This window comes from Primulina eburnea, chromosome 4 (assembly GCF_022965805.1).
Source record: "Primulina eburnea isolate SZY01 chromosome 4, ASM2296580v1, whole genome shotgun sequence".
In the NCBI taxonomy this organism is placed as follows: Eukaryota; Viridiplantae; Streptophyta; class Magnoliopsida; order Lamiales; family Gesneriaceae; genus Primulina; species Primulina eburnea.
The window spans coordinates 1,683,054-1,807,241 of record NC_133104.1 but is presented as its reverse complement, the minus strand read 5'-3'; the positions used below and the strand labels follow the sequence as shown (position 1 = coordinate 1,807,241).

The following is a 124,188-nucleotide window of genomic DNA, read 5'->3' as shown; positions in this document are numbered from 1 at the left end:
TCCATACACACAAAATCTTGCAAAACTTAGCTACCCCATCTTCATCAGGGGAAAACTTGGCCAGGATGAACATGTTGCGTCCCAAATGTATGTAAGATCATTTGAGAGTTGGTGACGTGACAATGTTCAAGCATGAACGGACTGCTTACTATGTCGTTTGTGGTATATACGATGATCGAAACATAATGATTAAATTATTATATAATCTAAAATATTTGAGTTATATTATCATTTATAATACACCTATCGCTATATGATCTTTGTGATTGTCATGATGATTCATACAAGGCTTTTTCGGGATCGACAGTCGTGGAAATTTTAAGTTATGAGGCAACTTGACTGTTGTAATGAATGGTAATGCAAGACTTAATGATGCATGTATATATACTTAGGATGTGTTTGGTTGATGTGATTAAATAAGGATAGATGAATAATCACATACTTATCTAATGTTTGGTTAAAATTTTAAGATATATTAATAAAAATTTTGACCCGATTTAAGGCCTAATTTTATGATTAATTATTTGATTATTAATCTAACAAATTAAGTGAGATAAGTTATCAACACACCACAAATTACATTTTATCCTCTTATCTCTTATGAAAATAAATATTTATCAAATTCTAATTTATTTTGTTTAATGATTACCGTAATATTTTCAAATATATTTTTAATAAATATATTTAAATTAATTTTAATAAACATAAATTATAGTTATAAATATTTAATTATCTATTTAAATAATTTAAGAATATTTATAATTATTTGAAAAAAACAATAATATTATAATATCACTAAACTTTATTTAACATTAAAATTAATTTTCAAAATATTATTACTATTTTAATTATTAATTATAAATATTTAATTATCTATCAAATTATTTTTAGAATATTTATAATTATTTTAAGAAAAAACAATAATATTGTAATTATTACTAAAACTTTATTTAACATTAAAATTCAAAATATTATCGCTATTTTAATTATTAAAATAAATGTATATTTACAAATTTATTTCTAATAAATATATTTAAATTAATTTTATTAAATGTAAATTATAATTATAAATATTTAATTATATATCCAATTATTTTAAGAATATATATTTAATTAGCATTTGGGACATTTTGATCATTACAATAAAATTTATAAAATTAATCCATCATTTTAAAATCATGTCAAACACCATGTTATTTATCCCACCATACTATTAATCCATATATCTCATTTTTTAAGCACTCTAATTATTAATCATTTACTTATCTTATCACACGTACCAAACGGAGCCTTAATTGATAGATGAAATTATATAAACATATAAAATTTCAAAAAATATATACAGTTGTAACTAATAGTCAACATTTACAAGACGTCCGTTCTTCTTTATCCCATCTTCGACTTTTCATGCCTCGACTTGAACCCAACCACACAAACACAAGGATATATACTTAATATTAATCTAGAATTGGTAACAGTTACCTTGAAGCTAGGAATTGCTTCCAAAATGGTATCTTATATATATATATATAGCATCAAATTAACCCTTGCCACTTAATTTTGGAGGAGGGAATTGGCATTATATACACTAATGGCAGTGAAGACAAAGGCTTTATCATATACACATGACTGTGCAGTCATGCTCAAATTCATGTTAAGAAGAGCATGCTTCCTGTGTAAGGACCTAGGTCTCGTGGGGTTATCGTACATGTCTCATTTATTGAGGTGTTTCTATCCATCTTAGTACTTTCAGTCTTAATCTCCCTAGAAACCATTAGTTATTGGGGAATCGCCTTTTCAAAATGTCCTCATGCACGCATTAATAACATAAGATCAAGAAAATGTATATAGTAATTTTTAGTTTCTTCATTTTCTAACATAATTGGTTAACTTGTCGAGTTTAGTTCATTTTTCACTAACAGTGTGTTGATGTAACATCGACACTCATATGGTGTGACACTATATGTTGGTGACATGATATTGGACGACATTGTTGCCTGACATGTCTGAACCACGTTAGCGATCTAGCGAAAAAGGTCTAGAAGACAAATATCAACTTAATGGATAAAATCCAAATTTTACCATTAGAAATATGTAAATAGATATCAATTGATAAAAAAAATTGATAATTATGATTTTATTTCTAATGAGCATAGTAAGTCATAACAAATCAAGCATCAGGAAATATAAAAAAAGTTTTGATAAAGCCAAAAATCCTCCATATTTGGCTAATAGATTCAGCATAAACTCACAACACCACTTAGGCATAGTTTGGTACACATGATATGATAAACATGTGATATATAATATAAGGATAAGTTAATGATAAATAAGATGTAAGATATTATATTTAATGTTTGGTATAATTTTAATAAGAGTGATTAAATTTAAAAATTAGATTGTAATGACAAAATTAACCTTATCATAATAAATTTTATAATTTTAAAGTTGTTGTTTGAGTTCATATTTCTTATTTGTTCCTGCGTCAATAGTGCTTGTATGATTTATTTATTTTTTTACCTAATTTTATAGATTATATAACATGATATCTGATCCCTTAATTTTGTGAGTCAAGTCAAATATAAATTTTTAAGATTAATCGAGTTATACTAATAATTTTTTGGAGATTTATACAAATCATTTATATAATTATCTCGAGTTCATTTATATAAGTATCATATTATATAATATAAAAATAAATAAAAATATTTATTTGATTTTAATTTCTACATACAAGTGAATTAGTGAAATGTGAGAACAATAGGGTTTAAGATTTTTATATATTGAGGGCAATTAAGTCATTTGTGGTGTTTTTATCATTAGATTAAAATTATCACATCTCATATTATATATAAAATTCTTCACGGACCCATGATATTATCATAAGCTTTTTAAAAAGGTACCAAACGTGGGATAATGAGTATTATTTATCAATTTCTCTCTTATCACATGTACCAAACTATACCTTAGTCTATCAACTAAATTATAGACAATTTAATATATAAAAATCACTTCATACAATTTATTGTAAAGGGTAGATTCGAGAATAAAGATGAATAAAACATTAGTTATCAACTTATATAATATTTTTGCACTCTTCACAGCCTTTTCAGTATTTGCTCGGATGCACAAATTTAACTTGAATTTCAAATATTTTTTATATTAATATAAACAATTTCAGTAATAGCTGTGATATGTTTCAAATACCCAAAATGAGTGTCATTTGATATAAATTCATTAAGTAATTTTTCGAATCAAATACATCAATCGAAACACAATCATACATCAAAAACAACTAATGGTTGCTTAGTACTGATGTAGTTCAAACTGACTTTCATCGGAAGCTACAAATTAATCAACCGCTTACAGTAGCCTACGGTGAACTCCTGGCCATCCAAGAAGGTATCGATATTTTGTATGAAAAAGGTTTTCAAAATGTCCATATCGCATCGGATTCTCTTTTGGCAGTGCAAGCAGTCACTACCAATCAGGAGAACCTAGGTTACACTGGTTTTTGCACGGCAGATATCATAAAACTTGTGACAACACCAGTAGTTTGTTGTATGGCTCATGTTCATAGACCGTCTAATAAAGTAGCACATAACATGGCCCGTTTGTTTTTTCTTCTCCGTCACCTGTTATTTGGGTGAATGAAGAATTTCCTTTTTGGTTTGTTCAGTTTGTAAAAAATGATTTTATGCAATAAATTTACGAGCTCTTCCCCTAAAAAAGAGTAGAGGATCCGAAAAATCCCTTGTGAATAGTTCCCATAAAATTATTTCGCTTTAAACTTTTTACCGTTACCAAAAGATTTATCCTTTCCCACAACAATTGTTTGACTATAATATCTTAAAGATAAAAAAATATATATAGACCACATGTACAGGTACGTTTTGCACTGAAAATTTTCATAGATTTATAGATCACGATGTTAAGAAGGAAAAATTGTAATATTGGACGTAAATATTCGTCCATATGCGAGTTTGGTCATTTAAGTTGTCAAATTTTAATTTTAGTTAATTACATTTTTTTATTTTGTAATTTTGGTTCTTTATTCCAACGTGTCGATATAACACTGATATAATACTGACGTAGATTTCTTGTTTATAATAATCACACGAGTCGAAAATAGACTAAAATTAACAAAAATTGAAAATAGATTACTAAGATTCAATTTTGACAAAAAAACATGATTACGAAAAGTTAAACATACCAAAAGAACATTTCAATTTTCCAAACTAAAAACTTTGTCCTCAATTATATCATGCGGTTAAGAACAGGTGCAAATAATAATCATTTAAGTTCGTGCCCAATGCCTCTGTTAGGTCGCAAATTAAATTATTTTTACAAGTATAAAAATAAAAATTATAAAATGTGATTCAGCAAGGAAATATCTATCCAATCAAAGCTATTTTTTGTACGTTCTTCATATTATTTTAAATTTTTTTTTTGATACACTCGTGAATTCTAGTTAATAAAAATAATATTTACTCAATTTAATTTTCTTCTTGTAGTCAAATCTTTTTAAAATTCCTTCTGTTAGTTGCTTATATTTAACTGATTAGACTACATCCCCCTAGCTATCCAAAATATCTATGTGAAGCGAGCAGAAAGCCCACATTAAATTTTATTCGAATATCTAAATATATAGTATCAAAATTAAATTCAACCTCATCTTTTTTTTATTTATTTTTATTTGAGTCTCATCTTTTTATTTTGACATCAGAATTTTGTACTCCAAAATTAACTTTGATATATATCGTCTCCAGACAAGATATGAAAGAATAATTTTATGAATCAAATGTGTATCTGTGTATGTTAAGGCATAGATGTTGTATCGTAAATTCAAGGTTCGGTTTTTATATAGATATTATGTATTGTAGAGCGTCGAGCAAACTTGAACTCGTTAAATGTGATCTACTAAAGTTTCATGTTATTTGAGCTTTAATTTATTTGAATTGATGTGTAGACAGTCCCAAATTTAAAATTAAACACTGTATATATCCAAATTTATTCTTAAATAGTTTTGTTTCGAAATTTTTTAGATTAATATAAGTTGAAGGTTCCAACAGAAAGTGACCAACATTTTCTTGCTATTTAGAGGAGAAAAGAAGAATAATTTTGATTGTCGTTTGTACGAGGAGTTTTGTTGTCTCATCGCCAATCATTCTGAACCTTTTGGTGGCAAGTCACTCTGTTTGCCTCGAAAGCTCCATCCCATCTATTCATTTAGTTACTTTTTTTTTTAAAAAAAAAAAATACACGGAATAACTTCAAAGGTGAAGAGTCTGGCTTCCAAGGACATACCACAAACAAAAAAGTCGAAATTTTAACTGTTTTCACCTATACTTGCTAAATGTATTAAATAATTACTTCCAAAGTCCCTTGTCTAATCTTATCAACTGTTACAAGTATCCACCATTGTCTGTATTTTAGCAGTGTTCCTGCTCAGGCATGTACCTAAAGAATAGGGATCTAAAGCAACCTTAGGAAAATAAGCCTCAAGTCATGAAGATAAGATTGGAATCTAGCACTTAAAACAAGTGAAACTTATATTTCACTGACAAAAGGTCTCATAAATCTTTTATCAAGTCAAATACTTTAAATATGCATGACGCTGCCAACAACATAGATAATTGTAAACACAAACATTTTGTCCATACATGTACAAATTCATCTTCCAATTTTCAGTTTGATCTTGGACTACGGGATCAGTTCAGAACTCCATACCATCATACTTTCTGAGCCGAAACCTTCATCTAGATTTTCGTTCCATTAGTTTCAATGAGCTAAAGTTTGCTTTTACCAACTCGGCAGCAGCACAGGCAGAAGCTGATGCACGTTCAGCGGCAGCAATAGCAGTGCAAGCCAGTTGAAGCACATCAGATGAATGTGAACTCGGTTATAAACTCTGATCCCTTGAAGATTCGGACACACCAGCAGCAGGGGTGCTGTTACGAGAAATGGGAGATTGCAAGCATCAATCTTCTCTGTTTTAACCATCTATATAATTAACAGAATGCTTTGTGCAAGACGAACTTTCTTGAATTTCTGGCTTCGGAAATTGAACAGATATTTGCTTCGGTCCATCTAAAATGTACACAGATGCATTGTCAACACAAGGAGAATGGCTCGGACAAGAGACAGAACTGAAAAAAGATAGATTAATAGCTTGAAACACTACAAATACCAGAAGATCTTCGGGTTTCTTGCCGAATTCAGCTTCAGTTTTAGTCGAGTCCCAATCAACATTATGCTCTAGCGTGATCTCCTTTAGAACTCTGAGTTTTACTTGTGCCGGCGGAGCACTCACAATGAGTTTTTCAATAATCTTAAAAACAAGGGATAAACCGCATTGAGGAACCCACATAAAACAATAACTGTAGAGAGCAGTTTGATTTCCACTATATAGTTTAGGTTTGAGTCATATCAGATGCCTGAGTGTGAATGTTTTTCTTGATAACCAAGGATGAAATAAACTAACTGTACGATTGATGCTGGTATCGAGGAGAAGCTCGGTTGCAGCAGCTATGAATTCTTTTCCATACTTTGCAGCAAACAAATTCCGAACATGCAATAGATCTGGCAAATCTGAACATTTGGGAGCTGCAAAGATTATGCTTGCCACTGCTTCCCGAAGCTCACTCGGGCATTCCCTGTTTCAAGTAGTAGAGAAACAAACAAATAGGGACAAGGGAAAGTTTATTTGAATCAACAGAAATCAGAGGCAACGGATATAAAATGTAGCCCTCATTCTGGTAACTGACCTTGATTTTTATCATTTGCACGAAATTATTACTTGGGTATGTATCTATGTGATGTGCTTGATTTCATACTTACATAGACAAATTTAAACACATAAATGCGTATCGTGATCTTACATTCTTACTTATTGGTATAAATGCAAAACAATGTTTGAAAAAGATCATTTTAAGATATTACTAAACAAAACACGAAGGACGATTCTAATTGTCCTTCCCTGTTCCTAGGGATGAGTACAAGGCCGGTTTTGTTAAACTCAAAGAACATACTAAGTAAAAACGTGATTAAGATTCTAAGAGTCACAACTATTGCAGAATAAATGGCTATTTACAAACTGAAGAAAGTCGATAGAATCTTATATTTATGCCATCCACGTGTTTGTGTTCATTCATTCCTTCCGATAGTATTAATATTTCTTTTAAACATTTTCATCCAAGCCCTTGTTGTCTCACTCCCATCCATTGTGAATTTAAAGATTCTGCAGAGACTTTATATCACAAATAATGAATAAAAAGCTTGCGGTAATGACACCACCGGTAGAATTTGTACCTAGTAAGAGCTCCATTTATGAAATCTCGAAGATGTAAATGTTATATGAAGCTATATGTAATCATTTATTTGTGCTCCCAAATTTCTTCCCATGTATTTGTAATCTTAACCTCTCTATTTTTTTATCACCATGAACTTAGAAAATCTCTCGACTCTTCGTACTTTTCAGCGTTAGAAACATAATAATTACATTAATTTTTCAGTTAGTGTCATTCTAAACATGTAGACATCTACTATCAAATAGAATATTCACTATATAATCAGCAAAAATCCAAATGTGAAAAGAAATAAAGTCATAGGCATGTAGGAATGCCAGCTCCCCAGCCATTCCATGTGTGATACAATTTAAATTGATTTCTAAGTACCCGGACAGATTAACGTCCGTTTTTTATCTCCATCTCAGATTATAAATTAAAAGACTCTAAAGGCATCATCTGTTTTGCTTGTCAGACTCAAATATCTAAAATTAACCAGAGATATGGATGCAAAGCAAGCTAAGTAAGAAATAAGAATTGTCCATTCAGAAGCCAGTAGTTAGATAAGATGCATTAGACAAAGCTGTATTGGAGTTGGGAAAAATGCCAACTAGCAAGAGTAAATTTCATAAATTCTAAAAAACTCAGCAGCCATGAGGGTTTGCTCTTATTGCCCTGCCCAAAATACAATAAAAAAAAATGGATATGATATGAAATCAAAGTGTGGTGATAAAAGGGTTTTACCTCTGGCTTTCAAGAATAGGTACCCTAGCAAGAACAAATTCGCAAAACAACTCTATTATCTCATATTATTCCCAAGTGCTCTGTTTGCGTATAACGTGCTCCACCTAAACGAAAGCCGATGATAACAACTTAAAACAATAGAAACTAAAATTGCAACATATAAAGATAATCGACTTGAAGCAAGATTAATGAAGTACCCTGATTCGAGCAATCGATTCCTGGACAGACACTAAAAATTGGGCAATCTCTTTTTCATGGCCTTCAGCTGTGCCTCTCGCTTGTTTTGCAACAAATTGATGCGTGAGATGGCCAAGGTCAAGCATGTTTTACTACAAAGTTACCAATCAACTTCAGTTAAATAAAAATCTACATAGAACCTGAAAGGTCGTGATTTTTTAAAATAATACAGCACGAATTTCCACACACACGAACAGAAAGACCAGCAAGATCACTTCAACATAGATTGCTCAGTTTCTGCACTGAGGCTCATGATTTCAAAAAATCCACCTTTAGATTTATAAGTGATTCCACAGTGACAAGTTTCTGCATCGAATACAAATCTTGGCCCACCATTAGTAAAAATGTTTGCCAAATCTTAGTACCTGCAAACCTTTGCTGAACCCATGAAATAACATTCAAGGCAACCCCCTCTTTCTTAAACACAAATATCCGACACAAAGCAACAAAAGCATATAATAAAACTCCATGTTAAGATTATTGAATTGCATAAACATCATAGTATTAGCAGAAAGCTGCGATTTTTAAGCATATTATGATCTAAAAACAATGGCAAATACGAAATGTAAAAACCCAGAAAAAAAATGAATTCAAAGAGAAAGAAAATGCCCAAGAACTCGTTGAAGATCAGTGTAATATTTACCCTTCTTTTCTGAACAAGGTACCAGCTGTTTCAATCTTACATTTACCAGTAATTAAATAATAATAATAATCACAGATATGATCATACAAATAATTATCACAAAAATTGTTAATCCTAACCATTTCACTCCCAGAAGTCCCCTGTTGAAAAGTTGATTCAGCATAGACATCGGATTTCTTCGAAAATTGACTGACTAATGAACTGTTGATGGATAATTGTTGACTATGTATATATGTTGATCGGGGATGTTTTTTGCGATTCCTCACCTAGAAATAGAATTTTGTTGCGACCATTCATCAGTACTGTTGCTTTTGAAGGGAAAATGAGGAAAATGGGACCACGGAAGAGATTATTAAGAAAAAGAGATTGAATGTAATTTAATTTTTTTTTATCTTTTGTTTAAAATTTGTTTAAAAACTAATTTTTCGTTAGTGTATTTTAATTTTATATATAATAAATTTATATTTTAATTAAATTAAAAATTTACTCAACTCAATTTTTCCTTCTTTCTCGACTCAATTCTATATCTCATTTCATTCTTTATTTTTACAAAAAATCTTTTTCTTCTCGACCTTCCATCCTCTCATTTTTTGACTAACAATTAACCATGAGTCTGCAAGTTATTCTTCTGCAACAAATCGAACAAGAAAATCACGTATCGATAAAAAATTTGTTTTGAGATATAATCTATAAGCTTTTTTTACCATAAATTACTTAACATGAAAAAAAATTATATGCAATTGTGCCCGAAGACAATAATATTATATAATATACATGTAAAGTGATTTATAAATAATAAATACATAAAATTACAACCCAACCAAGCCTAAGTCAAGGTTAAACTCTTTTCTTCTTTTTTTTTAATACAATCTAAGCATAGGAAAAAAATTAAAAGAAGACCAGATCGAAGTGACAATCAAGTTTATTCTTCAAACTTTTATTGGACTTTCCAAGAGGACCGAATGTTATCCAACACAAAACAAGATAGAGCTTATTTTGCGCATAAATAAGTTAATGCCTCTCTAGATGTATATATCTCTTCAACAACTAAATTACTGGTTACTACAATCTCAACTCACCAACTTTACCAATGAAACTCCTAAAGGCAAATAAATAAAGTTTTTTAACCAAAAAAAAAAAAAAAAGTTGAGCCACTACTTCATTGAGGTTCTTGAATCAAGCCATGCAACAATGTCACCAAGAACAGTCAAAATTCTGTCATCTGGTTCCCCTTCGAGAATGCAGTGAAATCCATCTTCATAAAGCTTCAGAGTTTTATCTTTGCTCGAAGCATTTTCATATAAAAATGTACTCACAAGAGGATCAGTCACTTTATCAGCAGCTCCATGAAGAATAAGCATAGGAGATGCAACCTGAGACATTAAAAAAATTCTTTTTTTTCAAGAAAATAGTGGAACATACAATGGATGATATTTATTGATGGAGAAAGGATACGGTACTGACCTTATTCACCTGTGACTCGATATATTTTGTAGCATTTAGTAGCTCCACAGCAGTCCTGAGTCGCGTTTGATCACTGTAGCTGATCACATTGTATGGAGCCTAATTAAAATAAATAAGTTCGGAAAATTAGTTTTAAATTCAATCTGTTGCTATGAAACTTCTCAGACAAACAGTTTGAAACATACCATTTGTTTTTTCTTGTGTTCTCTGAATGCCAGATCAGCTAAGTCTTTCTGGGGAATGAGCTTTGCTTTTGGCATAAACTCAGACATTAATATTAGGACTTTCTGCAGTGGAAGAGGGGGTGACATTTCTTTCGAAATCTGATTATAAAAACGGGCGTCAGATTTCATTTAATAGAGCTTATCCCTGTAATATTTTGTTCTTGAAAGTTGGAGATTGCAAAGCAAAGTTTGGCTTTGTGTTCGACTTATATACAAGAATTTGTAATGCAAAAGCTATTTTAAAGTAGAAAAACATAAGATACGATGAATTACTTTACACATTGGAGCTACAAGAACTATGCCATCCCATTCTTTTGGTGCCTTGAGAAGTGCTTTGATCGCAATTGCTCCGCCCATGGACTGACCGAATATGAATCGGGGGAGTCCTCGAATCTCCGGCCTTCCTGTGTATCACGATTACATTATGGTGTGACTTGTCTTAGAGGAATAAGTATAAAATCCCACCCTACCAAAGAATCAAAGTAAGAACTCTCAAATAAACATCCAACATGGATACAGTCGACGCATAGAAATTATGATTCCCAATTCAAAGTCCTAGTTCTGTTCATGTATACCCGTGAATTTCACCTGAATTTGTTATTAAATCAAGGAAGACCATAGAGAAGGCACTCACCTTTCATTATCTTGAATTGTTCGTTGACGTTATCTACTATCCCATCAAAAGATGGAACATAACCATGCAATCCTTCGGATAGACCAAAGCCCGGATGATCAATTGCATAGACTCCATAACCCGCCGAAGCTATGTATTTGGCAATGCCTGAAACTCAGAAGGTATGGTACAATTTCAAGACGATCATAGTGCAGTTTGTTTGAAAGTCATTCCGGCACAAATTGTATGTAAAGAGGAAAAGAGACAGACGCAATACATTAGATGAAGAACCACAAACCTTCAAAGAAAAAAGTGCAGGTATCACCATATCCATGGCAGAAACACAAGGCTCCTTTGATTCTTACACCAGGCTTCGGCAACCAGCTTTTGCAGAAAATTTCTTGTCGGTTTGAATTGATCTCATACCACTATACAAACATTTGCATTCAATATCAAGAATTGGAAGATATCATACTGTCAAGTGTCACCATGCAAAAACGCAAATTCAGATAGACGCTACCGTGCTGCTAATCAATATGCAGTATATGAATTGATGGCAAGCCAGCGCAATTCTTTCACAAACATTAAAAAACAAGCCAGCTTCACCCCCAAATTTTCAGTTCTTCAATAAAATCAATGGCTAAACATGGAGGAACAAGTAAAATCACACAAAAAAAGCGTAAGATTCTAGTCCAAAAAAGAGGAGACCGGACCGGGCAGGTATGATTTTTCTAAAAATCTAAATTTCCAAAATATATTAAATAGCCCAGATTAATCTTGATCCGCCAGTGTGTCTAAATGAGGATTTATACCAAAGCTTAGTACAACTTACCTCCTCCGTTCTGATACCAGCTGGAGCCATCTGCTCATCAGACCAAAAATGGAGGAGAAAAAGAAAGAAAGTCTCTTAGCACTAGCTGCATACAAACAGGAGTTCGTATGCATCTAGTAGTTCGTAAAATCAAAATCAAATACGATTAATCATCAAAAAATACCTTAAACAATATATGATCAAGCTGCTGCTGAACATTACTAAAAGCAGATCGCACCCTTCTGCGAGCCATGGCTTGATCCAAATTCTGCGAAGCGATAGAGTTCAGCTGATCACTCACGCCCTCGATTTTCTTCTTTTTCTGGGCCATTACGATCACTGCTGGCCTTGGACCCAAAGTCCGCCGCAAAGAAACGGGTTTGACGGAATTCCAACAAAAGTGGCTACTTTCCGGCGAGAGCTGCCGGGAAGCTGGACATAAGGCAAGATCCATTGGGAACACTTTTTTATTAGTAAAGTGAAAGAATCACTTCCATTTATATATGTAGACTGTGAGTCCCACTGTATTTAAAAAGAAAACTAATCTCTATTGAGAAAAACGTGCACCTGAACAAGTAGGCAACAGACGTGGAAGTGTAAAATAGTCCGGCCAAGAAAAACAAACAAGAATATCGGGCGGGTTACCCGATCCATTTCACAGTAATGCTTGTTTTGTGTAATCTTTTGGTTTTCTTGGTAAAATTTGACAAACTTGAACATTTGATTAAACACTTATGCGTCAATTCTGTATGATAAATATTCTATTTGAATCATCTATAATATATTTTAATTTTTATATCAAAAATATTACATTTTTATTTTGTATATGAGCAGGATTGACTTATCGTGAAACAACGTCACATATATCTATTCTTAATTAAATGAGTAGGTCTCATGTGAGATCGTCTCACGGATCTCAATCTGTGAGACGGGTCAACCATGCCCATATTCATAATAAAAAGTAATACTCTTAGCTATAAAAAAGTAATACTTTTTCATTGATTATCCAAATAAAGATCCGTTTCACAAAATACGACCAGTAAGATCGTCTCACATAATTTTTTGCCCGATTAAATAGCTATTAATATGTGGTCAACATCTAGTATTGTCATAACCAAGGGAAGGGCGGAGCCAGACATGTAAAACATTAATAAGTTCGGTTAAAATCGAACCAATTTTTTAAACTTCGAAATAACCAAAATTTTTTTCTATAAACTGAACCGAACAAACTTTACTATGGAAGTCGAACAAATCAAATCGAAAAAATCGATTATTTGAATCAATAACACAATTAACCAGAATTTTAGACTTTTTTAAAAAAATCAAGTTTTAAATTAAAAAAAAATGTAACATAAAAATTGGATTAAATAAATTTAAATTTTATTTATTAAAAATATTTTAAATCTAGTTCTATTGTCCAATAAATTTTATTATAAATTTATAAATTTATTTCCTTGTAAATTTTATTAGAAAATTTAATAATATTAAATCTTTTTTTTTTTTTATAGAAGCTTGATTTGTTTGGTTAATCGAAGTTTTTATATTAAAAACTGAAATCGAACCGAACTAATTGATATTTTAAAAAATTTAAACACATTTCTGAATATACCGATTTTTCAGATTAATTCAGTTCGATCTTTTATTTTGATTTTAACTGATATTTTGTTCGCACATAGACATTAATTGATGTTTTCCCGTCATTTGTTAATGTCTGCACTTTTGGTTTAAAAATTACTTGATAGTTTTTTCCCTTCATTCCATGAGTTGCTTGACTAGAAGAATTCAATAATCCCAAAATTTTACAATAAAGAATTATTTTTCAAATTTTATAATTATTCAATTTTCGGTTATTCTAAATAAAAAAATCGCAATACAAACCCAAGAATAATTGCACATCAATAATCATCAAACATTCAACCAATTGGTTATTATTCTAAAAAGCCGCAACAATAGATTTTTACGATAAAAACACAAACTCCAAAATTCATATATATCATAAGTCAATATCATTGCACATCGAATAATCACAACTAAAAAAAGGTTCTCTCGATATTTAGTGTCGAAAATAAAAACGAGAAATAAAGTATAAAGTTCAATAAGCATTGGAATCCACAAAAAACAATGATTTGACAAATGGCTAAAGAGTTTCACACAAAATCTTCTACCCCTTTTTGGCATTATGTGTTTACTGACAACTTCTCTAGTTTGGTCAAGTGGAAACCAAATTAGCAAACCATTGTACTATGGAAGGAGGTTAAGCTAATTGCCAAAAAAAGAATGACCCACCAATATATATAATTCAAACGAAGAGGCCCAATGCCCCAATCCCATCAATATAACCTTTAATACGTATTTATAGTCTCATTTATTTTTCACCCAAGAACAACGACGGGGCCATTCTTAATCAAATATAATTAATTTTATTTATATTCAAATATGAATAATATCATAATTGTAAAAAGTAATGAATCAATCATACTATAATTTGAAATTATTACATATTGCAATCGAATTATTATATTTAAATCAGACTCATATTATAATTGTAAAAATTATGCACACTTAATAATAGAAATAGATATTAACAAAGAATTAAATAGGAAAATTGATCGATTACTTCTTGTATCATGTGTGGCCTTTGCTTGTATGGGAAAATTGAGCTTCACGAATTGGGTAGTTTTGAGATTTTTATTATACTAAAATTATTTTAAGTTGATTAATTAATTAATTTTTTGTCTCTTATGCAAATGCAATGCATCTTGAAAAGTTGGGCTTCTTCTATTTGGGCTTTGAGTTTATACTAAGAGATGCATTCGACATTCTTAAGCCCATTTTAACTTGTTGGGCAGTACGTTTGGGCTGTGAACTACGACACCCAATTACTAAATGCATTAAATCGACCCCTATTGCATAAAACATATTAGTTTATTAATTCCTTTTTCTGATATTTTTTTATAGCCTTGTATCATATGTTAATTTATTATTTTACTTTTTCAAGATACACATTAGTAGTAACTCCCGATAATTTTCTTTCTTGGGTAAATTCTTTTCTTCCCCGGTTTTCACGTACAATTATATCAAGAAAAAATAACTTTTTCGGTCTACTAATTTTTCTATTTTGGTTTTGATCGGACTAATTTTAAAGTTTGATATTTGAACACTAGCTTTTGATTTTTTTTTTTTGGCTTTTAGTTTTATTTCATCGGAGTATTGACATGACACCAAAAAATACTGACGTAAAATAAAAAAAGCTAATTTTTCGATGTCATATCAGTAATTTGACCAAAATAATCAAAAATCAAAAGTTTATGTATCAAAACAAAATTTTTAAATTTAACAAAGCAAAGGAAAAAAAAATATTTTCCCTTGTATTAATTTCTCCAATTTTCAACAAGTCAACAATGAAATGTCCAATACAAAACTGCTTCTCTTTTTCATTTTTTTTAAATTTAAAATGTTCTTAATAATTTAATATTTAAATCTAGATAGTTCTGAACTGATCAATTAAAAACTGAGAATATATAAACTTTTAGAGTGGTTTCATGTGAGACCGTCTCAAGGATCATAATCTGTGAGACGAGTCGACCCTACCCATATTCACAATAAAAAGTAATACTATTAGCATAAAAAGTAATACTTTTTCATGGGTGACCTAAATAAAAGATTCGTCTCAGAAATACGACCCGTGAGACCGTCTCACACAAGTTTTTGCCAAACTTTTAAGGAGAAAAAATATTTTCTTCATAAAGAATATATAAATATCGCATATAAGTTTACTTGATAGACATGACTTAAAATAAATCTTTTATAAATAAGACAGATAGTAAAAAGTATATTTATTCAGAAAATGTTGATAGTGCTATGCAACGGACAAGAAAGTAATTATTTGTTAACATTATCATTAATTAGGGTATGATGCAATGTAAACTAGATAATTATATAATTAACTACCTAAACTAATTAATAACTTTATTCAACTAATAGGACATTAGGACATGATCTCATCTGAAAATCCTTATATGGTTAGATCCCACCTTTGATGTCTTACGCTTACCACTCTTACGTTGTAATTAACTTTAATAATAATTAAGGTTACTGTTTAGGATTAATTAAATTTCAGTGTTTAGTTGTACGTTCGCCAAGTTGATTATATATACTAATAAACTTTATCAAAATTTTAAGTGTTTTTTTAGTCTCTTTAGAGTCGAAATGGACAGGGAATATATCCAATATTCATTAACACAAATTTTTGTCAGACAATCTTCTAGATCAATTTTGTGAGATAAATTTTTGTCTTACTGTGTAGCATATATAATTAACATAAATAAATCAGGAAAAAGTAGTGTTAAGACTATTGTAGTTTCTACTTTCAAAAATAAAATAATCTGTGGCTATTAGAAAATTAGAGCCATGTCACGGTTTTTTTTATTATTTATTTTTAATATTACTCGGTGAAGGTAAATAACTTATAGCTTTGGGCAACAGATAAGGCTAACCCAGTCACTCTATAGAAACTTATAGAAACTATAGAGTGACAATAAAAATAAACAATAATACTTTTTTTATTAAAAAAATATAATTAATCCCAAATGTTGGCAAAACATATTGTTCGACTCTGAAGACCCAAAAAATTAACGCTCCAAGACATGAATTAAAAACACATTCAAGTCATGAATTCAAAGAGAAATTTGAAGAGTCGTAACATGTTAATGGTGTTTAAGACCATTAAAAAGTCATAAACATGGTTGTAATGGTAGCTTTTTCACCTCCTTTCCATGAAATAGTGGGCAAAAGGTAGTAGAAATCACATCTTCCAGCAGCATTTCAGCCACTCATTCTTGTCCATTTTCGAAACACCGCAGCAGCCGAATTCTTGTCAGGTTCAACGCAGTCCAGCAGCTTTCGAGTCCGAATTTTAATTGTCTTTCCCTCAAATCTTTGAAGATTATCATCAAGTAAGCGGGTACACTTACATTTCATAAGTGTACTACTCGATCTATATACAACGACATACTTGTTCTTCGTAGGTATGTCCACAATTGCTTAAAAATAAGTTATGTATGTTTCTTGAAATTCGATCGGCATGATATATTCGTTCCTAATTGTTATGAAAATTTTTGAACAATTTGTTGTTTGATATTAGTTATAATATTTGAAAGCATGTTTGAAATATTTGAAATATACTGTAACGAATTAGATTGACAAGAAAATTCCGATATTTGATATGTTTTGTTTAAGGCCCTGATGCGGATGATTATAATAATTGTTCTTTTGGCCTCGTCCCTTAGAGGAGTAATGTGTAGGAGACTGATCAGTGAACCATGGAAATGAGATGATTTTCAGTGCTATGTTTGCATTTTGTTTGTATTCGCTTCAACATGCTTATGATTGAAATTATGATAATGTATTAATATAATTATAACTTTGATATTCATTATGTCCGATCGAATTCCATTTACTGAGTATTTCTCAAATACCATCCCCTTACATTCTCACCCCATATAAGAACGATGAACAAATCGAAGATAAAGAACAAGAATACTTTTGGGGTTGGTGATGAAGTCAAACCAATTCAAGACCAGTCTTGTCATTCTATCTTTTAGTTGTATTATCGTGGTCTACGCTTCCGCATTTTGTTTCAATCGCATTGTAAAGACGATTATTGATGTATGTTAGACTGACTTTTGGTTATTTGATTTACTACGTGGCTTGTTGTTATATGATGTTAAATTGTTAAACAACGTCGATGATACGTCTCGATTTCGGGACGTGACATTGACAACATTGATTTGACCTTTTAACATTAAAAAAAAAAAAATCTGATACATGCATGAGGAATGTTCGGCCAAGATAATTCCAATTGCATTATTTTGAATACTCGGAACTACAAGAAAAAATGCTTATGGTGACATTCATAAATGTCATCATATTCAATATTTAGTGGCATTCAAGTTTTAATGACACCTCCAACAAATGTCATCTATTCCAATGTCGTCTTAAACTTAATGACATTTTTTAATGTCATTATAAGATGTTGATGACAACTTCATATGTGTTACTAATAATTCATATAATGACAATTTTAAATGTCAGGAAAACTCATATTTAAATACATTTATAGATGTCTTGTTATTATAGTAATAATGACAAATTTATATGTCAGTTAAAATCATTTATAATGACAACTAAAAGTGTCGTGTATGTTATTTACAGTGACAATAACAAATGTGAGAATATTTGGGTTGGATAAATATAGGAGGAGGGAAATTAGATAAAATAAATGTGAGAATAAAAAAAAATATTAGATTAGTTATCCTGACATTTTTAATTGATGTCATTTTTTATATGGAGGGAGACAATTATTTTCTCTCCTCCAATATTTATCTAACCCAAATATTCTCACACTTATTTATAGTGAAATTTTTTAGTTTTTAACGATTTTTTACGATGTGGGAAAATTTATTGTTTCCCTCCATATAAAAGATGACATCAATTAAAAATGTCATGATAACTAATCTAATATGTTTTTTTATTTTACACATTATTAATTTTTTACAAGTGTCATTATTAAGTATTTGTAACAACATTTAATTAAAAGTGTCTACAAAAAAGTGTCACAATAGCCATTTATTGTTGTAGTGGACAGAGATATTTTCAGTTAAAATTCTTGAAATAGGGATCCACACAAAAACATTCGTCTAAATTTGAGGGTTCGTATGAAACAAATTCTTCACGATCAATTATTAATCCAATTTTTTTTTAATGGAGGTAAATAAGTTAAATTATTCAATAATTTGATGAAACAATAATACATCCATGATCTATGCTGATCTTATAATTATGTCACGACATGTAGAACATACATATATACCAACTCATCAAAATTGATTTTTTTAAAAAAAAAAAAAATTAGGTTACATTTGGATATAATTTCGTCTTATTTTATTCGGGTACTCCTGAAATCTAAAATTTGAAATAAAACGGTGCATATATTTTTAACTTGTTTATGATGACCTAATGTAATGAGTTTTAAAATCTACAAAATGGATTTATTTGAAAATCCTTATCTTACCTTTTTTATATATATATAGATTTGCATCGTTAGATCCAAATAGAACCTTAATAAATTTTTTTTAAAAAATCACATACATTTAGTTCATAATAGTAATTTGGGACGAAATACGAGGTTTCATATCCAATCCAAAATCACAAATTAATGAAGGAAATTAATAAATTTGCCTTATTGATTGTTATATTTTGGATTTTAGACATTTAATTTGTCAGCATTAGCTTTTAGTACAAGTTGGTATTTTTAACTTTTAATCTTTTTTCGTCTGACCCGTTGGATATTGTTAGAATGACACTCGGCACTTCCAATGTTCATATCAAATATGGATGATGTATCAATCAGATGCTATGTCTGGACTTCGACGAAACCAAAAATACCAACTTATAGTACGGTTTTGATCATTCCCCCAATTTCTACAATTTGCTTAGAACTAAATGTTATATATTGATTTTGAGACAAAAATTGAAAGAGTATTGCTAAAATATAAAATAACATGATCATGCATACGTCGACTCGTGGCCGTTTTAGTTTGTTCTTGAATGATCATGCGTACGTCGACTCGTGGCCGTTACATTGCAATGATCATTCAAGAACAAACTAAATTCTATTTTACAAAATCATAAACCTTCCTAATAAGTCCTACATAAGTATATTGGATGAGCCCACCTATGATAATGTTTTCAAATAATTAGATATAATGCTAATGGAGAGATAAGTATTTGTTCATCAGAAGTCATAAATGGAGGTTTCCTTTTTATCCTAATTTACGATTTGACATGGATGTGATTCGGTTATGCTTTGGATTCTATTCTTGCCCTTTTGAATCCTCTTTAAGATTTTAACTTATCTTGTTTAATAATTTATTTTTCTTTATGTGGTCAAATTTCGTAGCATTTTGATGTTATATCATAAACTAAGATGATGTACAAAAAAATATATTCAATGGTTCATGTTATTCAGTTGATGTGGTACATGGTAGAGGAGAAAATGAAACATAAAAATCGACATTCACCAAATGTCACTGTTTTCATCTTTTGTAAGAAAAAACAAACATAGTCAACTATTTGTGCTACCAGTACATTGTCACTATCTGTTTAAGATCATCCATGATCCATATCTTTGAATGTTGATTTTGATTATTTTGAAAGAGGAAAAGTTAACTGGTAATGATTATGGATATTAGCACATTCTAAGCAGGGATAGAGCTAGATGTTACTGTTTTTAGGATAATTTGGAAGCTAAGGCTTGTCACTTGCGTAATCCAGGATCCTGGTTTAAAATGAGAAATATTGACATTTCTTGATCAATATGTTGAATTTTTGTTGGAGCATGCTCACTAACAGAAGCTTGGCTCTTTGGATATATTTGAGATTCCGGGAAGTAATGTTATCTGATTAATTGATTGGTAAAATCTCAGGAAACAAAGAACTAATTGTATGTGTCTACGAGTACTCCACGTGCTCTACACCATACATGTTGTCAAATATCAGTTTTCGCGTGTTATTTGAAATACACGATAAACGCGACTTGCATCATGATTTATTCCGCTGCCAGCCCTTGTTATGACATGTACTTAATTCGATATCACGCAGGTCGCTCAAACCCGTCTTGTCTCGACAATTGCGTGCCTCATGGCCGTGATATATACTTCTTACTAGCCATCGAATATGGTGAGCATTGGTGTCTCTAGGAAAATGGAGCGTGCTACGTCCAGTCCCTTGTAGCGCCATTTGAAATTGGTGACCTTTCGATGGTGGGCGAGATAGTATAGAATATCCAGAAGATGAAGTTTGAGGATGCATGGTTAATGCTTGATCTACTACAGTGTAGTATGTGATCTAGCTAGGTTTTAGAATGAAACATAACAATTTTTATAGGTTTTATGTTTTCATTTGTTTTGCTACTTGTAAAAAACAATTGTGTTCCCCGATATTCCACACATAAATTTTATCCTTTCAAATAGACCAAAACATCGAGCATTACCATGGAGACAGAACCGGAACAAGCGTGACAGCATAGTGCATGAGGTTCCCCAATATTCCACACATAAATTTATTTAAAATTGGAAATATTAATTGACAAACAACTATACTGTTTTTCCCTTACATAAATTTTATGGGGCAATGTGACAATACTCCACGCTTTGTCATAATTTGAAGCCGAAGCAACCAATCGGGTCTGGGTCGGTGCATTACCACTTTGAAATGGGTGAACCCGTGACGGTCCCTAGCTAACTGTGGAGACAGACAGAAAGTCGTGGACTTGTGGGGGAGAGCATTCATCATCTCATGACCATGTTTCTATTTTCTTGAAATTATGAATATATGTGTGCATATATTTGTATTAATTAATACATATAATGAATTTTGATTTTTCAAATATTCAAAATTTGATAGTAGTACAAAGTTTGTTTTAGCTCCTTCCATTGAAGTAATGACGCAGTGCCATACATTACGTCAACGATATTCGATGTCACGTCAACAATACTAATTACAACATCAACAATATATCACCTGTCATTAATTTCCGGTGAGGAAAAATTTATATTCCCCAGAAACAAACTGTGACACCAAATTTGATAGATATTCTATTCAATCACGTGAATTTTGATTAAAATCGAATTGAGCTATAATAACATATAAGGATCAAGAACTATGTAATGCCATACATTGTGTTTTTTTTTTCTTCGTTGATTCGTTGCCATACATTGTTCTTGATCTATGCTAGTCAGTTAGAAACTTTTGAAATTAGACTTTTCCTAAGCCCAATTCGTGTATTGTTACCAAGAAGTTGGGAGGATGAATTTAATTATTCTTTACATGTTCAAAGTTCATTTTCACCATATACCTACCCCACTCGAAAGACGGTGACACCAACAATGCAATCATTGTCACACGTGATTAACTAAGATAAAAATCATATATATGCCACAAAATTTTCACAATTTTGGACCAAATTAAAACATTGTGTTATATACAAAATCGAAATAATCAAATTATTACAGCCTTCTCATTAATTCAAAACGACACTGTTGAAAAAAAATAAATATCTCACGAACATTGTAATCTCGAGGGTGTGAACTCTAGTTCGAATATACCTAAACCCTCCATGCATGCATGTATGTATGTAACTAGTTACATGTACTTAGCGAGTAGTGCCCGAAGATACACAAGTTCATAAAGTTATGTGTCTATATGCTTTGGTCACTAGCTACTGCATTTTTCCCATTGTCACTTTCAGTTCCAAGTTAGGTATTCATCGAATTTTTTGGGGTGAACCGGTCCAAGTACTCGCCCATATATATTATATGCAATATATACCCAATGGAGCAGGTGGTTTTGTCTAGAGATTCAAGCTCGATAATTTTATCAAGTCGAGCTTAAAGATATTCGGCTCGTAAGTTTCCGAGCTCGAGTATGTGCTCTGCTAGTTTGTTTGACCTTGAACGTACAATAATAACTTGTATTTAACACACCAAAATTTGGCGGTAAATAAAATGATGGGAAGAATATAAAATAAAAGGCCCACCATCTTATATTCTCATATCTTAGTTACTCTTGGCTAAGAATACTCGACAAGCTCGAAAACAAGATTGTTTAACAAGATCGAAAACAAGCTCGTTTAATTAGTCGAACTCGAGTCAGACTCATTAAACATTATAAAAAAAACTATTAACGAGTCAAACTCGAGCTATTCGAGAGCTTAATAATTTTAAAACGAGTTGAGTTCGAGCTTAATGATAAAAGATTCGAGCTATATATCTAAAGCGAGCCAAACTCAAACCTGATATTATTTAGTTCAATTTGACTCGTTTAAGACCTTATCTTGTCCCTCCCGAAAAATCCCCAATTTTAATTAAAATAGATTGATTAAAAAATTCCCCAACCCCACCAAACTGTATCGGAAAACAAAAATGTGGTAAAAATAATTAATGAGTTTCCAGAAAGAAAGTAGTATCCCTACTTTTCTGTGCGTGACTAGGAATAAGGAGTCCCACTCTGCCTCACACCCGTCTAAATATATATATCACCAAAATATATTCATTCACAGAAAGAACACACACAAGCAGGAGAATCAGATTCAAATGAATGTCTGAATCTGCGTGGAGGTATATATTGAAGGAAGAAGAAGAAGAAACAGAGTGAAAATATAGGATGAAGCAAATATTGAAATATGGCAGCAACAACAGTGTGTATATATATACATACACATGATTAGCGATACCATCACACAGACAGACACACCGCTCTGCGTAGCATTACAGACAACCAACTCTGCACCAACCCCTTCGTCCGCCCTTCATCAGGTGCCTTCAACAGTACTATAAGTATCATCACCCACCCACAACACACAGATATATATATACGTATATATCTATCTCTGTCTCTCTCCTTGGCTCTACACATACATAGTTTGTTTGTGTTCGATCCATATGAAAAGATTATCAGTATTTCCAACTACACCCCACTTTCCTTGCAAAAACCACAACACGCTCCTTTCCCTCTCCTTTTCAAATAAATCGACTAGGTGGGCCCGGATGCAGTCCACTGATATCGATTCAGCCACCACTTCCGCCACCCTCCGCCGCCACATGAAAATAATTGTCATAATGGGCCCAACCGGCTGCGGTAAATCCAAGCTTTCCGTCGATTTGGCCTCCAGATTTTTTCCCGATTCGGAAATCATAAACTCCGACAAAATCCAAGTGTACAATGGCCTTGACATAACCACAAACAAAATCCCATTATGGGAACGTAAGAACGTCCACCATCATTTACTCGGCGAGTTCGAGTCATCCGATTCACACCCAGAGTTCACTCCCTCAGGATTTCCGCCTCAGCGGGGCAGCCGTCATTTCTCAGATTGTTTCCCGTCGAAGAATACCCTTCGTAGTCGGAGGCTCCAACTCGTTCATCTACGCCTTGTTGGCGAAAAAATACAACCCAGATGTCGACGTATTCAGCGATTTTAACTCGGATGCGGACTCGGTGTTCTGTAAGGAACTTCGTTACAGGTGCTGTTTCATTTGGGTTGACGTTTCTTCACCAGTATTGAATCAGTATTTAATCAAACGTGTAGACGACATGCTTGATTCAGGGATGTTCGAGGAATTAGCAGAGTATTTCCTTCATCCCGAGCTGAACACAGTTAGTAAAAGCGGGCTGAAGAAGGCGATCGGGGTCCCCGAGTTCCAGAAGTACTTCGACACGTACGAGAATGGTGAATCGCGGATTCACGAAATGGAGAAGCAGGCGGCGTACGAGGAGGCCGTGAGGGCAATCAAGGAGAACACTTGTCAGCTGGCGAAGAGGCAGGTGGGGAAAATCCGTCGCTTGAGAGACGCGGCGGGGTGGGAGTTGAAAAGGGTGGACTCGACGGCGGTATTTCTGGCAGCTATGGGCGGAAGGAGGGCGGCGGAGATTTGGGAAAGACAGGTGTTGGAGCCAAGCGTGAAGATTGTGAAGCGGTTCTTGATGGAGTAGGTTTTCCAGCTATTCCCAGCTCTCTCTCTCTCATGTTTGTTGGACCAAAATTTTCCATTTTGTTTGGGGTGGTCAAATTTAATTTCTCTATTTTTGTGGTTTAGAATTTTAAATAATGGATTTTTGAGGGGGTCGGCAGGCACATTAGGGGCGACCAATTTTGTGGCGAAAGGCCGCCTTTGAGTTCGCCGAGAAAATGTAGATTTTTAATTTCCTAAACTTTTTATGTACATTTTTCTAAATTACAAATACACAAAATTGAACCAAATTCTCCCATTTCACCTCTTTTTTTAATTAGTTTTTGTCGTGATTTTTCAAATGGTTTATGTATTGTGCCACTGTGGATGTCGTATTTCTTAATTAAAAGTAATTTAAACAACACAAAAATAATTGGGAAAAGTTTAAAATTGAAAAGAATAGTGGCCTCCTAGGCCTCGCACTACATGCTAAGGCACAAGATTAGCCTTTTGGTGATTGACGGCATAAATTCTTAATCCGCTGCCTATCCGACTGCTTGTCTTGTCTTTATGCAAAGGTGCATTTTTTTCGTAAATATTTCTATTTTCAATTATATATCACTGTACTTTATACGATCATATTTGATGGATCATATTATTTATTCATATACTAATCATTTATCTTACGTCAACCAAATCATTGAATTGAAATTACAATATTATCTTAAAAGTAAATAACATTATAAATATTTTATTAATTTCAAAAAGACAACACGATAATATTACATTATCTCAAATTTAATCAATCAAAATCAAACATTATTTAACTATCATTTTAATATATTTTTATTATTAAAAAATATTATTTATTTTCATATTATTTGTCTGATATCATGAACCAAACGATACTTTATTCAATGGAACAAGAATGTGATGTTACCAAATTCTGATTGAAATGGTTATAAACAAAATAAAACTTTATTAAGAATCTATAATGCACCTTTTTTCAAAAAAATCATTTGATATGTAAGTCTTGTCATTTTAATATATATTCACATTCGTGATATCGTTTAAACTTAATGTATGTATTGTTTCCTAAGGTTCGATAGATTTTAGAAGTTTATAAATCAAATTTTATAACCACCAATCCCAAGATTTACGTCCATTACACAGAGCTAATAGATTATAGATATGTCAATTTATTTCATTTTTCCAAGAATTTCTGAAGTGATATGTGTACTCCTGGAGACATTCTATCCTAGGTAGAATGAATGTGGTCTGATAAACAGAGCATGAAAATGAAAAGTGGTCCTGAACCTGTGTGTGTAATATTAATTATAATGCAAGCTTCCCTAATTTGATGCTTTTACAGAGCAATTAGCTATTCGGAAACTAGATTAACAAAAGGACATTCATTCGCATACCTTCTGCCCAATTGTTCTTCTAAATTCTAATTAGTCAATTAAGATGATTAATTATTATCTACTAAATAATATGTAAATTACTTAGTTGTTGCACAAATGTTACAAATTTCATTTTTCTAAAAAATAAACTTGTAAAGGTGCGAAACATATCATCCTAAAATTATTATCAAATTCAAGATATTGATATAAGTTGTTGCTGGTTGCAATAATTGTTCATCTTTGGTAGAGCGATTGAACTGTGGTGCTTGAGCTGATATGCGGTTTAAAAGATTTAAGTTGCACCATTATCACCAGCTATAGCTTTTGGTAAAGCGGCAAGCGTTCGGTCCTATAATTGATATCGGAACCAAGGTCACTGGTTCGATTCCCATTGATTGCAAGAAGTGCAATTATTAGGAGGGATATTGTTGGGTGCAATAATTGTCCCTGTTTGGTAGAGCGATCGAACCGTGGTGCTTGAGCTGCTGTGCGATTTAAAAGATTTGAGTTGCACCATTACCACTAGCTATAACTTTTGGTAAAACGATAAACACTCGATCTTACTGTTGTTATTATAAAATTCATAGTAAGAATACTTTTGGTAAACTAAATGTCCTAAAAAAAATTTAATAATAAATGGTCGGAAATGAAGAACATTTGTTTAATGTCTAAGCCAATAGGATCCCACTGGAGTACTCCAAATCTTATCCTTTTCATAATTTATTTATTCTCGTTGTTTATATTATCAATCGAAGGAAGCAAGCAAAAGTTGAGTTAAAATAAGTAGTTCAGATTTTGCAAAGACATATCTCTAATTCAAAATACAAGTACTCGATAAGATGGGACGATCAAACATGAATTATACACTTGGACGTACGTTTAAATAAAAACCTAAAGTAAGTAGAATTAAATCAATCACTTCCTTCCATCAGCATTGAGAATCGCACGAGAAACATAATGTTTAACTCAAGATTTACATAAAATTATAATTATAAATCATTATATTAATCAGCGAGTCTCTCGTACTCGAAACTTATCATAAACTTGATATATTGGTATCGCGTGAGCTATAATTCACCCTATAGCATGTAGAACAGTTGTGATAACCACAACATCAAGAAGGTCATTATTTAATTAATTAATGGCTGCATTTTGTGAAACTTTATTTGAAACAATATAAACTTCTGCAGGGACGTTTCAATATTTTAGGGTATAAAATTCAAAACGAAGTTTTAGGGCTAACAAATTCTTGAAACTTAAAATTTCTCAAATAGATATACGAAGTGGGGACCGGACTCCCTAGAACACAGCTTTCTTCACATATTTTTAGTTCAAAACAATTTCAAACCAGCTTGAAATAAAAATAAAATAAAATGCCTCCCATTTGTTTGGTCGTTTATTTTAGAGTTTCAGAATGCGTCGGGATTATTGATGACGAAGAAAGTAGGCATATTGAATGAACCGCAGTGTATAGGAAATGAAAACTATTTTGAGTCCCAATCATAGGTTTTGCTTTCCAAATTTGTCACCATTTATACAGCTCATCCAGGATTGGGATTTGTATATATATATATATATATATATATATATATATATATATATATATATATATATATATATATATATATATATATATTATTTAGGTAATCTCCGACCCAAAATTCTATAAAATTCTATTTTTAAGCAACTCTATTTTAAAATAGTATAGTTTCTGATATAATATTAATCTCCAACTCATCTACTTCAAATCTTACTCTAAAAAAAAATATTATCGGAATATTCTTTTTTATTTGATTTATTTAATTTTTTCTTATTATTTATTTAATATTTATATTTTAAATTTAGCAATATAATTAATATTATAAGTTTTGTCGTTTTGATTGACAGATAAGTTTTGACTGATAGATACGTTTAGACTGAATCCATTTAAAATTTTTTAAAAATTATATGATCCATTAATTTTTTTAAACAATATATGATCTTTTTAAAATTTAATTAAATAAAAGATAGGTCGAGCTATTTGTTTGAGTCGAGCTCGACCCACTCTTCAGAGTTCGATCCAGGTGGGTCGAAGCACAAGAGCTCTCTACCCACTCCATTTTTTTTTTTTAAAGATCTCGATCTACTCACTTTTTTTTCCTTTTTTTAAAAAATATATCTAATTATTAAATTAATATAATAATATCATATTATTTATATATTATTACGTAAATAATATTTATAATTTTTAATATAGATATTTATAATAAAAAAACAAAAAAAAATATTTTTTTAAAAAAAGAAAACTCATCTTCACTCTGCGCCAGAGCGTCGCCAAATTTGACGTAGAAGGAAATGGAGATGCTCCCTGTTGGAGGAAACCTCAGGATCAAAATAACGTGATGCAGGGGTTGGAGATGCTTTTATAACTGATAAATTCTGTAATAATAATAATTGGTAAAAAAATCTGTCTTCACAAAGAAGAAAAGCTGCTTTCGAGTGCATGTCTATAAGAATGACCCAACCGCATCGTTTGGCTCAACATGGACATGCCTGAGTGGGTGTCTTAAACAATGTTTTATATTATTTCTGAACCCACACGAACCCAAGTGGATGAGCCACGAGAAATAGATCCCAAAAAGTTATAAAAAGACAAAAATATGGGGAAGAAAGCGAATGAGTGGCATTGGAAGTATCGTGTCGCCAATTATTTTATTTTAAGATATTAGTAATCTACAATGATTCGGTTTATTATTATCAATATTATTTTCAAACTATGATTCTATTTTTGTATAATTTGTCGGAATGCATTATTATTTTATTTTATTTTTTTAAGAAAAAAGAGTTTAAAATTTTGTTGTTCGAAAGTTTTGTTTAGCTTTATGTTGGGTTCTACCTTTACGGAAAAAATCATGGATTTGAATAATCCAAAGGAAAACTACTGTTCGCTATTTCATTTTAATATATGCCTAAAAAATTAAAGAAAAACTGCTTTTCAAGTATTACATTCATATATAACTTAAAAAAACATAAAAAAAAAAATCATTTTTAGTGCTAAACCACGTTTTAGTCAAGAGTTGATCTCATGTGAGACCGTCTCACGGATCTTATATGTGAGACGAGTTAATCATATTCATATTTACAATAAAAAAGTAATATTCTTAGTATAAAAAGTAATACGTTTTCATGGATGACTCAAATAAGAGATCCGTCTCACATATACGACCCGTGAGATTGTCTCACACAAATTTTTGCTTTTAGTCAAATGAATGTTATAAAACCGACCATTGGTTGCAATACTAAAATTGAACATATGACTTAACCATGATGTCGATTATATGATTAAACATTTAATTATATTTTGTAGTATGACAAAATTTAAATACTTTTTAAGCTTAAAAAAATTCAAACATCATATTTCGAAAGTTGCACCAATTTTCATTCCCAACCTTAATGAACTTATAATGTCTTTGTTTGCACGGTGCCGAAGAAGTATTTGTTCTATGAACTCATAAAAGCCTAAACATTGGAAAATTGTTAAATTGCTAGCTATTTCCAAAGGATGCTCAATTTAAAAGCAAAGAGTAGAGACAGAAAAATCAGTGCGCGTGCGGATTCTTTTGGGCGTGATCCTATATATTGCAATTAGCACAATGACTGAGGCTAACACATGTTAGCCTCTCTAATTTGACCAATAATTATTGATTGAGTTGCACGGTATGTCTAGCATAATTATGCATGCTTAAGGCATCTCCAAAATTTATTTTGTTGCAAAATTTAGACTAAAATAGTGTGATTTCTGCACCAAATACATCATTCGTCTCCAAATCATTTACTTCAAATTTTACAACAAAAAGAATATTCCGAGAATATTCTTTTAATTTTATATATATTAATTATTATATTTTATTTAATATATTTTTAATAATGACTAATGTTTTATTATTAAAAATTTTAAATAAAAATATTTAAGTTTATAATTTAATTATATAACATAAATTAATTTATATATAATATGAATTAATATGCGAAATTATTTAAATTGAAAAATAAAAATACAAATTTCTTTCGATTATTGTCTTTGTAATTAAATTATGTGTTTTAAGTTACATTTGTATTTCGATTATATTTTTCAATTTAGTTATGAATTGTATCGTTGTATTAATTTTTTGTATTTGTATTAAATTATATTAATGAAAAATCATAAAAACAAATTAGTTTTTGAATATTAATAATTAACGTAAATATTTTAAAAATCAACATTTATTATTTAATAATTTTTATGATTAAATATTTAATTATTAAAATAATAATCATACTATTATTTAAATAATATTTATAATTTTAAATACAAATATTTATAATAAATATAAATAAAAAAATATGAAAACCCCTGCACCAAGGCTGCGCTATTTTGGTCAAATAGAGATGTCTGGATGAGTAGGTCTCATGTGAGACCGTCTCACGGATCTCAATCTGTGAGACGGGTCAACCCTGCTCATATTCACAATAAAAAGTAATACTCTTAGCATAAAAAAGTAATACTTTTTCATGGATTATCCAAATAAAGATCCGTCTCACAAAATACGACCCGTGAGACCGTCTCACACAAGTTTTTGCCTGTCTGGATTATTTGAAGCTACACCAAAATGGTTTGGTTTAGAATCGAAATTGGTACTTGGTTAATTGGACGAGGGTTTTGTCAATTTAAATCTAGAATGGTTATTCATCCGATATGCATACGAAGAATTACGAACTATTTCTTGATTCAAATTAAACCGAAAATCGATCAAGTTCAAACAAGCTAATAATGGGTTTAGATTCCCTAATATAGTTAAGGGTGGTTCAATACGATATATCGACAATTTTCGCATATATGGTATATCGTACTGAAATTTTTAGGTATGCGAAAAATTATGTGGATATCATATACATAGATGTCGACACAATATCGATATTATACTGTTTATATAGGAAAAAACTAATTGCTGGAAGAAAAATCATTACAATATGGCCACACAAGCTTTATTAAAATATGGTCATTTTAAATGTTTAAAAATATTAAGTAAATGTTTTTAGAAATAAAAAAAATTGAAAGTGGATAAGATATAATAGTTATATAGATAAAATACAAATTTTCTAAAATGTGTTTTTATATTTTTTTATTAAATAAAAATTGAGTATTTCACTATTTTTCTAATTTGATGGGGGTATTTTTAGTACTTCAAAATATTACACCAAAACAAAAGTAATTAGCTCACATGCTTTATAATAATAGAATATTAATAATGATGATAATATATATTATAGATATTATCGATTTATATTTCTTTTTTCCAATTTATTGATTCGATAATATCTTTATTTCGATAAAAATTTTAATTTCTTGACTCGAATTCATGAGGAGCACTGGGCAGATGGTATCAGAAATTTATAAATGTAACTCTACTTAAAATTTAAAGTATGAAATAGAGATTATATTTATTGGGAAATTGCACAACCATCTTATTATTTTGTCTAGAAACCCTAAATAGTCAAATTTTGGTATTTGTCTTATAAATTGGTTTGTTTTTGTTTCCCATAGCTCATGACCAAGAGTAAGTATCTTGTGAGACGGTCTCACGAATCTTTATCTGTGAGACGGATCAACCCTACCAATATTCACAACAAAAAGTAATACATAAAAAGTAATATTTTTTCATGAATGACCCAAATAAGAGATCTGTCTCATAAAATACGATCTGTGAGATCGTATCACACAAATTTTTGTCCATGACCGAAGTTCAAAAATCTCATGGAGTCCATTTCCATGAGATATTTAGACTCGCATCTAAAAGGTTGTTAAGTATTTAACTTCTTTTGAAGCGTAAAAGGATGGGCCTTGGGCTGGGGATTCCAGCTTTTGAGACTATAATTACTTCTTTTAGAAAAGATGATCACAATTAGGGCCCAGCAGCACCCGGTTCGAACAGAACTGATCCAGCTTAAGTTTCAAACAACCAATGAACGTGAAGGGAACTACTTTGAAAGTTCAGACTACTCGAACCAATTCAAGATTTAATCCTAAATAAATAAGGTTTAGTTTGTGGAAGGATTTGATTTTGAGGAATGGATAGAAAGAATGAATTCGAAATGACAATAATCTTATGACTATTTTAAATCTATCATAATTTTATCTATCCAAACGAGTGAAGAAATTTCAAAGCATAGAGTAAGAAAATGAAAATGCTTGAACTACGATGACTAAAGTTTATGAAATTTTTCATTATTGTTTTTGGATGTTTAGTTGTGCTTTCTGCTTATGCCGATTACTCTTTTTTTTTTTTTTTTGAACTCTTGGACTGTTTTTCCCACTCACTGCTCCCATTTCCCGTTACCAGCAAGAAGACACTAGGAAAACTTAAACAATGAGTTTGATATTCCTAGCGATCTCATGGAAATATGATATCAGAGCTAAATTTTAGGGTTGAATTAGGTAAATCTCAATCTTAACATGTTATCAGAGCTCAAGTTTCATTATTATGTGTCGAACTGTCCACAGAGGGCCAATTGTTGTCTTATAAACTTCACGATTTAAATGTCCATTCATGTACGTAAGAGGTGTGTTGTCTCACATCGGCCTTATTAAGTTAATGAGAGTTAGCATATATAAACTTAAATAATCTTCTCGTTTAGCTAATTTTTGGAGTTTAGTTAGATCTAAATCCTAATTTTCAACACGTCTACAACTACTTTATATTATATTCGGATAATATAGTTAAAAAGCACATTCAATTTATTTAAACATACTTGAAGTAGAATTATAAAATCTACGTTACTTCTCAGTAAATTTTGCCGTTTGAAATGCTTTCGAGAGCGTAAAAAATGGAGACAAATATCAGCAAGTTTTTAAAAGTTTTCATTCTAAAAAAAAAAGGTTTTAAAAGTTTTCAAGTAATCCTTTTGGATCCAAAAGAAATCCAATTATTGTCTAATATAAACTTCATTTGTTTTTCCAAATTTAATTTCTATTTCTTACTAGTTCTTGACTTGGTGGAGCAAATGTGAACATAATTGCATCCTTCGCTTTCGTATGTGATAACAAAATAAGAGGTTTAATATGTCATTTTCCTGCAATCTTTTCAACTGTCTGTCTATTCTTTAATAATTGCACGTAAAATTCTTAGGTATACATCATTTTCTTCCCAAATCAAAAGTAAGTGTGTTTAGATTAGATTGTTAGTTGTCTCACGTCAGTTAAATAAAATTTATGAGAGCAGTGTATGTGGATTTGAACAATTATACATATTATTTATATATAAACAAGTAAAATATATATGATATAACCCTATGGAAAATAATCCGAAAAAATATATAAACTAAACGAAACATTTATTAAAAAATTGAATAATTGTACTCTAAATTTGTTATATATATTAAATAAGTAAGCATATTTGTATGTTGGTATCTTTGTAATTTTCAGATAATCTCATTTAAATATTCAAACCAACCCCATGACTAATGACTTTCTTTATACGGACAAATATCAATCACATTTATCTCGTTAAGTAATCATATCTTGTGAATCGCGTGATGAAGTTCACAACCGGTTGGCTTTACACCATATCATAGGTCAAGATTTCATTTCATGGGGAGGAGAAATTAAAAAAAAAATAATAATATTCCGCTTTTATTAGGGTTTCTAGAAGTTCTCAAAGTCTATCATCATTATTAATTTTTAGTACAACTTGTCTATTTTAATTAATAATATTTTTATCGATATATAAACACAAAAACTTATATAAAAAAATTTCATTTATAGTAATACAGATTTTATATTTGAATCATTCATGAAAAATTATTATTTTATATTATAGATATGAACATGATTGATTTGTCTCATAAATAAGAGTAGGTCTCTTATGAGACGGTCTCACGGATCTTTATCTGTGAGACGGGTCAACCCTACCCATATTCACAATAAAAAGTAATACTTGTATCATAAAATGTAATATTTTTTCATGAATGACCCAAATAGATATTCGTCTCACAGAACACGACTCGTGAGATCGTCTCACACAAGTTTTTGTCCATAAATAAATATCAATGATGCTATCTCATAATATATAAATGGTGGTCGAAGAAATTCTTCTTGTTTTTCAATTTTTTCCCCTAAAACTACACCCCGGAAAACCTACTGATTCTTAAAACAACAAAAAGGATATTAAAAGCACAAAATAAAATCAATAATATTTTTAACAACTGAAAAATATTTAACTAAATTGGATAAGATTTTATGAAATCATACAAAGAGTGATCCAATTTACAAATCTAAATAAAATTATTAATGGTTAATCAATAAAAGAAAGATTAGGTCTCTTGTGATACGGTCTCACGAATCTTTATCTGTGAAGGCAAAAACTTGTGTGAGACGGTCTCACGGGTCGTATCTGTGAGACGGATCTCATATTTAGATCACCCATGAAAAAGTACTACTTTTTATGCTAAGAGTATTACTTTTTATTGTGAATATGGGTAGGGTTGACCCGTCTCACAGATTATGATCCGTGAGACGGTCTCACATGAGACCCACTCATCTGTGAAACATGTCAACTCTACGGACATTCACAATAAAAAGTTATACTCTTAGCATAAAAATTAATATTTTTTCACAAATGACCTAAATAAGAGATGCGTATTATAAAATACGATTCATAAGACTATCTCACACTAACTTTTGTATAAAATAAGATAGCGAAAAAACTTTTATTAGGAGCTTTGATTTTGGCACAAGGAGATGTTTGAAAAGAACTCACCACTTTTGCTATTGACGATTTTAGACATCTATAATTTGTTATGGCAAAACAAGACATGTGAAATAAATTATGATTACTTTTATTTTGTCCTCTTCCACTACAATAAAGTTTCGACAACATAGATATTTCAATTAATTTGAATCTAATTTTTGCTAAGAATTATAAGTCTATGCATTTAAACATGGAATCTTGCATTCTCATAGTACTACTGTTGGCCCAAAATAAAAATTTTGGTGTCAAATAATTACCAAAAGTGGTATAATTAATAGTTCATCAAGATTAACAAAAAACCAAAGGTTTTAGATTAGGTCTCATGTGAATCCGTGAGACGGGTCAACCCTACCCATATCCACAATAAAAAGTAATACTCTTAGCATAAAAAGTAATACTTTTTCATGGATTATCCAAATAAAGATCCGTCTCACAAAATACGACCCGTGAGACCGTCTCACACAAATTTTTGCCAAGGTGTTTTAGAGTATGTATTTTGTGAAATCGTCTCACTAATATTTATATGTGAGACATATCCTACCGATATTCACAAAAAAAAGCAATACTCTTATCATAAAAAGTAATACTTTTTCATTGATGACCCAAATAAGAGACACGTCTCACAAAATATGATCCATGAGATCGTCTCACACAAGTTTTTGCTAAAATTTTATGCTAAAATGGCACGCAAAATTGAGATTTGATAACTCATCTATACTTTAAATTTATGATCCAATTTTACAAAACTTGTCCTAATTCAATTGACTAAATAAATCAAGAGACGTAATTAAGTAAAATGGCTAAATAAACTATGGAGAATTAGCTGTTGCAGAATAAAGTAATTGGAATAATTATTTATAAACAACAACTCTCTCCAAATGAAAGCATAATCAAATGGGATTTAAATTGCGACCAAATTATATTATGTATAATTTCGATTTAAGGAAATGAAAATTGCGTGGAGACATGGTTAAGTTGACTTGTCAACCACCACATATTCGTCCTCGATAACAAGGTCGTCGGCGTCCCACCAAGTTTCGCCGTCGGAATCTCCGGTCTTCTCTAACGGCATCCTCACATTTCTAACGTCTCCCACTGTCAAGACCCCGCTGACGTCGTCTCTGACGTATATCTTGCCACCGATGACGGTTGTGGAGGCGGCGGCAACTTTAGCCGCAGGCGATGACCGCCATTCGGCATACAAATCTGGAACCCGACTCCGAACTCTCGTATCGTAGCCTCGCAAAACGACGCCGTCTCCCTTCTCATTCCCCTCCGCCATGAAGACGACCGCCGGGATATTAGAAATCCGGCCCGGGAATCCGTTTGAATCCCGACGCCGATCGAAATCCCAGGTAGAAACCACGTCGTCCGACTCGAAATCATCGAAATCCAGCCCAAAATTGAAGCTTGAGCTCAGACTGTCCCATAGCTTCACAACGTTTTTACCGGAAGTAAAATCCGACCAATCAAACCCGTCGCCGCCGCAGATCCCCCGCCTCAGGTTTCTCAACCGGCATGGATCCTTAACGAAGGAGCCTTCATCAACGCGCTGTTGACCTGAAAACGACGTCGTGGGCCTGGTACATTCTTCTTCTTCTTCTTCCTCCTCTTCTCGCTCATCATCGGAAGAAGATGCCAAGGAGATATCGTCATCCTCACTAATCACAATCTGTTGAAATCGATTTGGAGAAGGTATGATCGTATGCAACCGAAAGAAAATAAGCTTAATTCTCCTGATTATACCGCTAAAAGTGGCCAGAATTGCAAAAATCAAAGCACCCCATTTCCAGAAACTGTACACCCCAAAACCAGGAAGTGCAAAGAAACGAGAAACTGAAGATGGGTTTTGCAGGCAATTCACCCCAGCTTCAAAATTGCTAATCATATTAATCTCTGGAATCTCCATTTCTACAAGATTAGCTTTTAGTACTTCAAGATTTTTTGCCTTTGCAGAGTACAGCTACTATCCAGATGAATTATGTGATTTGAAGAACTGTATGTGGTTGATGCAGTGTCGATAATTATGATAGAGAGAAGATTGGAGGAGGAGAATTCAGGAGATGTGGATGTGGTGCAAGTAATTAATAGTGGTATTTGCTGATGTCAACGAGGGCAGGAGGAGGGTGGTCTCCTTTTTGTAAAATCACGGGGAGGGTTCAGACTCGCTTAAATGGATCACAAGCGGGTCTGGATCCCGAATTTAGCACCCGCATATATATACAAATAAATAAACATATATTATTATTATTATTATTAATATAATTATAATTTTGTCATATTTAATCATAATTTTATTTTATAATATTTTAAAGTTGAAATAAATATATATAATATGAAATATTATTAATATAAATTCCAAAAATAAATTTAGTGATTAATAATTTTTAATTTTTTTATTTTATATTTGAGAAAAAATAAATTTAACAGGTCCACGGTCCAACCTAGATTGGTCCCGTCGGGTTCACATGACAGGTTATGTCCCGGGTTTGTCCAAACAATTAGTTATCATATCTAGTACGGTTCGTTCGATCCTGGGTGTGGGGTAGTGCCCACACCTCATATGAATGATTGAGATTTCACTTTATGAGAAAAAAAAATTTAAAAAAAAATTTGAGCCAGAAAAAATTCCGGCCCTTAGATGTATCCTGCAGGGGTAGGATGGAATAATCCATCTAGTACCCTGAGATTTCGGTCTACTTGTAAAGATGAAGTCCTCATGTTCAAATACTTTTGAGTTGTTTGGGTTCCGGCAGATAAATTTCTGCACACTCCCATCCTATTATAAAAAGAAAAAGACTAGGGTCGAAAGGAACTCATTGACCAACATTTTGCTATCCATGTTCAGATTAGACTCCAGCATTATTTGAATTGTATTTGTTATATGTAAAATATAAAAATATTATGGAAAAATATATCGTAATTGACACAGATGACAGCCCCAGCCCAGGCAGGAGATTCCGGCCGCCTCATACACGACTCAGCAATACAGTCCAAATTTGCGCGGGATTTTCTTCATGCAACTACCTACCATTCATTTTCCGACACGTGGTAATAATTGATTGCTTGTGGGACACTGTTACATTTTTTTGGGGGGGTCAAGTTCGGTAGTTTTATAGCCTTTCGAATATTTTTTTTAAGGTTCTAAAAAAAGAAGAAAAGATGCCTTTTTTAAGGACATAATAATTGTGTTCTATAATTAATTTAGTTAATCTTCAAAATTGTCTCCATCATCGAACCGGAATTAGAAAATTATTACCAAAAGAGTTTGTATTAATTCTTAATGTATATAAATATTAAATTAATTAAGATTCCTATACTATTTTCTCTTTATTAACTAATTAATAATAAACATGGCAGTCTATTTATGTAAGATCAGATGGAGCATACGAGGATAATTTTCTAAAAAAACATTTAAAGCCATCTCTAACCCAAAAATATATTTTGGTGAAAATTTTACACTAAAATAGTATGATTTATGCACCAAATACAACGTCCATCTCCAACTCATTTACTTCAAATCTTACGCTAAAAAATATATTCTTAGAATATTCCTTTTATTTGATATAAATTATTCTGTTTAGCATAATAATATAAATTTAACAAGATTAATATTATAATTATCATTATATTTAATATTATATGTAATAAGAATTAATTATTATAATGGAAATCAATTTCTATCCTACCCCCAACTCTAGTAAAATAAAATAGATTATTATCTAAAATACAATTAATAAATATTTATCATAATAATTAAAAACCAAAATACAATTAAAAAATTAAAAATTAAAAAATAAATTGCTCTACGCCAAATTGGGGCTGCGCCAAATTGCCAAAACAGCGCAGCCCCTGTGCGAGAGAAATCTCTGTGCTATTTTAGTGTTTCACGCTAAAATAGTGTAAAGTTGGAGATGCTCTTTTATCTTATGGATACCGACTTATGTGTCATTTGGTAACAAATAAAAATACTAGTTCTCTAAAGAAAACAATAATTTATTTATATATACTTTATATTTATCAAATCACAACCCTTTATTGATTACAATAAAAAAATTTGAAAAAATTATTTATTATATTGTAAATGCAGGAACAATATTTTCAGAAACTGTCAATTTCAGGGCATTGTCTTGTTCGTTATGTTGACAGTTTATGTGTGTATTTAAAGCATTTTTGGTCAACCCATGCTATATAATAATAATAACAACATATGTAAATGTTAATATATGTGTGTGTATATATATGGATTTAGACGTACCACGTTTAGTTTACTATTTCCACACTCAACTTTTTTGAAATTATGCGGTGGAGTCCATATCCTATTTCATTCAAATCCACACAATCGATCTATCTATATTACACCACAAGTTGTCGTTTTACCAAAAAATTAGGGTTCTTGGTAATTGGCATTCTCTTTGTGCCCGATACCTTTATATTTAGATAAAATCTTGTGTGAGACGATTTCACGGGTCAAATTTGTGAGACGGATCTTTTATTTGGATTATTAATGAAAAAATATAATTTTTTATGCCAAGAGTATTACTTTTTATTGTGAATATGAGTATGATTGATTCGTTTCACATATTAATATCCGTGAAACGGTCTCACACGAGGACCACTCTTATATTTATGCATATGTCCATTCACATCACAAATAAATGCGAACTTGTGATCTTTGGTGAACCCATAAATTTAAATTTAATATTGTGAATTCTCTTTTTTGATTTTGTTCGTATATAAATTATTTATTCGAAATTAGATATATGAAACCGTGTTTCTTTGTGGTTTTTTTAGATTTAATTACTAAAAATTTGTGCGATTTTTCAATGTTCGATAGGGTAGGATAAAGAACAAGTAAAAATTGATGTAATTCAATAAAATACGACCACTATTCATAATTATTAGCAATTATATCTCAACATTTGACCAAGGAACCGAGTAATTTGTCAATATGATGCGGGAGCCAGAATTTTCTCACCTCGTGAAGGCTATAAGAATTTGACATTGCTATGTTTTGATAAATTTGAAAACGAGGCGTAAAGAATATGAGTTATCTCGATCTTGTGTTCTTTTCAAGGTTTTTTTTTTTTTTTTTTTTTTGAGTTTTTTATGAGGCCTTCTCTTTCATCGACATTCACGTGTGCTGTCACTCATAGAATATCAAACTCTCCAAGAGTTATTTATTTCGTCTACCCCGACACTCGAAACCAAGACCTTCAGAGATAAAGTATATAGATTTCTAGAGTGTTGGTACCAATTGAGCCGGTAACCCAATTGATACCAACACAATAAGTACTTAAACCTGGTTGTTTTGAGTTTGGGTGTTGTGGGGAGACGAAATAGATCACTTTCTATTGATGAGATATTCTATGAGTGCTGATGCATGATAATGGACTACAGCTCATGCTCGATCAATTTACGATCCATGATCAGTAGTGATGTATGAGTATATAAGTTGAGACTCATGTTGAGTCAGCCTACGACTCATGATCATTACATATATTATTTCAAATGTCGAGTTTATAATAAGTAATTCATGCAAAAATAATGCTTAGCTGGTATGATTCAAAACTAATACAAACCCTCTAATGTTATATTGTATATACCTATACGAAAATGGTGAAATCTCCTACTATATATTAAGGGTGATATACTTGCACAAATGCAAAACATTCGAATTTTCTCTATACTTCATTCAAAATGCAAGATTAACATTTAAAAAGATATCAAGGAATTTAGTCATATTTTCTATATTAATTATAGCATTGAGAGAATAATATTTATTACCTTTTTCTATATAATAGTATGAAACAAAATATAATTATGCACTTATTATTAGCTTCTTAGTTTATTCACATGATTTTTCTTTTAATAATTTTCTTGTTATGTTTTTCTTATAGAATTACCATTTAGGTAATAACCACTAATTTGAATTTAAAATTTATGTAACATCCCAATTTATATTAACGAGGAATAAAATATATTATATCGAGAAAAATTATATAATAATCATATTTATTCGTATAATTGCGTATTGAAGGAATGACGATAACATTTAAAGCTGGTCCACGTCGTTGGTGACGAGATAATCCTTTCATTTACGTCACGACATATGAAATTAAAGTCACCCGTAGGGGTGGCATACATCATATATATATATATATATATATATATATATATATATATATATATATATATATATATATATATATATATATACATATATATATATATATTTATTGATTATTTAAATATATAATTAAGATAAATTATGATGTTAAACCAAGAATAAAAAACTCAAACAATTCCTTATTAATTATGTTATTAAGAAATATTATATAACAAATATATTGATTTGAGTTAAAATAATACTTTTTATGTTAAAATATATTATGTAGTATATGCTTATTTAAATGAAAAATATTATAAACCTGAGCGGATCCGTAGCACAAAAACTTACTCAAGTCATAATTAATAACTTCCCCAATTTCTAAGGAAACCTAGATCAAAATAGGTTTTGAAAAGAAAGCCACGTAGTGCTATTAAATTATTACTAGGTATAAATACGCGTATTAAATTTATAGTTTTTAAAATATATTTTTTAGTATATTACAAATACACATCACATGTATGACAAAATTTATGTGAGACGGTCTCACAGGTCGTATTTTGTGAGATGAACAGGGGCGGAGCTTATTAAGGCCCAGTGTGGGCAGCAGCCCACACTGGGCCCAAAAAAAATAATATTTATAAATGTGGGCCAAAAATAATGAATAGTGTTTATTAATATAAGTGGGCCAATTTTTTTTAAAAGCCTTCTACGCTTTGGAAATAAAATTAATAGGGTCTATAAATATAAGTGGGCCAATTCCTCTTCCGTTCATTGCAAAAAAGACCGCTGTGGTGATAAGTTACAGCATATCATAGCCTACACTGAATCATAGCCTACACTGATTCAAAATTCTAGCTCCGCCCCTGGAGATGAATATCTTATTTGAGTCATTCATGAAAAATATTACTTTTTATTGTGAATATCGGTAAAATTGACCCATCTCACATATAAAAATTCGCGAGACGGTACCAGAGACCTACTTCACATTTGTCAGACAAAAGGTAAGAAATAAACATTTGGCTGCTCAAATGTTAATGATTCTCACGTTCTATAATTGCACTTTTCTCTTGGGCTAAATGAAGAACTGTTATGGACCAATGAAGCTCAATAAAAGTCGGGTCGATAAGGCCTGTTCACAACACATAGGCCCGGCCCAAGTCACTCAATTTGGGCCCAATCAAAACACATGAAATAAACTTGTGTAGTCATACCAACTCAATTTTTGTCTGCAATTATGGGAAAAAAACATTGGTCTAAAATCAGTGGTGGTGTTACATAAACTCGCGATTCAAGATTAAAATCTCATATTAAAGAAATATATTTCCTACTTACATTTTTACGAGTGAATACATCCTCCACTGAGAGTAATTATTTTAATATCTCAACATAATCAGATCATGTAGATCCATCGTATTTTAACGATATTTGACATTGTTCGTTGAGGATCGAAGATCTAAAATTTACATAATTGGATAGAGACGCTTGTGATGTAATAGAGAATAATATCATTTTATTGTCTAACGTTAAAACCTTTTATGGAATACTATTTTTGCGATTAAAGATTGGCTTTGATCACGGGATAGGACAACAACATATTATATATATACATACATATATATATACATATATATATATATATATATATATATATATATAATTTTGATATCCTGCACATCTACCGTACACACTTTTGTGAGCACCGATACGGTGTCACTCATCTATTGGATGTGATGAAATATAGAAAAATTATACATCGAATGGTCCCGGTATATATATATATATATATATATATATATATATATATATATATATATATATATATATCCCAGTTTCTTACCTGTAAAGGCACGTTTCCTTACATGCCATTTTCATGAAGAAGAGACCGTAACTTTAGCAGTTTTCGGAACTAACGTTAACGTAAAAGGCTATCCAATGAATCAAGGTTGTGTTTTGAACTGAAATTGTTTTATTGTTTAAAATGAAATAATATAATAATTTATAAATTATTTATTTTGTATATTACTAAAACAAAATAGATAAATTTCAAATTATATTATTATTGGAAGAATTTGAAATTCATTACAAGTAATGTCAAATACTATATAAACATGTGAAAAATAAATTTAAATTTAATGGTTTTACTTATCTAAACAACAAAAATACGTTTTAAATATATAGATTTGAAATCAATCAATTCAAACGTAACTTAAAATAATTGTTTATCAAATCACAAGAATCAGGACAAAAACAATGTTATATAAATTGAGAAGGCCCACATTTCCGCATCCTATTAAAGGACATTAACTAAAAGTTCCATTCTTTTCAAAAAAAATTCTAATTGGATTAATGATTCTTTCCCTATGTTCATATTATAAAATCAATGCCATAATAAAAGTTTTGGCATCATATCAATTATTCTCATTCACTTTCACAATTCTCACAACGTTAGAGAAACGAAAATGAGGTCCAAAATTCAAATTCTACCACTCATGGCTCTACTTATCTGTATTCCAGTAGCCAATGGATGGGGAATCGATGGCCATCTCATTATTTGCAGAATTGCTCAGGTTTCACCTGAAACTACATTGGGTCTGCGCCTGTTTAAGGTTTTCATTTCTTGAAACGTGTTTTTTTTATGGGTTTCCCATCGTTTGCAGCCGAGGCTAAGCGAGGCAGCAGCGGATGCAGTGTCGCAGCTTTTGCCGGACTATGCCGGTGGTGATCTTGGTAGCATGTGCTCGTGGGCGGATCGTGTAAAATTTCGGTATCACTGGTCGTCAGCTCTGCATTACATCGACACTCCCGATAATCTATGCACATATCAATACAAAAGTGGGTCTAAATATAAAATCTTGCCTAGTTTTCATGTTTCTTATCTTCCTTAAATCGAACGTTAAATCAATGTTCTAATGTTACAACGCAGGGGATTGCAAAGACGCAGATGGCATACAGGACAGATGTGTGTCCGGAGCAATAAAAAATTACACCAACCAGCTTCTAAGCTATCGCGGTCTCAGTGCTGCTTCTCAATGTAATGTATCAGTTTCTTGAACGATATTTGTATTATCATGCCTAAAACTTAAATAATTAGTGGAGCAATTATCAGATAATCTCACAGAAGCACTTCTCTTCCTATCTCATTTCATGGGAGATATCCATCAGGTACTAATATTTTCAATATGTCTTCTTCTAGTTATGATAAATTGAAACCCGTCTTTGTCATCACATTATATGAAAAATCTTGTCCAAGAATTTTGTATCAAAATCCGTTTATTAAGCATAAAAGTGCATTAATGCAGCCTCTACACGTTGGATTTACTTCAGACAGAGGAGGAAACACCATTGATGTCCATTGGTACAGACGAAAAGCAGTTCTCCATCATGTGAGTTTTCTTAGCATCTAGACATCCGCAAGTATGTTAAATACTATGTATCACAACATGCTTGTACATCTATGCTCAAGTATTTCTCTAAATTATATCCAATGATCGATGCTGCAGGTATGGGATGTCAACATCATCGAGACAGCCGAAGAGAGGTTTTACGATTCTAGTGTGGATGAACTCGTCGATACGCTCCAAAAGAACATAACAGTATATACATATACACCTATCTTATTTGATTCAATCGAATTCGCTTCACCGCGCGTGTTCATAACTATCATGAAATATATATGCTTTACAGACTGTGTGGTCGAACCAAGCAAAGGCATGGGCAGCTTGCACCAACACTGCTTGCCCTGATGTGTAAGAATATTGCATATATCATCTAACTCAAGTATTACTGTTTTTAATCTCACGGTAATTAGAATAATGTAAATTTACATATGTTATATTGGTAAAAACTAGATATGCATCGGAAGGAATTAAAGCAGCTTGCGACTGGGCATACAAAGGAGTCAGTGAAGATTCAGTACTTGAAGGTACATTTCATCTTTTGTTTCATGACTTCCACCAGCTGATTCCTCGAGTCGACACTGAACGTATTTGCCTTCGGCAGATGATTACTTCGTCTCGCGTAATCCGGTGGTCAATCTCCGACTGGCGCAAGGTGGAGTCCGGTTGGCCGCCACGCTTAACCGTATATTTGGATGACGGTTCAGATAAAGTTAAACTCATGCGACTTAAACCAGCAGGTAGTATTGAATGCACAGTAGATGACTAAACTGCCATGCTACAAAATTTTATGGTTTGCCAGTTTGTACAAAATGAACAAAATCGTTATTTGTCTGTGTCATCAGAAAGGGATATGTCTAACCTATGGAGTCTACACTGGTCCGATCAAGCACGAGTTTTCAGCGATGGATTCTCTTATCTTGGGAAAATAGCAATGTTAGTCATGTAATTTGGCCTATTCGTATCAAATAAATAAAGGCAATTAATGGAATATTTACTTAAAAGAAAATTTAATTCTTGATGAAGAGATCGTACGTAATTAATTATCACCCCCAACATTACAGCCATCCCCATTGTCTGAAAATCAAATTGCTAGTTATATTATTCAAATACGAAGAATAATAAAAAATTATATCTACGAAAGATGAACAAATCTACCTTGTAACAACACCCTGGAACGAGATCTTGCAAGCACCTCAGCTTTTCATTTATTTTCTCTATTCTTAACTGGTTGGTTCATTAAAAAAGCAAGAAAAATTTTCTAATCACAAATCATTAGTTTTCATAGTGAATATCGATCGAGTAATTTATTTCATGACACCATCAGCATGTCAACAATATTTGTTTCGATTATCAAATGTCGGGATCAACGTCGAAAAAGAAACTAAAATTTAAAGAATAAGCATATGTTTAACCTGTAATAAATCGACATACAGTGAAAAATACGTACCCTTTCAGTTTCAGTGGCCTGCCCTCTCTTTGCTACATGAACTACTTCTCTTGGCTTCTCTACGAATTCTCTATCACTGGTTCTTTTCCTCTTCTTCCCCCCATAGTTCTGCCAAAAAACACAGGAAAAACAAATAAATAGATCAATCTAAAAACATTATCTTTATGAGTAAGGGTTCAAAAAATTTCGTAAAAGAGAAAGAAAGAGCCCTAGCTAGCTCTATTCGATTAACCTTGTTGGGTGGTGTTGCAATATCTATTCTAGAAACCGAAGAAGTCGAGCTAACCAAGTTGAAGTTTACGTTGTTGCATCCGTGGCTCGATGGGAAGAAATTGGATGATAAATGAGGAACTGGAAGGCTAGGCTCTATTGACCTTGAAATATCGTCTTTAAAAATAGTAGGAAGTTGAGGTTCATGGTGATCGGAAAACACGTTGTTGGAGAAGGGCATGATCCCTTGTGTATTTGTATTGAAACTTTGTACTGAAACCAAGTTATGATGGAACAGTTCCATGTTGGAATTAATGTGTGGGAGAGAAGGTTTAGGGTTTTTTAAGCCTATATTGATCTGATACCCCGATATGTCCCGGGCAGTGGATCCCGGGAATGCTCGGGTCATGGGTCAGGCCCATGAGCGATGCCCGGGTCAGGAAAGCCCATCTCCCGAGTGGATTGATTAGGGACATAGCACCAGATTTCTGGTATAACTCTCTCTTCTGACATCTCGAAGCGAGGGAAGCATTTAATGACGTTGACTTAATGAGATACACGCGGCCGACCTGGTAACATTAATGGGTGACTGGACAGATGGGATATGGCTGGTATATGATTTGACATGTCAGAACAATAGGGTATAATCAGCCGCCCTAGTATATTTAATGCGCACGTCCCAAAAAACGAGGTCATCATTATTTCCTCCACTATAAATACCAGGTTTTGCATTTATTCCTTCATTCAGATATTAATGAACATTTAATACACTCATTTATTGCACACCAATATCACAGCCATCACTTGGCTACGTTAGTTCTATCGCTTGAGTACCCTGCTGACTTAAGCATCGGAGTGGTCACGCCGGGGACCCCCTCCGGCGCCCATTCACGTGGTTGTTTTTCTTATTGGCAGATCTTTCAAAGGCAAACGAAGAATCTTCCTTCCAGTTCGCCGTCTTAGCTCATATTTCTTCCCGTATTCTTGATAGCTTACCCGGTAGAGTTCCCGACCCGACTCCACCGTTCGACCCGGGTGGCATCATTGGCGCCGTCTGTGGGAAATTTGAGTCCTAAGACGTGGATATGGCTCCTACTAGAAGAGCAAACCAAGACGCCTCTCGAGCCCCAGAGGAAAACAATATACGTCTCTCTGGCGCAGGTGGTCCCCCCCTAATGATCCTCAACCCACCATTCATTTGACTCCCGAAGAATTGAAGAAAATCATAACCGATGCTGTCAACATGGCTGACGCAAGAAAGGCTGCTTCTCACCAGGCCAGTCAACACGAACAGCAGCGTAAGCAAGCACAAGAAGAAGAGAGAAGGGAAGAAGAAAGGGAAAGCGCAGGTTCTAAATCTTCCACCATCGCTGGAGAATTGGAAGAATTAAGAAAAAAAGTGAAAGCATTGGAAGGGCAGGCTGTCTCCAAGGGCGGTATTTCTGTAATCAAAGGTTGCCCATTCTCTGACATCATCATCCGGGAACCACTTCCCGAGCATTTCAAGTCGGCAAAAATCAAAGATTACGATGGGAGCTCTGACCTTGAGGAACACCTCGCGCGTTTCGAAAATATGGCCATGTTGCACTGTTATGAAGACCCAATCAAGTGTAAAGTATTTCTTACCACTCTGGTCGATTCCGCACAGAGATGGTTTGAAGGGTTGGCACCACAAAGCATCTGCTGCTTTGAAGATTTTCAAAAAGTGTTCTTGCATCAATTTAGCAGCAGTAAAAAGTACAAAAAGACCGCCTTCAGTTTATTCGAAGTAAAGCAAAGGCAAGGTGAAACCCTGAGGGCTTATCTCAAAAGATTCAATCGGGTGGCCCTTGATGTGCCGACCTGTGCACCCGAGACAAAAACCACCGCATTTATGCAAGGGTTATGGGAAGGGGATTTCTTCCGATCCTTAACCAAAAAACTGCCTGAAAATTTTGAGGATCTCCTGTCACGAGCGGAGAAATATATCAATATGAAAGAAGCGCAAAACCAGAAAAGAGAGGCCTTGAAAAGAGCGAGAGGAGATCGGACTTACAAAACTGAAGAAAGAGCTCCTAAGAAAAGTGGTGGGGGTCATTTTCCCCATGTGCCTTTAAAAATAGCTCGGGACAGAGAGATTCAAGAGTGCCGGTCAAATGAGGTCCTTCCTCCCCGTTCCGAGGTCAGAATCTCCAAGCCAGAACAAAAAAGGTACTGTACCCTTCATAAAAATTGTGCTCACGATACTAATCAGTGCCGAGTCCTGGGAAGAAATGCTAATAGACGTCCCGTGTCCGCGCCTCACCCGCCACGGGAACGATCTAAACAACCACCCTGGTTGTCCAGACGTTCATCGCTGAATATTCCCCAAAGAACGATGAGCACTCCAAGTGGAAGACGAGGAGGAGAAACGAATACCCGGGAAGAGAGAATCAAGCCAGCGGGAAGAGAGGATCCCTCTCCAAGTCGAGGAGTAATCAAAATGATTTCGGGGGGATCTACTGATGGCGACTCTAATCGGGCAAGGAAGGCGAGGGGTAGGAGGGAGTGTCTAGAAGTTGATAACAAGAGAAGAGACGAGCCGATTATAAGCTTTGGACCAGAAGATCTCCGAGGAGTGAGTCTACCTCACAATGATGCGCTGGTCATTCAGGCCCGCATCGCCAACTACGACGTGTTAAGAATTTTCGTGGATAATGCCACAAGGGCATGATCCCTTGTGTATTTGTATTGAAACTTTGTACTGAAACCAAGTTATGATGGAACAGTTCCATGTTGGAATTAATGTGTGGGAGAGAAGGTTTAGGGTTTTGTAAGCCTATATTGATGAATTCCTCCATGGAAATACTTTGCGATGGATATCATAAAAGGGAAATATATAAGTTTTTTTGTTCTGTTATAATGTTATATATATAACATATGCCTTCTTTTTTATATTTTTTGCCCATACGTCATTGTTTTCTGGAACGGGGCAAAATGCACACGAGATGGAAAGTTTGTAATTTTAGTCATATAAATTGGCAAGTTTAAGATTTTAGTCATGTAACTTGTCAAAGTTTTATCTTGGTTCAGTAACTTGGTTTTTTTGTTGCTTTGGTCCTTTTTTTCGCTGGAAATCGTTAAACTAATAGAATATTATTTATTTAACATCGATTCTCTCGCATGTGACACATGTGACAAGAATAAAATCGATGTTACACACTTTAAAATCCATTTGAGACAAAATTTTGCTTTTGTACATAATTTGATCCTTTTTCATTTTTACTCTTTTAAATCTTTGAAGTTCATTTTCATTCCAATAAATTGGTTTCTGTTTCACATTTAGTTATTGTCTATTGAATATTTGACATTACATCGAAAATGATGACGAGACGTATAACATTGCTTACATTTACACAAGAGTTCGTAAAAAATGATCAAAAATGAAAACGAGGAACAACTTATTGGATTGAGACTAGAGTAAATATTGAAAATTTATAAAATTAAAAATAAACAATGGTCCAATTACAAGACCATTAGTATGAATCGAAAAACTTGGGTATAATGTATATTGGAAACTTGTCTAATCCATGAAACTGAAAGGCTTGTGGTAAAGGATTTTTTGGAGTGTTTTCTTTCTTTCTCATTTTTGTTTTCCTCGAAAGTTTTTTCAGCATTTCCATGTCGGTATTAGTTACTTGTTCAATTTCTATACAAATTTATTTATTCTGGCAATTGATTAGAATATGTTCCTATCTATTGACTATTAACTTGCCTTGTTCTGGTTCACACGATCTTAAACCATTTATGACTTATCATCTAGTGAATTTTTGGTTTATTACTAAGACTTTTAAGTTTTTATTGGATAAAAGGAAGTTTTCAATTTAGAGATTATGTAAAATATTCAATGATAAATATAATAAAATCAAAATCTCTATTTATTGTGTCGTACTTTTCTAATCTAAAACCAATATGATTTATCATCTGGCGAATTCTATGTCGAAAAATTTAAGTATTTTGTATTCTTGCATAATTTGCGGTATGTATATTAAGTTACAAAAAGAGTGAAATTAAGAATTCGAAAAGAAAAGATCGACTATTTGTTGGGGTTATTGCTTTGGCTATAGGAGAATGTGGTATTTGTGATATCGTATGGTTTAAAATATTATATTTACCCTATTACCACCAGCTATAACTTTTAGTAAAAACGAAAAACACTCGGTCCTATATCGTAGTTAAGCATTTTTCATTATATGTATATTGGATGAGTAGGGTAAAATTCAATCATAAATTAAGCAAGGGGAAAAGTCCGTACGTTTCTGCTGGCTTTACCATACACAATTTAATGAATTTCCATGCCTACCTAAAATCAAGATGAATTATTTGTAGTATGAAAAAAAAAAATGAATTTAAGGTAAAAAAATTTCTCTGATCCTATTTCGTCGGACTACCGACGTAAAACCCAACAATGTTGATTTAACATCGAAAAATACCGATGTAACATCGAGAATTTTTAACTTGTCTGATATATATATATATATACTTATATTGAAGATAATTATTGCACCAAAGAGAAGCGACATACGAATACGAGAGAACAAAGAGAGAATTTTCTGAAGAACTCGTAAACACAAAATATTGTTGTTTCACTGTGTTGTCGTGATGTGTTGGAGACATTTGATGACAACACTCATACAAAATGTTAACCGAAGATTGGTTTGGTGCTCCGAATTTTAGCTATATTGATTTGTATTCTTGTGTTTTGGTTATTTTTGTTATAAATATTTTAGGATGTAATGTACTCTATTGACTTATTAAGAAAAACATTTTTTCATTTTTTCACTAGTATTTATTTAGCAAACTCGATTTCTTTTATATTATTATTTTACTCTGAGGCATCGCACGGTGCATGTGCATGTTGTTACAAGGTGTTACAACATCTGAGACAACATTTATATCTGATACACAATCCTTACCATTATGTTAAACAAAATTACTTTCAAATCGTATTTGGCAAACTATGTGCGATAAGCTCGCTGAAAATTGTGTTAGTGGGAGTAATCGAACTCATGATCTAAGTAGACATCTACTCAAACTCAACTATTCTACCGACTCAGACACATTATGTGTTACAACATGTATAATATCTTGCTTTATCACCATATTGAAGTTTGTTACCATTTAGATTGTTGGTCTCTCGGCACTTGCACAAATACTTCTTCAATTCTTCAACCGACCGACCTTCCATGCACAATATCATATATATTGAAGCATAGGCGTCTGTAAAAGCTTAAGTTTCCATAATTCTTCCACTTCCTGAATTTTATTCTTGGAAACTAAAGCATCGTATCAAATAATTTATTCAGTCAATAAATTAGACAGGTTAGCGCATGTTCCTCGTACAGTGTAAAGCAAGAATTTTCCTCGGTCTTTAATTCTTTCTCAAAACTCGGTCCAAAATCAATGAACCAAACCATGAGTAAGACATTTCAGGATAAAAGTTCGACTAAACTTTGATTTTCAACAAAACAATTCAAATATGGGAATCCCTTATCATATAATAATGAGGAATAATCATGCAAAACAAATATGTCATTTTTTTCCCAAATGAATCGAACAAACCAAACCGAATAAAAAATTGGTTAATTCAGTCGCTAATCGAACTGAAGTGGGGAAATTTTAACTTCCTAGTCTGGGTGTTATTTTTGTGATTTATCTTTAAGCAATTATTTGGTAAAACTAGAATGAACTAAAATAGCAATACATTTGTGGGCATACATACAGTACTGCTGAAATTAAAGAGAAACAGTGGAAAGTTGGATCTGACTTAGCTAGCTTAGGTGATTCTTCCACGGCATTTCAATCTTTTTGCCTACTTTATTAATTTTTACACACATTCTTCTCTTTTTTTTTTTATTAATAATTATAAAAATTTCGATTTTTTATTATTAAGTTATGGTATTATCAAACTACTTTTGTGCGGAAAATATATAATGAATAAATTACAAATATAAGTTTTATCAATGTTTATTTGCAAATATTATTGATTTCATTTTTCTACTTGACTATATTATAACTGTAATCTGAAATAATAATATATAAAATTACAAATGTCACGCCTCGAGCTCGCTCAAGCGTTATTACATAACGAGCTCATGTAATAATATTTCATATACATTTCTCTTCGTTTTATGAAAATAATTAACTTAAGTTGTTATATTTGTCTATTAAATTATTTTAAACTTTCATTTTCAATAAAAAAAAAATGTAGGGGAATGATATCACAATAAAGAGTGGGTCTCATGTGAGACCGTCTCATTATCTTAATCTGTGAGACGGGTCAACCATATCCATATACACAATAAAAAGTAATAATCTTAGTATAAAAAGTAATACTTTTTCATGAATGACCTAAATAAGAGATCTGTCTCACAAATACGATCCGTAAGACCGTCTCACACAAGTTTTTGCTCACAATAAATATACTGCTTATAAATATAACAATAATAAAAAAGAGCATTGGAGATGGAGTATGATAATCGAATTCCGCATAAAATGCATACACTATATAAAGAAGGAAGTATTATTAATCTCTCGCCGCCGGCCTACTTATGAAGTCAAATAATCCAATGTTCCCAAAAAATTGAACCAGTCAAGCACGTCTCTTGTGCGAAAAATCCCGTAAAAGATCAAGGGGAAAAAAAGGGAAGGAATTAATCGAAAGAACACCGGTCATTTCTTCGCAGTTTCCTCCAACAATCTTTGGTGATACAACTAAACTTCAGTGACTTTTTTAGCAAATCTACGAGGGAAAAGTTGATTTTGGAATATCAGATATTAACATTATCTGTCCATGACAAATGACAAATGACAAATTTAATGAAAAGGTAAAACGACGAATTAGAGGTTCCATTTTTATATTGCAAATGAAACCAATTTAAAGAAAATTCCGCTCCTGGTCATTAATTTTTTTTTTTTTAAAAAAAATAGTCAATTATGTTTATTATTTACAGTCTCGGTCCAAATCCGGGGATCGATCATAAGTCACCATGGACCTGCTAGCTCGCTAGACTAACGAAGAAGATTTCTTTTTATTAAATTAAATTGTCACAATCCATGTGATCAAACGTCACGTTAACATTTGAACCAAAATAACAGAAAATAAAAAATTATTGTATGAAAACCAAACTTTAATATTACTGGTGTCCTATTAGATTTATTATTTAGGAAGTTTGATTAGGATTTTAAATTTTATTTTCTTATTTTTGAATAGTGGTCACGTTCAAATAACACAATCGCCCTTAATTTGCAGGGTTTCCTATGCTCACACAAAGAGCGCCATTTCAAAGAAAATCAATTTTAAAATATAATTCTACTTTTAAAATTAAAGAAAAACTTGTGTGAGACGATTTCACGGTCGTATTTATGAGATGGATAAAATTACATGTTTTTCTCTTCAAATGGGGTCCATTCATAAAAAAGATCTAGTATAAAGCCCACTCAAACTTCGCTTGTGCATTCCACCCAAAAATCACTTCTTTTTTCATGATTATGAGTGAAGTAAGAATTCATAAAAGCGTAACAAACAATTCATGCAGAGGCGAAACTGAACTAAGAAGAGGGCCATGGACCCTTGAAGAAGATAATATTCTTATTCGATATATAAATTCCCATGGCGAAGGCCGCTGGAATTTCTTGGCCAAATCTGCAGGTATACGCATACTTTCTGATCTTTGCGATTATCATTTTATGTTTGTACTTTGTACATGTTGTTTGTGCGTATGCAGGGCTCCAGAGAACAGGGAAAAGTTGCAGATTAAGATGGTTAAATTACTTGAATCCCGACATTAGACGTGGAAACTTCACCCCACAAGAACAACTCTCGATCCTTGAACTCCATTCCAATTTGGGAAATAGGTAAAGTTGTTATTATTTGAATTTATAATCTTTTGACCATTCACCCTAATATGCATAAACTAATTGTATATATAGATGGTCAAAGATAGCACAACATTTACCGGGAAGAACCGATAACGAGATCAAGAATTACTGGAGAACGCGGGTGCAGAAGCAAGCGCGACAACTTAAGGTCGATTCCAATAGCAAGAAATTTGTCGAAGCCATCCGTCAGTTTTTGATGCCAAGATTAAAGGAAAAAATGGAACAAAATTCATCACTAGCATCCATTTCTTCATCTTGTTCACCCTCGATTGAAACTCAAAAAAGTAACGCTCCTTCACCAGTTTTCAATAACGATGTTCCCCTTCATTCATCCTTCCCAAATCCAAGCGACACGGACACTAATTCTTCGGAGAAATCAACGTCTTCTGAAGTTTTGAGATTTTCTTGTGGAAACTCACTTGAGGGAGATTGTTATAATGGTAGCATTCATGGCTACTGCATGCAAGAATTGGACGACCAAGATATTTCAGTTTCCGACTGCCACTTGGACAATTTTGATTGGTTCGGGGAAGACTTTGGGGAGACCTCATGTTGGAGTAACGATGAACTATGGCATTTTAAGAATGTAGCTTAGGCTCTAGAAGTGCGTGATCCCTTTGTTTTTTGTGTCTGCAGCCTGCAGGGCCATGTATATTTATTCAATATCAGTAGTCTCAAATCGAATAGGTATTCGAATAGCTCTCCAATCCAAAACGTGTACGTAGGACACGGGCCTTAAGAACGAAGGGTCGACGAGCAAAAGTTTAATATGTTTGCCTATGCACATATCCTTATTGAACGTCATTGTTGACCATAATAAAAGAACAAAGATGCATTCATTTCATTGAAGCTGGAATATGAAGTGAGAGGTCAAACGAACAATGTCTTGTCAGATCATTTAACCTCGTAATTTGGAGTTTGAATAGGGTTGTAAACGAACTAAATCGAACCGAATATGACGAAAATTAAGATACTCAAATTCACTCGAATTAGTTCTATTCTAGTTTGAGCTCGAGCTCTACTCGAAGTTCGAAAAATTTAAAACTTCTGTCTCGAATTTGGTTCGAATTAAAGATAGAGTTCGACTCGAAAAATTCGAACACGTTCACGAATTATTGCTCGAAAATATTATAATATACTAAAACAAAATTAAGGCTCGCGATCGTCTCGCGAACTATCGAACAAAATAATTTGGAGTCGAATTCAGTTCGAAAAAAGCTCGATCATGTTCGAGTTTGACTCGAATTCGATAAGCTCGAATACGAATCAAATATTTTTCGAACCATCTCGAAAAGATCGCGATCGACTCTGTTCGTTTACACCTCTAAAATAGAATAATGCAATTCGATAAGGATAAGATACATATTAAAGATAATGTCAATCAAATCAAGTTCATTCAATGTTGTCAAGAAATTGAGTTGGTGCTAGCTAGATTATGGATGATCTATGATATTGAATTGATTGTGATAGAACTAATATATGTATGTAAATCAAGTCGAGTTTGACCTTGAAGCCGAACATGAATATATATTCAATCGAATTTACAAAATTTAAATTGAATCGAGAGCTCAAGTAATATAACACTCGAGCCGTCGGTTCGTGTGCACCCCTAGCTTTCTATAGTTAAATCTATCAATATTTTATTAGGTTCGAACTATTTTAGGTGTCGAAATTAATTTTTACGAAAATTTAACGTATGCACAAAACGAATCAATATGCAAAACCCGCACTTTTGGGATGTGATGTGAACCAATAAGCTGAGATTGATTTTTCTTGTGAAAATGGAATTCTGAAAGCAAAATGCATTCCCCCTCTCGTGTCTCTATCAACATACAATAATTATTATTCAATTCATCTCCCCCAATTATGTCTTTCTTTCTTTTGGGCCAAGTCCCATTTTTGTGTTTTTCATAACATCTAAGCAGCATGTGTTTGAGAATGCATATTAAGAAATATACGGGGAAGATCATGAGTTAATATCGTGTAAGAAATCTCAACTGTGTGAAGTTTTTTAGATAAAATTCAAAAACAAATCCATAAAGATTTTCATAACATCGACAATTTTACATATATTTTCAAGGGTATTACAATCCACAAGATTAATGTGGTAAAAAATAATAAAGAAAGTAAAAAAGATTAATGAAATTTTGTTCATTCAATCAAAATCAGTTTTAGTTTTAAACGTGTTAAGTAAATTTAGAGGAATAACACTGATCAAACTTCATTTTTGAAAAATAATCCTCCCGAGTGTATTTGAATGATTTCAAAATACAATGAGATGGTCATTTATATATAAAAATAAAATTGATCAAGGTTATGTAGTTAATTATCTTGATAAAGTTAATGAAATTAAAAATTACAAAATAAAGTGAGTGAAATCATAATTTTCAAATGTATACTTATCTCAACTCTATATTCTAATCTATCACCGGAGTAAATGTTTTCCCTGTTGTTTCATCCAAGTGATTTATTTTTTTAAAAAAATATTTTATCTAAAAGTAATTATGGATTAATAAAAGTCGACCTAATTTTAATCTGGGCACGAAGTTCTTAATGAAATTTTTTTAGTAGCCACAATTATAAGAGTATGTCTCTTGTGAGACGGTCTCACGAATCTTTATCTGTGAGACGGGTCAACCATACCGATATTCACAATAAAAAGTAATATTCTTACCGTAAAAAGTAATATTTTTTCATGGACGACCCAAATAATAGATATGTCTCACAAAATACGATCCGTGAGGCCGTTTTATACAAGTTTTTGCCCAATTATATCTGCCACGAAATGAAGTAAATGTAGAGCAACTGTGTCGTATAATGGGGCCTTCGATGGGATATCTTCTATATATACGATCTATCACAGTTGAATGATTTTAGTATCCATCAATTGATAGTTCAATCTAGCTTAGAAGATTCAATACAATTAATATGCAATGTCAGTATTGTGGGAATATGTAATAAAATGTTAGAAATATGTAATAAAATGTTAGAATAAATGCCGAATGTGACAATGTGAAATAAGGTGACAAGTAACATGACATTGCCCAGGATCATGATGATAGAGATGTATATGTCTGCCTTGTCTGAACATCGAGTTCTGAAGTTTAGTACATGGGATGACACCGGGGTGGGATCTTGGATTTCGACTATGTGGGGGAGGTCCGGCCCTCGGAGGGAAGTCGTAAACCAAAGAGTTAACTGAGCTAAATGGTAACCGCATCGCTTATAAAATAAGGTGATGCGGCCTCGCTGAAATGGAATGAGCTGGATCAAAAACTCCAACGGGCCAAATCAATAATTTATAGTGTTTGGGAACTTGAGTGTGGACAATGGCTCTTTCAACACCTGCAAATAAGAAAATAACTCGTGAATGGGCGTCGGAAGGGTGTCCGGCGTGACCACTCCGATGCTTAAGTCAATAGGCTTATCAAGGAATAAACTTAGAGCAATGTGTATGAATGCTTCAGAAAGAAGAATTTTTCAGACCCCGTAAATGACAACTATACCTGCTATTTATAGGAAGGAAAACTAGAGTTACCTCGATACGCGGGCGTACCTACCACTTGTACCCTTGAACGTTGACCGCTCGTCCAGTCCCTTTCTTCCCGATAGCTTCGCGGACACTCCAAGGAGAAGGGATGTTGACTTCCTGTCCAGTCCCTTTCTTCCCAATAGCTTCGCGGACACTCCAAGGAGAAGGGATGTTGACTTCCTGTCCAGTCCCTTTCTCGGATCTCCCAACGAGGTTACTTGGGTATTGAGCCCTCGGCTCTGACATGAGAACCCGGGCCCTAGTTAATCATTTTACTCGACGGTTATATAGGAAATATCCGGCCTCTCGGTTTTCATATGGGCCATGCAACGAAACTTTCCGGGTCAACCATGACCCTGGGCCCTTTCAAGGGTATCATAAGGAAAAAAATATTATAAGAGAAAAGACAAAAATTTCATCGGTTATATTCGAATAAATATAAACAGTACGTTTTTAACAAAAAAATTTCTAACTAAAAAGAATTCGACGTTCTTAAATTTTTCGAAGTCTTCAATAATATCATCTATACAAATATTTCTAATAATTTCTTTGTCAATAAATATCACCAATGCATACGAGAGAAAATCATCATCCATTTTGCTTCGAAGTCTAATTTTGACGATATTCATAACCGAGAATGACCGTTCTGTAGTAACGGTAGAAACTGATAGAAAATGCTTTTCATATGTGATAAATTTAAAAGTAATAAAATATTAAAAAAATTAAAAGTAAATCAATTATTAATAAAGGGAAGGTATTGTTTTGGGGCAGTCGGTGAGATCAACTGGGCTAGAAGCCTGATCTCGTTCACTTTTTTATTTAGTATTGAGGAAATAATTTATCTTATTTTAATTAAAAAATTAAAGAATTAACTTATATATAATAATCTTTATTATTAAAAATATTAATCCACAGTTTTATATGCAATACAATATATGAGAATAAATCTTTTATAAAAATATTTATGGATCTGTATTAATGAAATGAGTTGATCAGATACATATTTAAAATAAAAAATAATTCTTTTTAATAAAAAAATTAATATTTTTCTTACAGCCACGAGATAATCTCATCAGACTTTCTACGAATAGATGATATTTACCCCGAAAGTTAGTTGCGAAAGTTAGTTGCTGCAGATTTCTCGATCCTCCGACAAAAAATAGCGTCAAAACCCAAATGAGCTCCATTTCTTTAAATCCTAATCCAAATTTCATACCAGAAATCGTGATCATCTCCAATTTTCTGTTTCTTGATTCCTGTACTTTGATTTAATAAAATCCTTCTCCTGTGCAATAGTTTCCCATTAATTCTTGAGAAAATCGATCGCCATGGCAGTTGACATATGCTCTGAAATCTCAAGTCCATTCGCCACTCCAAGAATCCCACTTTCTCATGATCCAATTAGAGAAGAAGAAGACGACAACATCGTGGCCGTTGATTTCAACTTCTGCATCATCCAAAACTTGTCACAACCAATCTCCTCCGCCGACGAACTCTTCGCCAATGGGAAAATCTTACCTCTCAAATCCAAGAAGATCCAAATCCATCAAACAGATCCGATTCAAGCCCATTCTAAACCCATAAAAATCACCACTCCACCCCACAAAACCATCGAGAATCCAATCGAAAACACAAAGAAAAAGCGATTGATCGAGTTCTTATCCACCAGTTTCGATACTGATGATGATCAAGAGGATAGCAACAAGCGATTTACAAAACCCTTTTGGAAGTTCAGACGAAGCAGCAGCGCCTGCGAAAATGGCGGAAATAGCAGCAACAGCGGGTTGCTTCGATCTTTACATTTTTTAACACGTAGCAACTCAACGGGTTCTGCTCCCAATCCGAATCCAAATCCAAATCCAAAGCACAAAGTATTGAAGAAACATCATTCAATAAAAGAAATTTCAAATTTATGTTCATCTTCAATTCAATACTACCTTTATTACAATACAGCTGAAAGGCCTTATTTGAAGAAGAGTTCCAACAGATCATATGGAAATGGTGTCAGAATCAATCCGGTTCTGAACATTCCTCCAACTTACATTGCTAAAGGTAGAGTAAGTTTTTTTGGGATTGGTTCTTTTTTCTGTAGTAAAAAATCCAAGAAGAAGAAGAAATGATTCTTGAAATAATTAATTTTAAGGTTCTGTGTACAGTTCACATTTTTCTTAGATTGATTATTCTATTATTATTGTTTGTAATTACAAGATAGATCAAGTAAATGAAAAAAAAGAGTATAAATATATAGTAGATTACGAATCTGGATACTCAATGAGTTGTCTCCGGTTCGAGCTCAAATTCGACTATTTAACTCGAGTTCAACTCGCAAAATTAGACAATTTTTTTTTTGGGAGATTAGGAAAATAATAGTTATGTTGTCTATAACATAAAAGTAGTAGTGATTTAGTTAAGTTGAAATTTGTTTAGTTTCGGTCCGATTTATAATGGTATGACGTCGGTATAATTTGTGAAATGATCTTTTTTTTTTGTGCATTTTTTGAACTATTTTACGATGAATTATATGCATTCGATTCTCATATTTTTAATAAATGTGTCTCAAATGTATTTAAAAAGGAAATAAATAAACGTAAAAAGGTAAAGAAGACAAAAGATCCATCCTTTTTTTTTTTTTTTTTGGCTGTGGGTTTAATAATACTATTTTTTTTTTATTTCAATTATTCGTCAAATGGATTATTGAATGGCTGGCATTTGTTGTTATTTGATTTTTGGGGTGTTTCATTTTTGCTGGCCATATGACATGGATTAGTTAAAAACATATGGTTAGTTACCTTTAATTCTGTCCAATCATGTACCAAATAAACAGAACAAGACAAGACTTTATAGTTTTTTTTTTTAAAAAATATATATATTCATTGTTGAAGGGACCCTCTTAAATATAATATACATCACAAGGTGTTTTAAATCTTTTAACATATATCTCAAGAATGATATATCGTCAGACGGTCTCAAATATTTTTATTATTAATATTGATTGATTTGATATATAATTATCATGAAAATAATATTTTAAGTATAAAAATGATATTTTTCATGAGTTAGGTATGATCGGAGATCCGTATCACAAAATTATTCCGTGAAATAGTCACACGTGAATTTTTGTGATATTTGATTATTGGCTATTTTAAATGGATTTATCTCGTCATTAAAAAATTTGACAATAATATATCCCTATTAAGTTTAAATATTTTTGTTACAAGATTCTCTGCTAGGGATTTTTAATGCATATACATATTATGCATGTTATATGGGTTGATCTTTCCAATATCTTTAGGGTGTGTTTGGTTGTGTGGATTAAATAAGGATAGATTAATAGTCAAATATTTATCGTTAAAATTTTAAGTTGTTTTAATAATCATTTTGACCCAGTTTAAGATCCAATTTTATAGATAACTATTGGATTAATAAAATTGGATCTTAAATCGGGTCAAAATGATTATTAAAACATCTTAAAATTTTAACAATAAATATTTGACTATTAATCTATCCTTATCTAATCTACTCAACCAAACACACCCCTGGATCATACGACCTTCCATAAGTTTATAAGAGCTTATTTGGGGTTCAAAAAATCAAGATTTGTGCATTCTACATAACGAACAAACACTCTTTGAACAACATCGACAAAAATGCCAAATGAAAATTAAAAAATACATGCATCCATATAGTAAAATTTGTAATTGAGGCAACTCTTTATTGACTATAATAGTTTAATTTTAAATGTATGGATTATATATATAAAGAAATATTAATTTATTTTTATTATAATAAATTAATTATTTATATTTCAATTTCCTCTTACCACGTCCCATTCGAATTCAATCCTGGAATCATATCCATGTATTCTCTGCAGGTTATTCTTGGTACCTCTCTCAATTCCAGGCTCATATAAAATAATTTATTCAACAGATTGTACAAGCGGGGCCTCTCTCCAAATTATTGAACCATATGTATTATGGGTAAGGATATAAACGAACTAAACTGTTTGTGAGCTATTCGAAGCTCGATTCGATAAAAGCTCGTTTGATGAGGCTCGTTAAAATAAACAAACTAAACTCAAACTTTAGAGTATTCGGCTCGTTAGCTCATGAACATGTTCGTTGGTAGGTTAATGAGTAATCTTTTAGATGAAAAAATAATAGTTTTGATATTTGATTTATCGATTTTACATATTATTTATGAAATATATAGAAAAATCTATTAAATTTATTTATTATAATAAATTTACAAATTTTAATAACAATAATATATTTTTCTTTAAATATATAATTGAAATTTTAATTAATTTAATGAAAATTTAAATGTATAATTTATATTATTAAGCTTGTTTAGATTCGATAAACACTTGAATAAGCTCGTGAGACATGCATATATTCGTTAAATAAAGCTCGAGCTCGGCTCGATTATGAACGAACCAAGCTCAAACATTCAAGAGTTCGGCTCGGCTCGACTCGATTACATCCCTAGTTATGGGACATCTTAATAAAATAGAGAACGCAATTGCCCTTTGTAAAATCAATAATTTTTTTACAATTTTATTTCCGATCATTTATATATAACCCCTCCGAAGTATTTCTCTATAATTCAAAATATAGAGTTGCCTTCGAGGCTCAAGCTTGCTTGTGAGCTATTTTTTTCGAGGAAAAAAAATAAAAAGAACGAAACTTGATGCGTCATATGATTAAGTTTCAAATTTAAAAGAGTTTAATACGAGATAAAACATAAAAAAAAATTTATTTTTATTTGTAATTTTAATTATATCAGGTAATTAATAGATTAAATGATACACACATATGAATTCAAACACGTAATTCTCTAATTCGCAAATTGTACGGAGTAAAACTTTTGTCGGTATAGGTTAAGGTGATCAAGTGTTGTCCCTTAATTGCAAATTTATTTGAAATAAACTTTAAAATTTTATACAAAAAAAGTAGGGGAGTAACTTAAAATTTTATCTTAAAAAATTGTCCTTTTTACACACTTAATATGATTAACCAAATAGTTGATTGCTTTTTCACGTTTTTTTGTTCAAAGCGAAATTTTTTCATCATGCTCCATGCTTAATCGCGTTAAATAATCTCATTTTCGAGTTTTTTTATAACACCGAAAAAAAATGATTCCCAATGTAAATTACTGAGTTATATATATATCTAGACAAAAACTTGTGAGAGACGGTCTCATGAGTCGTATTTGTGAGACGAATTTCTTATTTGGGTCATCCATGAAAAAATATTATTTTTTATGCTAAAAGTAATACTTTTTATTGTGAATATCGATATGGTTGACCCGTCTCACATATTAAGATCCGTGAGACAATCTCACATAAGACTCACTCATATACCTAACTCGAACATATTCTAAATTAGCATATTTCTTAAAGATGCTCGATCTCTTTTTTATTGTCGCGTGTATTAACAGATTCTATAATTTTATTTTTCTTAAGGTTGCAATATATCTCAAGTTGGGATCCATATATGGCCTCGATCCAACCTATGAGAAACCCTACAAAATTCGTACATTATCAATAAATCTGGAATCTATGAATGACAGAACCTATTGAATCCAATTCAAAAGCCCGATCAGATAATCAAATTTGAAATATCTCAAAATTCAACTTTCCTTGCTCACCACTTGATCTATGAAAAGTTTTGGTCTCAAAACTCAGGACAAACATTGTACTCGAGTCCATGTTTGAAAGCAGTGTGCTAAAAAGCCTGTTGAAGCTAAGTTTGAAGTTCGACAAAAATGTCCCGCTTCCGATAAAAGTGGTTAAACTGTAGTTTGACCGAATTAAACGTAATCAAGGTGTTTAATTAAGTGTGTTTAAACACAATTAATAGCATCTATTTATTTTTATTTTTTTTAATTTTGAAAGTATGTCTTTTTATTTTAAAATAATAAATTAAGTTTATAATTTAGATGTTTATTTTTTAATTTTAATTATGATTAAACATGTCGGTTAATGATTTGACAAATATTTAACATTTTTTAATGTAGTCTAGTTGTAAAAAAATAAAGATTGTAAATTTGATATTTTCATGCTTTTATAAATATGAGAATTAATGCATCAGACTTAAATTTATCATATTTATGTATTATTTTATTAATTTATTGGTTTGAGATAATTACAGTTACATTAAATATAAAAAACGTTTTTTCGCACTTAAACATGTGCTAATCTCACTTAAACTTGAAAAGCTTGAAGCTCGACATTCGCGTTTCGAGGCGCTTCACGGTTTTTAGAACCTTGTTTGAAAGAGATTTGAATCTATATATCATGTAATAAAATAGGTTTTTATATGCATAAATATCTCTCTCGTCTTGACCTACATTTCATAGATTTTTTTAAGATATTTTATATATTTGACATTTACCCTTTTTTTCTACTATAATTTTTACACGGAGGTAAATTTCAAGTGCATAAATTACGTGGTAGGTGAAAACAAAAGCCCGATTTTTTTGACTTCCCTTGGATAAATATAAAACCACCGAAATTAGACACGTAGATGGGTTCCAAAAATAAGATTTTTTTTTATACATTATTAAATATATGCGTGAATACAAGGCCGAACTGTAGGATAGGTTGTAATAACTTGGAAGCCAAACAAACAGATGCGTAGAAACGAACAACGAACAGAAGGAAAGTTCAACACGTAGGTGTCATTCAAGAAACAATCTCTCCCACACGTGAAAATTTTGTATGAACATTTCAAACCTTTTGAACTCATAAAACATCAATTTAAACGTGAAAAATTTGAGCCAAATTGGATCGTCCCACCCCCACCCTACATCATTCAAGCATTCAAGGCTGAAATTCAAGATTTTAATGCTAGGAATATGGGGGAGTGTGCGACATTCCCTCCCATGCATAAAACCGAGCAGGGCAATAAATTTATAAAATTTTCGAGAATATGTTGATTTGTGCTCCATCCTTATGGAATCACACCTCCGTTTATGATCTCGACCATGTGAACATTAGTTTACGTTCAATTCATCAGAGCTCTAATTTCTTGGGTTCACCTCACTCTATGAGCTCACGGCGACATTTTTCTTTTGGCGATCCGCCCCATGATCTTCATTTCATGAAACACAACCGTTGTACGTGTTAGAATCTAGCATCTTGGCGAAAACAGGATCAGCAAAAAAACATATCAGAGACACTATTTAGAGATCACCGGCCTAAGAAATTCAATCTCCCTATTTTCTAATTTCCAGGTGAATGTACCAAAATCAAGAAAGCAGATTTGAATGTGATAATTCAAAATTCACATATCTGGTGCAAGAGAACAGTAATCACTATTCTGATGCAGATATATGCTACTCCAAAAGTCGTTACTTCAATGAGAATACATGCAAAGATCCTGCTGTTAGCAACAAAATGAACTTGCATAACATGAAACATCGTGTTCAATGGTAATCAAAGAAAGAAAGAAAACCCCAATGCCAATCTTTTTCACTGTGTTGGTTTTATTTCTACCAAATACATCAAGAAATATGAACAATTTAGCAGAACTAATCAAACAATTAGATTTCATATATAAAACAAGTAATCCTTCCTTGCCTACCGCATTTTTACCCATGGATTCGACATTTTGATCGAATTTCCCCATCCAATCAATACTAGCACGTCCTTCACGATCAACCAATTTCTTCAAGAAGACATATTCCAACTCCGGAGTAACTGCAGATGAAGCCAACGATTCAAAAATCAACTTCAGAATAATACCAATAAGAGTTCGAAATTGTCGCAAGATTTCAACAGTTACCTTTGTTTAGTCACGGAGCAGTTCCTTCAGAAACTTTATACATATCTGCCGTAATTTCTGTCAAGCTCAATCCAGGAATAGTGTCTGCCCAAAACAAGAAGTATCGATAAAACAGTGATCACATGTAGTTTAATCAATCAAATGATTATATAATAAAAAACTCAGATTTCAATGGTGAGAATGAATCAATGTGAGATTCAATAAAAGGGAATTTTGGGATCATGCACTTACATTCAATTCTCTCTGGACAACTTTGGCTCTCTTCTTGGGTCTGCGCGGTGGTTTGTGACCGGTGAATGCTAAGAAATCCTCTCCGATTTCTTTCTTGACAGGGCAACCGAAAATTTCTCCCGTGTTAATTTCTCTCCACAAATCGCCGCCACGTTGCCGCCACTTCTAAGCCTGGACGATACGTCAGTCACCTCCGTTGCCCCATCCGCCCTCAAAACTTTCCCTCTAACCCCGGTAGCAGAAGCACCACCATTTGAACCGAAAATAAACCCACTTAACGGAGTCTTACAGGCAGCTGGCCTCTTCCTCAGATTCCACGGCGTTTTGGTCTCTCCTACGCCAGGAATCACCGCCGGATAATGCGGTACCGGTGAGTGCGGCGGCAGCAAAGAGACATAAACCTCAGCATCCTTGTGACCATCCTTAAAGGCCGCACCTTTCAATTTATCAGCAGCCGTCTGATCATCAAGCTTCACGTCCTCTCTCATGGCGGCCAACCCGTCATCCCCGACCTCGCTAATTCTCCGTCCACCATCTGATACCGGCGATGGAGTAGAACACATTTGAAGGGATCCAAAAGGAATCAATTCAGAAGCAGGAGAGTCGTTGTCTCTTCTCCTCTCACTTGTAGTCCGCCGCTGATTGATTGATTGTTGGTGGTTGTGATCAGATGAACCAGCTTCATTGGCCGTGAATTGGCCAAGCGGAGAGACTTGGCCACCAGAATCAACCTTAATGCAGCGGAGAAATCTCTGATTCCCCCACCTTAAACCGGCTGGAAAAGTGAAATTGTGCAAAGCCTTGGATCTTTTTGTCCCCATAGCAATATCCTGCACATTCAAATCTCACACTTAATCAAACGCTCAAAGGCAGAAGCGTTAGGTATTTTTTGTATGTTCCAATGGATGAAAGAAGAGAAGGTAGACGGAAGGAAAATTATTTGATGTGTTTTTCCTTGATATTTAATTTAGGTTTATATATATATATAAGAAAATCGCCGGGAAGGGGGATGAGGGGTGTTTTCGGCTTTTTACGTGATCTTCGACGTTGGGGTTCGCGGACTTGCGCGGAGGGGGACTGGAAAATTGAAAGTTCAAATGAAATGCACTTATTATTTTCTAAACATCATAGTTCATGCTACAGTGAAAATATTTTTTTAATTTTTATTTTAATATCGTATGATTACATAATCTCTAAAATTGTATGAAAATTAATATATTTTTCGATTATCCAAAAACTATAATTTAATCAAATCATAAAAAAAAATTTTCAAATATAACATAATAATCCTTTAAATAATCGATAATTTGGAAAATTTATGGAGGAAAAAATTTGGTAAAATGTATGCTAGTTTTTTTTTTCATTGAAGAATGTACACTATATCACATGCTGTTTGTAAAATAATTGTATAATATAAATTTATATATTTTATTTTTTTCAAACAGATTATTAATATAAAACATATATATTAGAAGAAACAAAATGAAAGTTATAAATGATAGAATGTTTAAAATAATTACTAATTATTTTACTTTCTTAAAATAGTTGATAAAATTTAAATATAATTAGAATATTTTAGTCGAAATTTTATCTTCACTATCAAAATTAATTACTCTGCGTCTTTCTTTTTTTAATTAGACAAAAATTTGTGTGAAACGATCTCACGAGTCGTATTTTGTGAGACAGATCTTTTATTTGAGTCATCCATGAAAAAGTATTACTTTTTATGCTAAGAGTATTATTTTTTATTATCAATATCGGTAAAAATTGACCCGTATCACGAGAGACCTATTCATTTAATTAATACTAATATATATAAGCTTAATTATTTTAATATTAAATTTTTAAAAAAAAATTAAAAAAAATTCGACGCGACGACTATTGGAGTTGCTCCTTGCTACAATGATTGTTACAATTATTATTTTGATTTACTGAACTAATTTATTCATGACTTAGCCATATATATATATATATATATATATATATATATATATATATATATATATATATATATATATATATTAAATTTTCAAACTCAAAGCAAAGCATGTTACATAATTTATATTGAGAAGGTCTCTTGTGAGACGGTCTCACGATTATTTATTTTTGAGATGGGTCAATCCTATAGATATTCATAATAAAAAGTAAAGCTCTTAACATAAAAAATAATATTTTTTCATTGATGATCTATATAAGAGATCCATCTCACAAAATACGACTCGTGAGACCGTCTTACGTAAGTTTTTGTCATTTATATTTCTTATAATACTTGTAAAAGACGTTAACTCATACTTCAAGAAACAGTTAGGTTGGCTATTAGATCCTACCAATACATCATTTAATATTGAGAGTAAACGGTCATTCAAAAAATTTATAACTTGGATTTTGGTTACTCGAACTTTGACGGAGCTGCTTGTGAGCTACTCCCGAAACCACTCGTTAGCGGTTGGCTCGCTTACTCTCTCTGCGCTTTACGCTTCGGAAGCCTGTGGAAGGATGTCCATAAAGCATCGAACACAACATGTAATTAAAACGAGCATTCAATAAACTAAACATGCACTGCGCGAGGCAGCATTCTGTTCAATTGTATTAATATCAAGAAAAAAAAAACACAATTACCCCACCAATCTTTTTCACTATACTAGGCTTCTTTATTTCCCTAAACCATAACAAAAATGTGAAACAACTAATCTATGAACAGAACTGATTCAAATTAACATTCTTAAAGCTACCAACTCTCTCTTGTACACCACATTTTACCAGAAGAACATTTTGATCAGATTCCCAGATCAACATTGCGACACTGCTAAGCATATCACTCTATATTTCTCCATCCTGTGCAATCAACCAGTTGTGCAAGCAAACAAGGCTTCTTCTAACTCCAGAGAAACTGCAAATCCACCCATAATTTCAAATTTTAGCACCAAATAACCAAATCTAGTAGTAATCAATCTATATTATTTCAGCATTCTTAGATAGGATAGCATAAAATATGAAAAAACAATCACCTTTCTTGTCATGGAGCAGCTGCTCCAGAAACTTTATACAATTCTGGTGTAATTTCTGTCAACCACAATCCGGGGAACAATGTCTGCACAAAATCAGAAGACTCAATAAAACAGTGATTCTATGCATTTCTATGAATAATATGGTCAAATAATCAGGACCCTTAATTTTCATTGTTTTTATAAAATCAAAGACGAGTTCGCGAAAATGAATTATTGAGGTTTTTATGTGCTCACGTCCAATTGTCTCAGAACAATCTTGGCTCTCTTCTTGGGTCTGCGCGGTGGTTTATGACCAGTAAGTGTCAAGAAATCCTCTTCAATTTCTCTCTTTGACAGGGAAACTGAGAACTTCTCCCGTTTCCTTTTCTCTCCGCACCCGTTGCTGCCACTCCGCAGCGACTTGCCAGTTACAGCGGCGGCTTTAATTAGAGAAATTTCAGAACTGGGTCTCGCAACATCTTCCCTCATACCCTTCCCGCCGCCGCCGGGGCAAGAAGCAACACCATTTAACCCGACGGTGAACTCACTTGCCGGTGTCTTACACGCAGCTCGCCTCTTCCTCAGATTCCACGGCCTATTGGTGTCACCTCCCACGGACATCGCCGCAGGATGAGGCGTTAGCGACTGCGGAGACACAGAATCCTCTCCTCCCTCCTTGAAAATCGACACTTTCGATTCATCAGCAGCCTTCTGACAATCAAACATCACGTTCTCTCTCACGGCGGTGACTCCATTACCCTCATCGTCTCCGATTCCCCAGCCACCATGTGTTCCCTGTGGCGGAGTACAATCCATCTGGATGGATCCAAGAAACACAAAATCAGAATCAGGAGAGCCTTTCTCTCTATCCCTACCTCCCGTGGTCTGCCGCAGTTGGCTTGAATCCTGATGTTGGCGGTGACCAGAAGAATCAGAACCATCGGAGGCGAATTCTCGAAGCGGCAAGCCTTGTCTGTCACAGTCTACCTTTATGCAACGGAGAGATCTCTGATTCCCCCACCTTAAACCGCCCGGAAACGAAAAATTATGCAACGCCCTGGATCTTTGTGTGTCCATGGCCATATCCACGAATTCAAAGTTCACACTGAACCCCAGGTTCCATGGAAAAAACTATACCGTGGAATGTATTTCTCTGAAATTCGAAGAAGATGGAAATGGCAGAGGAGAAATGGATTGCCTGCTCTGCTTTTCTATATTATTTTAGGTTTATTATGAGGAATACCGAAGCCAGGTTTTTATATGCTGAGGTATAGGGGTGCTTCCGACTTTTCGCACTCTGATCTTTGAACGTTGGGGGTTTGTGTATTATGCGCTTTTCCATAATTTGCTCGTAACACGCTTCCTTCGCAATTGCAATGCGCTTTTAAGTTTACACCTACCATGTTAAGCTAGTGATGAGTGAGTGAACACCGTTTCACGTAGTATTTTGTTTGGTGCTATTAGCAGCTAGAACCTCAAAAATTAGGCTCTCTCAACCAAAAGTTTGAAATAATAATACTCGTAAACGGATAAAAAGTAGCATTTATGGCACAAAAAACACCGTTTATTCATTGATCAAGGTAACACAAGTGTTTAGGTATAATACCCAACAAGCATCTTTATGGTACGAAGTTCAAAAAGCATCATACGACAGAAATATGCATGAAACAATACCTTCATATTTATGTGTAAAGAGCTTTGACATTCACTTAATTTGCACCACAGATTCACTCTCCTTGTTTATACTAGAGTATGCGTGGCTGCATTCCATGTGTTTCGCTCGTCCATTCAAGTGTACCAAACTCCATCATATGAAAATATACATAATGAAGTGTTCCATAGTGAAAATTCAAGCTAGGACTTACCAAATTATTAAGAAGCAACGTGAACTAGAACTGATCGATTTATATGATTAATTTCAGCATCATTAAACATAAATAAAAGATGGAAAAATTCACCTAATTTCTTGTCATGAAGCAGCTTCAGAAACTTTATATCTATGAGGAGTGACTTCTTTCAATTAAACACAATCCTGGAAACAGTGCCTGCCCAGTATTGTGAAGCATCATCAATTAATAAAGTATAACCGTGGCTGAATGCACTTTCATGAGTCGAATGATTAAATTTTTAAGTTGTTAGGATGAAATCAGATATGAGATTTTAGAGGAATTCTTGAAAACCTCATGTACTTACATCCAATTATTTCTGAAATTTCTGAGCTCTCTTTTTCGGGTCTGCCTGGTGGTTTCCGATTTTTAAATGAAAAGAAGTCCTCCTCGATTTCTTTTTTTGATATGGCAACTAAAAAGTTCGCCTCTTTAGTCTTCTTTCCATATATGTTTTCCCGGTTGCAGCCCTTTCTCTGCCTAGAGGACTTGTCATTCGCAGACATAGCCCCATCCACCCTCAGACGAACCTTCCCGCTCCCGCCATTTGCACCGACGACAAACCCGCTCACCACCGGAGTCTTAACATGGGTCGTTTCTTTCTGATCAGACTCCTAGCTAGGTCTACAAGTCTCACCTTTCACAGGCATCACCACAGTATCATGCGTCGAGATGGGAGCGGAAGCGAAGGCACACCCCGCCTCCCTCATGGCCCTCCGTGAAAATTTCGTCTTTCAATTTACCCTCATTGTCTCCAATCAATATATGGCCGCCAGCTGATAACGGTGGAGGAGTAGACCCCATTTGGTGGGGTCCAAGAAAACACACAGCAGAATCAGAAGAGGTTTTACCTCTCCCGCTACCGCTTGTAGTTCGCTGCTCAATTATTGGTCGGTGGTGCTGATCAGAAGGAACAGAATCGTGCATGACGAATGGGAGAAATCTCTGATTCCCCCGCAATGGCACAGTCACGTTTTCATTTATATCTGAGCTAGAATTTCCTAAGACAAGGTTGAGTTAATATTGACGGGCAGTAACACATGGCTCCGCCCATGTTCCTCCACCTTAAACCGCCGGGAAAGGTAAAATTATGCACCACAATATTGGATCTTAGTGTACCCGAAGACATATCCTTGAAGGCAAAATCTGTACTTATCTGTGTATTTCTTGGATTTTCGAAGCGTGAAAGAAGCAATGAGATGGAGACTTAAGGCAGAGGACAAAACGATTGCTTCCTGGGATTATGTGAAATGGCGGGGAAGAGGGGGCGGGGCGCTCCTTTCGTAGTTTCGACTTTGCACACTGCTGATCTTTGACTTGGGTAGGAAGTTCCGGAAGTGTACATGATAGACTATAAAATGATACATATGCAAGGAAGGTGAACAATCAATTTAGACGTTGATTATTTCTGTTTTTCTTAATATGATAAATTATTTTAATGATAAAACTATATGATTGATAGAGTCATCATCACACAAAAAAATTGTTGTTGACAATATTAATTAAATGCTCATTCTCAAGTTTTCTGGAGAGGAAAGAGGGTATACCTTTTGGGATAATTGAGAAGACATAATCACAAACTTTTTCAAGAAGAATTTTTAAATTCTCTTAGTCCAAGTTGTATGCCACCACATAAAATCATATTAAAAGTGGGAAATCCTATGATGCTCTTGAAAAATGTTGCGCCTGAACTTGGTCTATGCAATGGAACACGATTAATATGTCGTAGTCTTGGGAGAAATTTTATAAATGTTAAGATCATAACATGTCTTCACAAGGGTACCAGATTCTTTTCGTACATAGAAAGACCTTGAAAAGTGAAGATAATTCTGGATTACCATTTGAGTTGACACGTCGATAGTTTCTCATAGGCTTAGTTTTGCTTGACAATAAACAAAGCACGGGATCAAACAATCCCAAATATTAACAAATTTTTGTGTAACCATGTGTTCAGCCACAGTCAGCTATATGTGGCATTTTTAAAAGGAGTCTGTGGCATTTTTAAAAGGAGTCTCACAAAATTCTACAAAAATTTTGGTAAAAGACGGGAATTTAGAGAGTTGATATGGTGTATTCACAAAAAACGTGGTTTTCAAAGATGTATTGTTATCTAATAGAGAATGATAAAGTGTAAGTAAGTCATCTGTCTTTATTGTAAGTTTTTTAAATTACATCATGTAGAAATAGTTACAATAAGTTTATGGTCTATGATTTTTTTTGTTGCTTTATATTAGTGATCATATCAAATTCGTTTGATCGCTTTGATCTTGCAGGTGATAATGTATTTATTACGAGTTTCAAGGTCTTATGATCTAATCTCATACATATTCTCAATAGAATCACTAAATCATTATATTAGAGCTCTTTACAAATTGTTTTATTATAATCTTTACATACAAATTTACATTTTTGTTGATATATTTTAAACTTAAATGTTTCAAGATCTAGCAAAGTTTCGATTTCAAAATTTGAACTTTTATCTGGCACATTTACATCTTTACTATTCTGAAATATTTGAATCTTCGCTACATATAAAAGCAACAATGATTTTTTATGACCAAAAATTATATCATGTAAGTTAACAAATTGAATTTGACATATTTATTTAAGCTTTTAAATCCATTGTCCTTCATTATTCAAGTACAAAATGTTATGATGTCATGATGTTGTAATATCACGAATGTTTAAAATATTAGTCTCCGTGGCTGGTATATTATAAATGCAATTTTAGTTTGTGAATTGACATTTTTTTTATTTTATTTTGTATATTATTAATATTTAGTAATTTGTAATTTTTTATTTGGTCTTCTACATAATTCTTGTAACGAGAATAAAATTAATTTACACACATTAAATAAATATAAACAAAAAAGAGAAAAACTAAATCAAAACGACACCAATATTTAAAAATATTATGAAATACTTGTTCTTTTTATTATTGCTTAAATAAATTTTAATGTAAATAATATAAGTTTTATTCTCATTAAATGAGCAATTTAGAAGGTCAGCAACAAGTAAGTAATATTTGATAGATTTAGCGTCATAAGCAAAAAAAAATAAAAAATCAAGTTATCTGATTAAAACTAAACATTGACAAATAACATAATTAAAATTGAAAATATGTCAATTTACATGACTAAAATTATAGTTTCTTATATATTAATACCGACAAATTTGGTATCTTAATCTCTTTTTTATATTTTATTTATTTCAAATTTCAATATAATCAATCATTATTTTTACATTTCTTTTATTCGAATATAAATCAAATCAATTTAAAAACATTAAAAACATACCACGAGTATGTCGAGGTATTATTATATATAATGAACATAAATATATTACTCTGATAGTAACTTTTGTCAGACTACTTTGTTATGCCCTAAATAGTAATACCAAATCTGTTCGAGAAATGTAATACCGCACTACGTACTAGTCGTAGAAATTTTTAATCAAAAATATTGTTTAAAAAATACATCAAAAAAATGAACGAACATACATTTAATCATATTTTATGCTGGTTTTCCATCAATTTTTCAATTCCTGACGTTTATAATAAAAAAACTTGGATCATCATCTTTATAATGTTTAGATTTTATTTCTTGATTTTCAAGTTTCAAGGAACATGTTCCCTACTGTCAACTTCCATCAAAATTGTAATGCCAGTACCATAAATTTGTGATATAGTTTCGTTTTGTAAAACAGTCCCATAGAAGTTTTTGTGTCGCAAGAATACGTTTATATAAGAAATTTATTTTAAAAAATAAACATTGTTTCACTTTTACATGTAATGCAACACATCGCATTTCCGTCACTACAGGTCTACTAGTACTGCAAATCATCCCGCATTTCTTCGCAGTGTCCTCTAGCAAGTATAAGCTCGGAACGCTGAAGAGCTGTGACTGAAAAGTCGAAACTATCTGTCAATTATTCTTTTGTTGAATCTCATGTTTGATTTCATTACACCCATTTACGTTATGGGTCTTTTGTTATTTGATCATTTAATCCCTGCAAATACATTTAAATTCTTGGATCTTCTTATTTTCTGGCAGACACTGTTTCCAGGATTTGGATACAACATATGTAATTTTTCTTATTCATATGGCATCCATGTTATTTCTACGTGATTTGGACTGTTTCAAGAATGAGTTAGGCCCAACCCAATTTTAAACATTGAATCCAACATTGATCATTAATCTAGTTTCAAGAAATTATGCGCCCAATAGCCCATACACGTTGGTTAGTTCGGGAATAAAATAAATGGACAGCAAATCAGACCAAGTTTTTGAATGGTAGTGTTGGCATCTCAACTGCAAGGCCAATCTTAGCAATTTTTGGGTCCTAGTCTAACTTTTTTAAAAAATTCTCTCATCTTATGTTCATTTTTTTAGTTCCATAAAAACTTTTTCGAATTAAATCAATATATTAAAATTAATATAAAAAATAAGCAAATAAAAAGATCAAACATGTCCAAAATGATAACTAAAAAAAATCACCTTATAGAGCATATTTATACATTTCGCCGAACAGATTGTAGACAACAGATGGAATTGTCGGATACTATAGTAATACTACTAGTCTGGTGCTATGATACAAAATTTTAGTGCTCGATGAAGCAAAACAATTTTGTACGAGAAAATAAAAAAAGAAAACCAACCGCCAAAAATAGTCAGATAACGATAAAGAATATAGCGGAAGATTCGTGATTATCTAGAAAGATCGAGTAACTTCATGGTTTAGATTTTCAAGGGAATTCAATATTAATCGAATAACACCAAATGAATCTCGATTCTAGGCGCGGCTCTGCCGCTTGCTGGCGACAAGAAGGGGTAGCGAATGTTTTTTTCAATAGGTTCTCTGTAGTCAAATATTTCATACGAACTAGTAGTGTTTGGGCATGAGGATTGCGCGAGTTAAAAAATAGAGTCAAAAGTATTTTGTCCACTAATTAAACATTGAGTAGGCAGAGCAATTTTTTTTTATGCGGGTTAAGACTTTAGAAATATTAGTTACTCTGCACACGCGATGTATGTGTACAGTCTTTTTTATCATTATCGATGGATTAAAGTGACATTTGACAAATTATGGAGGGATTAAATTGATATTTGAATTGTTGAAATAAAAAAAATAAAAATAAAAGTGTGTGTTGAAATTTTAAAAAAAAAACAAAAAACAAAAGTATATCATATAAGAGTAAAGTTTGAAGAAAAAGTTGGTGTCCTTCCCGTGTGGTTATTATTATGTCCTTAACTTTAATAAAATATAATAGATACATGAAATATTAAATTGAAATTAACAAAAAGAATGATTGTTATTTTTGTAATAAAAATATGGAGATACCAACCTACCAAATATAGTTATTATAATATTCATATTTTTAATAATATAATTGTAAGAAATATTGAATATTGGAATGTGTGGAATAAAGTCTGAGAAAGACAATGACTTTGTTATGAAAAAACCCAAAATAATATATTTATGTTGGAAAAACATATACTAATATATAATAAAGTTTTCAAAAAATTATAGGCCTCCAAAATAAATGGGCTCGAGTCAATAGACTCTCATGTCTCTACATAGGCACGACCCTGGCTCAACTATATATATCAATGGAACAAGGTTATCATCAAGACTGAAGCGAGTAATATCGCTAAATCCATAGCTAGTTCACTTCATTTTACTTATTGTATCTTTTATCCATCAACTCGGCTTAAGTTTCGAGTTTCCAAGTTCAACAGCTCAGCTAATGAAGTAACTCATATCATGGTTTTGAATGGATTACTCAAGGGTAAAAACATCCATCTTGTATAAGGATTTTATATCTCATGTTTATTACCAAATTTGTATATTTGGACTTTGTTCAAGTTTAATGCTAAAGTACTGATTGCTTCTAAAAAATTGATTAATTAATTAACCAACATGCAAGATAAAATCCCACCAGCTCAACGCCATTATAAATAAGTCCATATTCTTTGTTCTAAATTAAAAAAAAAAAAAAAAAAATTGGTTTAGTTGCTTAACTCTTGGAATGCATTATCTCGTAATCGTGCTTACACGTAAGTTTCCTTAAGCACTCGATCCATTATTCGTTCATCACCTTTTTAATAACAATCAATTAGCTGTGACCAAGTCATTAAGTTGGTTCTCGAACCTTTAATTTTTTTATATAATTTTTTTTCTTACTATAAGGAAAAGTTACCACATCATCAATGCAATAATCTCAATACCTTTTTCCTTTAATTTTTTTTTAAAAAAATTGAGTAATAGTTTGTTACGATTATTAGATAACGAACTTGAAACTTCGACCTAAATTTAAATCATTGGTGTCCATAAAGTAACTAGGATTCAGAATCAGGTAGGATACAATATTTTTTTTATTATTTCAAAAATGATACAATAGTATATATATAATCATAACATTTTTAAAAAATTCTGTCACAGGTAAAATTTTAATTTATATTTTTCAATAGGCAAAATATAATAGTTTTAGTATTCTTAATTTTATTTTACAAGATACAAAAATTTATAGGTAAAATTATTCCACTTTACAAATTTTCACTACAAAGTAAAAAAAAATATAGCTAAAAAATTATATATATATTTTTTAAACTTTTCGTGCGAACTTTTGATATAGCAAGGTGGTCGTCGAGTCATGTCAAATATCATTCCATTCTTGAAATCAAAGTATATGAGTGATACAAATTTGGACAACAAGCCAATTAATTAAGCATCATAGAGATAATCATGCATTACGTGATGCAAAACATCAAGACAAAAACTTATGTGACACGATCTCACATATATTATTTTGTAAGACGGATCTTTTATTTGGGTCATCAATGAAAAAAAAATTTATTGTCAATATCAGTAGGATTAACCCGTCTCACAGATAAAGATTCGTGAGACTGTCTCACAAGAGACCTGCTTAGACATCAAAGGCCGCGTCCCATAATTTAGTTACGACGACTTTTATTAGACTCTCCTTCGTTTTGTTTGTTTTATTAATTTTTTGGTTATTTTTCTTTACTATTCGAAATTATCTCAATATATTTTTCGAAATTCGATAATATTTGGAACAACCGATAAAGGATTTACGATGGATATTGATTTACTGTTAAGCATAAAAAACACTTGGCTAATCAAAACAAAAATATGGAGGCTGTTTTAAGAAGGCTAAAAAATTCCAACCGTAAGTTACTGGATGAAAACCAATCTTTGAAAATTTAAATAATTAAAGCTCAAAATATACAAATTAGAGGACTAAAATTGCAATTTTCCAAAAAAAAAAAAAAAAACAAAAAAACAAAGTGACTTGGGAAATCTTTTTTATTGATACCTCAATCAATGAATCGAATATTGACTAATGCGTAATTAATCGGATACTATTTGAAAGCATTGATATGCTCAGAAACAAAATATTCCAAATCTTAGTGGAAATTCTTGTTCTCATACTTCCTATTTTTCCAACAAAGAAAATGATATAGGTAATAGCATATTTCAATAAATATGTATATTTACATTTCACATTCTAACATTAAAATAAGGTGAAATAATCAATTGCGTTAGAGAAATTATCCCCTTATAAAAATAAATAAATAAATCAGAAGAATATACAAAATCGACTGCAAATAATTTAGCTGTGGCTTCACGGCTGATTCTCAAAGATGGGCTCCGAAAACTTACGGCGCGGATGGTGCTAAGCTGAGGTGCAAATCTAGCCCAAGTGAATCATCCAAACTGAGCCCATCGTTAGCCGTAGAAAATCTACTCAACGAAGGCCCATCTAATCTTCCTCTGCGGGCCTTGACCTGTTGTTGGGGCCCAATCCTCGACTCCCCAGTGCCGTCGGCGTACGATGAGTTTCCCCCACCCCTCCCACTAGTCGAAGACGAAAACACACTACCATGCGACACGTGGAAGGATGGAGCAGCGCGTGGAACGTAAAGCCACGAAGGAGAAGGACCCACCGCCGCCGGGATCACCACGGAGCCCGCGGGAGGCAGAAGGTGCGTCGGCGGAGCGAAGGCGGAGACCATAGGGTTACGCATGTAAGAGACGGCGGCGTTTCGACTCGCCTGTAACTGTGCACGCTTAAGCTGCTGCCTCTCTTTCTTATGAGCGTTCTGATGGCCGCCCAAAGCCTGCGAGTTAGTGAATTCCCTGCTGCAATATTGGCACTCGTACTTCCGGCTGTCGGAAGACGGAAAACCCCCTGGTTCCGGCAGCGATGGGTTTTTTTTTGTGGAGTCAACTTCTTGGTCTTCCGCCACGTTGAAACCGAAGAGTTTTAAATGACCATTCTGATTTATTCTTGTCTTGTTGCATGTTTCTTTCTGATAATCAAGGTGATGATCGGCCATGCTCTATATATACATACAGCTATCTCTGTGTGTATAGACGAGCGTATTATCTATGGCAGATGAAAGGGAGACAGATAGACGAGCGTATTATCTATGGCAGATGAAAGGGAGACAGAAAGAGGAAGCAAATTGTTGAGGTATATATGGATCAAGAAAGATCATCCATCTGAGAGGGTATTTATACAAGTTTTTAAGGAAATTTAAATATTTATGAGTATATAAGTAGAGGTACGCTGATTATGAACAGAACTAATGATTTCTCGACGGTGAAATTGTGTATAGGATTTGATTATTTTGTAGTTCATATGTCACTAAAATGAATATAAAGAAGAAAGGTAGGAGTGAAGTTGAGAATATGACTCGATCGAGCCAGAAAAAAACATGGGGACCCAACGAAATTGCATCTGTCTTAATTGAGTCACCATCATTTTTATATATTTGTCTCATGGGAACTTGCTGGATTGCCATTGAATTCTTGATACCTTTGTTTCTATCCATAAATGTACTTTTTATACAAACAAAGAGATTCAAATTTGATTTGCCATTTTTGTGTTTAATTAATAATTAGTGGAGTGTGATGCATGTGAAGTAGTTCAACTATCAAAACATAATCAAGCTTTGCCCATTGTTTTGAGTAAGAAAGATTCCACCTCTTTCTTGTTGGCAAAGTGCAACTAAAAACACGTCTTCGATGTGCTAATTTTATATCGAGCAAGAACGAATGAATCAGGTGGTCTTTCTTTTAGTTCGGAAAATATGTTGTCTCTGCTTGGTACACAATTACCTCCGGTTATAGTTTTCGGTAAAGCGATAAGCGCTCGGTCCTACAAAATATATATCAAATTTTACGAATACCATTTAAAATACTTCTTTTTATTAATAAAAAAGAAAATAAATCAAGAACTCGTGGCCTCTCTCTAGAATAGAAGAAGAAAAAAGGTCATGTATCAATCATCATCGTTCACATTAAACACTCATGGTAGGGTAAAAAAGTCCAAGGAAATCATCAAGGCAAATAAAAGGTTTATTTGAAGTTGAAGATTTGGTAAATATTGGGGAAGATTTTGAAATTAATATAAAATTAGCTAGTAAATTAATAAATCAGCACTTTGTCTTGTTTCATGTTTAAAACGTAGTTTTTAAAGAAAGCTGTACTTGTTGTTTACCACCAATTGTTCAATAATAAAATAGTACGTACGAATATTGATGAATTTCACTGTTTAAGTTTGTAGACATTTACTAGACTTCATAATTTACGCATTATTCCAATCCTTTTCCTTGAAATTTTCGTGAAGAAAAATGGGTCGTGAAAGAAATCTCGCCTGGCCCCATTTCACTTTGCGTCTATTTGATCATTTCATGATGTATCTCACTTGAATATTACTCACAGCTTCATGCCCTACTTCATCTTTTAACCTCACACACACACACACACACAAATATATATATATATATATATATATATATATATATATATATATATATATATATATATACGAGCTTCGATGCAGTGAACATGTCTAGTAAACACTTATATAAACACCGATTCAGTGATCTAATATATGGACACCACTTCACCCGTTAGGCCATCTTCAATCCACTGCACTACATTTTGCGCTACATTCTGCACTACATTGGTGTTACACTAAAATCATCTCCAACCACATTGCACTACATTTTACACTACAATAGAATATTCCAAGAATATTCTTTTTTTTTTCAATATTAATATTTCTGTTATATATTAATTATTTATAATTTGATAATATAATGATAATCAATATTAATATAATTGGAGGATCGGGGTCTGGTTTACCGCATTACTAAAAATCTTTTTTTTGACGTAATTTTTTTTATGTTTCGTAATTTTATGGTTTGTTCGTAATTTGTACCATTTTAACGCATTATTAATTTAATCTGTGTTTTTTTATTTTTATTTTTACACTTAATTATTTTATAATTAAAATTTCAAAAAAATATTAATTAATTAAATATTAAACACTTATATTAAATTAAACAAATTTAAAACTAAAAAAAATTTTAAAAATAAAAAAAAATTGTGGCGCAACAAAATTGTTGCGCCACATGTGGAGCAGCTTGTAGACAAGCTCCAATCCAGCACCAGTTTTGGTGCTGGATTGGAGTGAAAAATCATGGCACCACAATGGTGTGACACCAATGTGGTGCCATGATTGGAGATGGTCTTATAGACTTCATCATATCAAAACTAATTAATATATAAACATATTTGAAATGAAGGTGCTAAGCTAGTTAGTGCATGTCTCCGTCACACTGACCAAATTGTGAAGTATTGTCTATATTTTAAAGCGTAGCTTTCCAATTCAATTAAATTACATATGTTTGCAATATATATAAAATAAATAAGAGAATATATATATATATATATATATATATATATATATATATATATATATATATATATATATATATATATATATATATATATATATATATATATATATATAGATATTGTACTTCTTCCTTGACTTATCAAATGTATAACGTCAAAAATTTGATTTAAAAAAAACAATCTTTTTGGAGTTTGATGATTTTCTCAAATTAATAATATTCGTATCTTATGAAATGATTCAGTTTTCTTCTACGAAAATGTACAAATTTATTAGTAAATATTCAGTTCCTTATAATCCGTTGACATTTTATATGGAATCTTGGCTATTATTTAGTTTTTATTTTAGAAAATTAAAAGTAAAAATATATATAAAAAAAGGAAAATCAAATTTGACCGCAAGCTCATATATAAAAATAAAAGTACTAAAAGTAAGTTCTCTTTTGAAATATTATTTGTATATATATATTTACAAATATATGGCTTTTGCCATTTGCAATTCAACGTTGTATTGTTGTCATATACTATAAATAAAAAACAAGAATGCCTTAATTAAAATTATGGCTACGTTGTATTGTTGTAAGCCATGAGCTAGGAACCGACACAAAATGATTGTCCGGCAAAGATTCCTTTTTACTCTAAATCTGCATATTTGGTATCATAATTCATATAGCGAGAATAAAACATACATTACATATGTTACAATTCATCTAAAGTATAAATAAAAGTGAAAAACAAAACATAACACCACCCAACATTTAAAAATGGAAGGAAAGAAATGGTCATTTCTCATTTATTTTTGCTTAGGTATACTATAGTGTGAAATTTTTTATGTTTTATCATCGTCACATAAGTCAAATAGAAGAGTATTGATTCGAAAAAGCAATAGTCGATAAATTGGTGGTTTTGCGCAAAGAAATGACTATAACCAGAAGAAAAAAAAATTAAAGTTACAAAATGAAAACCAACAAACTAAAAATCTAAAAAAGACAACTTACCTAACTAAAATTGCAACTTTCTCCGACGGAAAATCTCAACCTAAACATCTTTCGACTAACTTAATTTTCCTTACCATGTGAAAATGGAGCACCATCGGTGCTCTCCTTCAATCAGTTTTCTTGTCCCACTCCCAGGTACCATAAAATTTCAAGTTTGAAAAACAAAATGTCTACAACTACGTGGGTCCAATCTATAGCTTTAAAATATTGTCACGACGTTACTTGAAGGGTCCCGAATTCACATTTCTTTTTTAGCAGGACATTTTACGTAAATAGGTGTGAAAAAACTCAGAATTTCTGTGGAAATGGCTGCCAAATTAAAGAATGACATGTTCTTGGTCCACATGTACTCTCACGCATAGGTCTTTGATTTAATTCCCTCCATTTCATATTTTGTTATCTTGAATAACAAAATTTATGGTTTCTATATGATGTTTCCTCAAGTGTACATCACTGTCGTTGGATCACGTAAACTATATGTAGAGTTCATATGATACAACGACTCTCCAAACTTCAAAATTTACGTTCCCATCTTCTTTGGCGGATAACAAGAAGTAGACTTTTTTCTTGTATTAGTTGATTTGTGGGGTGTGAGATCAAGGATAAATTCGTTATGGTTTGAAATGATTATACGTAGTTTTCTCCAACTTAACCTAATATTGTCAAACTCTAATTAATGAACTAGCATTTTCTCTTGGAGGGAAATGAGTGCCCAAAAAAGTATATTAGAATTGAAGCAATTCTAATATATTTAACAGCACGAAAGATTATTTATTAATTTGATTTAGAAGTTAATTTAATTTAGTAATACTTAAATAAAGATATAAAAAAATTTAAAACCGTCATTTTATAGCTAAAAAAACAACACAAAATAAAAAATGTATTCTCTATAATTTATTTTTAAATGAAAATGATGTCCAAGTACATGAATAGATGGCCCAATTGGGCACCATTACGTGATGATGAAAGATTAATTATTTAGGATGTTTGCGTGATTGACGTTGATATTAAGCTTTTATTTCTATGGGAAGATCTCCACCAAATCTTACTAACCACATCTTGAAAGTGAGAGATATAATAATAATGGAATTAATAAAGAAACATATTTAGTTCACTTATTAAGCAAAAAATCATTCATATATAGAGTTGATTCAAATATGTTTAACTAGCTTTTTGAACCTAAAAAAAAAGATAAAAACTTGTGTGAGACTGTCTTACGGGTCGTATTTTGTGAGACAGATATCTTATTTGGGTCATCCAGGAAAAAATATTACTTTCTATGCTAAGAGTATTACTTTTTATTGTGAATATCGGTAGGGTTGACTCATTTCACAAATTAAGATTCGTAAAACCGTCCTACAAGAGACATATTACAAAAAAATGTTTAACTAACTAGAAACTTCATTATTCTATGCATATGTAGGACCTTTTCTATTTTTTTTTAAAACAAAAAGAGATATGACAATTTTGAATTTTTTTTGTTAATAAAAATAAATAAATAAATATGAGACTAGTTTTGAAAAGTCTTTGACAACTCCATGCATGACCTACCATGTCTCCTCTTTTAAGTGGTTCGATTTCATATCATAACTGGCGCTCGAAATTTAGGCAAGAAAATTTTTGTTATTTTTCAAGAAATGGGAATCATAATTGACCAAAATTTATTTTTATTTTGCTACAATAAATTATTTGATCATAGGATTCCTAAGATGATTAATTTTCTATAATTGTTTTTAACGAAAACTTATTGATTCTCATTTGATTCACATAATTATGTGAGTTAATCAGATTGTAAGCTGAATTTATTTTTATCTGAGATTAATTATACCATTTTTTTTCATTTAATAGTAAAGAAGTTTTAAATAAGATAATTAAATTTATCTTCCCTAAAAATGTGTCATAGTTACCAAAAAAAAAAAAAAAATCCAACTAAATGTAAATGTTTTATTTACCCCTTGAGAATTGTTTCTCAAAGTAACAAACAAATTCAATAATTTCTAAAATTGCAAACACCTCCTCAAGTTTGTTATTTATGTTACATTTTACATCATTAGATTTGTATTTATCTTACACTTTTAGAAAATTATAGATAAGGAAAATACAAACAAAAAGGTGTATATAATGTTAAAAATTATCATATTTATTTATTATGTTTTTTTTGATAACAAGATAACCTACAGCCGCTATCTATTATGAACACCTCATAAAATTTTAAATTGAACACATTAACATGTAAATCACGTCAACGAAAAAACCGCTAAATAAACCACTCTAAGTAAATCTTGTATGACATAATCGTTCAATGTGACAAATCGATCACAACACATACACCTATTTCACCAACTTAAATATTTTTTCATAAACATATTTATTTTTTTACTTTTTCACAAAGATAATTAATGTACATGCAATATTTAAGATTTCTTGAATATTACATGTGTAATTCCATCTGTTTGTAGGACCAAGCTGTAAAATATTGGATGTCGACCGAGCCCCATAAACGTCTTAAATCATTAATATAGAGCTTAATTATGACAAATAGATCTAGCATCTAGGTTAGATTAGTATCCGGTAATAGAAAATATTAATAAAACCTATAGCCAAAATAGATGCATACGTTCAATCAAATAGGTTAGATCCATGAACAAAAGCAAAACATTTAACAGATACACAAATAATTATACTTTACATAAAAATTTATTATATTTATAGGTATTGCACTTTATACTAAAATTTAATGAATATATATATATATATATAAATAGATCTCTTATGATACGATCTCACGAATTTTTATCTGTGAGACGGGTCAACCCTACCGATATTCACAATAAAAAGTAATACTCTTAGCATAAAAAAATAATATTTTTTCATAGATAACCCAAATAAGAGACACGTCTCAAAAAATACGACCCGTGAGAGCGTCTCACACAAGTTTTCGTATATGTTATATACATATGTGTGTGTGCCGCAAATTACGAGCACATATTATAATGAAAAAGCTATTTTTGACTTCAGAAAACGCATTTTCAAAACACAATTTAATCGATGGCTTTTCTGAAAAAACCGTGGTTAGTCAAATGGGATCACGTAGGCAAGTGGCTGCTACGACTCAATTACAGTGAAGCATATTATATATATCATAGGACACGTTAATGGCAACGTTTTCTATATAATATTTTCTGATTTGCTTCTTTTTTATTTCTTTTTTTTAAAAAAAAATAAAGTTGACGTAGTTACTAGCTCCAACATTAATTTACCTAACTCATTTGGATTATGTGTTGGCTTAATATTAGTCAATAAATTATAAGTAACTGATCACAAATTTTGCGCAATTATTGAATTTTTTAAAACAGTATCATAACCGAGGCAGCCAGAAAACTTCATCATTTTAGTTACATTAGTTGATTAAGTCGTCATATCTCACAAGTCAAGCGATATCTGATCGAGCGAAATTTCTAATAGTATATACATCCTTTCTGATTGAATATTTCTCACGTATATATTACACGATAATTAAATTATTATATATTTCATGCGAATGTATTAGAGTTTCATTTAAATACTCTAATCTGACTTTGTCAAGATTGTTGATAATGCTAAAAATGCCCTTAATCAATCATTTAGTTGAATAATTAGGAATGTCTTTTCTTGTCATCAGTGGTTTCCACCACCTAATATAAAACGGTTTTTAAAGACTTAATCATGTTTTCTTTTGGTGTCCAAGTGATGTGGATATAATATCATTTGAGATTATCGAATCGCAGGCCTGGCCCGCAAAGATGTATTAATTATCAAAGGTAAATAATTATGCCAACAATTGTTTATTGTACAATCCCATTAACCTCTTATTAACTGTCTTTGGCATATTTTGAAAAACTAGATCGCCATCCGTAATGTCTTATTTTCAAAATAAAATATTAGTATGTTTCGACATATGAACATATATAATGGAGTTTAAATATGATATTATTATTATATTGACTATTGTAATGTCTCAAATTCGAAGATTGTCTTCACTGTATCAAAACAAGTCTTTCTAGCGTGCTTAGGTATTCATTCACACGTGTCCCATGAAACTTCCCAAAGAGTCATCTATCCTAAAATTGTCTCAAGTCAAGTACGCTTAACTTTAGAGTTTTTATGTGATGAACTTCTGAAAAAAAGATGCACCTTCTTGATATGAGTAGTACATATCAATCAAATCTTTTAAGTACTCCTCAACTGCACAGTCTCATACCTAAACAGTTTTGGACATCCTCTCATTTCGGTGTGAGATCGGTTTATTCATGTTCCATTTGTTTAAAGGCCGCTTATTGTTCGTGCAACCTCATGGAATGATCACCCTCGCCCATCTTCAGCCCGAGCGTCAAAATCATAATTAAAAAAGACATGGTAATGCGAAATAATGTGAGTCGAACATAATTTGTGACGTGTAATTGAATTTTGGAAATATAGATAATTAAATTTTAGAAAATCATGTAAAAATTATCTAATAACTTATTTCCATAGCATTTCTAACATGAATATTATGTCCATAAAATGTTTTTATAAATGTCTTTTTAACGTGTAAAATAAAATAAAATATACACGGGATGAAAGATAAGTGCCAATACATTTGGAGCATTTTTAATTATTCCAAATGTATTCATGGGCTGATTCACGTAAAGTTGGATCCATGAATTTCAACTACACCCAACATAATAACCATTGAAATTTTATATTGCGTGGAGTTAGCTTTAAGTCATTTAAAGTGACTTTTTTTCTCTTTCAACTAATTACATTTGTCAATTAAACTCTAAATAATTAAATATTATTATGATTATAATTATTAATCAATCTAACCTAAGGTCCTGAATGTAGAGTTTATACTGTTAAAAGGAACTTGGACCTAACTCAAACACAAAAGCGCTCAAGGGGAGAGGATTGTCCAAGCCAATATATACAACTCCCAAGTTATCTATCCAACCGATGTGGGACAATTAACACACCCCTCTCACGCCCAGAAATGAACATCTGGAGCGTGGAGTTTACAAATGACCCAATTATGGGCAGAACGGGTGACCTAATTATAGGCAGTCCAACACATAACGATGGAACCTGGCTCTGATACCATGTTAAGATTGGAACTTGGACCTAACTCAACCCCAAAAGCTAGCTCAAGGGGCCGGGAAGGATTGTCCAAGCCAATATATACAACTCCCAAGTTATCTATCCAACCGATGTGGGACAATTAACATATATTAGTTTAATTTTTCAAGATTGGTTATGAAAACCACTGGTAATTAGGGTTTGAGTTTTATTTAATCTATTGACAAAGGATTGGTCAATTAAACGAGAAAATAATTAATTACGTTTATTAATAATAGAATTAAAATGTTTTTTTTTTGTACTGCCATTTAAAGTGGACATAGACACCGCATAACATGGTGAAAAGATATTAGTCAGGAGACACAAGCACATGTCATGAGATTAAATTATATTGCATTATTAATTAATTAAGCTATTAATTTCACTAATCGGAATTAATTAATCAATTTATATATGTCTCATAGGTGATGCTATTAAGTCAAAAAACCTCTAGCTAGATTTGGATATACTTCACAAAGATTTTTATCAACTCATTATTACGAGTCTCGAACACGTGAATACATTGTCTGATTTTTAATATTTTTTTCAACGCATTATTATCACTTGCTATATATTTTTAAACGAATATTTGATGAGCACAAGATAACTGACTATGTCTGAGTTGTAATAACTTTAATCAATTTAGATAAGATAGTTTGGTCGTTAATCCATAGCTTCATAAAACTCTTTGAGACAAATCCAACAAACCAATTGATTTAATGTTGAGATCCAACATATATAATTTAATATTGATCATATGCATGTGACTGACTTTGTCATGTAAGAATCTTACGTTAAAAAAGAGAAACAATAATCGTACAAGATATGGAAGTTAAAATTATAAAAGCCCGAAGCAAAGTTATGTACTTTTGGAAAAAAAAAAATAGAATTTATTTAAATATCTAAACTTTGTTCTCTACCACAAGAAATAGTATAATATATATGCATACTTTTTTGCTGCATTGCTTTTTCTATGGTGTAGTTAAATAATAACAAGGAAGTTCAAGTCAAGACAGACAAGACCCGTTCATGCAAAAAAGAAAAGTATGCAATAATGACTTATTCAAGTGAAAAATAAGGTATTATTAGATTATTGAAATATTTTGGCAAAAATTTGTGTGAGACGGTTTTATGAGTCGTATTTTGTGAGACAGATGTCTTATTTGAGTCATCCATGAAAAAAGTTTACTTTTTATGCTAAGTGTATTACTTTTTATTTTGAATATCGGTAAGTTGACCTATCTCACAGATAAAAATTCGTAAAACCGTCTTACAAGAGACCTACTCTTGAATTTTTAGCTAAGAAACTGTGTGTTCTCAAGTCTATGAACAGATAACCTAAGATGGCGTTTCAGGTCGATATGTGTGTGTATGTCTATACTTGAAGATGTTGTTTGAGATTAATTTAAATGTAGGTTTCCTGTCAATGTGCCAATATTTTAGGCCGGATTTACGGTATTATAATAATTAATGAATATATATATATAGAAGTAATTGTGGTAGAGTATTAAATTAATTGAAGGAATTATTTTAATAAATTAATTTTATAACATCGAGAATTATAATTTTATACGATGATAATTTGAGGATTTTCTTTGGGAACTTATTACGATTTGGGTTTAAATGGGGAAACAACTATTTCTATTTAATTTGCTTGATTTTAATTTTTTTGAATATATTTCGAATTAATTTGGATATTATTTTATTCATATTTGAAATCACTTTGAAGTTAAAATGTCATCATTCGATAGTTTGAAGTGAGACTTACATGCACAATTATTTATCTATAGAAATCGTGTTTTATTATTCAATATTTTTGTGATATAGTAACATAAATCTTTCTCATTTTGAAAATTATATGAGTTTGAATCCTCGTTTTTTTTTTTAAAAAAAATAATTCCCAATAATAATAATAATAATAATAATAAATTGTGCTTTATGTGACTCACCACATCTTGCTTATTAGAATGGCCTAAATGAGTTTTAAACAAAAAATACAGAAAAGGCTAAAATGGATGTTTTGTTTTGTTTTTTTTTTGGGCTAGAATGAAATTCGAAACCCGGCTCAATGGCCCATTATACATTTATATGCATGAAATTCTCTTGAAACTAAAATACCCTCTAAATAGATATAATTTTGTTATGAAAATTTTATTACATATTTTCTCAAGAATCACTAAAAAATGAATTGTATTTTATTAAAAATTTAATCGCATATTAATGATAAAAAATATTAATTAGTCAATAGTATACGACATGAAAATCTTATTTTTTGTCTTGTGGATATTAAGAAATAGAGCTAAATATTGGATTTGAAATACATCCAATATAAATTCATCAAATAATCAAATAGATTTAAATCTGTAGCTTCAAAGGAGATGATGAAACGATATTGATATAATATGAGAGATGTATAAACGATAAACGATATATATATATATATATATATATATATATATATATATATATATATATATATATATATATATATATATATATATATATATATATATATAAAGAATCCGATATAGCATGAACTAGGATGAGACCATCAACGAACGGACAGTCGAACAAAAGATGGAAACTGTCTACTTGAGCACAACCAGCTGAGCCAATACTTGAGTCCTTGAACAACCTTGTCAAAACTGAAAAAGGTTTCATTCACCATCCTCAACCAGCTAATTAATGGGCACCGAAGAGGTGAACCTCGTAGCGTCATCAAGAACCTATCGAACAACACGAAATTCCTCATCGTTAAGCAAGAGCCATCCCTTAAATTCAAGGACGACCATGAGTATGATTCTTATTGAAAGGAATTTATTATTTAATTATATATTTTTTATAATATTGTGCATATTAAATTATAGATTTTTTTAGACTATCGAGATCTTTGATAAACTCTATATACGATAGATTTATTTAAAAGAGTTTATTTTCTAATGAAACTCTTGTTTTCTTATCTTGTAGGATTCTATTCAATGAATAATCTCTAGGGTAAAGAAAGCGTATAAATTATAAAAGATAGATGCTGGGATCGATTGATGAATACAGATGTCGTAGGAGACCAAACACGGGAGTTGATGATTTACTTCGAAGAGATCAAGTGTTCAAGCCAAGGCGTATTGCTGTGTTGCCGTGGAGTATTGAAGACAAGCAAATACAACACCTAATTACAATGTTGATTAGATTCTTGTTCATCGAACAAAGTTTCGACTTCATAAACGTTGCATCCGTAGTTTTGGTTATTTGGTTTGATAAGTGTTTTGGATGCACTTTGCTCTCTCACTTTGTTAAGAGAGTTAAATTTTCTTTATTTACTAGTATTAGTTTTGTAAATGACAAAAACATAGTGAATGATCTGAAAATGTGCGAAGGACCAAACTCAAATGCTAACCACCAAGTTTAAAAATGGAGGAAACATAGTCTATTACTACTTATGATCACCGACTGTGTGATATTGCAAATGATGTATCCAGTCTCGATGATCCGATTTCGAGTGAAAGATTAATCAGTAATATGTTATGTTCACTTCTAGAATGATTTAACATCAATATATGTGCAATCGACGAAGCCAAAGACACTACCAATCTTGGTTTGGATGATCTGATAAGTTCTCCCAGAACATTTGATATGGATTTATAGAAGAAAGATAAAAGAAAAACCATTGCATTCCAAGTCTCAAATAATTCTTACAATGATCTATTTTAACTGTATTAGGAAGTCAACGAGTCTGATTTGGGTGAAAACTCCATCTCATTGATCACAAAAAAAAAAAAAATTGGAGACTATCTAAAGATGATAAGAGACAAGAAGAAATCAAATATCATCTTAAACTTCTTAGTATTACTGCTCTCGAGCCCAAATGATTGTACCTACTCAAGGAAAATTTCGACAAATGAATGATACAAATAATCAATATGATGTCAAAATACTAGACTAGGTTCAATGCAGAAAATTTTCAGGCTTCAGACATTATGTTAATGAATGTGCCAACAGACTTCACAAAAACAAAAGAACAGAGATCCAGTGAAGAGAATAACCACACTTTCTGGTTGCACTATTACAGAAGAAACACTCAATGCAATAATTCATTGAGTGTTGTATCTGGTGTTGCAACACCTAGTAGGAAGACCTCTCAAAATTTATCAAATTTTATCTGTCTCAATGTGACAATCAGTACTGATTCAAGTGATTTGGAAACTCAAAATGTAGAAAAAAAGTCACTTTTGAAAGTATACAGAAACTCTACGAGGAACTATATGCTGATTGGAACAAAATAAGCAAACTGAACTTGATTATCTCGAAAGAGAATTTGAAAGATTGTGTTGGAATATTTCAAGTTTTGGTGATTGAATGAGTTTGGTGATCAAAAGGATAATTACCGAATGTAACCGAATAGAATTCAATGAGAAAAACTAAACTAAAAAGTCTAACTGATTACAAAGTAAGACTGATAAAACATAATAATGATAACGATAGCCAAACCGATTCTAGGTCGACTGATGAAACTCAACTGACAGTCTATTTAGTTGCTAACACAACCGAAATATTTTGAAATAAATCTATTATAAATGACATCATTTAGTAAGATCCCAATATTCTCTAAAGAAGATTTTGATGACAACTGCTCAAGATGATGATATGTGGTACGTCATCATAGACGGACCAATGAGAATCATGAAAGCAAACACTGCTACTGTCATTTTTGACAGTGCTCCTCAGATGATCGAAAAATCAAGGATGAAATGGACTAATGAGGACAAGAAGAAACAAATCTGAACAATGTTGCCAATGACATATAATACAAAACTTTGGATAGGAATACCTTCAGCAAGATCAAAATATGTCCTAGTGCCAAATATATCTGGGATAAAATGATATAATTATGCGAAGATAATAATCAAACAAAGGAAAATAAATTCTCAGTGACAATCCAAGAATTTGACAGTATCAAGATGAAAGGCGGAGAATCCATTTCGGAGTTTGATGAAAGAGTGATGAGCATATTATTCACCCTAATATCTTTAGTTAGGGGTACACAGATGGCCATATGGCTCTTCGTCATGTCAGTACAAACTCACTGATAGTTGGGGATCACTGCGTAGGGTAAGCATCATCATCATAATCTTGACGTGGCTATCAATATGTGTATCTGATAGTCCAGCAGAAGCTTTCATGTCGAAAATTTTTAGTATCTTTATACTTGTTGAACTGATGTGTGGATGTATGATGTGTAGTCTCAGTCAAGGAAGTGCTATATTGGATTCTACTTCTGGGGGAAATATGAATGTTAGTGTACTAAAATATCTTCGTATTCTTGTTTATCTATTGACTCTCAAAATTTGTTTGACTTCTTTAATTTTATTTTAGGATTATTTCCAGACATCATACAACTTTTTGGAGCTCTCCCCACATGCATTGATTCCAATGCATTGTAGAGTTAATATCTGGCCGAAACACATGCTTTATGGGGTATCTCAAGTAAGAATGACAATTGCTTGCTCGGTTTGCCTTGATTTTTATGTTTTCAAATAATGTTGGGAAGCAAAATTAAATTCGAGAGGGTGAGATTGAGCGACGCAAAACAAGATCTTTGACGTCCCGTTAATTTTCCAAATGGGACTTGGAATTCCAAAACAGAGCAAATAAATGTAAGCAGTGTAATTTAACTGATTCCCGACGAGCTTTCTATCCTCCTTTTACGTGAATAGAAACAAAATTGATAATAAACTTGTTGTGATCAGATCAGCTCTCACGTCTCTTTGATGCTATTCTAGTGGAAAGTTCAAGTATCCTTACAATTGTCACTGGAAAATAGCGTATGAAAGTAGACTCAATTCCTCTGGAACATGCAGGATTTCATAATACAAAATTCAACGGCGGTTTAGCTGAATTTGCAAAGAGTGCGGGTAAACTATAAGACTACGCAAAGAAAAACACTTTCCGGAATGCATCGCCTACACCATAATTTCTTGGGTTAGATGACTTACCCTTTTTAAATTCATGAAAAATCTGGTTACCATTTATATGAAATAATTAGACCAAATTCTAAACAACCCAAGTTTCGTCCCCCTATTTTTTCTCGCACATTTCTTCAGTTCTTTATGTTTTGGTTTGTGTCTGATCTTAACTCTGATATATCTAGGAATTCTTGATGCGGGGGTTTCAATCGAGCTGTGGGCTTAAATTTGTATAAGATGGATGGGATCGTAAGATTTCGTCAGCTGTGGACTGGTAAATTTGTCCGTGTCGGGTGGTGTTGATCAGGGTTAGAATTTTATACTCTAGAATTTTTTAATATTTTATATTGATATATCCGGGCTAATATCATATTATTCTAAAATTTTACAAAATTTACCTATACGGACCGATGCTTGGCCCGTCTTAGGCTGTAGTCAAGCCAAATTTTTTTGTTACAGGGAGTTATAAAGATTCGAGTCAATTCTAATTTTTTTTAAATATATATAGAGATTTAAGCATAGTCTAATTTTTAAAAAGATCATAAAAGTTAATATATAGAACATCTATTTAACTTTCACAGTGAATAAATATAAATTTTTGATATTTCAAAGAGGGTTTGGTGCAAATAACATAAAAGTAATAAATTTATTTTATCAATTTTTTTGTTAATGTTGTTGTGATCGAATAATACAATGTATTGTGATTGTTATTCTTTATGATCGTAGTATTGAATATTTAAGTATAATTGTATTTGGTAATAAATTTTTTGTTAATTTTGATTTAAAATGTGATGTGTTTTAATTGTCATTCTTTATAATTTAAGTATATATTAGTATATTAATTGTTACTTTTTTTTTATAGTTATTAGTATTCTTAATAATATTATCATTATTTTAATATTTTTTTAAAAGGCAGTCACGCACTTTTTGACAATGTGACTTTTTCTTCATGTATCAAGTCAAACTTAATTTTATAAACATATAATAAAAGTCATTCCATCTTTTACGGGACGAATTAAATTTTATCACGTCTTTCGAAAGAGTGTGATACCGTAAAAACAAAATCATCTTGTAGATTTATTTTTTGAAATTTATATTATTTTTTATCATAAACATTTAAAAAAAAAAAAAAAAGCCCAAAGAACTACTTTAAATTAACGTAAAAATGTAGGAATGAAAACAAAAACATATTACCTGCTATAGAGAAAATAAATCACACTTTTTAACAAGATAAATATATCAATATGCTCGTTGCATGTTTGTATAATATTTTTTTTTATGATTTACTCGATTTATATTTAAATCGACATAATATCGTAATGATAAAAAATAATAAATGATTAGACTACAATTTGAAATTATCATATTTAAATGTGGTTATGCTGTAATTATAAAAACTAACGAAACATTAAATTGTAATTTGAAATAATGAAATAAAACAAATTAAACTGTAATTTGAAATAAAAAAATAAAAACAAACAAACAAAATAACAATTTTGACTTTAAAAAAAGATTCTTAATAAATAGTAATACATAAATCATCGGTAAAATCATAAAAGGATCCTCGAGGAGCAAAAATAGGGACAGACTATCGTGAATTTCAATGAAAAATTATAAACTCTATGTGAATTTTTTTAAAACAATATAGTAATTCGGATGTGCCCTAAGTAAATTAAAATAATATATGACTTTTTTTTAATTATAGTATATGGTTTTAATGCACATTAACAAATTGTACTTGTCGTGAAATCCAATAAATGGAAATAGGATATTGAATATTTAAATGTCTTATATCAGATATTTTTTTTAAAAAAAATAGTACTTATTAGTGTGACAGTTTCTTATATAAGGAAATTTGTAATATCCAAATTAATTTATCATTAGCAAAGTTTTGATAATAAAAGTTGGAAATTCAAGTTCCAATCATCATTTTAAATATTTCATTTTTTTGATATTCAAGTTTCAACCATATACCATTTCAAAAAATACATTTTTTCAACAAAATAAAATTAAGACCTGAAGGAGTAATTAAATAATTTGCTGGAAACTTGAATATTTTAATTAATTAATTTGGAAACGATAATTCAATAATTGTTTTAATTATTCAAATGAAAGCTCGAGTCGAAGGAAAAGGTTTGGAGCATTGTATTGAAATGTTGTGATTACAATATTTGTTTGCATGAGAATATATATTCAAAATTATGAAATAAAATTTACTCAATTTCTATACTAGAATTATAACTTTTAAACTAATAAGAAAAAAAACAAATCTAGACACGAAGTTGCTGTCGTAGTCCCATGTTCGTGGCGTGTTTCGTTTTCGACTTTGGAAACTTCGACATTAGACTGCTGCTATCACATTTTGACAGCTAACACGTAGCTTGACGGCCACTTGATTTTGAACATTTTATTATGAACGGCATGTGTTCGATTCTTCGACAATTTTTCTGTTGCACCTAGGGGTGTTCATCGGTCGGTTCGGTTCGGTTTTCGGTTTTTTATTTCGGTTTTTTCGGTTTTCGGTTTTAGAAATATATAATCCGAATCCGAACTAATTTTCTTTGGTTCGGTTCGGTTTTCTACCAAAACAGTTCGGTTATTTCGGTCGGTTATTTCGGTTTTGATATAATTATTTAAATTAATAATATAATTATATTGTAAAATATAATATGTTAACTTTCTATATGCTTTCTTAGTAAAATATTTAAATATAAGGTCTAAATTAATTAAACAAACAACAATCAACTAAAAATTGTTCAAAATGGTTTTTGATTCACTAAATATCATATCAAATATATAATATAAATAAAAATATAAAAAAATTTATTAATTTAATGAAATTTCGGTTTTTTCGGTTTTTTCGGTTTTGACATATATAATCCAAAACCGAACCAAATAAACTTCGGTTTTAACATTTATATCCTAATTACAAAATTCGACTTTCGGTTCGGTTCGGTGTTCGGTTTTTTCGGTTTGGATTTTCGGTTTTTTCTGTTTTATCCGAAGTTTGAACACCCCTAGACTTGCACCTATCATAAAAAGTTTGTTCGGTGTGATTTATTTGGTTTGCTGATTACTGAATTAACCCAAGGTTTATTCAATATTTATGAAATCTCGTGGATGGACCCACCACTCCTGGCACATCCCTAGTTCAAATGGAAGACATGTTCATCAACCCTGACCCATTCCTAGCCCAAATGGAAGACAGGTCCATCAAAGGCCCATATATACTCCTATAAATACCAAGTTTGAGCATATGATAATTCATTCACTATATTATTTTCAGCAATACATTTAGCTGCTCCCCATATATCCTCAGTCTCTGACTTGAACGTCGTAGCAGCTATGCCAGGACACCCTCCTGGCCCCTTCTAACGGTCTTATTCGTGATTTCAGGCTCAAGATAACTGCGAAACATGCGTATGTACTAGTGACACTTGTTGGAATCAGACCCTAAATTCTCCGTGAATATCAATACACCAAAAGATAATTACAGCGGTTCCGTCGTATTAAAAAAGAAAAAATTTGGAGGTAACCTGAAACATATTTTTATATACTTTTATCTTCGAAATTATATTAACACTAAACGACATCAATCTTTCTTGTATGGTGATTCCACAACTTAAAAGTCTTAGTCCACGAAGCCTGGTCCATACAAGACTAGCAAGTCAACATAAATTTCATCCTCCACAAAGGCAACTAGCAAGAAATCATTTGGCCGGATATAGCTAGACTCTTCCCATATTCTCACCACCACCGCAGCCGCCGACATGAAATTGAAAACCCAGCATCCGAATCCATTCTTCCTAGCAGGGAAACTAATCAAAACCTCATACCCGCTTCGTCTGAATCTCCTCTCCTACCTCTTCCTGGCCATTTTCGGCTTTACTTTCGGACTCATTTTCTGCTTCCATTACAAGAGATTGTCGTTCAATCTCCAATTCACCAATGGTAAACTCTCCATCATCGCTTCTCAATCAACCCTAAGTAATATTCGACCAACTGATCAAATCATCACGAATACTTCCAACACCAGTAGTAGATGGAGGGATCTCCTAAAACCACCTGATGTGATGCATGGCATGAATGATGAAGAGCTGCTGTCGGAAGCATCAATGGTTCCTAAGATTCAACAATTCCCATTTCAGAAAGTGCCCAAGGTTGCATTCATGTTCTTGACAAGAGGGCCGGTGGTATTGGCACCGCTCTGGGAGCTGTTCTTTAAAGGGCATAAAGGGTTGTACTCAATATATGTGCATTCGGATCCATCTTTTAACGGGTCGGAGCCGAAGGGCTCTGTGTTTCATGGCAGGAGAATTCCTAGTAAGGTTAGCAAATTACCTTAATTATCTGCATTTTACATGAGCTAGTTTAATTTATATTTAAAACGATGCCCGAAAATTTTTATTTCAAATTAAAGAATTATTTGCTAAAAAAAACAAGTCATTCATCCGAACTAAATAGACAGCCAATTTTTCTTGCCAATAACATATGTGATACATATTGCATATATATATATCAATTCTGGAAAATGTCGATCCCGATAATTGGAAAAGCTGGTGTGATCAATTAATTATTTTAAAATTTTAACAATTGTGGAGGAAAAACTGGTCGTATTAAATATTTTTGCCAAAAATTATGGTCCCCTTTTATCCGAAAAAGACTCATTAATTGTGACCATATTTCTGTGGAGAGAAGATTTAGAATGGATCGGAGTAGGGTTTTGGTATTTGCCTGCCTTTGTGGTCCAGCATTCTTTTTGTCATAGCAAAATACGATCAACGACTATCGGAAACAATTAGATTCAATGCACATTCTTATAAAAGTCAGATTATATTATGAGCTGTAGTCTGAGAATTTACATTTCTGCAAATTAAATCTCACATAAAGAAAAGTTAGGAGTCTAAAACCCATAAAATATACTAGAATCAGGAATATATCTAAGTTAGATAAAATTATATTTTGGTGCTGTATGTTTAATTCATTGTGATTTTGGTACTCAATAATGTCATAATGACAAAAACTTGTGTGAGTCGGTCTCACGGGTCGTATTTCGTGAGACAGATCTCTTATTTGAGTCATTCATGAAAAAGTATTACTTTTTATGTTAAGAGTATTACTTTTTATTGTGAATATTGGATAAAGATTCATGAAACCGTCTCACAAGAGATCTACTCTTTCATAATTGGGTTTATTTAGTCCTGCATTTTCTTATTTTTGAAAATTTTAGTCTTTTTTTATCAGAAACACTGATGTGAAACAACAAACGTCAGCGTCATATCTGTGCAACGTCAGAAAAATGAATAAATTGCAACAACAAAAATAACGGACTAAGACTGGATTTTGACAATATAAATGAACAAAATATACATACATTAGTGGAAGAGTTAAGTTGGTGCTATAAATTTTTGTGACATTGTAATTCACACTATACTTTATCGTTTTTCCGCCGGCTCTATCATTGGAGATGGGAAAAGCAAGAGCATTCATTAGTGGAAGAGTTAATTTGGTGGTATATATTTTAATGGAAGAATTTGAGGGTACGCACAATAAAAAGAAGGAACACATGTGTGTGCTTTAATTAATGCCTTGGATGTGAAATATTGATAAGAACATATGGCACGGGATATTGATGATGTGTCTGATATCACGTCAATAATCTGGTGAAAAAGATTAAATTTGAAAAAAAAAAAAAGCACAATATAGGATTAAAATTGTAAATCGATCGATAGCATGAACAGAAATGGAAAATTTGCAAGTTGGTGCAACTTATTAAATTAATTAGACCTTTAAATACTTTGTGGATCAATGTAGGAAGTTAAATGGGGCAACGTTAACATGATTGAAGCAGAGCGAAGGTTACTAGCCAATGCTCTTCTTGATTTCTCGAATCAGAATTTCGTACTCCTCTCCGAGTCTTGCATTCCCCTCTACAATTTCTCAACTATCTACTCTTACTTAATGAACTCTAGCCGAAGTTTCGTCGAGGTGCTTGATCTACCTGGACCTGTTGGGCGTGGTCGATACAACCGCCGAATAAATCCGATCATCAAACTTGATCAATGGAGAAAGGGGTCCCAATGGTTCGGGATTAAGAGAGATCTTGCATTAGAAGTCGTTACAGACAACACTTATTTCCCGGTTTTCCAAAATTATTGCAATGGAACGTGTTATGCTGACGAACACTATTTGCCGACTCTCGTGAACATAAAATTTGGAGGGAAGAATTCGAATAGAGGTTTGACTTGGGTCGACTGGACGAGAGGTGGGCCCCACCCCTCGAAGTTTATAAGACCGGACGTGACTCCGATGTTCTTGGAGACACTGAGGAATGGTACCAGTTGTGAGTACAATGGGAAGCCAGCTCGTGTTTGCTTCTTGTTTGCACGAAAATTCACATACCATTCATTGGAGAGGTTACTAAGGTTCGCACCAAAAGTTATGCAATATACTCTATAGGTATCTAAATACCAGTGATATTTGCCACGCGTGGCATGTTCGTATAATTTTTTTACAATTAATTTACTGTATATTTAAATGTGTATCAGCCATAATCGTGAAAATCGATGAAAAGATTAAACCGTAATTTTAAAATTTGAATGAGAGTCATATTATAATTGTGAAAAATAGCGAGATATTAAATTGCAATTTTGTGCCGGTGAACCATCCAATAATCATGAACCCGAGCCTGTATACAACCATTCGCATTTGTTCTTACATATAAAGTCTATGAGATTTTATGTAAACCAAGTTTAATCAACATCTTTCCTAGTTCTAAACCAAACGCAACTACATCTAAATCTAAACAAAGTAAATACACGATCCCAAACCAATGGAAACAAGTTCTCTAGCTGGTATTGATACTTCATTCGCTCGTTCTGCATGTGTCTTCAGAAACCGAAGGCGATTCTGAGAGCGAATCAAGATTTTTATGAGAAGGAGACACCTCCAATGCCCTTAACTATTCTATCATTTTCAAAACATAGTTCATCTTCGGCCTTTGATCCGGAGCTTGAGTACAAGACAACGCTATCAGCAACAGCACCACCATTTCTTCTTTGATGTCTTTGTACGTCAAAAGCTCCAAATCGAAAACCTCAGCCGTCCATTCTTCTCTCACGACAGACTGAACCCACCTCGGCAAATCAATAACCCCACTGTAACCCGAGGCAGGAACATCATTCATAAAAAAAATTGTCGTATGAATATGAATCAAGCTATCTAATTTATTACGTAGTCACGGCTGCAACATGGTTCTTGGGAATTGGGATATCCCAACCCTTTAGAAAGCATAGAACAAACGGTCCAAGAACTGTGGATAATAACTACAGGGGTATAGCTGCCACGAGTTTGTGCACACAACAAATATACACAGAATGCTTTATTGTGCAATAAACCCCAAATCGGCTACCAAGAATGGTATTTCAAGCAAGCCGAGGCAGACGGGTTTTATACAATTCTGAACAAATTTTTTGCCTCAATTGTTCCATCCGGGGCAAAATTAAACAGCAGCCGTTTTCAAGAAAAAAGCAAGATTCAGCTATCAAGGGTATCAGACAAAGCCACAATGCCCAATAGTGTGGAACACCAACCTTAGAATATGCCATGAAGAAAGAACAAAAATAGCGAACAACATAAACCAAGACAACTAACCCCTCAAATCATTTTTTTTAACATTTTCCTACAGAAAAATGCCTACTATTCAGGCTAACAATAGGATAATTTGGAAAGAGTAAAAAGCATATAGAGACTGAAACGTAACAGTGTAGCAATTATCAGTTATCTTGTACAGCCAATTTCAAAAACGCGAGAGCAAACGAAAAATATATAATATCAAAAAGCGTTATCACCCGTAGGTATCAAGATCATGATTTTATAGTACTAATAGCCTAACTAGTATGATAAACTCGCAAGGTACAAAATATTTTCTTCAGTCTCCAACAAGTTTGAAGAGATAATAATCATCATCTTCCTCTAATTGACTAAAAGCAAAGCTGGTTTAAATCCAACCAACATAGCTAAATTGCATTTTCACCAACTCAGGCAAGTTACACCATTATATTCATACAAATTTCTCACCAAAATTTATTACAAGTCTGCATATTCAAAATTGTATGAGAGGTTGACAAAATTTACCATGGAGCAGCCAAAACAAGTTTCCATTGGGCATGTAGTCATAAAAAGCAACTTCTCATCCCTAGCAAAATAGCAGGTCTTCAACTCACCAAATTTGAATGCCTAAGCCTCCCCAGAATCTCCATTCGCTGCTCAAATTCCTTCTTCCCGTTGGGGTCAGCAATCGTGTCACGCCCCGAGACGGGGGTTGTGAAGAAATATAGAGTGACCGAAAAACTCGAGTCGTAGTATTATGAAAACTAAATGAAAAATACAAAGAGAATATGTTTATATACCTAGGGTAAACACAAAAAGAATAAAATGACTAATCTACCCTTGAGAGCTAACAATAATGTATACTAATATATTCTAACATCCCCCCTCAAACTCACGATGCTACAGCTAAAAGCATGGAGAGTTTGTCAGACAAAAAACGGAAGCGCGAAGCGGAATGTGCCTTGGTAAACATATCAGCTATCTGTAGCGAAGAAGGAACGAAAGGTAACGTGATGGTGCCAAGCTGGAGATGATGACGAGTGACGTGACAATCGATCTCAATATGCTTTGTCCTCTCATGAAAAACTGAATTGCGCGCAATCTGAATTGCACTCTGATTATCACAATATAACGGAGTAGGATGACGAAGAAGAATACCAAAATCCGCAAGCAACCAACGTAACCAAACAATCTCGCAAGTAGTTGAAGCCATAGCACGATACTCGGCTTCGGTAGAAGATCTAGAGATAACAACTTGTTTCTTACTTTTCCAAGAGATAAGAGAATCTCCAAGAAAAATACAGAAGCCAGTGGTTGACTTACGATCCATGGGATCGCCAGCCCAATCAGCATCAGAGTATGCACGCAGCTCTAAGGAGGAAGTAGAAGGAAACAAAAGACTCTGAAACTGAGTTCCCCGAAGATACCTGAGAATCCGAAGAACAGCAGCCCAATGAACTGTAGTTGGTGCAGTGACAAACTGACTTACTACATGAACAGCATGTGCAATATCTGGACGAGTCACAGTAAGATAAACCAAGCTACCAACAATAGTACGGTATAAGGTAGGATCCGGCAAAGGAGGTCCATCTGACAGAGAGTACCGAGCATTGGTCTCAAGAGGAGTATCAACTATCCTGTTATCAGTTAGACGTGCACGCTCAAACAGATCTGCTATGTACTTTGACTGAGATAAAAGATAACCTTTTGGAGAATAGGCAACCTCAATTCCTAGAAAGTAACGTAGCAAACCTAAATCCTTCATAGCAAAGCAGCGAGCTAACTCAGACTTCAAAGCCTCAATACCAACAATATCATCACCAGTGATTATCATGTCATCAACATACAAAGACAGAAGTATACGACCTGCACGAGTACACTTGACAAATAATGCGGAATCATGATGACTAGGAATAAACCCAAGAGAAGTAATCACTATAGAAAATTTCTCAAACCAAGCACGGGGAGCTTGTTTGAGGCCATAAAGAGCCTTACGAAGTCTGCAAACTTCGCCAGGTTGGTGAGCAACACCAGGAGGAGGAGCCATAAAAACTTCTTCATGAAGATCACCATTCAAGAAAGCATTCTTGACATCCATCTGAGAGATTTTCCATCGACGAACAGAAGCAACTGCAATTAGAGTGCGAACTGTCGTCATTTTAGCAACGGGGGCAAATGTTTCCTCATAATCCATGCCATGCTTCTGAGAGTAACCTTTAGCAACAAGACGAGCTTTGTAGCGTTCAATAGATCCATCAGATTTGGTCTTGATCTTGTAGACCCAACGAGAGCCAATGGTGTGCTTTCCGGGTGGCAACATAACCAAATCCCATGTATGGGTCTGATAAAGAGCAGTCAGTTCCTCAGCCATAGCCTTCTGCCAAAGTGGATTACCAACAGCTTCGCTATAGGATGAAGGCTCAGAGAGACGATGAACAGAGGCAACAAATGAAGCAAAAGAGCTAGAGTAACATGAGTAAGCAAAATCAGGTAGTCGAGTAGACTTACGAACCCGGGTGGACTGACGGAGTGGAGGATTATCCGCGATGCCAGGAGATGATTGGGTTGTCGTAGGGGGATCTGGGGGAGCAGGTGTCTCGGGTGTGGTCGTGGGCAAAGTCTCGTCGGTGTCGGATGTGAAAGGGTCAATACGAATAAGATCTGCATGTGTCATATTATGCGAACTAACAGGTATAGAAAAGAATGGAACATGTTCAAGAAACACAACATGACGAGAGACATACAGCTTTTGACTAGTTGGATCAAAACAACGATACCCTTTTTGACCAATACCATAACCTAGGAAAACACACAGAGCAGAGCGTGGAGACAACTTATTGCGCTCGATCTGTGGTCGGAGAACAAAACAGGCACAACCAAAGACACGTAATGAAGAATAATCAGGAGCATGACCATACATTTTTTGAAAGGGTGACAAACCTGAATTGTGTTGAGTTGGAATTCTATTGATCACGTGAACAGCAGTAAGAATTGCTTCACCCCAAAATGCACTAGGAACATTAGAAGACAGTAAGAAAGAGCGAGCTGTTTCAACAATATGTCTATGTTTTCTTTCGGCAACACCATTTTGTTCAGGGGTTTCTCTACACGAGGTTTGGCGTATGGTACCATCAGAAGCAAGCAAACGCGAGAAATCATTAGAAGTGTATTCACCCCCCAAATCACAACGAAAACACTTGATGACAGCTGAATGTTGATTTTTCACAAGTGCTTTAAAATCATTGAAAATAGCAAGGTAATCAGACCTATGTTTCATCAGATAAACCCAACAATAACGAGTGCAATCATCAATAAAAGAAACATAATATCTCGATCCCCCTTTCGTGGGAACAGGAGATGGTCCCCACACATCTGAGTGAACAAGATCAAAAGGAGTAGGAGAAAAAGATAGACTTTTATTAAACGGTAATGCCGAAAATTTTGCCAGTTTACAACCACTACAATCAGAAATATCATGACTTTTCAAAGTTCCTAGTGCTCCTGTAGACGCTAAAAAATTCAAACGAGACGCGGAAACGTGTCCTAGACGATTATGCCACAAATAAAAAACCGAAGACGACTGACTCAAGCGAAAAGAAGAGAGATCCACACTAGATGCTGCAACATCTGGTACTCTGAGATAATCCAAAACATAAAGTCCCCCCTGTCTACGGCCTGTCCCAATCAGCCTCTGGGATCGCGGGTCCTGCACATAACAATTTGAAGAAGAGAAGTAGACTAAGTATCCAGACTCACATAATTGACTGACCGAAACAAGATTAAGTGCAAGATTGGGAATATAGTATACATCGGGGAGAGACAAACAACACGTGACAAGAGAACCAACACCTACTAATGGCATCGGTGTACCATCAGCAGTCACAATTTCAATGGAAGAATTGTGAGACAAAGAAGCAAAAGATGACAAATCAGGAGACATATGATGAGATGCTCCAGAATCCAAGACCCAGATGGACGAAGATATACCTGAAGTGCCAGAGGATGACAAACCTATATGTGAAGAGGCTGACATAGCATGAGGCTGTGAAGCGAGGAACTGTTGAAACTGCTCAAGCAAGTAAGGATCCAAAGACGGTGCAGCAACTGCATTGTTAGACTGAGGTGGTCGATATGTCCACTGGTTTGATGGATTACCAGGTTTCCATGGAGTGTTCTGAGATGGCTGGTGCTGCTGCTGCTGCTGTGGTTTCTGTTGTTGTGGTTTCCCTTTTCCTTTACTCAACAATAGTGGGCATTGAGCTTTCCAGTGCCCCTTCTCTTTACAAAAAGCACACTCATCTTGAGAAAGCTTCGTATTCGACCTGTTTTGGTGATTAGTTTGAGGTCGTTGAGGAGCTGCAAAGACAGATGGTGTAGTTGAAATTGTCCCTTTGTCAACGTGAGACTTAAGACGAATCTCTTCAGCCAACAATTCACTTACAACCGAGTCAACAGAAGGAAGAGGGTTGCGATGAAGAATCGTCCCACGCAGACCCTCAAAATCATTCCGAAGTGCCATCAAAAATTGTACCAAGCGCTGTTCTTCTCTCCGAGCAATATAAGGTGAGAATGCTCGCAATTCTGCAGATTCTGTCAATGCCAATTGATCCCAGAGTGACGACATGGCAGAATAAAAATCTTGGATGCTCATATCTTTCTGCTGAAGGGCACGAATATCTGTCTCCAATTGATATTGTTTGGCAAAATTAGACTGTGTATACAAGCGTGCCAGATGATCCCAAACCTCCTTAGCAGTCTCGTATTTTGCCAATTGAGCACCTATTGAGTGCGCAACAGAGTTATTAATCCACGTGATAATCTTTGAATTATCTGCCTCCCAAACATCCAATGATACAGCATAATCAGGGTTCGTCTGGTCTGTAGGCTTGTCTCGCACACCTGTGACATAGCCCCACATCGATTTCCCCCGCAAGAAATTCTTCATAACATAACCCCAATACGAATAATTTTTTCCATCCAATTGAACACTAATCGACTGAAGAGAATCGTCTTTACGAGTAGCCATGATTCCAAAACCAAACAAAACCGAACGAATAAAATAGAACAGAATGCAGAGAAGAAGTCGATTACCAAAGAGAACCTAGACGAACGAAAAGTTCGATCCGCGAAAGCTGTGGAAGAGATTAACAGTTCTTCTCTACGATTAACAGATCCATGAGATGGAGGCTCTGATACCATGAAGAAATATAGAGTGACCGAAAAACTCGAGTCGTAGTATTATGAAAACTAAATGAAAAATACAAAGAGAATATGTTTATATACCTAGGGTAAACACAAAAAAAATAAAATGACTAATCTACCCTTGAGAGCTAACAATAATGTATACTAATATATTCTAACAGGTTGGTTGACACCGGCGTTGCTCTCAAATTTACATTCGAAAACAACAAGCCTCAGAAGTACGAAATTCAGAAAACAAGTCTTTTATTCATAACACGAAATAAATCAATTGTCTGTTACAACTCTGATACTGACGTTTTACAGCGGGAATGTAAAACCAGACATAACATAGCCTTAACAGATACAACGGAATTAACATAACATAACATAAACTGAAACAATAATCTTCTTCACCAGCCCCAGAACTGGATCTGCTCTTTCTCTTCTAATATTTCTTCCTCGTTCTTATCTGAGATGGGTTTAGTGGGTGAGTGATATGGTTGTCACTCAGTAAGCAGGGGCGGGAATAACTCCCAGTTTTCGAAATCGTTTCCACAGAAACAGTAATACAGTAATATACAGAAAACTCGTATTTCCATAACAAAAATCAGAATTCAGAATTTACAGGTTTCGGAACAGAAATCAGAATTAGTAAGCACTGAGCACATTAGTGAATTTCACGGCTAAACTGATATCAGTCCCCTGTATGTTCTCTCCTCTGAGGGGTGAGGTCAGAATCAGAATCAGAATCAGAATTCAGAAATGTTCAGAATATATATCCCTACCATTAGTTCACTAGGGAGTTTCAGTGCATAAAATTCATATATCAGAAACTGAACATACAGAACTGAACTTTAAAACAGAATTATCAAACGTGTTTCAAGATATTTATACATAAGCCCACTTACCGTAATTTTCTTAAAGAATTTCGGTTGAAGTCTGGAAATCTGCTTGCCTTGCTACTGGATTTTACAGCTTCGAAAATGCACTCTCTCTTAGCTCTAATTCCAAGTGATAACTCAAGATTTTGGTAACCCAATTCAGATGTTTGAGGGTGATATTTATAGGTGAAATTCTGACTGTTAGCCTCCCAATTAATGACCATAATCTGACATTAACAGCCTTTAATCCATGTTAATGCTTCAGTTACAAGTCCAAGCTGAATCAGTAACTGTCTGCTGGATTTTCGTGCTGCCGCTGCTGTTGGATTTTATCTGTTGTCTGTTGCTGGATTCCAATCTGCTGGAAAAATACCAACTTCTGAAATGTTAACTTTTGCTAGAATTTACTAACTGCTGGAATTTCAGGTTCTCACAAATCGACTTAAAGAGAAGAAAGGGTTGGATGTCGGGATTTCCAATTGCGGTGGCGCAGTCAACTAGGAGGATAAGGAATTATAAGCGTGCCAGCGTGGGGCAATCATTTGGTCTAACAACAAAAGAGACAAAATTAAGATTATCTATCTAATTTAGATTTATGATTATTTAGTTAATGTCGTTCTATTTCAAATCATTGTACTTTTTTTGTTCAAAAATCTATTCGAGTCGGGGGCCTAAGTTCAAGAAATATGCTGCTTAGGGAAAAAAAATTAGTTTTAGTTGAATTATTTTTATTATAAATATAAGTTATTAAAATAAGTAAGGTATTTTTTTATTGATATAAGTTATTAAAATAAGAAAGGTATTTTTTATTGATATAATATAATCTAAAAATTATAAGAACTAGATACTTTGCACACGCGGTGCGTGTGTACAGTTTTTTTATAATTATTTATATACTAAAGTGAAATTTGATAAATTATCGAGGGACTAATTGCTATTTGAATGGTTGTAATTTAAAAAAAATGTTTTTTGAAATAAAAAAAAAGTAAATTTGATATCAAATGAGGACAAAATTGATAAAACAAAAAATAGACCAACTTTTTGTCTTTATTAAGAATGTTGTAATTTAAAAAAAAACAAAAATATTTTTTGAAATTAGAAAAAAAAACAAAAACATAAATGTAAATTTGATATCAAATGAGAGCAAAATTGGTAAAACAAAAACAGACCAACTTTTTGTCACTATCAAGAAGATTCTTAATTAATAATAATAGATAATAGATAATATCAATAAACTGTTGCTTTTTGAAGAAATTGGATTCCACCCCAGTGACAGATAACAAATGGATGGTGTGCCTTCTCGTGTTCGGGCCCCAATATTTGTATATGGGCTTGTCAATAGTCGAATTTGTTGGGTCCAGCCCAAATCTGATCATCTATGCACAACACAAAACAAACTCTAAACTTGTCTCTATCATTTTTGCCACAGAACACCTCAGTTGATGTCGTGATGACTTATTTAATAATAGGTATTAAAAAAAATCAATGAACCTCGTGTTAATTGATATATTTCTACAGTTAAATTAAATGATATTATCCTAAAAGTATTATCTCATTAATCATAATTTCCGAAACTTATCTATGAAATTCGAAGGTATAAAAACATAAAGATGAGCGCATCTTTTAGATATGAAATTTAAATATTTGGTTTTTTTTTTTTTATCATCATATCATCAGAGTAAATAAGTAGAGTTAACGACGGGACGGGGTGGTGATGTCCTCTCCATCCCTGCCCCAATCCTCATTTTTTCTACTCGAGGATTCTCTATTTAGTCATCGTGAGGATTATGTTCACATTGTGTTCTCGTAATCAGTTTTATCTAATTGGATTGAAAATTATCATCTCAATTTCACAGGACATTAAATCTCCATCCTAATCATCATCCCTACTTCAAATGATTTAGAAAATAAAGAGGTGGACCGTTTTTGTCATCGTCTATCTCCGACCTGATATGAATTAAATCAATATCTTTGTCATCGTTTCAAATATCGATTGAATTAATAAAAAAACATATTAAAGTAAAAAATATTGAGACAATAATTCAATTACATATATAAATACTAATATTACTTAAACAATACAATCTTTTGTAATTCACGATTTTAATAAACAAAAAAAAAATAAAACCAACTAATTATCACAAGATGACGAGTTGGATCTCGTACGAGATTTGAATATCATTAAACTTAGTTTTTTTTTGTTAATTATTAAAAAAAAAAGCATCATCATCATTATTATCGGGATCTTAGAACAAGTTTTTTTTTTTTGTTAATTATTAAAAAAATTTCATTATTATTATTATTATGATTAATATTTTTATCGGGATTTTAGAACGAGTTTGAAGATGGGATAACATTCACGTCTCCTTTTGCCTTGAATATTTGAAAAATTCTCAAGCCCATCACGTTTCGAATTTTACTCCTCTCTATGAATAGGTCGTCGGCCGCCGTTTAGCTCACCCATAAATATATTTTTTTTCAAGAATCCAGTTTGTATTTTCCTTTGAAATAAACATTTATAATCTGTTATAAATATTTTTTGGTGATTTAAAGTTCCCAAAAAGCTATTAGCTAGTAATATTTTTCAAGGATAAATTTTTTTGGCAGCTGTTCCAGGTTCAATTCAATCCCAAACTCACATTTTTCAATCACCGCGCATGTAAATTATATAATTTTCTCCAGTAAGATCCTTGGAATTATTTGTAAAATCAAGTGACTGTTGATATGGTCGCGGGCGGCTGCCGGAGCTGCAGAGACATCTTATACGACGCTTCCGCCGGCGCCGCTGCTGGTAATTTACTTCGATTTGGCCAAATTTCACGTTGGGGTTTTGTGATTTGTGTTTTTGTTTTGAGGTTCAGGTGCTATCGCGGCAACTTTCGTCTGCCCGTTGGACGTGATTAAAACGAGGCTTCAAGTCCTTGGCCTCCCTGAAATTCATACTTCTGGCCATAGAGGTTTGTGTGCTGATGGCGATCAAAATCTCTTCTTTTTAGCTTTTGCTTAAGTAGATTGATGGAACTGAATTTTCTATGAAAAATTTCCTGATTTGTGCTCTTGTGTTTTGAGAATCAATACATTCATGTTTGGATTTCGAAGCTTAGTGGTTTCATATTTTGTGCCACGTGTTAATGTTATCGCCCGCTTGCGTATTAATATTAAAGCATCTTAAACTATCTATCTAATTAGAAAATGCAGGATCTCTTGAGTATGGTACAAGTAGTTTGGGGAATGTGTGCAACTATTCTTGAGTTTATCATATTGTCTTGTTTGTGTTGATTTTTAACTTGCTTGAATGAAGAAATAAATGGTTTTTAAAACAACTTTTAACATTCTTTCTCCACTGAGATTAATAATCTGAGCATAACCTATAGGATAAATTAGATGCAGGTGAAACGCAGCGTCTCATTATATTATTTCATCACGAAATTGAACGGCATAGCGGTGGGGGCTTTATTTGGTTTCCTCCACTGTCTGCATAATGCATGTACCAATGCTCAGCTACTATTTGTGGATACTTTAGGAAAAGTAGAATCGATGTAATATCCTTTTGTAAATAAGCGAGTTTAAATGTAAGATAGGTGAAGTGAAGCATAATAAGTTGTGGTTCATATCAAATTTAAAGCATAAACATTTTATAAATATGACCTCTGGGCCATGATTAAACTTTATAAAAATATGCATTGAATCCTTGTGTTGCATGAACATATTTGGACTCACCGACATGTGGTATTGAGATCAGATTGAAATGGGCAAAGAATTCCATTGCTTACATATGTCAATCGAAGTACTTTATTCAAATCATATTATTCTGAATCCTATTTTCATCTGCCTGTGTTGCATTTGACAATCGACACTTCATCTAAAAGGATGAAGCTCTGTTAGATTATATTACACATGTTTTTTCACTCTACATCAGTGCCAGGGAAGTGTCTAATGTATGTCGTTTCCCACGTAAAAATCAGGAAGTGTTATTTTGACAAGCCTGCAAAACATTGTCCGAAATGAAGGTTTCAGGGGACTTTACCGTGGCCTTACACCGACCCTAGCAGCTTTACTTCCAAATTGGGCTGTGAGTACTAAATTAAACACATTTACATTTGGGTTTATTTTTCTGTATGTTACTTTGTATACTTTCAAATAATTCCTGTCAGGTGATTGTAATGGTTCCAAATGATCTAGACGACATTCTGATTTATTTCGCAGTCAAGAAGTTATAACTTGGGTCGCTTAGGCTTTTCGGTGGAGCTTTCTCCTATCCAAAACCCATCATTTTTTGTCTCGTACTTTTTTTTTAAAATATATCAAAAGACACAACCTTTTATATTTCAAATGGATTATTCATGATACAAATTATATTTGGAAAGTCAGAACCATATCTTTTCTCTCTGCTATTTTCAAATATTTATATACTGTTACTGTTTTCTTATAATTATTAGGTGAGATAACTTCATCAATAGCACCTCAACTTTTTAATATGGATATCCTATCACGATTCATTTATAAATATAAGCCCGGCGTGCATTAACAATTTACGTGATTGCTCCTGCAATATATAGGTGATTTATGTATCTTGAAGCTTGTGTAGTAAAGTTCTTTACTGTGAATGCATAAGATGTTCACAGTTGCATGTGTTGACCTGCCCTTTAAAAAGTTGTCTTGTCTTTCAATGTAAATCTCATGATAACTGGAATGGTCAAGTTCACAAGTGGCCGTACTTCTGACGGTTTTTGTGTTTTATCCCTCAGACTTGTTTTCTGCATGATGCAAACTACTGTTTTTCAGTGTATACTAAAAATCCATTACAAATTTTGGTTTTAATTCATACTAGTGCTTCGGTGTTTTCAGTTGAATAAACACATGAAAATTTCATCACGTATCCTTTTTTAGGTTTACTTCACAGTTTATGGACATCTCAAAGAGCTGCTCCATTCATATGGTAGGTTTCCCACTTGCATATCTGGGGAAATATTTTATGTTGTATTTTTTTTAATTAACATGTATAAACTGTCCTTACTGTTGATTGTGTAAGTTTTTAACAGACTGGAAACTTTTTTTTTTTCCCTGTTAACCTTTAGACGTATACTTGTCGTCAAACTTTCGTGCATACAGAGGGTAGCAGCGACCAGCTTTCATTTACATCAAACATGGTAGCCGCCTCGGGGGCAGGTGCGGCAACATCTATTGCAATCAATCCTTTATGGGTTGTTAAGACAAGACTTCAGGTAGGTTGGCATGTCCTTCTAACCTAAGTGGCATAAGAAATTCTGCGGTTGGCATGTCCTTCTAACCTGAATGGCATAAGAAATTTTGACAATCTCTGTGGTATTTGGATCATTTCATGCTTAATGGTAACTTTAAAGATTGTTGTTTTTAATTTTTTGAAAACTAGTTATGCTTAGCCTAGATCACCTTATGATTTATGCAACTCACCAAAATATCTGACTATATTTGGTAATTTTTTGTACAATACCTTTTTCAAGCTTAGAACTTTTGGTATACCATTTCTGTGGAGATCTGATGTAATACTGCATGCATGTACTGCTATCTGCATTAGGTAGCGACTGTTAACTTACACTGTTTTTTCAGATATCGTAAATAATTATTTATCTCTGGGTTTGGTAGAATTGATTTAAACTTCATCTGTTTGTTTAGACACAAGGAATGAGGCAAGGTGTGGTTCCCTATAAGAATATATTTTCTGCTTTGAGACGAATTGTACATGAAGAAGGATTTCGTGGATGGTATAGGTTAGTTCTTACCTCAGTGACCAAGATATTTATCAAAACATTGTTTCTTTCAGAAGTCACTGAACAATTTGTTGTCGTGTTCAGCTTTATTGATTAAACTCCTTGACACAAAATAATTTCGATCGTCTCAAGGAAGCAAGAAATGTTAGTCCAGATGGGCAGTCAGTTGTGTATATGAATCTTTTTCTTCCATTTCTTTCGCAGTGGCCTTCTTCCTTCTCTTGCTGGGATCAGTCACGTTGCTATCCAGTTCCCTACATACGAAAAAATAAAATTATACTTGGCAAAACGAGGTAAGATTATGAATATTTATGTTGCTGCGCCTACTGCTGTCATTGCTAACAATTTATATATATATATATATATATTTTCCCCAAATTTGAAGAAAATAAGAGCAGCGACGAACTCAACCCTGGGGAGGTGGCAATTGCTTCGTCATTCTCAAAAGTAGTTGCTTCTTTATTGACTTACCCTCACGAGGTATGACCCCTTTTTGCCTGTCGATCTATAGATCTCCATTGTCATCACAATTTCCTTTTCATAATGATCTGTTCTCTGGAAGATCTGTTTCTTTCTATATTTAATGGTGTCATGTGACCTCCAGTTTTGTCCTTTTTTCAACACTCCAACTCTTCACCAGGTTGTTCGTTCAAGGTTACAAGAACAAGGTCAAGTTCGGAATCCTGAATTGCACTATGCAGGCGTCATCGATTGCATTAAAATGATATCAAGAAAAGAAGGCATGCCTGGTTTTTATCGAGGTTGTGCTACGAATCTCATTAGAACAACTCCTTCTGCTGTCATAACATTTACCAGTTACGAGATGATACATAGATTCTTGTTACATTTACCGCCTCCTGATGAAAAGCATTCAAAACCGAATTCTAATCCAGATACTCAAACCAAGTCCCAAATAGGATCCCAAAGTCCAGGAGAGAACAACACATTACACCGATCCCTCAACCCATCTTCTAATCATAGAACCCCGTATATTCCTCTACATAAACAGGCTAAACCGGATAATCTAACTGCTAAGCATTGACTTGAGTTATCTACTTCCACACGATTGCTTGGAATTGTTCTTAGAATAGACTTCAATAAGCAACAGCTTGAATGAGTTTAAATTATTTTTGGCCCCACTGATTAATTAATGTGTTGTATTTTGTTTGCTTCTTTCTTGTTCCGAAGATTTCGCCATTGTTAGCTGCAGTCATATTTGCTGTTCTGCAAAGGAACTCTTTTTGTTGTATACATGTAGCCAGCCGTCTCTTGTCTTGAATATCTCCCAATGCTGAATTTTATTTTTTTACGACAACTTAGCATTTACTCGAATGTCGTAATAGTTTTTGCTTATGTTTGATGTAATTACAAAAATAATAATGAATCAAATTGGAACATATATGATACTTGCGGGAAATGATGATTATAATAATAAATGTAAAAATAAAAATTTTAAATTCAATGGAGTATCCTTGTCGGCACGGGTCCATTTTCAATCCAACCTGTTATATTTAAGGTAAAAACTTGTGTGAGACGATCTCATGGATCGTAATTTGTGAGACATATCTCTTATTTGGGTCATCAATGAAAAAATATTATTTTTTATGTTAAGAGTATTATTTTTTATTGTGAATATTGATAGAGTTGACTCGTTTCACAAATAAAAATCTGTGAGACCGTCTCATAAAAGATCTACTCTATGTTTAATATCCTGTTTAGTCAAATTGATTTTGTTTTTACAATGGGTTAGCGTACAATTTAGTCAAGATTAATGCGTTAAACAAATATGGATTTATTTAATAATTTTTCTTATATAGACTCACAGAGAATAGCTACGTTTATCACCCTCCACTTGAGAAATTTATGTTCAATTAACTTGAATAAATTTTATTACAAGATCCTAAATAATTAAACTGTTCTGATTTCTTTCGATAGGGTTAGGCCAACATTTTTGTAATAATTAATAAAAAATTCATCGCGCATTTATGCTAATGGAAGAAATTAATAGCCTTTATCAGATTCATTGTCACCACCCAATATTTCACAATTTGTATTATTTTATTCCAAATATTTAACATCTTTCGTCTAATTTATAGTCTATAGATGTAATCGTGATCTTTAATTTGGTCTGATACGCTCGAGTCAAGAAAATTGACCTAATAAATCACGGCACTTCGACTAATACATCAAATCAAACTACATAGAAAATAGTTCATCAACTAAGCTCGAATATTATAAATCGCCTGATTCTTTTGAATTCCGACCTTATTTTTTCCCACTAACTAATTAGCTTACTACCATTTTGTTAAGATTGGAAATAAATCAAGCTAGCTCAAGGAAGAGGATTGTCCAAACCAATATATACAATTCTCAAGTTATTTATCCAACCGATGTGGGACAATTAACACACCCCTCTCACGCCCAGGAATGAACATCTGGAGCGTGGAGTTTACAAATGACCCAATTATAGGTAGAACGGGTTGCCTAATTATAGGCAGTCCAACACATAAGGGTAGAACCCGGGCTCTGATATCATGTTATAAAGATTGGAACTTGGACCTAACTCAACCCCAAAAGCTAGCTCAAGGGGGAGGATTGTCCAAACCAATATATACAATTCCCAAGTTATTTATCCAACCGACGTGGGACAATTAACACACCCCTCTCACGTCCAGTAATGAACATCTGGAGCGTGGAGTTTACAAATGACCCAATTATGAGCAGAACGGGTGGTCTAATTATAGGCAGTCCAACACATAATGGTGGAACCTGAGCTCTGATATTATGTTAAGATTGGAACTTGGACCTAACTCAACCCCAAAAGCTAGCTCAACGGGGGAGGATTGTCCAAGCCAATAATATATACAATTCCCAAGTTATTTATCCAACCGACGTGGGACAAATAACACATTTAACCATCCAAAATAGGATTTCTCCATTTCATAGATGATCAACTAATTTTTTTTGGAAGACGTAATGATCTCAATTCAACCCGACTCATCCGCACGCCATTAATGATTCTTAAGTCGAGTATTCAACTTGATGAGAAGCCGTAAAACAAATTATTGCCAAGTTGATAGAATTGTTTAGCACCCTCGACCTCTATCTTTTCATTTTCGCGTTGATTACTCGAGTGGCTCTTCCCTCAAATAAAATAATTAGCTTTCGGTTGCTTTGAAGGATAATTTATAAAGTGGATACAAAATATGGTAATGTCGGGTGTAAATAATTCGGTATGATATAATATATGTTGTATTTTATTTCGGAAGAATCGTGCAAGTACTAAATAAGATTAAAATAGAAAATCTACATTATACGGCAACGCAAACCATTCATTTATTACTTTAATAACTTTGCAATTTGTTGATGCGTGACGGGAAAAAAATGATAATATTATGTTTATCATTGAATCAAAAGTTATAGTTTACGATAATTATGTAACTCAAATCTTTTAAATTGTACAGAATATCTGATACCCCTATAAGGGCCCGGGTCATGGAGGACCCAGGAAGTTTCATGGAGTAGCCCATATAGAAAACGGGAGGGCGATTGTTACCCACGCGACTGGGCGCTTCATGCGTGACCGGGTATTTACTTACCTCCCGGGCAACAAGGGACCGGGCTTTCATGCTAAAGCCGAGGGCTCAATACTCGAGTAACTTACTTAGAGGATCTTATAGATTGTAGGGAAGAAAACGACTGGGCGGGAAGTCAACGTCTTTCGCCTGAACGTATCCCCGAAAATATGGAGAAGAAAGGGACTGGACATGCAGTCAACGTCCCTTATTCTTGGAGTACCCACGAAGCTATCGGGTAGAAAGGGACCCGACAGGCCGTCAACGTCCGAGGGTACAAGTAGTAGGTGAGCACGCGCATCAAAGTAACCCTAGCTCTTCTTCAAATAGCAGGTATCGTTGACATATGTTACATTTCGATTGTATATCAATACGAACAATAATTAGAGTAGGTCTCTTGTGAGACGGTCTCACGAATCTTTATTTGTGAGATTGGACAACCCTGACCGATATTCACAATAAAAAGGTAATATCCTTAGCATAAAAAATAATATTTTTCATGGATGATTCAAATAAAAGAGCTGTCTCACAAAATACGACCCACGAGATCATCTTATACAAGTTTTTGTCTAATAATTATTGCACTCTGACCATTAAGTTTGATCAATAATTATGTCACCAGGGTAAATAAATAAATAAATAAGCAAACAAATCAAAGTGGCCACGATACTTGTTGAAACCATGGGCGAGACACTAGTCCTTTACTCCTTGTTCGTGTCCCTCGCATAGTCGTAACCACTATGATAAAATAATATTATTTGAAAAAATTATTCACACTTTAAAACAATAAAGTATGATCATTAAAATATGCAATAGACTTCACAAATTCATAGCTGATAAATCAATAAATTTTATCACATAATAATATATTCTCTCATTTATAATTAATTATAAAAAAGATCATAAAATCACTAAATACCATATTTTGTTTTCTTCAAATATAGTCTATCCTCATTTGTGACTATTAAATCATTTGCAACATTAACTAAATTAAATCACTGAGAGTTGTATAAATTTTTTTTGGACAATCATCATTTTTAAGCTAATTCTCGGAGTTGAATTATATTCAACTCTCGATCTTAACATGATATTATTATAACTCAGAACGTACAGAATATTTCGTTACCGAAAAAATTTCAATAAATTCGAGATGATAAACTCAATATATCGAAAATTCGATATTTTTTCTCGTATCTGATTTCAACGCATTCTTCCTAACATAGTTACATATTTTATGAAAATTTGTTGCATCTTAAACATGCCTCATACTACTTAAATAAAACATTCATCTTGTTTGAAGGACCATTTGCTATCATTATCGCCTATCCTCCTCGGTTTATAACAAAAATTAGCCACACAACGTCGAGTTGTTTGTGTGCCAGATGTACACGACATATTCGAAATTTGTTGATATATGAGGTCAACAATCCATCTTATAACAGAGTAGGTATCCCGTGAGACGGTCTCACGAATCTTAATTTATCTGTGAGACGAGTCAATCCTACCGATATTCACAATAAAAAGTAATACTCTTAGCATAAGATATCCGTCTCACAAAATACGATTCGTGTATGACATTTTATATTAAAAAAAAAAACATGTATACTATTTTAAATTTAATCAAAACCCATCAATCTCGTGTATTTATTCATTAAATTAAGAATAAATATATCTTGGTGACAAGTGTCTGAATTCCAAGGAGCAGGATAAGCATGGGGATAAGAAATAGACCCGTCTCTCGTCATCTAACCATACACGTGTCCCTCCATTTTAGTGACTAATAATCCTTCACCAACCAATAACATGTGTGCTTAGTCATCACCCATAATCCACAGGTACGGGACACCTAATCCAATTGCAATCCAATCACGAATCCTGGAAATATGGATACACATGAATGACAAATGCATGAAGTTGGATAGGTAGATTATTTCAACTAACTTAATTAAACGAGCTCAAATGAGTTTTTATCGAATCGAGCTTAAGTTTTAAAAAGTACATCAAATAATGTCCAACTTGATCTAAAATTAATATAATGTTAATAAACACAGTCACTTTCGGAAGAATGAATTTTAAATCCGAGATTTGAAATTTATTGGTTTATTTGGGTAAATTTATTTGACAAAATGAATTTTAAATTCAATTTTTGTTCTTGTGATGAATTTCAAATTTGTCTTAATAAAAAATCATTTTAAATCATCGTCTCAAATCTTTCTTGCGATTAAAGTCTTTCCGTCACATAATTTATGTATTAACGTGAATTGCATTTTTTTACGAAGTCATTATCTTACCTTACCATTATAATAAATATTACCATTATAATAAATATAAAACTTCCATTTGACCAAATAAGAAAATGTAGCCTAATTTGATTGCCCCACAATATAGAAAACAAAGTAATTTAATAAACTCGTTACGATCTCACACGTTTTTACGTCAAAAAATGATTATAAAATAAAAATAATCTATGAATACAAATTTTTTTTATGAGACGATATGATGATATCAATAAAATATTATTTTTTAATTATAAATATAAGTAATATTAGTCCATGTCACAAATAATATCATTTTACATAAAACTTATTAATCTATAAAATATGGATACTTGCACACAAAAAAATGACAAAAATTTGTATGAGACAGTCTCACGGGTCGTATTTTGTAAAACGAAGTTTTTATTTGGGTCATCTATGAAAAAATATTAATTTTTATGCTAACAATATTACTTTTTATTGTGAATATCGATAAGATTGATTCGCTCACAAATAAAGATTTATAAGACCATCTCACAAGAGACCAACTCAATTTTTTTTTACGGCAACTCGTAAATGAGTTTATTAAATTATTACGAGTTTATTAAATTATTTTGTTTTCTATATTGTCGGGGATGCATTCAAAGTACCAGCAAAAGAAACTTCTGAGATAGACTAACTATACATGTTCTCTCTCTATCTCTCTACACATTTGCAGCGCCCGTGGTAGAAGTGTGATCGGAGTTGGTGACTCCATCCTAAAAACCCCAAATTAATCGAAAACAGTCCGTCGATTCGAGTTCCTTTGTTGAAAACGACGAATATTTACCTGTCAAACTGCGTGATTTATTGAATAGATGGCATTATCATTGTAAATAGATTGGTTTGGATAGCAGAGAAAGGTGTTTCCAAATCGAGGGTTTAGGGCTTGTTGGTACATAGAAGTTGATAGATAATTACATAATAAGATCAGGGTTTTGGGGAGGAGATATGTGGGGACCAGGATTGCAGTTTAATAGAAGTAGAAATAGCGACGATCGGTTTTATGGTGCGTCAAGGGCACATCGGAGTCGGGATTATCTGGGTAGGGAGCAGAGTGATGTCGCCTCTAACCACTCATGGAGCCAATGCGATGAGCCGCGGGAGGAAAGGTCTAAGCCAGCTGCTGCGCCGGTGCTGGAGTCCTCCCATTTGTGTAATCTGGAGATGTTCTTGGAATCTGTCACTCCTTCTATCCCGGGGCAAAGTTTATCCAAGGTGATCTTTTTTTAATAATGAGTTGATTGAAGTTTATTTCATGGATTTGTTAGTGCTTTTACCATTTGGCATGCTATAGTGGTTCTGAAGTATCATATCACATAGTGCTTCTAACTGGGATAGATAAAGACCTTGTTTTGTTTTATGACAGTGAAACGACTTTATCTCAAGTTCTAAAAAGGTGTTATTTCTCCACTCTCGGTTTATCTTCTTTAACTGCTTGTTTGACATTTATTAAAATCTAGTGAATAAATCTTAAAGAGAGATGAAAGAGTTGGATTGTGATTCCAATAGTGTTGTTTTCATGTTTGTTTAGTAAACGTTTGGGTCGTTGTATTATGTCTAAATTTATGATCTTGGAGCATTGGGTGTTACTGCGCAGCATGTTAATTGTTATAATGTTTTATTGGACCTATTCATTTATTTAGTGTATGCATGTTTTTATTTACACCAAGCTCGGATATTGTTGGACCAGCTTGTAAAGCGAAAAAAGTTAAATTTTTTACTCTACTATTTTTGTAGCACGATTTTGAAAACAAACTATTCCATTCCCGACAAGACCTAAGCCTTAAACCAGTTGCGAAATACTTGATTGCATTATAGAAATTACTTTTTTCTCTCTATTGCTCTACTATGATTATCATTCAGATGAAAATTCTAAATCAATGAGTTCTGATCAATTTTTGAACTGTACTTCTGAATTTGTGATTCATTTTCGATGGCAGATGGCTGGACAGAGTTGGAGAACGAGTGATGCAGAATTTCAGCCATTCTTTTTTTTGAGTGATTTATGGGAGTCATTTAAGGAATGGAGTGCATATGGTGCTGGAGTGCCTTTGGTATTAAATGATTCCGATTGCGTGGTTCAGTATTATGTGCCTTATTTATCTGGCATTCAATTATATGGAGACCTTCCAAAGAGCACGGAAAAATCAAGGTATCCGTCTTCCTGAAATACACCGATTTAAGAATTTATATTTGATTGAGACGCTAATTTGATTGAGACGCTAATTGTTATGTAGAAAAGAAATGTGGAATGAAAACTGATTCGAGGGTTCTTGTTCCCGTGTTTCGCTGTTTTGTAATCCTGATTATGTGTATGAAAAATTGGGGATTTTTGTCCACATTGGGTCATATTTGTTCTCTCTATTCTAGTTATGCTATTTTATCATTTTTAATTTAATACTAATAATTTCGGAATTTATTAATCGTAATCTGGATTGTTTTATACCAATGATACGTGTATGTGCTTGTGAATGTACCTGTAAACTTGTCGGACTTCCAATTCTTGTTTATATTGGTGAAAAAAATAAAGTACCCATGACCACACTTTGTGTCTCACAATAAGACTTTTTTTCCTGTTTTTGGTTAACACAATAAGCCACTTATTTGCACATTTTAGTATTTTGAGGATCCATTATTCAAAATATTTCTGTTCTTTATCAAATGTCCGCTTGTGTTGGTGACTGTCAACTTTGTTTAGTTGGGATGGTTATTTAAATTTTTCTTTAGTTTGGTGGTTGTTGCTTCTGATGAAGTTTTTACCTTTAAAAATTAGGAATGGTTGAGCATTGTTCACCTGGTGTTACTGTTTCTCTAACTCATAGCGATTGTAGCTTGCTCATTTACTGACTGAAACCTTGTTTTCTTCGCTTACGACTTTTCTTTGTTGTAGAGCTTGCTCTTATATTACAGTGAAAAAACATATCTAACTGCTTCAGAGTGTAAATGAACCCACTAGGAAGTATCAATCTAATCACATTTTCTTGATTTTTTAAGTCATTGTGTAAACTGTTTGACACTGATTTGTTTCTGATTAACACTCAGCTAAATTCATTAATGGCCCTTTTACTCGATTTATTTATTTTTCTCATATGGTAGGCGACCTGGTGAAGAAAGTGATGGTGAATATTTTAGGGATTCTAGTAGTGAGGGAAGTAGTGATAGTGAACAAGATAGAGGTTACTCAAGTTGTCCAAAGGAGCCACATGACTATCATTTTCAAATACATGATATTCCTCCCAATGTTGAATTGTTGTCTTTGAGAGCACAACACGTGGCTTTTCAAGAAGGCTTTTCTAGTGATGAATGTGAATCTGGAAGCTCACAGGGTTGCTTGTTGTTTGAGTATCTTGAGCGGGAACCGCCTTATTTCCGTGAACCTTTGGCAAATAAGGTCTGTTTATTATCTAACATACATTATGCGTTAATTACTCTTTCATTCCTTACTCTATATTGACCTGAAACTTTGACAGATTCTTGATCTTTCTCGCCGCTTCCCGGAACTGAAGACACTTAGAAGTTGTGATCTACTTCAATCGAGTTGGATCTCTGTGGCCTGGTATAATTTGTCAAGGGTCTGATCTTTGTTACTGATTTATGTGGGTATATGTTACTTACCTAATGGTAAATAACTGCTTTGCAGGTATCCCATTTACAGAATACCTACTGGACAAACTCTTAAAGATCTGGATGCTTGCTTTTTAACCTTCCATTCTCTTCATACACGATTGACAGGTGGATATACTTTACCTCTATTTGTTTTTGTGTGTATTTTATATGTCTGCCTTCAAAAAATGCGAGCATATGGAACCCAATGGCTTTTCCTAATGATTGAAGCATAGTTATTAGAGGTGGACAAGGCGAACACCTAAGTTGAAGATGTGATTCTTTAATAAAGAACTCGCCCTTAAAGGATTGAGGTGTTCCTTAAATGCTATTTAATTGCACAGTAGATCAATTAAAGTTGACATGTGATGTGATAGTTAAAGGCTTGACTGTATGCATAAATATGCCTTAGATACCATGATCGTGAACCCAAAGTGAAATATAATGTACAATTATTCACATACATGCTTTTGCACTAATGAATATATGCGTTGTTGTTTGCCAGTAGAAATTGGATTCATTGTGACTGTTATCTTCGTCCTTCTAGATTCTAACTTATTTTTCCATGGTACTTGCATAGATAAGGCGTATTCAGTGTTATGTGCCTAGTCTCCGGAATATCTGTGTATCTTAGTGCTCCTAAGCATCCTACCTAATTTCTTGGTCTTTTGGGTTTTGCATCTGCAGGAAGCTGAAACTGTGAAACCTCCAACTGTAACATATCCAACTGAAACCGATGGTGTTCCGCAGATATTACTTCCGGCATTTGGTCTTGCCTCATACAGATATAGGGCATCATTGTGGACGCCAGATGCAGGTTATCAGCAGCAGTTGGCCAATTCTCTTTTGCAAGATGCCGATAATTGGCTAAATTGGCTACAGGTCAAGCACCCAGACTTTGCTTTCTTCTGCCGTGGGTAAATTCTTGAGATAGCTTCCTTTTCTTGCCTCCTATTGTTGAAAAGGAGGATCTCTACCCAATTTTATGCTGAGGGTATGAGGACCTGTGAGGAAGCGGAAGTGCATTTTGTTTTTGCCTTTTATGTCGAAGTCTTACGTAGCCATCATCAGCCAAAATCCTGAAACAATACCACCCTAAGAAATCTGCTCGCTCGGGAAGAAATTGATCGTTTATATTATTTTTGGGGAGGTTGTTGTGGAAAGAGATGAAAACAATTTGAATTCACTGATCAAAGCTGAGCTGAACTGTACAAGCGACGTTTTTACTGGTTCTAACTTCATTGTATACTAGTCTTTCTTCAAATTATTTATTCTGCTTGTCTCGTATGATATTTATAGGTCTTTTTTTCCTATCTGGACTCTGTCCTGATTATTAATCGTAGTTGCTTTATTCCACCGTATTGTTCGTCTCATTTCCAAATCAAACGGGGTTTCACCACCATTTCCACTTATCTGAAGCTTTTATATAGGGGATAGGTTGCATAAAGATTGTGAATATATTGTCCCATGTTAGGAAGGAGATGAAGTCTTGGTCTTCTGCAGTGATGTCTTTTCGTGTTACATACTTTGATGCTATAGTCCCGTTATGGTTATTTATAAAATTATAGAAAAGAGAGACCGAGTTCATGCCCCACAAACAACGGCTTTTTTTGAAAAAAAATTATGAAAGTGAGGTTTTCCTGCTCTCCCCTAGATCCGACCACCATCTTTCTATGATGGCAAAACACCCAATATCAACAAGTGCATGGATTATTATGGAAGTGAAAGACTATTTTTTCTTCTGTTGTACGATGTTATTAAAAGAATTTTATGGATCAATTCAATTTCGGTGCGACCTATAAAAGGCTCGAAAATTCTTGTGTAACTTGGAATAGTTGAGAATTGAATCCTATCCATACAAACATCTAGACGATTCAGATGGGCATAGTATGAAGGTGATGCTCAAGAAAATGCATGGAAAAAAGGGCTCGTACTAACTGGCTGGCCAAGTGAGGCAATACTAAATTCTTCCACTCGTTTGCTTCTCAGGAGCGAATCACCTTATAGGCTGCACGATGATACGGTAAGTGCTAGTGTGAACAGATATAGCTGATATTCTTTGAAGTTTTATGCTAACATTTTTCCTCTAATCCTCTGGTTGGATATTGGGCAGCAACATAATACTAAACTTGGTGATAAGCTAGAACACTAATTTGTGCTCCTTATACAGATTGATATCAAGCATTGTTCATATGCATCCATCTAAGCCCTGTCCAGACGGTTTACTGATTTTCAGAAAAACTGGACCATTGTGGGGAAGGAAGTAGTGGCAGCTTGTCTCAATATTCT

At 32.9% G+C, this 124,188-nt stretch overlaps 13 protein-coding genes, 4 long non-coding RNA genes, 1 other non-coding gene and 1 pseudogene across 20 annotated transcripts; 11 read left to right on the top strand and 8 right to left on the bottom strand.

Annotated features, from left to right (window-relative positions):
• Nucleotides 1–5,608: 5,608 nt before the first annotated feature.
• LOC140830528 (uncharacterized) lies at nt 5,609–9,237 on the bottom strand (annotated as a pseudogene).
• On the top strand, nt 5,937–7,552 carry LOC140830529 (uncharacterized). Its single transcript, XR_012117641.1, has 2 exons — nt 5,937–6,097; nt 6,197–7,552. It is a non-coding gene; the product is annotated as an uncharacterized lncRNA (long non-coding RNA).
• Nucleotides 8,229–8,829, top strand: LOC140830530 (uncharacterized). Its single transcript, XR_012117642.1, has 2 exons — nt 8,229–8,366; nt 8,469–8,829. It is a non-coding gene; the product is annotated as an uncharacterized lncRNA (long non-coding RNA).
• Nucleotides 9,238–9,655: 418 nt separating the features above from the next.
• Nucleotides 9,656–10,006, top strand: LOC140830527 (uncharacterized). The gene is made up of 2 exons (XR_012117640.1): nt 9,656–9,746; nt 9,867–10,006. It is a non-coding gene; the product is annotated as an uncharacterized lncRNA (long non-coding RNA).
• A 37-nt stretch (nt 10,007–10,043) lies between these two features.
• Nucleotides 10,044–12,618, bottom strand: LOC140830525 (caffeoylshikimate esterase-like). Of its 3 annotated transcripts, none has more exons than XM_073193885.1 (8): nt 12,207–12,618; nt 12,044–12,073; nt 11,510–11,639; nt 11,233–11,379; nt 10,872–11,002; nt 10,560–10,661; nt 10,375–10,473; nt 10,044–10,283 (listed from the first exon to the last, which is right to left on the bottom strand). In XM_073193885.1, exons 1-8 carry the CDS (start codon nt 12,474–12,476, stop codon nt 10,065–10,067), a joined length of 1,128 nt encoding a protein of 375 aa, XP_073049986.1. In that variant the 5' UTR covers nt 12,477–12,618; the 3' UTR covers nt 10,044–10,064. The 3 variants fall into 3 exon arrangements, with proteins under 3 accessions (XP_073049986.1, XP_073049984.1, XP_073049985.1); XM_073193883.1 differs by having other exon boundaries at nt 10,560–10,697; nt 12,207–12,604; XM_073193884.1 differs by lacking the exon at nt 12,044–12,073 and having other exon boundaries at nt 10,560–10,697; nt 12,207–12,603.
• A 10,552-nt stretch (nt 12,619–23,170) lies between these two features.
• Nucleotides 23,171–24,708, top strand: LOC140830524 (adenylate isopentenyltransferase-like). The gene is given in 2 exon segments (XM_073193882.1): nt 23,171–23,916; nt 23,918–24,708. Coding segments are annotated over 2 exon segments (1,050 nt in total). The 5' UTR covers nt 23,171–23,523; the 3' UTR covers nt 24,575–24,708.
• A 10,801-nt stretch (nt 24,709–35,509) lies between these two features.
• LOC140830523 (uncharacterized) lies at nt 35,510–36,837 on the bottom strand. The gene has a single exon (XM_073193881.1). The coding sequence runs from the start codon at nt 36,606–36,608 to the stop codon at nt 35,670–35,672; it is 939 nt and encodes a 312-aa protein (XP_073049982.1). The 5' UTR covers nt 36,609–36,837; the 3' UTR covers nt 35,510–35,669.
• A 6,254-nt stretch (nt 36,838–43,091) lies between these two features.
• LOC140829667 (endonuclease 2) lies at nt 43,092–45,208 on the top strand. The gene is made up of 10 exons (XM_073192970.1): nt 43,092–43,378; nt 43,469–43,643; nt 43,735–43,842; nt 43,918–43,973; nt 44,111–44,194; nt 44,312–44,404; nt 44,496–44,557; nt 44,660–44,733; nt 44,811–44,946; nt 45,052–45,208. The coding sequence occupies exons 1-9, from the start codon at nt 43,271–43,273 to the stop codon at nt 44,903–44,905; spliced, it is 855 nt and encodes a 284-aa protein (XP_073049071.1). The 5' UTR covers nt 43,092–43,270; the 3' UTR covers nt 44,906–44,946; nt 45,052–45,208.
• A 1,901-nt stretch (nt 45,209–47,109) lies between these two features.
• LOC140829589 (uncharacterized) lies at nt 47,110–48,558 on the top strand. The gene has a single exon (XM_073192902.1). The coding sequence runs from the start codon at nt 47,110–47,112 to the stop codon at nt 48,556–48,558; it is 1,449 nt and encodes a 482-aa protein (XP_073049003.1).
• Nucleotides 48,559–53,332: 4,774 nt separating this feature from the next.
• Nucleotides 53,333–54,626, top strand: LOC140830521 (transcription factor MYB62-like). The gene is made up of 3 exons (XM_073193879.1): nt 53,333–53,535; nt 53,612–53,741; nt 53,817–54,626. The coding sequence occupies exons 1-3, from the start codon at nt 53,370–53,372 to the stop codon at nt 54,358–54,360; spliced, it is 840 nt and encodes a 279-aa protein (XP_073049980.1). The 5' UTR covers nt 53,333–53,369; the 3' UTR covers nt 54,361–54,626.
• Nucleotides 54,627–58,399: 3,773 nt separating this feature from the next.
• On the top strand, nt 58,400–59,439 carry LOC140830522 (uncharacterized). Its single transcript, XM_073193880.1, has one exon. The coding sequence runs from the start codon at nt 58,626–58,628 to the stop codon at nt 59,415–59,417; it is 792 nt and encodes a 263-aa protein (XP_073049981.1). The 5' UTR covers nt 58,400–58,625; the 3' UTR covers nt 59,418–59,439.
• A 5,265-nt stretch (nt 59,440–64,704) lies between these two features.
• On the bottom strand, nt 64,705–65,260 carry LOC140830520 (uncharacterized). The gene is made up of 2 exons (XR_012117638.1): nt 65,082–65,260; nt 64,705–64,996 (listed from the first exon to the last, which is right to left on the bottom strand). It is a non-coding gene; the product is annotated as an uncharacterized lncRNA (long non-coding RNA).
• A 120-nt stretch (nt 65,261–65,380) lies between these two features.
• On the bottom strand, nt 65,381–66,133 carry LOC140829588 (uncharacterized). The gene has a single exon (XM_073192901.1). The coding sequence runs from the start codon at nt 66,131–66,133 to the stop codon at nt 65,381–65,383; it is 753 nt and encodes a 250-aa protein (XP_073049002.1).
• A 1,624-nt stretch (nt 66,134–67,757) lies between these two features.
• Nucleotides 67,758–69,516, bottom strand: LOC140830518 (uncharacterized). Its single transcript, XM_073193878.1, has 3 exons — nt 68,555–69,516; nt 68,321–68,403; nt 67,758–68,202 (listed from the first exon to the last, which is right to left on the bottom strand). Exons 1-2 carry the CDS (start codon nt 69,380–69,382, stop codon nt 68,329–68,331), a joined length of 903 nt encoding a protein of 300 aa, XP_073049979.1. The 5' UTR covers nt 69,383–69,516; the 3' UTR covers nt 67,758–68,202; nt 68,321–68,328.
• An 8,150-nt stretch (nt 69,517–77,666) lies between these two features.
• On the bottom strand, nt 77,667–78,904 carry LOC140829666 (zinc finger protein GIS3-like). Its single transcript, XM_073192969.1, has one exon. The coding sequence runs from the start codon at nt 78,543–78,545 to the stop codon at nt 77,865–77,867; it is 681 nt and encodes a 226-aa protein (XP_073049070.1). The 5' UTR covers nt 78,546–78,904; the 3' UTR covers nt 77,667–77,864.
• Nucleotides 78,905–96,648: 17,744 nt separating this feature from the next.
• On the top strand, nt 96,649–99,511 carry LOC140830517 (glycosyltransferase BC10-like). Its single transcript, XM_073193877.1, has 2 exons — nt 96,649–97,329; nt 98,816–99,511. The coding sequence occupies exons 1-2, from the start codon at nt 96,772–96,774 to the stop codon at nt 99,458–99,460; spliced, it is 1,203 nt and encodes a 400-aa protein (XP_073049978.1). The 5' UTR covers nt 96,649–96,771; the 3' UTR covers nt 99,461–99,511.
• A 9,541-nt stretch (nt 99,512–109,052) lies between these two features.
• On the top strand, nt 109,053–113,777 carry LOC140830516 (nicotinamide adenine dinucleotide transporter 1, chloroplastic-like). Its single transcript, XM_073193876.1, has 9 exons — nt 109,053–109,465; nt 109,536–109,631; nt 110,640–110,746; nt 111,565–111,613; nt 111,787–111,899; nt 112,330–112,424; nt 112,629–112,717; nt 112,810–112,904; nt 113,065–113,777. Exons 1-9 carry the CDS (start codon nt 109,399–109,401, stop codon nt 113,464–113,466), a joined length of 1,113 nt encoding a protein of 370 aa, XP_073049977.1. The 5' UTR covers nt 109,053–109,398; the 3' UTR covers nt 113,467–113,777.
• A 5,124-nt stretch (nt 113,778–118,901) lies between these two features.
• LOC140829587 (uncharacterized) lies at nt 118,902–123,150 on the top strand. The gene is made up of 6 exons (XM_073192899.1): nt 118,902–119,511; nt 120,237–120,448; nt 121,393–121,687; nt 121,767–121,852; nt 121,937–122,129; nt 122,509–123,150. Exons 1-6 carry the CDS (start codon nt 119,245–119,247, stop codon nt 122,818–122,820), a joined length of 1,365 nt encoding a protein of 454 aa, XP_073049000.1. The 5' UTR covers nt 118,902–119,244; the 3' UTR covers nt 122,821–123,150.
• On the bottom strand, nt 121,933–121,989 carry LOC140831233 (U7 small nuclear RNA). The gene has a single exon (XR_012117811.1). It is a non-coding gene; the product is annotated as a U7 small nuclear RNA (small nuclear RNA).
• Nucleotides 123,151–124,188: the final 1,038 nt, after the last annotated feature.

Excerpts from the sequence above, each read along its gene's own strand:
- LOC140830525 (XM_073193883.1), bottom strand. The coding sequence starts at position 12,476 with ATGGATCTTGCCTTATGTCCAGCTTCCCGGCAGCTCTCGCCGGAAAGT. Across the intron at positions 11,640-12,043 it reads CTGGTATCAGAACGGAGGAG|TGGTATGAGATCAATTCAAA; the intron begins GTAAGTTGTACT and ends ATGTTTGTATAG. Across the intron at positions 10,284-10,374 it reads TCGAGTCACAGGTGAATAAG|GTTGCATCTCCTATGCTTAT; the intron begins GTCAGTACCGTA and ends TTAATGTCTCAG.
- LOC140830517 (XM_073193877.1), top strand. The coding sequence starts at position 96,772 with ATGAAATTGAAAACCCAGCATCCGAATCCATTCTTCCTAGCAGGGAAA. Across the intron at positions 97,330-98,815 it reads GCAGGAGAATTCCTAGTAAG|GAAGTTAAATGGGGCAACGT; the intron begins GTTAGCAAATTA and ends GGATCAATGTAG.
- LOC140829587 (XM_073192899.1), top strand. The coding sequence starts at position 119,245 with ATGTGGGGACCAGGATTGCAGTTTAATAGAAGTAGAAATAGCGACGAT. Across the intron at positions 119,512-120,236 it reads CGGGGCAAAGTTTATCCAAG|ATGGCTGGACAGAGTTGGAG; the intron begins GTGATCTTTTTT and ends TTTCGATGGCAG. Across the intron at positions 120,449-121,392 it reads AAGAGCACGGAAAAATCAAG|GCGACCTGGTGAAGAAAGTG; the intron begins GTATCCGTCTTC and ends CTCATATGGTAG.
- LOC140830516 (XM_073193876.1), top strand. The coding sequence starts at position 109,399 with ATGGTCGCGGGCGGCTGCCGGAGCTGCAGAGACATCTTATACGACGCT. Across the intron at positions 111,614-111,786 it reads AGAGCTGCTCCATTCATATG|AGGGTAGCAGCGACCAGCTT; the intron begins GTAGGTTTCCCA and ends TCGTGCATACAG. Across the intron at positions 111,900-112,329 it reads TTGTTAAGACAAGACTTCAG|ACACAAGGAATGAGGCAAGG; the intron begins GTAGGTTGGCAT and ends CTGTTTGTTTAG.
- LOC140830521 (XM_073193879.1), top strand. The coding sequence starts at position 53,370 with ATGATTATGAGTGAAGTAAGAATTCATAAAAGCGTAACAAACAATTCA. Across the intron at positions 53,536-53,611 it reads TTTCTTGGCCAAATCTGCAG|GGCTCCAGAGAACAGGGAAA; the intron begins GTATACGCATAC and ends GTGCGTATGCAG. Across the intron at positions 53,742-53,816 it reads CATTCCAATTTGGGAAATAG|ATGGTCAAAGATAGCACAAC; the intron begins GTAAAGTTGTTA and ends TTGTATATATAG.
- LOC140830518 (XM_073193878.1), bottom strand. The coding sequence starts at position 69,382 with ATGGCCATGGACACACAAAGATCCAGGGCGTTGCATAATTTTTCGTTT. Across the intron at positions 68,404-68,554 it reads TTGTTCTGAGACAATTGGAC|ACATTGTTCCCCGGATTGTG; the intron begins GTGAGCACATAA and ends GATTTTGTGCAG.
- LOC140830523 (XM_073193881.1), bottom strand. The coding sequence starts at position 36,608 with ATGGAGATTCCAGAGATTAATATGATTAGCAATTTTGAAGCTGGGGTG.
- LOC140829589 (XM_073192902.1), top strand. The coding sequence starts at position 47,110 with ATGGCTGACGCAAGAAAGGCTGCTTCTCACCAGGCCAGTCAACACGAA.
- LOC140829666 (XM_073192969.1), bottom strand. The coding sequence starts at position 78,545 with ATGGCCGATCATCACCTTGATTATCAGAAAGAAACATGCAACAAGACA.
- LOC140830522 (XM_073193880.1), top strand. The coding sequence starts at position 58,626 with ATGGCAGTTGACATATGCTCTGAAATCTCAAGTCCATTCGCCACTCCA.
- LOC140829588 (XM_073192901.1), bottom strand. The coding sequence starts at position 66,133 with ATGGGGACAAAAAGATCCAAGGCTTTGCACAATTTCACTTTTCCAGCC.
- LOC140829667 (XM_073192970.1), top strand. The coding sequence starts at position 43,271 with ATGAGGTCCAAAATTCAAATTCTACCACTCATGGCTCTACTTATCTGT. Across the intron at positions 43,843-43,917 it reads TCTCAGTGCTGCTTCTCAAT|ATAATCTCACAGAAGCACTT; the intron begins GTAATGTATCAG and ends AGCAATTATCAG. Across the intron at positions 44,405-44,495 it reads CGCTCCAAAAGAACATAACA|ACTGTGTGGTCGAACCAAGC; the intron begins GTATATACATAT and ends TATGCTTTACAG.